Below are 144,179 nucleotides of genomic sequence, written 5' to 3' on the forward strand. Positions count from 1 at the left end.
AGCATGGCCAATTCACCTAATCCGCACATCTTTGGACTGTGGGGGGGGAAACCGGAGCACCCGGAGAGATCCCGCGCAGACACGGGGAGAATGTACAAACTCCACACAGACAGTCACCCGAGGCTGGAATTAAACCCGGGGCCCTTGCGCTGTGAGACAAAATTGCTAACCTCTGTGGCACCGTGCCACCCATTTGAATCTAGTATCCCACAGCATTAGACTGGGGCTCTGGATTGCTAATCCAATGCCATACCACCATCTCCTGTGAGGCTCACCTCACAGCATTGCCCTAGATCTCGGACATTAGCTCAGAAGATGGCTGCACGTCTAGAGTTCTAAATCATGGGGGAGAACTCTCCCCATTATCTAAATGGGAGGAGACTTGGGGTGCTCCGATGCAGAGGGATCTGGGTGTCCTTGTGCATGAGTACAGAAAACGAGCAGGTGCAGCAGATAGTAAGGAAAGCAAATAGAATGTTGGCATTTATAGCAAATGGAATTGAGTAGAAAGGTAAGGAAGTGTTGTTGCAACCAAACAAGGCACTGGTAAGATCGCACCTGGAGTATTGTGGACATTTGTGGTCCCCTTATTTGAGGAAAGGTGTAGTGGAATTGGAGGCAGTTCAGAGGAGGTTCAATAGGTTGATTCCAGAGATGACATTTCCCAGCATGGCTTGAGAGGACTTCTGCTCAATCAGTGGTTTCCATCAAACAGATAAATTCTAGAACCCATTAACAATGCTGCCTCCTTTGCATGGCACAAGGGCCTAAGATCTTCCATGTGCCCCAACACAGAGCGTCAACAGGACATACATTCAGTCCATTAGGTTGATGTGGTAAGGTACAATATGATGTATGTCATCGTGTGACATGTTAAAACAGGAATTCTTTTTTTTTGGTCTTTGACTAGTAATCCAGAGGCTCAGGCCAGTGCTCAGAGGAAAGAGGTTCAAATCCCACCAGGGTGGCTCGTCTAACTTCAACTGAAGTCATGAATCGGGAATATAAAGTTAGGCTCAGTAATGGTGACCATGATAACTATCATCAATTGTAATAGCCCAACTGTTTCACTGATGCTCCTTTTAGGAAAGGAAATGTGCCATCCTTACCTGGTCTGGCCTACATGTAACTCCAGACTCACAGTAATGTGGTTGACTCTTAAACTGCCCCTCTGAAATGTCCCAGCAAGCCACTCAGCTAAAGGTCAACTAGGGATTGGCAATTAATGCTGGCCTAGGGGTGCACGATGGCCCAGTGGTTAGCTCTGCTGCCTACGGCGCAGAGGATCCAGGTTCGATCCCGGCTCTGGGTCACTATCCGTGCGGAGTTTGCACATTCTCCCCGTGTCTACATGGGTCTCACCCCCACGACCCAAAGATGTGCAGGCTAGGTGGATTGGCGATGCTAGTTGCCCCTTAATTGGAAGAAATTGGGTACTCTAAATTCATTTTTTTTAAAAATAATAATGCTGGTTTTGTCAGTCACACCCATATGGTATGAAAAAATTTAAAAAAGAATCGGTTGCTGATTAAACCTGTAGTTTTCGAAACTATTATATTGGGAGGAGTTTGTAAAAAACAAGGACAAGGAACTGAGAATGAAGAACACGTCCCCAAACCCCAAAATTTAAATTAATTTCAAGAGGTCACTTGGATTCACCATATCATTTGTTAACTTCTCTATTCTGCCCTAAGATGCTGACTGGCGTGCTGAGAATTTTCTGATTTTGCTTCAGACCCTGAAGACCCGTGAATCGACCTCTTCGTTACATTATCTGGTCTGGGCTAGAGCACTGATTAGTGCGTCCATGGGCGACATGAAGGTTTACGAAGAATAATCGAGGGACGCTCTCGATTTCAGCCAGCCTGCCAACCAACCGAAAGTACAAATTGGTGAGAATTGAATGAAGAGAGAACTGGGCCTGGCCAAGATGCGCGCTCTGCTCATCTAACATTCTACCACATCAGCGGCCAACCTCACAACTGAAGCAGTTTGCGGCACACATCAGCTGCTGTTTTTTTGTGCAACGGGGGAAAAAATGAGGGAAGGGAAATAGATTTAAGATTTTCAAAAACATAGTGCTAGCGTTGCCCATTTCTCTCCATGAATTCAACTTAAAAATGTCAGATTTATTTTGTCCACACACAAATAAATGGCGACAGTGCTTCCTTTGCTTCAGTCCGCAGGTTTAGAGATTATCTACAGTATATATTTAAACAGAAAAGAATGCGAGCACACCTGCCCAACAGGTCCCTGCCTGCTGAACACCTGTCTCGCGCTAACTGGCATTCACAGTTTGGTTAATTTCTATGGCGGTTTCCTGCCTGCACTGACCAAAGATCGTGGGGCACCTCTGGTCCCAGGGTCGATTTCCAGCTTGGGTCACTGTCCGTGCAGAGTCTGCACGTTCCCCCTGTGTCTGCGTGGGTTTCCTCCCGGTGCTCCGGTTTTCTCCCACTGTCCAAAGACTTGTAGGTTAGGTGGATTGACCATGCTAAATTGCCCTCAGTGTCCAAAAGGGTTAGGTGGGGTTATAGGGTTACGGGGATAGGGTGGAGGTGTGGACTTGAGTAGAATGCTCTTTCCAAGGGCCGGTGCAGACTCGATGGGCTGAATGGCCTCCTTCTGCACTGTAAGTTCTATGATTCTATGTGCAGATTAGGTGGACTGCATATGCTAAATTGCCCCTAAGTGGGGTTGCGGGGATAGGGTGGGATTGGGCCTACATAGGGTGCTTCTTCAGGGTCAGAGCAGACCTGATGGGCCGAATGGCCTCCTTCTGCACTGACCGGATCCTACGGATGACCCTCACGAAGACACAGGGGGATCACTAATCGATCTCTTGGGGGAGTTCGTAGGGTATGGGTTCCCGTGAGAGCATGTGGAGCCCTGTCCAGCGGGGACCCGTTAGTGCCCCCAGACCCGGACCGGGAGTTCCAATAGTCCCGGGCTGATACATTAGTATTGTACACCGCGGCAGCAGCTTTATCTTTTGAGTTAAAGTAAACCTGTTTAGACTTCTTCTTCATGTTTCCTGGATTATTACACCTAAGTTTGTTATTTAACTTCAAAAGGTCCAATTTTAGGTTTGATCGATGGGCAGAGTTTAGTTTGTTGTTTCATCACTGTGGGGGGTTGGGGGAGAGTTATATATAATACCTTTTTTTGCTGCGTTAATACATAAAGTCGTCTGTGACATGAAGGATTATAATGTATGATACATGAAGGATAACTGTATAATTAAAAGCAACAGAAAATAAACACATGTTTTGAATCTGGATTCAGACAGGGAATAAGCAGGCAGGGTCTGCATTCACATCTGCTGCCATCATAATTTGATCTGAAGTAGCAACCATTGTTTACTTCAAGTACCATCCTGGAGGCTTGCATGATCAATGACACCAAAGTTAAATTACATGTTTTTGAAAGCAGGCTAAACTAGCAATAAAAATCGGGTATCAGGGGCGAGATTCTCCGACCCCCCGCCGGGTCAGAGAATCGCCGGGGGCTGGCGTGAATCCCACCCCCGCCGGTTGCCGAATTCTCCGGCACCGGAGATTCGGCAGGGGCGGGAATCGCGCCGCGCCGGTCGGCGGCACCCCCCCCCCCCCCCCCCGCGATTCTCCGGCCCGGATGGGCCGAAGTCCCGCTGCTAGAATGCCTGTCCCGCCGGCGTGGATTAAACCACCTCTCTTACCGGCGGGACAAGGCGGCGTGTGCGGGCTCTGGGGTCCTGGGGGGGGGGCGCGATCTGGCCCCGGGGGGTGCCCCCAAGGTGGCCTGGCCCGCGATCGGGGCCCACCGATCCGCGGGCAGGCCTGTGCCATGGGGGCACTCTTTTCCTTCCGCCTTCGCCACGGTCTCCACCATGGCGGAGGTGGAAGAGACCCCCGCCACAGCGCATGTGCGGGGATGCTGTGAGCATATAGTCCAACACCATCAACTCTTTGTGATTCTTTGCACAGGGGTGCGAATAGAGAAAAGAGATAAAGTGTGATGTCTCTCTTGATCTGCTTTGCAAAGCAGCAATCAGCAAAACAAGGAAAATACCAATATTACGAAGCCAGAACATTTTGAGTACAAGTTGCAGGAAGTCATGGTTTAATGGGACACTGTTTTGATCAGACCACTTCCAAGGGTGTTGTAAAGTCTCAGCCAAGACACCGCTCGTAAGCGATGCATGTAAAAAAGTTTGGTTTTATTCAGGTTATTCACTCCTCCTACTCCCCGAAGGATCTTCCATACCCGGCCCACACCCGGGCCCAGGTATTTGTATCCCAGCAGTACCAGGAAAAGGGGGGTTAGCCCCCTAATCTGGGTAGATCATATTCAGGTGAGGCCATAGGGATTGTAATGTTGCAGATCCCTGGAACTCCTGTAGGGTTAGAATAGGTGCAGTGTCCAGTTCCAGTTCTGGTCACAGAGCTGCATGAAAGATATATCAAAGCACTGGGGGCAGTGCAGATAAGAGCCAGATGACTTGGTCCTTTCATCAGGAGACAGATGTATGAGGATGGAATGGAGAAACTTAGTCTTTTCAGCCTTGGAAAGAGATAAACGTCCAAAGAGATAAACGATGCGCAGGTTAGGTGGATCGGCCATAATAAATTGCCCTTTGTGTCCAAATGTTTAGGTAGTGTTACTGGGTTACGTGTATAGGATGGAGGCATGGGCTTAAGTAGGGTGCTTTTTACAAGGGCCGGCACAGACTAAATGGGCCAAATGGCCTCCTTCTGCACTGTAAATTCGATGATTCTATGATTCATAGTGGCGCAACGGTAGCATAGTGGTTAGCACTATAGCTTCACAGGGCCAGGGTCCCAGGTTCGTTTCCCAGCTTGGGTAACTGTCTGTGCGGAGTCTGCACGTTCTCCCCGTGTCTGCGTGGGTTTCCTCCAGGTGCTCCGGTTTCCACCCACAAGTCCCGAAAGACGTGCTGTTAGGTGAATTGGACATTGTGAATTCACCGTGTACCCGAACAGGCGCCGGAATGTGGCGACTAGGGGATTTTCACAGTAACTTCGTTGCAGTGTTAATGTAAGCCTACTTGTGACAATAAAGATTGTTATTATTATACATAAACCGAGAACATTATGTTAATTAAAAGGTGACTCAAATCCCGGCCCCGGGTCACTGTCCGTGTGGAGTTTGCACATTCTCTCAGTGTCTGCGGGGCTCTCACCCCCACAACCCAAAAAATGTGCAGCATAGATGGGTTGGCCACGCTCAATTGTCCCTTAATTGGAATTTAAAAATTGGGTACTCTCAATTTATTTAAAAAATAGATGACCCAAATTGCTGACGGGAAAATAGAACCATGGATCGATAAGGGAACAGAAAGGCCATTTGGCCCATCAATCCTGTGTCAGCTCTTTGAACGACCCGTCCAGTTAGTGCCGCACCCCTGCTCTTTCCCCACAGCCCTGCAAACTCTCTCGAAATGTATTATTCTGATCCCACCACCCTATTAGACAGTGCGTTACAGATTGTGACAATGGACTGCGTTACAAAAATTGCTCCTTTAGCACCAATGCCAGGAAATTCTTCACACCAACAGTAGTCAACACTTGGGAACTGACATTCAGGTAGGTCGTGGAAATGAAACCCTGAAATGATTTTTTTTTTAAATAGTTGAATTGGGAGTGTAGGATGTTTTTAGATGGATGAGCTGAATTACCCACCTCATCTGTGTTTATCTCTTGATCTCAACTTAACATAGCAAACAATTTCCTGTGATTGCCATTTCCAGTTAAAATGTGTTAAAATTTTTCTAGAGAGCGATCAAAGAAAAACTTCCGGCCACATTTGCAATGTCACGAAGACAGACACCACATTCTCCCACAATGTTCCTTCAATTCAATTTTTCTCATTATGGCAACAATTACTTATGGGGTGGGAGGAGGAAGAAAGAATATAATATAATAATCTTTATTGTCACAAGTAGGCTTACATTAACACATAACTTAAGTTCCTGTGAGAAGCCCCGAGTACACAGGGAGAATTGAGAATGTCCAATTTGCCTAACAAGCACGTCTTTCGTGACTTGTGGGAGGAAACCGGAGCACCCGGAGGAAACCCACGCAGACATGGGGAGAACGTGCAGACTCCGCACAGACAGTGACCCAAGCCGGGAATCGAACCCGGGTCCCTGGCGCTGTGAAGCAACAGCGCTAACCACTGTGCTACCGTGCCATATCGCATCTTAAAGATACAAATTTTGCTAAAAGGGTCAAGAAAAGAAATCTCAAATTAAAATTCCTTTGCAGCTCCCCCAGTAACATAATGGTACAGGGTTAACATAGACCAGTGGTGCATACCCTGCGGCCCCCAGGCTCATCAGGGTTCTGATTGCGGCCCACGTTAACAGTTCCCATGCAGAGTTGCCAACTTCCACTTGTTTTGATCAGAGTATAACTGAAGTGATTCGCGTGTAAGACAATGGCGAATGAAGTGAGGTGCGTGCAGATAGCTCACAACATTGACTGTGAGAGCCGTGCACTCCCTCTGTGTCCAATCAAGTGTAAATATTTATTTTGTTTTTACCACTTGAAGTTGATGACAATTTTATTAATATATGAATGATTAAGCACTTTCTATAACTTATGAAATATTCAGCGTGTATTGAATGTATTCAATCTGATTCACGGGGTCATGGTTAGTGAACAAGCCCCGATTTCAAACTTGTGGTCCATTGAGATGAAGAAGGGTCATTGTGCGACCCACTCACTGGCCCTGGTTGTCCATCGCTGACAGACTATAAACTGTTGGGAATCAGACAGCTGATTTGTCACATCGGAGCTCAGCTTTCAGGTACGTTTAACTGTCCCATCGTACTTTTCTCCCCGTGCCTGCGCGGGTTTCCTCCGGGTGCTCAGGTTTCCTCCCACAAGTCCCGAAAGACGTGCTTGTTAGGTCAATTGGACATTCTGAATTCTCCCTCGGTGTACCCGAACAGGCACCGGAATGTGGCGACTAGTGGATGTTCACAGTAACTTCATTGCAGCGTTAATGTAAGCCTACTTGTGACACTAATAAAGATTATTCTTATAGTTCTATTGCGAGGTCTGGGTGACTCGTTTCTTTGGTTTATTTATTTTATTAATTTAGTGTAGCCAATTTTTTTTTTTCAATTAAGGGGGCATTTAGACTGGCCAATTCCACCTAACCTGCACATCTTTGGGTTGTGGGGGTGAGACCCAAGCAGACACGGGGAGAATGTGCAAACTCCACGTGGACAGTGACCCGGGGCCGGGATCGAACCCAGGACCTCGGCGCAGTGAGGCAGCGGTGCTAACCACTGCGCCACCGTGCCGCCCGGAATTGACCCATAATTTCATGAAATTTTATTTTGAATAATATTAAGGTTTGATGATCTAAATTTGGTCATTAGCCATCCCCACAAAGGGCCAAAGGCAGCTCTCTCCATCCGTGAGAAACAAGTGGTTTTATATATATAGCTTGACGAGTATTGCTGTATGAGCATGGGGCAAGGGGAGGAGATAGACGTCCCATAAATGACCACAGCCAATATGGGGATTGAACCCAAGCCATTGGTGTCACTCTGCATCATCGTCTACCCATTTAGCCAACTGATCTAATTGAGCCCCATTCTAAATTTGTTTGTCATTTGAAATATGTCAAAATGCATTGGAAGAAAAGACAAATTAGCCCCGCAAGGTTGTTTTGCCATTCAATGTGATCATGGCCTGCTCTGCAACCCAATTCCAGATATCCATTTTTACCCCCAGTGCGTTAATACCCTCAATAGGTTTTTGTTAACCAGTCTCATCCATCGCGCACTAAAATGAAGAAAATAACTCTTGGGGGAAAAATTCATAAACAAAAGAATTTGGAGTTACACAACAAGGGAAAGGTGTGGTTCTCCTCTGTGAATCACGACAAGAGGCTGGAGTTCTACTGTCCTTCCACACAGAAGAACTTGTTGAACTTTGAAACCATCGCTTACAGCTATTATATTAACATGATCTCACTGGTAAGGGTTTGCACAAAGTAATGTTTTTTTGAAGCAGTCAGGAACCTAAATGCATGTCCTGCCATTCAGTTGCTCTGAAGCCAAGCCCAGGCAGAGTTGGAGTTAGGTTCCATGTTAAGTGAAGCACTTGGAGAGGCGGCACGCTGGCGCAGTGGTTAGCGCCACTGGGGAGACCCAAAAAGCTAACACTCTTGAGTTTTCCTGCAGCAGACTTCTGGGGAGGGAGGTGTGGTGGGAGAGTCCCTTGCAGTGAGGCACTCTGTGCCTGATCGTGGGACCGGGCATCGGAAAGTTGGGGGGAGGGGAGGGGGGGGGGGGGGGGGGGGGGGTGGTGGTTGTGCACAAAATGGAGGGGATGGGGATGAGCCAAAAAGTCACCCTAACCCCTTGCTGGCGAACCTCCTCCCCTGCGAGTCACCTCCTGCTGTCAGTCACCTGAAGCCTGATCCTGGCCATCGTCTGGGTGAATTATTGATTATTGGCAGCAACCACCCACCCCCACCCCAGCAATCCCTCCCCAGATGGCACTGCCGAGCAACGCGGCTTCTGATTGGCCAGCACTCTCAGGGGGTGAATTTTTACTCCCAGCGTCCTTGATCCCTGGGAGAGGCCTGCCAATGGCCAGTTAAGTACCTGATTGGCAGTTAGTTTCCTGAAATGTGGCGATGCGGGACTCTTGCCAACTACCCAGCCGATAAGCAATGCCCCTGTCATGTACATTAAATACCGTCTAAGGTGCTGGCGTGCACAAGAAAAGGGGATTGAATTTCCTGTACAAGAATTCAAAGAGAAGTATTGAAATCTCACGACCTGGAAAGCATTTCCTCCCAAACCCATTGAAAAGTGGTCACTCTTGATCTTGTCTGGTTAGTAGGCATTGCATTTCATTTTAATTTACTGTGATGTGAAATGCTTCCGAGATGTGGCAAGTCACCGTTTGTAATTGTCGGAAACATCAGTGAGCTTGTGCACATCAAGATCCGACAGCAATGTGATAATGACCGGGGGAATTCTTTTACTCGTGTTGGGTGAAGGGTAAATATTGGTTAGGACACTTGGGAGAGCCCCACTGCAACCCCAGTACTGGCAGTGGAGTGTCAGCCTTGAGTCTACACTCCAGTATCTGGAGCGACACTTAATCCCAAGACTTACAGTTTGAGGTAAAAGCATTAATCACTATGACACAGTATGAACTAAAAGTATAGCACCCACCAATTACATTGGATAGAATATAAAGCACAGAAACAGCCTATTCAGCCCAACCAGTCTATGCCAGTTTTTATGCTCAACTCCAACCTTCTCCCATATTTCCTCATCATACCATCATAACCCTCGATCTCCTTCACCTTCATATTTGTCTGGTCTCCCCTTTAAATGCATCTACACGATTCGCGTTAACCACTAGCCATAGTGGTGAGTTCCACATTCTTACCATGGAATTATTTATCATACTATTACTTATCATGGAAACCTAGATGCACCTCCATTGTCAGAATCTGTATTGAACTTAACAACTCACACTTTGTTGAGTTCCTCTTTAATGACACCACGTGTGCCCAGGGGCTGTTTAGCACAGGGCTAAATCGCTGGCTTTGAAGGCAGGCCAGCAGCACGGTTCAATTCCCGTAACAGCCTCCCCGAACAGGCGCCGGAATGTGGCGACTAGGGGCTTTTCACAGTAACTTCCTTTGAAGCCTACTTGTGACAATAAGCGATTTTCATTTCAATAGATGGTGTTGCCATGGGATCCCTGCTCAGCCCAGCTCTAGCTAACATTTCCATTGGTTTCCCTGGGCAACTGTTTTTTGATGAATGACCCCTAACCTTTAACCCCTTGCATATTTTCTATAAGGTGGAGATGCCGGCGTTGGACTGGGGTGAGCACAGTACGAAGTCTTACAACACCAGGTTAAAGTCCAACAGGTTTGTTTCGATGTCACTAGCTTTCGGAGCGCTGCTCCTTCCTCAGGTGAAGGAAGGAGCAGCGCTCCGAAAGCTAGTGACATCGAAACAAACCTGTTGGACTTTAACCTGGTGTTGTAAGACTTCGTACCATATTTTCTATAGGTGGGTGATTACGTTTGCTATATTTGAGTCTGCAGCTGCATGGAAGAATTTCCTCCCACGCCTTAACGCACGCCATACTTTAAAAAAAATAAAATTTAGAGTACCCAATTATGTTTTTTCCAATTAAGGGGCAATTTAGCGTGGCCAATCCACCTACCCTGCACATCTTTGGGTTGTGGGAGTTAGACCCACACAGACACGGGGAGAATGTGCAAACTCCACACGGACAGTGACCCAGAGCCTGGATCTAACCTGGGACCTCGGCGCCGTGAGGCAGCAGTGCTAACCACTGTGCCAACCGAGCCGCCTAACGTACTCCATCCTGTGCACCAATTCACCTTTGAAATAGAGAGGTCTGACAAGCACTTTTTCCTCAATGTGCTAGGGCGGCATGGTAGCATAGTGGTTAGCACTGTTGCTGCACAGCGCCAGGGTCCCAGGTTCGATTCCCGGTTTGGGTCACTGTCTGTGCGGAGTCTGCATGTTCTCCCTGTGTCTGCATGGGTTTCCTCTGGGTGCTCCGCTTTCCTCCCGAAAGACATGCTGTTAGGTCATTTGGACATTCTGAATTCTCCCTCCGTGTACCCGGACAGGCACTGGAATGTGGTGGCTAGGGGCATTTCACAGGAACGTCATTAATTAGTTAAGAAGACGGCAAATGGGTTCTCAACTAAGGTCTACCTGAAGCTTACCTTCACTGGTCAGTACACACGTTAGGATTCCTACAGCTCCATGTGCTGTAAGCTTGGCCTTATTGGCAACCTTGTAAATAGGCCCCAAGCCTTGATGCTGAAATAGGCTGAGGGCCACCTCCTGCGGGATAATGGCTACCCCTGATCAGCTCTTTGGCTGCTTGTACCGCTCAAACTCATGGAACGGGCCTGAGGCTGCCACTTTGGTCCTGAAAGGTGCTCAGTCGACCTCAAACTGTCTTGCAAGGGTAAGGTGTCTCAAAAACGTGAGCAAGAGGCAATGCTAGCTATATGAAGCTGCTACTATAAAGTAGTAACACCAGTGGTATTGTCCACTAACATGATGCTGCCATCAAGCCAAAAGACATTCTGCCTCCCACACAAATGAGTAACGTGGCGTACAAATTTGACTACCGGTGTGACAACTATGTCGACTCTGTGTCCCAATGGTTGGTACATCATATCAAACTTCACATCCCTTCGGCTATTTGCAATAGGCAGAGTATTGACCATACTCGACCAGCCTCTATGCTTGCAGAATTCTGATCTTAGCATCCAACGTTAGTTGTGATTCCACAATTTGATAACACTTACTGAACAATCCCAAGTGCGCTAAGAATTAAACGATCATCAAATTTAAGATTCAGTCCAGCTTGCAGTCACTTCCACATGCCAGAAGCTACATATATTCATACCCAGGACCCTGTCTTTTGCAAGCTGAAAGAACGTGCCCAATCATTATCCTTTTCTTATTAAAAGAAATGTTTGGTGCATTTCAACATGACAACACCTCAACCAAGTCCACCTACCAATCAATCAACATAATTTTTCCCATGCAGCATAAATTGTTGTTCCTTTTGAAATTTGCTATTCTTGTATCTGTCCGGATGAAGGAGCTGCACTCTGAAAGCTAGTGATTCAAAACAAACCCGTTGGACTTTAACCTGGTGTTGTAAGACTTCTTACTGTGCCTTTTAAATGAGTTGAGTGTTTCAGTCTCAACCACCAACTTGGGCCGTGAATTCCAGGCACCCCCTGGGTGAAAAGGTTTCCCCCCATGTCTTTTTATCTCTTCTTTATCTACTCTTTATTGTCACAAGTAGGCTTTCATTAACACTGCAATGAAGTGACTGTGAATAGCCCCTCGTTGCCACATTCTGGCGCCTGTTCGGGTACACCGAGGGAGAATTCAGCATGTCCAATTCACCTAACAAGCACGTCTTTCGGGACTTATGGGAGGAAACCGGAGCACCCGGAGGAAACCCACGCAGCCACGGGGAGAACGTGCAGACGCCCCACAGGCAGTGACCCAAGCTGGGAATCGAACCCGGGTCCCTGGCGCTGTGAAGCAACAGTGCTAACCACTGTGCTACCATACCTCCCCTCCAACCCTTCTACCAATCACCTTAGATCCATGCCCCCTGGTAACAGACCCCCTTAGTTGGGGGAAACAAGTCTTTCCCTATCCACCCTATCTGAGCCCCTCATAATTTTGTGCACCTCAGTTAGGTCACCCCTTGGCCTCCTCTGGCTTTCTTTGCCCTCCCTATGTGCATTACCTCACAATTTTCCAGGTTGAATTTCATTTGCCCCTTCTCTGCCCACTCGGCCGAAACATTGATATCATTCTGGAATCGACAGCTATCCTTTCCGCCAGCAACTACATGGCCGATTCAAACATGTGAAGCAACTTTTTAGTCATTGGTGTACACTCCCAGATCCCCCTGTTCACCTACCCCACCTAGACTGGCACCTTGCAAATAACGTGAAATGAAATGAAATGAAATGAAAATCGCTTATTTGTCACAAGTCGGCTTCAAATGAAGTTACTGTGAAAAGCCCCTAGTCACCACATTCCGGCGCCTGTTCGGGGAGGCTGATACGGGAATTGAACCGTGCTGCTGGCCTGCCTTGATCTGCTTTCAAAGCCAGCGATTTAGCCCTGTGCATCTCCCTACCTTTACAATCAAATTGTGCTACTTCACATGTATCTATGTTGAGCCTAAGTGACAATTGTGTGCCCATTCTGCCAGTTTATTAATTTGTTGTCAAACTCCTCAGTGTTTTTTTTTTAATTTAGAGTACCCAATTCATTTTTTTCCAATTAAGGGGCAACTTAGCATGTTCGATCCACCAAGCCTGTACATCTTTTGGGTTGTGGGGGCAAAACCCACGCAAACACGGGGAGAATGTGCAAACTCCACACGGACAGTGACCCAGAGCCGGGATCGAACCCGGGACCTCGGAGCCGTGAGGCAACCGTGCTAACTACTTGCACCACCATGCTGCCCTGAACTCCTCAATGTTGGCAATCCGACCCGAAATTGGTGCCATTTGCAAATTTATAAATTGTGTTTTTGATTCTAAAGACCCAAAATTGCTCAGTGCATCAGTAGGGAGAGAAACGAGCTAGCGTTTCGAGTCCAGATGACCCTCATCTGGACTCGAAACGTTAGCTCTTTTCTCTTCCTCCAGATGCTGCCAGACCTGCTGAGATTTTCCAGCATTTTCTCTTTGGTTTCAGATTCCAGCATCCGCAGTAATTCGCTTTTATACTGCTAAGTGCATCGGGGGTGACAGAAGAGGCAGGTGGGCCACCTTGGATATGAATTCACCTGAGGAAGGAGCAGTGCTCCGAAAGCTAGTGATTCGAAACAAACCTGTTGGACTTTAACCTGGTGGTGCAAAACTGTGCTTGGATATGAATGGCCAGGGTGCAAACCACCCCCACCCCAATTTCATATAATTTACAATGCAGAAGGAGGCCATTCAACCCATCGAGTCTGCACCGGCTCTTGGAAAGAGCACCCTACCCAAGCCCACACCTCTGCACTATCCCTATAACACAATAACCCCACCCAACATTAAGGGCAAGTTTGGACACGAATGGCCAATACACCTAACCTGCACATCTTTGGACTGTGGGAGGAAACCGGAGCACCCGGAGGAAACCCACGCACACACGGGGAGAACGTGCAGACTCCGCACAGTGACCCAAGCCGGGAATCGAAACTGGGACCCTGGAGCTGTGAAGCAATTGTGCTAACCACTGTGCTACCGTGCTGCCCGAATTTAAATGTGAAAGGGACCTTGAACTAAAACTACCAGACGTGCTTATTTATTTTTGTTTTGCGTGACAGCAGCAAAGTTTGAGTTATGCCTCCTGACAGTCCCTCTAACTGGGTGTGTTGTGATAAGCAAGAACTGCAGTTCCCTCTTCTTGAGCCGCACGCCACAGACAGCGATTAACCTCTTAAATAATTAGCGAAATATTCCTCTCCACGCCTTCGCTCCTTTGCACGCATTGGTCTTCCCAAAGTAAACACTCCAGACACGCGACAGGACAGAGGTTCAGGAAACTAAAAGCCCATCAACATGCTGTACTCACCGAATGGGACACAGGCACCCTGACCAAGTTAGTGTGGGGTGAAATTACCATGTGTGCATTTCACCAAGCAGAATAAATCTCTCTGTCCATCAATTAATTTCTCCTTGAGTCGGTTCCAGAGGGAATGGACCTCTATTCGTTAATGTTAACAATCCTCGTGTCTGAAAACATGATCAATTTTTAATATATATATTTATTTCTAATTAAAACAATAACCCTTGCCTTGTTTCACACATTTTGTCTTGTTCCGGAGACGAGTTGAGGATTTTCTTTTCTTTGCAATGGGAATGTTGATGAAGAATGCAGCGTCTCAACACTTAAACCAACATCGAAATAAATTCCCGGGACTGATTTTAGCTTCAAGGAATGGGGGGGGGGGAATGAAAAATATATCTCGATCACGGGGGTGCTTCGAGACCAAACGTGGGGTTTAATTTAACTGATGTGCAATTCAGTTTAAGCTAATTATTGGAAAATAATGATAATATCGTTAATTGTAATATCTTCCATGGGCATCTTTTGTTGGGCGCCCAATTGATTTTAGCATTAATGTACAACTAAATAAAACAGTCCAGGTGACTTTCCGGTCCCCCCCCCCCTGTCTGGTGTGTGCACCAACTTTGGCTTCTTTAGAGTGTAAAATTATATATTTCTTTAAATTGCCCATTTCAGACCCGGTTCAGGGGAATTAATTGCAATCTCCAGACCACCAACAAAGATAGAATAAAGTAAACGGAGAATGCTTTATTTTTGGGGGGAGGGAGAAAATAACGTGATATCGTGTTTCCGAAAAAAAAATTTCCTTTCGTCTCGTCTCTTGGAAGTTAGTAAGTTTTTTTTTTGTTGAAAACCTGGCGTGCAAAGGATTCAAAGTTCATTGTGGATTTGCCTATAGGTAAACCCTGAGTCTGAGAGGCTTCGCACGCGACCATGGACCAATCAGGTGCTGCACATGCAATCTTTTTTTCGAAAAAAAAGTTAAAAGTGTGTAGTCCAGGATAGTTCCAATCGACCCAGGTTCCACTGTCCATCAATGAACTGGAAACCTGTCTGTGCTATTGCAAGGGACAGGTGCAAAAGATGTGTGTGGGTGAGTGCATTTGGCAGGGGCGGGCGGGGGGGGGGGGGGGGGTGTGTGTGTGTGTCATGGGAGTGAACACTAATTATATATTTTTTTGCAAAGAAAAAATATTAAAAAGCAATACCCCCACAACCCAAAGATGTGCAAGGTAATGGGGAAAAAAATAATAATTGGGTACTCTAAATTTATTTTTTAAAAAGCAATACATTTCCGATCACGTTGAGCATTTTTTTAGGGTGGGGGGAATATGGTAGCACGGTGGTTAGCACTATTGCTTCACAGCGCCAGGGTGCGAGGTTCGATTCCCGGCTTGGATCACTGTCTGTGCGGAGTCTGCATGTTTTCCCCGTATCTGCGTGGGTTTCCTCCGGGTGCTCCGGTTTCCTCCCACAAGTCCCGAAAGACGTGCTTGTTAGGTGAATTGGACATTCTGAATTCTCCCTCTGTGTACCCGAACAGGCGCCGGAGTGTGGCGAACAGGGGATTTTCGCAGTAACTTCATTGCAGTGTTAATGTAAGCCCACTTGTGACAATAATTATTATTATAAAGGTGTCACAGGTTAATGCACTAAATCATTCACACACGGGATCCTGAGGGTAAGGTTTACATTATAGCAGCCAATTGATCTGAAAACTCAGGAAGGGCCACGTCAGAGTGAGTAATGACCAGGCACTTGAGGTAGGTGGGGGGTGGGGATACAGAACATAGATCATCACCAGGAAAGGTTTCCTCTTCGTGCCAACGTATTGGACCTATTCTTCATGAAGGCCACTATAATTTAGCAGCACCAAGGGTACATGGAACATTACCCCAGCTCCCCGTTGAGTACTTAAATGGCAGCAAAATACGGTGTATGCTGAGATATCCAAAATTCATTTTAAAAATGCCAGAAAATGCTGGACTAACTCAGCAGGTCTGGGCAGGGTCAATGGACTCGAAACAACAACTTGGTTTCTCTCTCCACAGATGCTGTCAGACCCGTTGCGTTCATTCAGCATTCTCCATTTTTATCCCCCCGTTGATGTCAGCTACTCGCCCGGTATATTGGGCAAAGGGGCGAGACTCAAAGTGATCGAATGTACGGGTGCTGTTTTGGTCTGTATACTGAATGGGATGCCGTTTGAGGGATTGGTACGGTGTCAATTCTGATTTTTAAATGAAAGGACAGGAGTTGCCACATTGGTTGCCTGTCAATTTATGTTTTATCCTCTGGAAATTATTATTATATTTATAAATCTTTTTATTCTCCTCATTTTCAACATTTTCATCAAATAAACAACGAAAGAAAACAAACAAAACAAATACAGTACCAATCCCTCAAACGGCATCCCATTCAGTATACAGACCAAAACAGCACCCATACATTCCAAGTAAAAAAGAAAATTAACAATCTATCAGTAAACAGTGTAATTAAGAACAACAATAACTCCCCCCTTAATGTTCGATGGCAACCAATTCTCAAAAGTGTATAATAAACAGTCCCCATGAATTGTAGAACCCCCTCCTTCATCCCCTCAGTTCACTTTCTCGAGCGTTAAGAATTCCAGCAGGTCCCCCCACCACACCAAGGCACAGGGTGGAGAAGCTGACCTCCACCCCAGCAGGACCCGCCTCCGGGCAATCAGCGGGGCGAAGGTTAAAACATCTGCCCCCGCACCCGCCTGCAGTCCTGGCCGGTCCGACACCCCAAAAATGGCTTCTAGGGTCACTGGTTGCAAGTTCACGTGCACTACTCCCGAGATGACACTGAATTCCTTCCTCCAATACTTCTCCAGCTTCGGACAGGATCAAAACATACGTACGTGGTTTGTGGGTCTCCTCCCACATTGCTCACATACGTTCTCCACTCCCTCGAAGTGTCGGCTCATCCACACCCTCGTGAGGTGCGGCCTGTACACAACCTTCAGCTGCATCTGCCCCAACCTCGCACACGAGGTTGAGGCGTTCACCCTCCGGAGCACCTCACACCACAGCCCGTCTTCCATAACCTCCCCCAACTCTTCCTCCCACTTGGCTTTGATGCCTTCCATGGACTCCCCGTCCTCTCTCAAAATCCTATCATAGATAGCCGACACCAACCCCTTCATTTCCCCATTCCCCCGCCAACAATCTATCTGGAAATTATACACATTGTATAACACAGAGAACATTCGGCTGTCCTCTGTGTTCCACTCGAATCTCCTCTCACCCTTCTGTATTTAACCATCAGCACAGCTCTCTATTCCTTCCCCTCGCATGTGCTTATTTACCTTCCCCTTTAGTACCTCTCTGCTATTCACCTCAGCGACTCCCTGTAGCAGCAAGTTCCACGTTCTCAGCATCTAAATGCCTAAATGGATTTCTAAGTTGATTATCTTATACTGATGGTCCTTTAGTTTTACTCTTCCTGACACCAGAATCAGTGTGTCTACCCTACCAAAACCTGTCATCATTTTAAAGATCACTATAAGATCACTCTTTAGCCTTCTTTTTTCAAGACAATAGAGGCCCAGCCTAGTTCTCCTTTGCTGGTATATTAAACCTAAGTAATAGGTTTATAGGTTAAGCTTGAGATTGCTGGAGCTCCAGGTCATTGTCAACTCCTTCTCTGGAATATATGAGAAAATGGGTCTTTCGCTAAAGCCCCAGAAAAGTAAGGTCCTCTTCCGACCAACTCTCAGAGCAACCCCCCCCGCAAATCGATTAAGATCAATGGTGTAATCCTGAAAAGTGTGGACCATTTTCTATACCTTGGGAGTCTTCTCTCGACGAAAACAGACATTGACAATTAAATTCATCATCGCCTCCAATGTATCAGCTCAGTTTTCGGCTGACTATTTGAAGACCAGGATCTCAAACCTGAGACGAGGGTCATGCTTTACTAGACAGCAGTGAATCCCGTGTTCCTATATACTTTAGAGACTTGGACAGCCTACAGCAGGCACCTCAAAGCACTGGAGAACTACCCCCACTGATGCCTCCGCACGATCCTCCAAATCCAGTGCAGCAAAGGTGCTATGACAACAGCGTCCAATCCCAAACCAATTTTCCCAGCATCGAGGCACTAATCACGGGAAACCAGCTCCCCTGCACAGGACATGTTGTTCGCCCAGGTTGATGGGGTTGTTAAGAAGGCGCGTGTTGGGGACTTCCGGTGGCAGCAATGAGTGAGTGAGCCGCACATTCGGGGGCTCTCACTCCGGCGGGATTTGAGGACCTGGTTCCCCGGTTTTGCGGGGCTGTGAAAGGATGGCCACGGGGGGGCTAAGGAGCGAGCAGAGCTGCATGGAACTGCGGGAGAGCAGAAAGCAGCGCAAACGGGAAAGAAAGGGACAAAGGCAAGGTGCAGGAGAAGCTGACCCGGGAGCAAAGATGGCGGACCTGCGGACCTCGGACCCGGCAATCCAGCAAGCGCTGGAAAACATGCTGCAGGTGATAAAGAGCAGTTTTGAGTCGTTGAAGCGGGATAACTTGGACCCACTTCAGAAGGCAGTGGATCAGCTGAACCAGAGACTGGATGCCCAGGACGAGAAAGTTAAGGAGCTGGGAGAGGCGGTGGAGGAGCAGGAGGTCGCGCAGCCGATTGCTGTGCTAGAAGTCGACGGGTTGAAGGAGAGACAGAGAAGACTGCTGGACAGAGTGGAGGAGCTGGAAAATAGAGCCCGTAGATAAATTCTGAGGATCATCGGCTTCCCAGAGGGGGCGGAGGGAGCTGATGCCACAGCGTTCGTGGCGGACCTGTTGATGCAGCTGATGGGGGCTGAAGCCTGTCCGCGACCGCCGGAGCTGGAGGGGGCACACAGGGTACAGGCGAGACAGGTGCATCCGGGGGGGCCCCCCGTCCGATGGTGATCAGGTTCCACAGGTTTGTGGAGAAGGAGCGGGTGCTGCAGTGGGCAAAGAGCGCTAAGAGCAGCACGTGGAATAACAGTGTCCTTCGCATTTAGCAGGACCTAAGCCAGGAGGTGGCCAGGCGGCGAGCAGCCTTTAAACAAATTAAGGAGGTGTTGTTCAAAAAGCAGGTGAAGTTTGGTCTGCTCTTCCCGGCCCGTCTTTGGGTTACGCATCAGGGCCGACACCACTACTTCTCCGAGCCCGAAGAAGCGATGGACTTTGTGAGGGATCAGGGGCTGGTCTTGAAAAAAGGACCCACGGATGCAAGCTGGGGTCCGAGAATTACTGGTTGAAGGAACGCTCACTGTGCCTGGACTGCAGGTCGACTGTTTACTGCTTTAAAGGTGCCTTGTGGTGTATTTTTTGTGGGCAGTTTTTGCCTGTGGGGGATGTGGGGGGAGGGTATCCCCTTTTGTTGGGCTCTCCGAGTGCGCTGGAGCCTGTATTGTAACAAAAGGGTGACCGGTCAGCAATGTGGATTAAAGATGTTGGTTGGGGGCTTTTGTTTCATTTATGTCTATGGTTTTTATGTTTGTTTCGGATGGGGGATGTACGGGTACTGGGTTATTGCGGTGTTATATATATATATATATTTTTTTTGTGCTCAGAAAGGGACGTGGGTTAACACTTTTCTGTGTACACAGCTGGGACTGTATCGTACCTGGAGCAGCCTCGCGGTGCTGTTTGATGTTTACATCTTGTTTGATCTTTCCCATCTTAGTGAGACTGCTCCAGTGGGTCGGAGTGGGGGATGGTGTGCTGGGGAGTGGGAGATGAGGTCGGGGAAACAATGTAAGTCAGACAAGGGGGGGCCGGAGCGATGAGTCGCCGGGCTAGCAGATTGGCTAGTCAAGGGAGTCAGGTATGGGGGGAGAATACCGCCAGTGAATGGCAGGGGTGGGGTTATCGGGGGATGTTGCTAGGGGGGGAGGAGGGGGAGTTATTTTGCTGACGTGGGGGGGGATCTGAAGTAGGTAATGGAAAGGAGGTGGGGGTGGAGGCAGCCAAGAGGCGAGCCAGGAATGGCATGGCGCATGGGCCGGAGGCGGGCCCAAGAAAGGTTATGGCTGACCGGCGGGGGGGGGGGGGGGGGGGGGGGGGGCGGGTTGTGCCCCCCAAGCAGGCTGATCACCTGGAATGTCAGGGGACTAAATGGGCCAGTTAAAAGGGCACGTGTGTTCGCGCATTTGCGGGCTCTAAAGGCGGACGTAATTATGTTGCAGGAGACACATCTGAAAGTGTCTGACCAGACTCGGCTAAGGAAGGGCTGGATCAGCCAGGTCTTCCACTCGGACTTGGATTCTAAGTCCAGGGGGATGGCAATTATGATCAATAAGCGGGTTCAATTTGAGGCGGAGGGCGTAGTCGCAGACGGCGGGAGCAGATTCCTTATGGTAAGGGGCAAGCTGGAGGGGAGAAGAGTGGTGCTGGTGAACATATATGCGCCGAACTGGGACGACGTTGACTTTATCAAAAGAGTGCTGGGGAAGATCCCAGACCTCGACTCACGTAAGTTGATAATGGGGGGGGGGGGGGGGACTTTAATACGGTCCTTGACCCGGGGCTGGAGCGGTCATGTCCCAGAACGGACAGACTCCCAGCAATGGCAAGGGAGCTGAAAGGGTTCATGGAGCAAATGGGGGCTGTGGACCCATGGAGAGCCAGACAGCCGACGGGAAGGGGCGACTCGTTTTATTCGCATGTTCAGAAAGTATAATCTAGGATTGATTTTTTTATCGTGAGCAGGGACTGTGTAGGGGAGGTAAAGAATACGGATTACTCGGCAATCACTATCTCGGACCATGCCCCGCACTGGGTGGTCCTGCAGGTCGGTGAGGGGGCGGGGGGTGGAATTACCAACGCCCACAATGGAGGTTAGACGTAGGACTGTTGTCGGAGGAGGGGATATGTGAGAGACTTCGGAAGTGTATGCAAAATTACTTGCAGGTGAACGATACGGGGGAGGTTTCAGCAGCGACCCTGTGGGAGGCGCTGAAGGCAGCAGTGAGGGGGGAGCTGATCTCAATTCGGGCTCACAGGGTCAGGGCGGACAGAGCAGAAATGGACAGATTGGTTAGGGAAATTCACCGGATAGACAAGAAGCATGCGGGGTCCCCGGGGGAGGACCTACTCAGGGAGAGACAGAGATTGCAGGCGGAACTGGGGGTGCTATCCACGAGTAGGGCCGTGGAACAACTTAGGAAAGCGAGGGGCGTGGTGTATGAGCATGGGGGAGAAGGCCAGCAGATTGCTCGCGCAGCAACTCAGGAAGAGGGAGGCGGCCAGGGAAATAAGTAGAGTGGTTGATGGGGAGGGGAGCAGAGTGGGGGACCCGGCAGGACTGAATAAGGTATTTCGGGACTTCTATAGTAAGCTGTACACTTCAGAAGCCCCGGAAGAGCCGGAGGAGATGAAAAGGTTCCTGGATGGACTAACCTTCCCAAAAGTAGGCAGGGGACTAGTGGACGGGCTGGGGGCCCCGATTAGAGTGGAGGAGGTATTGGGGGGCCTAAAGGCCAGGCAGTCGGGGAAAGCCCCAGGACCGGATGGATACCCAGTAGAGCTTTACAAGAAGTTCTCGGAGATAGTGGGACCGGTCCTGACAAGGGTTTTTAATGAGGCAAGGGACAGAGGGACCCTGCCACCGACGATGTCACAAGCCACCATCTCGCTGATACTGAAGCAGGACACGGACCCGGAATCCTGCGGGTCATACAGGCCAATCTCCCTGATCAATGTGGATGCCAAGCTCCTGGCCAAGTTCTGGCGATTAGAATTCAGGACTGCGTACTGGAGGTGATTGGGGACTATCAGACAGGGTTTGTGAAAGGCAGGCAGCTGACAGCTAACTTGAGAAGATTGCTTAATGTGATCATGATGCCCCCGACGGGCAAGGAGGTGGAGGTAGTGGTGGCAATGGACGCTGAGAAGGCCTTCGACCGGGTGGAGTGGGGCTATTTGTGGGAGGTGCTTGGACGGTTTGGGTTCGGGGAGGGACTGGTTAATTGGGTCAGACTATTGTACCAGGCCCCAAAAGCTAGCGTTAGGACGAACAGGATAATGTCAGATTATTTCAGGCTACACCGCGGGACCAGGCAGGGGTGCCCACTCTCCCCGTTGCTGTTTGCGCTGGCCATAGAGCCGTTTGCGATGGCGTTGAGAGCTGTGAAGGGGTGGAAGGGAATGACTAGGGGGGTGGTGGAACATAGGGTCTCTCTATGCGGACGACCTGCTCCTGTACGTGTCGGACCCACTGGCTGGGATGGAAAATATACTGGAAACATTGAGGAAGATCGGCTGGTTTTCAGGGTACAAATTAAATATGGCCAAGAGTGAGATGTTTGTGGTACAGGCAAGGGGCCAGGAGAATAGACTGAAGGAGCTGCCATTTAGGCTGGTTGGGGAAAGTTTCCGGTACTTGGGGACACAGGTGGCACGAGACTGGGGCAGGTTGCATAAGTTAAATTTTGACTAGGGTGGTGGAACAAATGAAGAGGGAGTTTCGGAGATGGGATGCACTCCCGCTATCACTGGCGGGGAGGGTGCAGACTATAAAGGTGACAATCCTCCCTAGATTTCTGTTCATCTTCCAGTGCCTCCCGATCTTTATCCCATGGTCCTTCTTCAAAAGGACTGGCAAAATCATCATGAGCTTTGTCTGGGCGGGAAAATCCCCACGGCTGAAGAAGGCGATGCTTGAAAGGAGCCGCAGCGAGGGGGGACTGGCATTGCCGAGTCTGATCAACTACTACTGGGCGGCTAACATAGCCATGATAAGGAAATGGATGGTGGGTACGGGGTCTATCTGGGAGCGAGTGGAGGCGGCTTCGTGCAGGGGCACCAGTTTGGCATTCCTGGTCACGGCTCCCCTACCGCTGTCGCCGGCCAGGTACTCCACCAGCCCGGTAGTGGGGGCGGCCCTGCGGATATGGGGCCAGTGGAGGAGACATGTGGGGGGGGTGGGTGCGTCTGTCTGGGCTCCAATATGTGATAACCATCGATTCACCCCCGGGAACATGGATGGAGGGTTTCGAACATGGCGGCGGGTGGGGGTGGGGAGGGTGGGCGATATGTTCCTGGAGGGGAGCTTTGCGAGTTTGAGGGGCTTGGAGGAGAAATTTGGGCTGGTAAGGGGAAAATTCTTTAGGTACTTACAGATGCGGGACTTTGTACGCAGACAGGTCCCATCCTTCCCACGCCTCCCGCCAATAGGGATCCAGGACAGAATAGTCTCTAGAGGAGAAGGAGGAGAGGGTAGAGTCTCGGCTATCTACAAGGTGCTCATGAAGGGGCAAGAGTCCCAGATGGAGGAACTGAAACTCAAATGGGGGGAGGAGTTTGGCGGGGAGTTGGAGGACGGGCTGTGGGCGGAAGCTCTGAGTAGGGTAAACTCAACCGCAACATGTGCCAGGCTCGCCCTGATTCAATTTAAGGTCGTTCACTGGGCCCACGTGACGGTAGCTCAGATGAGCAAATTCTTTGGGGTAGAGGACAAGTGCGCTAGATGCGCGGGAGGACCAGCGAACCATGTTCACGTGTTTTGGGCATGTCCTAAGCTTAAGGGGTACTGGGATGGATTTGCGGGGGTCATGTCCCGGGTGCTGAAAACAAGGATGGTGATGAGTCCAGGGGTGGCAATTTTCGGGGTTTCGGAAGACCCGAGAGTCCAGGGGGAGAAAGTGGCAGATGTTCTGGCCTTTGCTTCCCTGATAGCCCGGCGACGAATACTGCTGGCATGGAGGGACTCAAAACCCCCGAAGACCGAACTATGGCTTTCGGACATGTCAAGTTTTCTGGGCATGGGAAAAATTAAGTTCGCCTTGAGGGGATCTGTACTGGGGTTCGCCCGAAGGTGGCAACCATTCATCGACTTCTTCGCGGGAGGGTGAACGTCAGCAGGGGGAGGGAGAGGAAGAGCGGGGGAGGGGGGAGATTAGAGTAGAGTAGGAGGGATAATTAGGGATATTAGTGTCACAAGTAGGCTTACATTAACATTAAAGTTACTATGAAAATCTCCTAGTTGCCACATTCCGGCACCTGTTTGGGTACACTGAGGGAGAATTCAGAATGTCCAATTCACCTAACAAGCACATCTTTGGGAGGAAACCGGAGCACCCGGAGGAAACCCACGCAGACATGGGGAGAACGTGCAGACTCCGCACAGACAGTGACCCAAGCCGGGAATCGAACCTGGGTCCCTGGCGCTGTGAACAACAGTGTTTTTTTTCTTAATTTAGAGTACCCAATTATTATTTTCCCAATTAAGGGGCAATTTAGCGTGGCCAATCCACCTAACCTGCACATCTTTGGGTTGTGGGGAGTGAAACCCACGCAGACACGGGGAGAATGTGCAAACCCCACTCAGACAGTGACCCAGCGCCGGGATTCAAACCCGGGTCCTCAGCGCCGCCGTCCCAGTGCTAACCACTGCGCCACCGTGCTGCCCTTGAACCAACAGTGTTAACCACTGTGCTACCATGATGAAGGGTTACACACCCAAACCATCATAACCTGACTTTTACCTTTACAGCCACTCGCTGAACCTGCTGCGTATTTCCAGCATTGTCTTGTTTTTATTTCAACGTTTTGACTTTTCAGTCTGTTCAGAATCTGGGGCGAAATTCTCCATAATCGGCGCGATGTCCGCTGACCGGCGCCAAAAACGGCACAAATCAGTCCGGCATCGCGCCGCCCCAAAGGTGCGGAACCTCCGCATCTTGACCGGCCGAGCCCTAACCTTGAGGGGCTAGGCCTGCGCCGGACTGATTTCCGCCCTACCAGCTGGCGGGAAAGGCCTTTGGTGCCCCGCCAGCTGGTGCGGAAATGACATTGCCGGTCGGCGCATGCGGGGGAGCGTCAGCGGCCGCTCACGGCATCCCCGCGCATGTGCAGTGGAGGGAGTCTCTTCCGCCTCCGCCATGGTGGAGACCGTGGCGAAGGCGGAAGGAAAAGAGTGCCCCCACGGCACAGGCCCGCCCGCGGATCGGTGGGCCCCGATCGCGGGCCTGGCCACAGTGGCGGCACCCCCCGGGGCCAGATCGCCCCGCGCCCGCCCCAGGACCCCGGAGCCCACCCGCGCCGCCTTGTCCCGCCGGTAAGAGAGGTGGTTTAATCCACGTCGGCGGGACAGGCATTCTAGCAGCGGGACATCTGCCCATTTGGGCCGGAGAATCGCCGGGGGGGGGGGGGGGGCCCGCCAACCGGCGCAGCGCGATTCCCGCCCCCGCCGAATCTCCGGTGCTGGAGAATTTGGCAACCGACGGGTGCGGGATTCACGCCAGCCCCCGGCGATTCTCCGACCCGGCGGTGGGGTCGGAGAATCTCGCCCCTGGTCTATTTAAGTAATAATAATAATAATAGTCGCTTATTGTCATAAGTAGGCTTCAATGAAGTTACAGTGAAAAGCCTCTAGTCGCACATTCCGGCGCCTGTTCGGGGAGGCCGGTACGGGAATTGAACCTGCGCTGCTGGCCTTGTTCTGCATTACAAGCCAGCTGTATAGCTCACTGTGCTAAACCAGCCCCTAAGTCAACCCAGTCTTGCTGTAAATGTGGCTCGATCCATCTCTAGCCATGCTTCTACACTTTAAACAGGGAGGAGGGTTCACAAATCCACACAAGTACCCAGATCCAATGGCCCCAGGACAAAAACCTCGCTCACACTGTTGGAAAGGTTATTTTTTTCAGAACATTATGTTATAGTCGTTATTTTTTTTTAAATACCTACAAGCCCTGCAATGGTTGAAGCATTAGATGAGGTTGTTACTCATTTGACTTTGATTGTTGCACAGATCAATGTCAGGAAGATAAATGTGAAACTGTCTCCGCGATGAGAGTTGAAATAGCCTCCTGGCAAAATGATGCGGCATTTATTTTACACCTGGTCTGTGCTCTAGTCCCAGCCCAGGGTGACATTTTGTCCTACTCAAGCTGTTTGATATTTTTCAGCTTACACCTTGATGTTGTCCCTGTGATGTCAGCCCCCGTGTCCTGGCTAATACTTACCCCACAATCATCATCACAAAAATAGATGATCTGATCATTATTACATTGATGCTTGTGGGCACATTGGCTGGCTGTGGTCCCTGCAATGAAACAGTGACTGCAACTCAAAAAGTACGTCATTGACCGTAAAGCGTTATGTGAATGCAGGTCTAATATTTAAAAACTTTTCACTTGCTGTCCAATCTCTCATTTTCGATTTTCTTCATCAACAAATCGTATTTGCCAGCTGTTCCGTGGTCTTCTCCATTTCTGATAGCCCTGCTGTGTCTTTCTCCTTCATCAGGCTTCAGCTGTCTGGGTCCTCAAAATACCTCCCTAAACCCCTGTGCCTCTCTCCTCCTTTACAACACTCTTTAAAACCTTTGACCATGGGCAGCAGGGTAGAACATAGAACACAGAACATTACAGCGCAGTACAGGCCCTTTGGCCCTCGATGTTGCGCCGACCTGTGAAACCACTCAAAAGCCCATCTACACTATTCTCTTATCGTCCATATGTCTATCCAATGACCATTTGAATGCCCTTAGTGTTGGCGAGTCCACTGCTGTTGCAGGCAGGGCATTCCACGCCCTTACTACTCTCTGAGTAAAGAACCTACCTCTGACATCTGTCTTATATCTATCTCCCCTCAATTTAAAGCTATGTCTCCTCGTGCTAGACATCACCATCCGAGGAAAAAGGCTCTCACTGTCCACCCTATCCAATCCTCTGATCATCTTGTATGCCTCAATTAAGTCACCTCTTAACCTTCTTCTCTCCAACGAAAACAGCTTCAAGTCCCTCAGCCTTTCCTCAGAAGATCTTCCCTCCATACCAGGCAACATTCTGGTAAATCTCCTCTGCACCCTTTCCAATGTTTCCACATCCTTCCTATAATGCGGCGACCAGAATTGCACGCAATACTCCAAATGCGGCCGCACCAGAGTTTTGTACAGCTGCAACATGACCTCATGGCTCCGAAATTAAATCCCTCTACCAATAAAAGCTAACACACCGTACGCCTTCTTAACAACCCTCTCAACCTGGGTGGCAACTTTCAGGGATCTATGTACATGAACACCGAGATCTCTCTGCTTATCCACACTGCCAAGAATCTTACCATTAGCCCAGTACTCTGTCTTCCTGTTATTCCTTCCAAAATGAATCACCTCACACTTTTCTGCATTAAACTCCATTTTCCACCTCTCAGCCCAGCGCTGCAGTTTATCTATGTCCCTCTGTAAATTGTAACATCCTTCCGCACTGTCCACAACTCCACCGACTTTAGTGTCATCTGCAAATTTACTCACCCATCCTTCTACGCCCTCCTCCAGGTCATTTATAAAAATGACAAACAGCAATGGCCCCAAAACAGATTCTTGTGGTACACCACTAGTAACTGGACTCCAGTCTGAACATTTCCCATCAATCACCACCCTTTATCTTCTTCCAGCTAGCCAATTTCTGATCCAAACTGCTAAATCACCCTGAATCCCATGCCTCCATATTTTCTGTGGGGAACCTTATCAAACGCTTTACTGAAATTCATATGCACCACATCAACTGCTTTACCCTCATCCACCTGTTTGGTCACCTTCTCAAAGAACTCAATAAGGTTTGTGAGGCACGACCTACCCTTCACAAAACTGTGTTGACTATCTCTAATCAAATTATTCCTTTCCAGATGATTATACATCCTATCTCTTATAAACCTTTCCAAGATTTTGCCCACAACAGAAGTAAGGCTCACTGGTCTATAGTTACCTGGGTTGTCTCTACTCCCCTTCCTGAACAAGGGGACAACATTTGCTATCCTCCAGTCTTCTGGCACTATTCCTGTAGACAAAGATGACTTAAATATCAAAGCCAAAGGCTCAGCAATCTCCTCTCTAGCTTCCCAGAGAATCCTAGGATAAATCCCATCCGGCCCAGGGGACCTATCTATTTTCACACTTTCCAGAATTGCTAACACCTCCTCCTTATGAACCTCAAGTCCTTCTATCTAGGAGCCTGAATCTCAGTATTCTCCTCGACAACATTGTCTTTTTCCTGTGTGAATACTAACGAAAAATATTCATTTAGCACCTCTCCTATCTCATCGGACTCCAAGCACAACTTCCCACTACTGTCCTTGACTGGCCCTACTCTTACCCTAGTCATTTGTTTATTCCTGACATATCTATAGAAAGCTTTAGGGTTATCCTTGATCCTACCTTCCAAAGACTTCTCATGTCCCCTCCTGGCTCTTCTTAGCTCTCTCTTTAGGTCCTTCCTAGCTAACTTATAACTCTTGAGCGCCCTAACTGAACCTTCATGTCTCATCTTTACATAAGCCTCCTTCTTCCTCTTGACAAGTGTTTTGACTGCTTTAGAAAACCACGGTTCCCTTGCTCGACCACTTCCTCCCTGCCTGACAGGTACATACTTATCAAGGACATGCAGTAGCTGTTCCTTGAACAAGTTCCACATTTCCATTGTGCCCATCCCCTGCAGTTTTCCTCACCATCCGATGCATCCTAAGTCTTGCCTCATCGCACCATAATTGCCTTTCCCCCAGATATAACTCTTGCCCTGCAGTATATACCTGTCCCTTTCCATCACTAAAGTAAACGTAATCGAATTGTGGTCACTATCACCAAAGTGCTCACCTACCTCCAAATCTAACACCTGTCCAGGTTCATTACCCAGTACCAAATCCAATATGGCCTCGCCTCTCGTTGGCCTATCTACATACTGTGTCAGGAAACCCTCCTGCACACATTGGACAAAAACGGACCCATCTAAAGTACTCGAACTATAGTGTTTCCAGTCAATATTTGGAAAGTTAAAGTCCCCCATAACAACTACCCTGTTGCTTTCGCTCCTATCCAGAATCATCTTTGCAATCCTTTCCTCTACATCTCTGGAACTTTTCGGAAGCCTATAGAAAACCCCTAACAGGGTGACCTCTCCTTTCCTGTTTCTAACCTCAGCCCATACTACCTCTGTAGACGAGTCCTCATCAAACGTCCTTTCTGCCACCGTAATACTGTCCTTAACTAACAATGCCACCCCTCTCCCTCTTTTACCACCTTCCCTGAGCTTACTGAAATATCTAAACCCCGGCATCTGCATTACCATTCCTGTGCTTGCTCTATCCATGTCTCCGAAATGGCCACAACATCGAAGTCCCAGGTACCAACCCATGCCGCAAGTTCACTCACCTTATTCCGGATGCTCCTGGCATTGAAGACACACTTTAAACCACCTTCCTGCCTGCCGGTACACTCCTGCAACTTTGAAACCTTACTCATGACTTCATTCCTCTCAACCTCCTGTATACTGGAGCTACAATTCAGGTTCCCAAGTCACTGCTAAACTAGTTTAAACCCTCCCGAAGAGCATTAGCAAATTTCCCCCCCAGGATATTGGTACTCCTCTGGTCCAGGTGTAGACTATCCCGTTTGTAGAGGTCCCACCGACCCCAGAATGAGCCCCAATTATCCAGAAATCTGAAACCCTCCCTCCTGCACCATCCCTATAGCCACGTGTTCAACTCCTCTCTCTCCCTATTCCTCGTCTCGCTATCACGTGGCACGGGTAACAACCCAGAGATAATAACTCTATTTGTCCTAGATCTCAGTTTCCACCCTAGCTCCCTGAATTCCTGCCTTACATCCCTATCCCTTTTCCTACCTATGTCATTGGTACCTATGTGGACCACGACTTGGGTCTGCTCCCCCTCCCCCTTAAGGATCCCGAAAACATGATCCGAGACATCACGCACACTGGCACCTGGGGGGCAACACACCAACCGCGAGTCTCTCTCGTTCCCACAGAATCTCCTATCTATCAATGGGTAGCACTGTTGCTTCACAGGTCCAGTGTCCCAGGTTCGATTCCCGGCTTGGCTCACTGTCTGTGTGGAGTTTGCAAGTTCTCCCCGTGTCTGCGTAGGTTTCCTCCTGGTGCTCCGGTTTCCTCCCACAAGTCCCGTAAGACGTGCTGTTCGGTGAATTGGACTTTCTGAATTCTCCCTCAATGTACCTGAACAGGCACCGGAATGTGGCGACTAGGGGATTTTCACAGTAACTTCATTGCAGTGTTAATGTAAGCCTACCAGGGCAGCACGGTGGAGCAGCGGGTTACCACTGCAGCCGCAAGGCGCCGAGGTCCCAGGTTCAATCCCGGCTCTGGGTCACAGTCCGTGTGGAGTTTGCCCATTCTCCCTGTGTTTGCGTGGGTTTCACCTCCACAACCCAAAAATGTGCAGGGTAGGTGGATTGGCCATGCTAAATTGCCCCTTAATTGGAAAAAATGAATTGGGTACTCTAAATTTATTTTTAAAAAGATACAGGCAGCAGGCAGCACGGTGGAGCAGTGGTTGGCACTGCTGCCTCACGGAGCTTAAGTCCCAGGTTCGATCCCGGCTCTGGGTCACTGTCTGTGTGGAGTTTGCACATTCTCCCTGTGTTTGCGTGGGTTTCGCCCCACAACCCAAAGATGTGCTTGTTAGATGGATTGGCCACGCTAAATTGCCCATTAATTGGAAAAAATTAATTGGATACTCTAAATTTATGAAAAAAACAAAGGATATAGGAATTAGGATGTGAAGTCGGCAATTCAGCCTTCCGCGCCTGCTCCGCCATTCAATCATATCATGGCTGATCTCTTCCTGGTCTCAAATCCACCTCTCTACCTGTTCCCCATTTCCCGTTAACCTGTTTTTAGAATCAGAAATATTTGCTTCTCAAATGTTGTGACAGTTCCTGCGTCTACCGCCCTGTCAGGCAGCGAGTTCCAGATTCCCAACTCCCTCTGGGTGAAAAGGATTTTCCTCCAATCCCAGCTAAATCTCCTGCCCTCTTACCTTGTCATCCAGTGCATAACGTTGCCAATGCTACGAAGATCTACTCATTGGCATTGTGTTTGGGGCCAGAGGGGACAGGTCAATTGGTGCATTCCCTGCCTTTTGCCAGAATGCTGATGTTGAATTCCCCCAAGCCAAGAAAAGCCAAGTGCTACACACCATCAAGGGTGAAAAAGAGTGGAGGAGAAATGAAATCAGGAAGTTGTGATTAAAATGGTGGCAAGTCTTAATGCTGAAAGCCAATTCTGGAGTCATAGAATTGGACAGAACGAGGCCATTTGGCCAATTGCTATGGTTCCTGCTCTGCCCAAGACCGCAGGAAACTACAAAAGGTCATGAATGTAGCCCAGTCCATTACGCAAACCAGCCTCCCATCCATTGACTCTGTCTACAATTCCCACTGCCTCGGAAAGGCAGCCAGCATAATTAAGGACCCCACTCACCCCGGGCATACTCTCTTCCACCTTCTTCCGTCAGGAAAAAGATACCAAAGTTTGAGGTCACATACCAACCGACTCAAGAACAGCTTCTTCCCTACTGCCATCAGACTTTTGAATGGACCTACCTCGTATTAAGTTGATCTATCTTCTGCATCATTGTTGTGACTGTAACAATACATTCTGTAGTCTCTCCTTCCTTTCCTGTGTACGATATGTGTTGTCTGTATAGCATGCAAGAATCAATACTTTTCACTGTATACGACTACATGTGACAATAATAAATCAAATCAAAATCATTGCACCTCTCTCTCAACTGTTGGAAAGAGCTATCCCATTAATTCTGCTCCCAAACCCATGCAAACAATTACCCCCCCTCCCCCCCCCGCCAAGCACTTACTCAATTCTCTTTGGAAAATGATTATTAAATATGCTTCCACCACCTTCTCCAGCAGATACATGGGGCTGGTTTAGCACACAGGGCTAAATCGCTGGCTTTTAAAGCAGACCAAGGCAGCCCAGCAGCACGGTTCAATTCCCATACCAGCCTCCCTGAACAGGCGCCGGAATGTGGTGACTAGGAGCTTTTCACAGTAACTTAATTGAAGCCTCCTTGTGACAATAAGCAATTTTCATTTCATTTCACATGGGAACACCAACACCTGGAAGTCTCCTACCAAGTCAGTCACCAGCCTGACTTGGAAATATGTCGCCGTTCCTTCACTGTCACTGGGTCAATAATCTTGGAACTCCCTCCCTACCCAATTATTTTTTCCAATTAAGGGGCAATTTAGCGTGGCCAATCCACCTATCCTGCACACCTTTGGGTGGTGGGGGTGAACCCCACGCAGACACGGGGAGAATGTGCAAACTCCACATGGCTAGCAACCCAGGGCCGGGATTCGAACCCGGGTCCTCAGTGCCATAGGCAGCAATGCTAACCACTGTGCCACCGTGCTGCCCCTGGAACTCCCTCCCTAACAGCACAATGTACCTACACCACATGGACTGCAGCTGCTCAAGCAGGCAGCTTAACACCACTGTCTTGAGGACAATTAGGGATGGGTAATAAATGCTGGCACTTTTTTTTCAAGTTCGGGGGCCGAAGGGACCATTGGGGCCAAAGGACCCAAAGCCATTTCCTCCATTTTTGTCAGCAACAAACAAGGTAAGAGAAAGGGCAGCACGGTAGCATTGTGGATAGCACAATTTCAACACAGCTCCAGGGTCCCAGGTTCGATTCCGGCTTGGGTCACTGTCTGTGCGGAGTCTGCACATTCTCCCCATGTATGCGTGGGTTTCCTCCGGGTGCTCCGGTTTCCTCCCACAGTCCAAAGATGTGCAGGTTAGGTGGATTGGCCATGCTAAATTGCCCTTAGTGTCCAAAATTGCCCTTAGTGTTGGGTGGGGTTACTGGATTATGGGGATAGGGTGGAGGTGTGGACCTTGGGTAGGGTGCTCTTTCCAAGAGCCGGTGCAGACTCGATGGGCCGAATGGCCTCCTTCTGCACTGTAAATTCTATGATTAAAAAAATGGCGGGTCGAGCAGGTCGGCCGGTGGGGTCGCAAAGGTCGGTCAGCGTGGGTCCCGAAGGTTGGCAGGCGTGGGTCGCAAAGATCACTCAGCGTGGGTCGCAAGGGTCAGCCGGGTTAGGTCGCGAAGGGTGTCCGGCGTGGGTCGCAAAGGTCGGTCAGTGTGGGTCGCAAAGGTTGGCAAGCGTGGGTCACGAAGGTCGGCCGGCGTGGGTCGCAAAGGTCGGCCGCCGTGGGTCGTAAAGGTCGGTCAGCGTGGGTCACGAAGGTCGGCCGGCGTGGGTCGCAAAGGTCGGCCGCCGTGGGTCGTAAAGGTCGGTCAGCGTGGGTCGCAAGGGTCGGCCGGGTTGGGTCCCGAAGGTTGGCCGGGTTGGGTCCCCGGAAAAAAAGCTTGAAAAACACTGACATAAAACACAAGTGGTTCATAATCATCACCTGAATCATAAAACAAATGCATGGTGTAACCCACTATTTTTCATTGTTTGTTCAACAGAACAATGGAACATTGTTTAAGGCAATAGGTCAGAAGTGAGATTTGCAAAAACGCAGGCTGATTTCTTAACATGGTATAAATGATCAAGTACAGAACTGAAATAAGAGACTGTAATATGAGATAAGAATATTTTGACATCATATACAGGATAAATTCTTTCCTTTGTTTTCATTGTTGTAATCGACCAATCCTTCAGATTCTTTCTTTCTAAAATGCTGCACAAAGAGGGTCGTGTAAAAGATTGTCCGACACCTCGGCTCGACAACTACATTTACTTTATTGCTTGTTCTTTTTATTAAATTAATTCATCGGATATGGGCATCTCTGGCAAGGCTGCATTCATTACCTGTCCCTAATTACCCTGGAGAAAGTAGAGGTGATCCGCCTTCTTGAACCTCTGCAGTCCATGTGGTGAAGATGCCCCCTTGTTCGGGAAGGTGTTCGGGAATTTTGACCCAGTGATAGTGAGTGGATGACAATTTGTATGGCAGAGGTGTGGGTTTGCGAAATTCGGTTGAAGGTGGCACGGTGGCGCAGTGGTTAGCACTGCTGCCTCACGGCACCGAGGACCCGGGTACGATTCCGGCCCCGGATCACTGTTCGTGTGGAGTTTGCACATTCTCCCCGTGTCTGCGTGGGTCTCATCTCCACAACCCAAAGATGTGCAGGGTAGGTGGATTGGCCGCGCTAAATTGTCCCTTAATTGGAAAAAAATATTTGGGTACTCTGAATTTGTAAACAAAGAAAAAAGGGAAATTCTGTTGAAGGAGGCTTGGCAACCCATTACAGTGCGTCGTGTGGGTGGTACACACTGCAGTCATGGTGTGCTGGTGGTAGAGGGAGTGAATGTTTAAGGTGCCAATCAAATGAGCTGTTTGCGGCAGCACGGTGGCACAGTGGTTAGCACTGCTGCCTCACAGCGCCGAGGACCCAGGTTCGATCCCGGCTCTGGGTCACTGTCCGTGTGGAGTTTGCACATTCTCCCCGTGTTTGCGTGGGAGCTGCACTCATCACTGCAAGTGGAGAGTATTCCTTCACACCCTGTGCCTCTTAGATAATGGAAAAAGCTTTTGGGGATCAGTGGGTGAGTCATTCACAGCAGAATATTCTGCTCCTGATCTTTTTTTTTCTTTTTAAATTTAGAGTACCCAATTCATTTTTTCCAATTAAGGGGCAATTCAGCGTGGCCAATCCACCTACCCTGCACATCTTTTGGGTTGTAGGACTGAAACCCACGCAAACACAGGGAGAATGTGCAAACTTCACACGGACAGTGACCCAGAGCCGGGATCGAACCTGGGACCTCGGCGCCGTGAGGCAGTAGTGCTAACCACTGTGCCACCGTGCTGCCCCTGCTTCTGATCTTTGGGCGGCATGGTAGCACAGTGGTTAGCACTGTTGCTTCAGAGCGGCAGGGTCCCAGGTTCGACTCCTGGCTTGGGTCACTGTCCGTGCGGAGTCTGCACGTTCCCCCCGTGTCTGCGTGGGTTTCCTCCGGGTGCTCCGGTTTCCTCCCACAAGTCCCGAAAGACGTGCTCGTTAGGTGAATTGGACATTCTGAATTCTCCCTCTGTGTACCCGAACAGGCGCCGGAGTGTGGCGACTCGGGGCTTTCCACAGTAACTTAATTTGTAGTGTTCATGTAAGCCTACTTGTGACAATACAGATTATTATTATTATGGATTTGGGAGGGCCAGGCATCCCAGGCAGCACGGTAGCATTGTGGATAGCACAATTGCTTCACAGCTCCAGGGTCCCAGGTTCGATTCCGGCTTGGGTCACTGTCTGTGCGGACTCTGCACATCCTCCCCGTGTGTGCATGGGTTTCCTCCGGGTGCTCCGGTTTCCTCCCACAGTCCAAAGATGTGCAGGATAGATGGATTGGCCATGATAAATTGCCCTTAGTGTCCAAAATTGCCCTTCGTGTTGGGTGGGGTTGCTGGGTTATGGGGTGTTGACTTTGGGTAGGGTGCTCTTTCCAAGAGCCGGTGCAGACTCGAAGGGCCGAATGGTCTCCTTCTGCACTGTAAATTCTATGATTGCTCTTTTTCTTTGCAGGGTGTTTTTGGGAATCCTTGGATGATCATTTTGTCAACTGTGTTAAAAAAGACCTTGGGGACGTAGATCGGTGTGGACCTGAACAGGAAGAGGAAACTGGCCAGCACGTTCATGACCTAGTCTGGAGCCTCCCCCCTATGGAGAGTGAGAGTGTGGCCCACCTTTGCAGGTCCCTTTTAACTTCCTCCATCAGGCTGGTCAAGTTCCACTTGTGGAGCCGTGTTCTGTCGTGGGCAATTTAGATCCTCAGGCAGTGGAATTGGTTTTGGGCCTGTTTAAACGGCAGTCCCTCCAGCTCAGCCTCTCCCCCTTGCGGGTTCACCGGGAAGATTTCACTTTTGCTCAGGTTGGGTCTGTAGCCCGAGAAGGCGCGAAACTCTTTCAGGAGCCTCCCGGTCCCCTCCACGCTGCTTTGGGGGTCTGAGACGTAGACCCCCACAACCCAAAGATGGGCAGGGTGAAGAGAAACAGGGGCAGTGTAGCTGAAAGTATTTAGAGCTGGTGGCGTTACTCCACACACTCGCCATGGGAGCGCTGTACAGAAATTCCACCCATGTGGTGAACCGTTCCAGTACCTCAATGAGTTGCTTCCACTTGACTCTGTCAAAGGCTTTTTTGGCGTCCAGGGAGATGATCACTTCTGGTATTCTCTCCCCGCATGGGGTCAGTATCACATTCAGCAAGTGCCTGATATTCGATGTTAGCTGCCTACCCTTAACAAGTTTCTTTGCCTCGTGGGTCCACCGTCCCATTTGCTCGCTTCTCCTGCCTTCTGTTGTTTTTTGCCTTGTTTCGGCCTTTGGAGCTGCTGTTGTTCGGCATCGCTCTTTGTATTTCGATTGGAGAGGGTGAGGGGATTTCCCGGTTCTGACGGACTATTTTTGACTAATTCCGAAGAGGAAAGCCACCTCTTGTGCGTCCGCTTAGCACATCCTAGTCACTGGAGGTCTTCCCGTCTGGGATCGTAACAAAAGCGATTGCAGATGGGTAACAAATGCTGGCCTAGCCAGCAACTCCCACATCCTGTGATTGAATGATTTTAAAAATCAAATGAAATAACAAATATATTTTTGAATATGAAAATAAAATACAATATTGTTAAAGAGAGGGCCCAATTTCAGGCATTGAATTGCAGTCTGGAATTCCCAAGCAGTTACCATCACCCTCTGATTGTATCTACTTATAAACTGCTGAGGTCAATTACCTGGTTTAGACGACAGGGAACAGTAGCCTTTACAGGATAGACAAAGTTAGTTGCTAAAAACTATCGTGGGCAGCAGTGGGTTAGCACTCACATCCGCTTGCACTCACACAAAGTGAAGGTCGGCCGGCAGTGGTAGACCGAAACACCTTGCGACTCTGAAAATCATTCCACGAGGATAGGGTTCAATCATCACTTGTTACCGGGCAGTGCATGGCCTTTTGGACCAATTCATTAGCCACCAGCCAATCAATCAAACCGAGTCCCCCCCCATCTCTCTCTCTGGTGCCAACAATGTTGAAGCTCCTGTTTAAACCTGCAGAGACTAGCAGAGTGTTCTCTCCTGCAACTTCAAAATTCCTCATTCTTTCTGCTGCTTGACTTAAAGACACATCCCTGGTGCAAAAATAAGAACGGCAAAATAAAAGAAAGGGGAGATAAGGGAATAAACAGGAAGGACCCTTACAGATGGCTTCAGTCGCAGATGAGCTTAAGCAGGAGCAGAGTTGGCTGGCCTTATGGAGTTAGGTGGTCTTGGCGATGGAGTCGAACCAGAAGTTCATCTCAGTGTCAAGGTTGTGAATGCTCTGCTTCAGCCCCAGTCAGCTGCCAGGAAGAGGGATAGAGTCAGTGGCCATGGAATGGAGCTTGTCACAGGGACAGACGCTATTGGCTTTGATTTTCCCGCTATTTAGTTGGAGAAAGGTTCTCCTCACCCAGTACTGCATTTTGGACAAGCAGTCAGGCAATTTGAAATGGTGGAGTCGGGAGAGGTGGCGTTGAGATAGACTTGGGCGTCACCAGGGCTCAAGTTGTGTTTTCAGATACTGGGCAGCGGGTAGATGAGAATTAGAGGGTGGCCAGGGATGGATTCTTGGGGGACTCCAGAGGTAACTACAGGAGTAAGAAGGAAAGTCATTGCAGGTGATTCTGTGGCTAAGAATGGATAGATAAAAATGTAACCAGGCAAGGGCAGTTGTGAACGGTCCTGATGAAAACCAAATTATTATCTCCTTCAATTTTCCTTCCTCATAAACTATATGGTACACCCTTCAATAAACAGTTAATTTACTGAATATCTTATATTTATTAACAGGTAGCGCGGCACGGTGGCACACTGGTTAGCACTGCTGCCTCACGGCGCTGAGGATCTGGATTCAATCCCATCCCTGGGTCACTGTCCGTGTGGAGTTTGCACATTCTCCCTGTGTTTGCGTTGGTCTCACCCCCAGAACCCAAAGCTGTGCAGGGTAGGTGGATTGGCCACGCTAAATTGCCCCTTCATTGGAAAAAAAAAATTGGATACTCTAAATTTTTTTTTTTTTAATTATCAACAGGCTTTTCTACTTATCTGCTTTTCCCACATAATTGAGGACAATTAGCAAATCCAGGCAAGTAGCTTACAGTATTTTTAAGATGCTCAGTGAAGATTAGTGAGAGGCTGTAGCACTGTAGCACGGTAGCATTGTGGATAGCACAATTGCTTCACAGCTCCAGGGTCCCAGGTTCAATTCCCGGCTTGGGTCACTGTCTGTGCGGAGTCTGCACATCCTCCCCGTGTGTGCATGGGTTTCCTCCAGGTGCTCCGGTTTCCTCCCACAGTCCAAAGATGTGCAGGTTAGGTGGATTGGCCATGCTAAATTGCCCATAGGTCCAAAATTGCCCTTAGTGTTGGGTGGGGTTACTGGGTTATGGGGATAGGGTGGAGGTGTGGACCTTGGGTAGGGTGCTCTTTCCAAGAGCCGGTGCAGACTCGATGGGCCGAATGGCCTCCTTCTGCACTGTAAATTCTATGACTCTATGACACTGCAGTCTCACGGCGGCGAGGTCCAAAGTTTGATCCTGGCCCTGGGTCACTGTCCGTGTGGAGTTTGCACATCCTCCCCGTGTTTGCGTGGGTTTCGCCCCCACAACCCAAAGATTGTGGGGCTAAATTGCCCCTTAGTTGGAAAAAATTTTATTGGATACTCTAAGTTTAAAAACAAAAGATTAGTGAGAGGCAGAACTCGTAGGACTGATCCTGTGGGACTACACTCGTCATCGCCACTTGACTTGAAGTATTGCTGTTCACCTCTACTCTTTATTTTCAAGCCAATTTTCTATCCAATTGACCTCTTCCTCAATCATTCCATGAACTTGTACACAATCTACTCTAATACTTTCTGAAAATCACGATGTACAGCACAGTTTGTCTTTTTCATCTGCTCACTAGTTGCTCAATTAAGAACAAAAAACAAAGAACAATACAGCACAGGAACAGGCCCTTCGGCCCTCCAAGCCTGCACCGATCACGTGTCCTATCTAGACTAACCGCCTGTATCCTTCTATACCCCTTCTGTGCATGTGCTTATCCAGATAAGTCTTAACGGTCGCTAACATATCTGCCTCAACCGCCTCACTTGGTAGTGCATTCCAGGCCACTGTCACCCTCTGTGTAAAAAAACTTGCCCCGCACATCTCCACTGAACCTATCCCCCCTCACCTTGAACTTGTGCCCCCTTGTAATTGTCATTTGCGCCCTGGGATAAAGCCTCCAACTGTTCACCCTATTTATTCCCAATAGAGTGCCAATAGACATAACTTTCTTTACTGAGTCTAAATGAAACCATGCTTGATTCAGTTATTGTTTTTCGATCTTGGTAGAGTGTTCTAAATTACTTTAAAAACAAACTCCAGTATCCTCTCCCTATACTGGCTAAATAAGAAGTCTTACAACACCAGGTTAAAGTTCAGCAGGTTTGTTTCGAATCACTAGCTTTCGGAGCGTAGCTCCTTTATCAGGTGAGTGAAGAGGTGGGTTCCACAATCACATATATGACAAAGTTAATGATGCAAGATGATACTTTGAATGCGAGTGTTTGCAGGTAATTAAATCTTTACAGGTCCAGATGGAGCAACTGGAGAGTGGGATAATCACAGGTTAAAGCGGTGTGAATTGTCTCAAGCCAGGACAGTTGATAGGATTTTGCAAGCCCAGGCCAGATGGTGGGGGGTGAATGTAATAAGCTATGAATCCAAGGTCCCGGTTGGGCCGTACGCATGCGTGCGTAATTTAGCTATCAGTTTCTGCTCGGCGACTCTGTGTTCAGGCGCGTACTGAAGACCGCCTTGGAGAACGCTTACCCGAAGATCAGAGGTTGAATGCCTTTGACTGCTGAAGTGTTCCCCGACTGGAAGGGAACATTCCTGCCTGGTGATTGTCGCGTGATATCCGTTCATCCGTTGTCGCAGCGTCTGCATGGTCTCGCCAATGTACTACGCCTCGGGACATCCTTTCCTGCAGCGTATGAGGTAGACAAAGTTGGCCGAGTCGCAGGAGTATGTACCACGTACCTGGTGGGTGGTGTTCTCACGTGTAATGGTGGTACCCACTGACGATGATCTGGCACGTCTTGCAGAGGTTGCCATGGCAGAGTTGAGTGTTGTTGTGATTACTGTTCCCTACAGGTCGCTGGTCGTTACTGGTTAAAATAATGGCAATGGACTTCAAAATGTACCAGTGTCTGTGGGCTGGATTCTCTGGTCTCCCGACGGACTTTCCTGTTGGCAGCGGAAGGCGGCATGCCATTCGCTGGTGGTGGGATCTTCTGCTCCCGCCGCTGTCAATGGAATTCCCACCAGGAAACCCGCGGCGGGGATGCGGCATCGGCGGGACCGGAAAATCCCATCGGTGTGAATGGCCGGAGAATTCTGGCCATATCTTTCCTGTAGCAGATGCTATTTTGGGGCCGCGCAGTGGCGCAATGGTTAGCACTGCTGCCTCACGGCGCCAAGGTCCCAGGTTCAATCCCGGCTCTGGGTCACTGTCTGTGTGGAGTTTGCACATTCTCCCCGTGTCTGCGTGGGTCTCACTTCCAAAACCCAAAGATGTGCAGGGTGGGTGGATTGGCCAGGCTAAATTGCCCCTTAATTGGAAAAAAAAAGCAGAATTGGACACTTGGAATTTATAAAAATAAAATGCTAACTCATTGTTTGAATACAAGGTGGTTTCATCAACTGCACTGTAGCCTAAATTGTAGGCTGACGAGTCCTTTTCCAATGAATCATTAAGAATTATTATTGTTGGCGAGTATTGCAGGAATGTTGAAAGCTGAAATGCCATTAAGAAAGGATATAATTACATTAGAAGCAGTTTAGAGAAGGCTGGGATGAAGCAGGCATCTTATGAGGAAAGGTAGGGTAGGTTGGGCCTGTATCCATTAGCGTTTAGAAGAATGAGCGCTTATCTTATTAAAATGCATAAGATCCTGAGAGGCCTTGATATGGCGGATGTTGCGAGGATGCTTCCCTTTTTGGGGAGTCTAGAACTAGGAGGCTCTGTTTAGAAATGCGGGATCTCCGGTTCAAGACTGAGATGGGTAGAATTGTTCACTCTCATAGGGTTGTTAGTCTCTGGAATTCTGTTTCTCAGGGAGCAGTGAGCTGGATCATTGAATATATTCAAGGCTGATACAGATGGAGTTTTGATCAACTAGAGAGTCGAGGGCTAGGGGAGGCAGGCGGGAAAGCGGAGTTGAGGCCATGGTCTTATCAAATGCTGAAGCAGGCTTGAGGGGCTAAATGGCCTACTACTGCTTCTTGTTCTTGTGTCTTTTTCTTAATATGGCATTTGGGACAAAAACTATTTGCATAAATGTAAATTAATGATTAAGGGAAAAAGAAAGATCTGAGTTTTTAGAGCATCTTTTATGACCTCAGTATATCCCAAAGCACTTTACAACCAGTTAGGTACCTTTGAAGTGCATTCATTGTTATCGTGTAAGAAACATGGCTTATCTGTGCATGAATGTCCCGCAATAGCAATGCGGCAATGATCATATAACCTGTTTTAGTGACGTTTGTTTAGAGATAAATATTGGCCTCTGGGAAGAACTCCACTACTGCTTGAATAGTTGTGTGGGATTTTCCGCAATCTCTTAAGCAAGGCTCTGTTAACATCTTGATCCAAAAAAAACAGCGTCTCCGACTGTGCAGCATCCCCTCAGTACCACACACCTGTGCTTCGGGTCTTGGTGCTGACTCAGAAGGGTTCTATGCACTGACCCACAGCTGATACGTCTGTAAGCATAGATAGCTACCAATGGCTTTTGACAGCCGCCCAGATCCCAATTTGGACTACGCTGACAGATTAAAATTGTCCCTTCCACGCGCAAAAGCTAATGAAGCCACTCAAGCATTCTATATTTAGCACTGATTTATGCACTTTGGCTCCTTTTGTAGAATTTGCATTCACAAAGAAAGTTTTCCTGCTCCTGGTCAGACCAAAAAAAAACACACGACCCCGAGTTAAGGCACTAGTTTTGAATAAATACAAGAGACAAGGGACGTGGGTTCGAATCCCACCAAAGAACAAAGAACAAAGAAATGTACAGCACAGGAACAGGCCCTTCGGCCCTCCAAGCCCGTGCCGACCATGCTGCCCGACTAAACTACAGTCTTCTACTCTTCCTGGGTCCATATCGCTCTATTCCCATCCTATTCATGTATTTGTCAAGATGCCCCTTAAATGTCATTATCGTCCCTGCTTCCACCACCTCCTCCGGTAGCATGTTCCAGGCACCCACTACCCTCCGTGTAAAAAACCACTGCCAGAAGTGCTTTCAGTAGGGCAGCACAGTGGTTAGCACTGCTGCCCATGGCACTGAGGACCCGGGTTCGAATCCCAGCCCTAAGTCACTGTCCGTGTGGAGTTTGCACATTCTCCCCATGTCTGCGTGGGTTTCACCCCCACAACCCAAAGATGTGCAGGGCAGGTGGATTGGCCACGCTAAATTGCTCCTTAATTGGAAGAAAAATAATTGGGCACTCTAAATTTATTAAAAAGAGCTTTTAGTTTTATGGGCGGCACGGTAGTACAGTGGTTCGCACTGTTGCTTCACACGCCAGTGTTCGATTCCCGGCTTGGTCACTGTCTGTGCAGAGTCTGCACGTTCTCCCTGTGGCTGCGTGGGTTTTCTCCCGGTGCTCCGGTTTCATCCCACAAGTCCTGAAAGACGTGGGGCTGGTTTCTCCGATTCAGGGGCTATGTCCCCCACGCCGGCGTGGGAGCGGTGGCATTTTACACCAAAACAATTGGCGCAAAACGGTCACCAATTCCCAGTTTTGCTGGGGGCTAGCAGGACGGCATCGTAGAGTACCCGGCTCTAGCTACTGATATGCCCCGGTAATTGCCGCCGCGGACCTGGCCCGGCAAATAGTGCCCCGCTCTTTAGCCGGCTTGCACACCCTGGAGCACCCAGCCGGATCCCCAGCCCCGAATAACGTCCCCTCTGCCCATGGATTGGCCCTCCCCCCGACTGTGGCAGCGCTGGACTTAGTCCGCAGCCGCCACGCCGAGTTCCCAATGGATGAGACCATGAGAGACCCACGGCGTCGGGAACCCGGCCAGTTGGGAGCGGAACATGGAGGGGCGAGCCTCAGGTGTTAAGTAATGGGTTAAGAGACATTGCAATTAGTTGTCTCATTTATGTTAAGTGTCCATTAATTGACACTGATATGTAAAGGGGCTTCAGGTGCCTCTGTCGGATGGTGTGTTTTTAAGAGTTTTGTGCAGAGGCTGTGGAAGTGAAATAAATGGTATTTGGTGAAAAGGACCAAGAACTTTAGACTCTTCATTTCACAGCAACTAAAACGTCTAACATCAGGCAATGTCCTGCCATCGATAAGTGGCACAGTGTACTCGGCAAGTACGGCACTTTGGAGGGGGCTGAGCATTGCAAAAGCGGCACCACCCCGATTCTGCCGTAAACTTGGATTCTCCGGCCATTCGCCGAATGCGATTTCGGCATCGGCGACCGGAGGATCCAGCCCGTACTGTTATTTGGACATTCTGAATTCTCCCTCTGTGCACCCGAACAGGCGCCGGAGTGTGGCGACTAGGGGCTTTTCACAGTAACTTCATTGCAGTGTTAATGTAAGCCTACTTGTGACAATAAAGATTATTATTATTGTTACACGGCGATCCATGTCAGTTGGCAGTCCCACACACCACTAACTTGAACTTCAGTCAGGGGCTTGCTTCAACGTGATTCTGATCAGCTCCTCGCACTGGGTTAACTGCGTTTATGGCACTTCAAAGTTGTTTTAGGCCAATGCCACCGCATCTTATCAGCAGGGAGGGCAGCACAGAAAGTAAAACTCAATCCACAGTGTTTCATTTCGGCACACAAGACTGATAAGGGACCATAGATTTCCTGATCAGCAGTGGCTTAGTGGGGAATTGATATGTAAATAGCTTTTGCATTTATACAGCATCTTTAACATAATAAAGCTTCCCAAGATGTTTAACAGGTTGTGTGTGATAAAACAACATTTGATTCCAAGCCACAGCAGGAGATATTGAAACAAATTGAATTGAAATGTGACAATAAATAATCTTTAGTATCACAAGTCTCTCGTTCTCGTAGAGGGTAGAGGGTCTCAGGTAGAGGGTCTCAGGCAGGTCTCAGGTAGAGGGTCTCTCTGCACGTTCTCCCCGTGTGTGCGTGGGTTTCCTCCGGGTGCTCCGGTTTCCTCCCACTGTCCAAAGACGTGCAGGTTAGGTGGATTGGCCATGATAAATTGCCCTTAGTGACCAAAACGGTTAGGAAGGGTTGTTGGGTTACAGGGATGGGGTGGAAATGAGGGCTTAAATGGGTCGGTGCAGACTCGATGGGCCGAATGGCCTCCTTCTGCACTGTATGTTCTATGTTCTATGTTCTAAAGTAGGCTTACATTAACACTGCCTTGAAGTTACTGTGAAAAGCCCCTAGTCGCCACATTCCAGCACCTGTTTGGGTGCACAGGGGGAGAATTCAGAATGTCCACGTCTTTTGGGCCTTGTGGGAGGAAACTGGAGCACCTGGAGGAAGCCCATGCAGACACGGGAAGAACACACAGACTCCGCACAGACAGTGACCCAAGTCGGGAATCGAACCCAGGACCCTGGAGCTGTGAAACAACAGTGCTACCCACCGGGCAGCACGGTGGCGCAGTGGGTTAGCCCTGCTGCCTCACGGCGCTGGGGCCCCAGGTTCGATCCCGGCTCTGGGTCACGGACCGTGTGGAGTTTGCACATTCTCCCCGTGTTTGCATGGGTTTCGCCTCCACAACCCAAAGATGTGCAGGCTCGGTGGATTGGTCATGCTAAATTGCCCCTTAATTGGAAAAAAAATGAATTGGGTACTCTAAATTTATTATAAAAAACAGTGCTACCCACTGTGCCACCGTGCTTGTAAACGGGAGTAATTGTCCGCAAGGGCAGAGTATCTGGCGCTGTGTCTCCCCCAACATGGGGGTGCAGTGGGGAAACTGTCCACTTGTAAACGATTCCACATAAACGGGGTTGGTTGTTGTTTGAAAACAGAGAGCCCCAATCCTGGTCCAATGTCAGGTAGAGTTCTGCCTTCTCTGTGTTGGTGCCAGGTTGCTGCACAAGATTGTCAACTCTTGTCAATTACAGTGGAAATGTACACAGCCGACTTCCCATTGTACTCACAGTTACCCGTGTGTGTTTTTAATATATATAAATGCATGATACAGGGCCTGCAGCCAACATTTGAGATTCTCGATTCCAATGCCTGGAATTAAACGGGGGACACACTAGTCACAGGATACAATCGACAGTAAACTTATTTCAGCAACTATAACTGGAGGTGCCAGATGCAGATGGTGGTGGGTTGCATTTGAGTTAGAACTGGCAGCTCATGTTCCCCGCCACACGGCTGTGTGTGTGTGTGTGTGTGTGACCCAGGGCTCCTGGGTTTACTGAACCGTGGCCACAGACGTGTGGTTTTTAACTGCGGTCTACCCTAAACTTTATTTACCCCAGCTTCGCAGAGCAGCAGCGGCGTTTGATGTTCTTGTTCCTCCCACTTGCCTTTCGACGCAAGCATACCTGACACACTTGGGACCTGACCGCATTGTTGCCGAACAGGCACTTCAAGCCTTTCAAAGAGCCACAGCCTCGCGTGTGAATGAAAACGGCGTGTCTGTTGCCTGTGTGTGGCTGTTTTTTTAGCACGCTAGGCAGAGCATGTCAATGGAGCTTGATGATAAAAGGGTCCTCCCTCGCCCCCCCCCCCCCCCCCCCCCACAGGCAGGTTACCTGGACTGAAGGGATTTTCATATTCATGCACATAAAACTCCCAAAGGTGGCTGTCAAAATAATCTAACCAGCCCCGTCTCGTTGCACCTGCATCAACTGCATTTTTTTAAAGTGCCCAATTATTATTTCTTCCCCCCAATTAAGGGGCCAAGATTTTCCACAGAATGGATATCCGAATTATGCCCGATCGCCTGCAGCTGGATGCTCACTTGCCCGACGCCAGGAAAGACTTTACTCACTGGCTAACATGTTTCAAGGCTTACATCAATGCGGCGGACCCCGCACCGACAGAGGCTCAGAAGATAAACGTCCTGTACTCCAGACTGAGCTCCAGCGTGTTCCCGTTGATCCAAGACGCCACGACTTACACAAAAGCGATGGAACTCCTCAAAGAACACTACACACAGAAGGCGAACACGCTCTTCGCCAGGCATGTACTTGCCACCCACTCGCAACTACCTGGTGAGTCCATCGAAGACTCCTGGCGGGCCCTAATTCCGCTCGTCCGGGACTGTGACTGTCAGGCCGTCACGGCCGCCGAACACGCGAATCTCCACATGCGCGATGCCTTCGTGACGGGATTGTGTCGGACCGCATCCAAGAACGATTGCTGGAAGGGGCCACGCTCCAACTGGCGGAGACGAAAATCTTGGCGCTCTCCATGACGGTCGCATCCCGTAACGTACAATCGTACCTCTCCCACCGCGCTGCCCACCCTTCTACCCCTTCCTACCCCTCCTGGACCCCGCCGACGACCTCCTCAGCCGGGGCCCTGCCTTCGCAATACGCCTGCGCCGCACGCCGATCCGCGCACCCCGGGGGTCCCCGCTGCTACTTCTGCGGTCAGCAGAAGCATCCCCGCCAATACTGCCCGGCCCGCACTGCAGTTTGCAAAGCCTGCAGTAAAATGGGCCACTTCGCGGCTGTGTGCCAGACCCGCGCAGTCGCTGCAATCGCGTCCGCTATCGCCCCCTCCCCCACGCCAGATGCATAATGGGAGCCGCCATCTTCTCCTCCCGGGTCCATGTGCGACCAATGGGCACCACCATCTTAACATCTTAAATTAAGTTGCATGAACACAACTTAACATCTTAAATTAACATTGGATCTCTTAACACCCCTTAATTCAAAGATAACTCAGAAAATATTGCAACAGTAAATAATTCCTTAAAATGTTCCTTCAAAATTCCAAGAGACTTAACACCTTTAAACAGTATCACATCAGGTAAAAGGACATATATATTTTCTGTATAATGGCAGAGATATATTACCTTGGTTGACTTCAGCTCCAGCACTTTGCTTTCTTCCTGCAAACTCTCTGGAAACACACAGGCACACACCCAAGCTGCTTTCTTAAACGTGGCTTTCTCCCTTCAAGCAGATCACAGCAAACCAGAACTTCTCAAGCTGCTGTCTCAAACTGGCTTTCTACTTTTAAACTGCTCACAGCAAAACAGCCAGGCACTTTTAAACTGCTCTCAGCAAAACCAGCCAGGCACTTTTCAAACTGCAAAACCAAACTGCAAAATGGCTGAACTGAGCTGAGCTCCACCCACTCTATGACATCACTGTTTCCTTAAAGGTACATTGCTTAAACATCCATGCCTTAAAGGTACCCTCACATGACAGCAACTTGACTGTTGCGCCTTCGGCCCATGTCCCCGTGTCAGCCCCCTTGTAAAAGCAATTTGGCTGGCCTCGCTGCCCAATTAATTAACTTTCAAGAGTTGAATCACACTCTGAGGGATTGCGATCCAGATCCTCGCCATCGCTGTAACCTTTTTTTAAACGTTGTCCTCACATAGAAGCTCAGGAAGCCCGAGGAAGTTAGTTAAACAGTATTTAATAAACCAACACAAAGTAAAGGCTGCAACGCCCCACACATCTCAAAGGTCCCAACCGGGACTACTGATCACCCCGGTCCCCACCCGGCCGGCTTTTATGAGCCCCACCTGAGCGGGCCTCCGCCCACAAGCGGGGGAGCTTTTATTCCACAAGTCCCCAGGGAGATCAATTAGGTATCCCTGTGGGTCTTGTGACGTTATTTCCACTCACGTAGCCTTTGTTTTCTTTTGATTATCTTAAATCCTCTGATTTGGGGCTAATGAGAACAGTTTTTCGCGTTCGACCCTGTCTGGATCAGTGGTGGGCAACCAGTGGCCTGGGGATGATGTGCTGGCCATCTGGGTTCAGAGTGCGGCCCCCACGAGACATCTTGTTGACCGTTGCCTACTGCGCGGTCACATTCCGCTGATTTTCATCCGTGTAGTTTTTTTCCTAACTGTGTGACTGAAGTGATTCGCACATAAAACGAGGGTGAGTGAAGTGAGGTGCGTGCTATTTGCTCACAACATTGAGAGACATGCACTTCCTCTCTGTCCAGAGGGTGAATATTTCTTCTGTTTTTAACCACTCGATGTTCTATTGATATAAAAAAGATTAAGCATTTTCAATAACTGGTTATGAAATCTTTGATGTGTATTAATATTATTCGTGGAGTGACGGTTAGTGAACAAGCCCAATTTCAATCTTGAGGTGAAGGAGGATCATTCAAGGTGCTGGCTCACTCACATGGGTTACCCATCACTTATCTAGATACTTCATGATTTTCAATACCTCTATCGAAACTGCTAATATTTAACTAAATAAACTACACAGCTACTTATCTAACCAGTACAACCCATAATTCCGACTGCGTTATCTTTCATGCTCAGAAAAATATCCCATTCTGGATTGAAAATGGTTTTTACCGCAAAAATGTTTGGTCAGGGCATCACGATGGTTAGCACTGCTGCCTCACGGCTCCGAGGATCCGGGTTCGATCCCGGGCCCCGGGTCACTGTGAGTGTGGAGTTTGCACATTCTCCCCGTTTCTGCATGGGTCTCACACCCACAACCCAAAGATGTGCAGTGTAGGTGGATTGGCCGTGCTAAATTGCCCCTTGATTGGGAAAAATAGAATAATTGGGTACTCTAAATTATTTTGAAAAAACAAATGTTCGGTCAACGAGAATGGACTGAAATGATGAGACGGGTTCACAATGGAATCTGAGCTCCGGGACATTGTAGCTTGGCGGGAGGGGGGTTATGTCAAAGATGCACTGGGGAACCGCCTTCACCCTTCCCCAAATGTTCCAAGGCAATTGCTCCTGGGAACACTGGGAACTGTCAACAACTTGAGAGATAAATCGCAATCTTAGTTTCAATTGTGTTACATCAATAGTTACCCAGAAAAAGGTTAGAAGAATTTAAACAGCTTCTAGGTTTTGGTTAACTATTGTACAGACCCAGCCCCACATCGACATCCCCTCCCCAACTCAGGCCCAATATAACCCTAAGGACTCTGGGTCCGTACGCGTTGGAGTTTAGAAGGATGAGGCGGGATCTTATTGAAACTTACAGGACACTGCGAGGCCTGGATAGAGTGGACGTGGAGAGGATGTTTCCTCCAGTAGGAAAAAATAGAACCAGAGGGCACAGCCTCAGACTGAAGGGATGATCCTTTAAAAGAGAGATCAGGAGGAATTTCTTCAGCCAGAGGGTGGTGAATCTGTGGAACTCTTTGCCGCAGAAGGCCTTGGAGGCCAAAACACTGAGTGTCTTTAAGACAGAGATAGATAGGTTCTTGATTGCTAAGGGGATCAGGAGTTATAAGGAGACAGCAGTAGAATAGTGATGAGAAACATACCAGCCATTATCGAATGGTGGAGCAGACTTGATGGGCCGAATGGCCTAATTCATCTCTTATGTCTTATGGAACCAGGGCTACCTTGCCACAAAATCCTACTCACTTACCTTCTACACTTACCTTGGCAAAGACTTATTAAACCTGGCTGGACCTTTGAACTTACCTGGTGTACGACAGACAGAGCTGTAAAATGGAGGGTGTGGCTTACTTACCATTGACCCTACAGCTGTCGATGTTAGATTGTCGGGACACGCAGGTCTCACCCGGCCTGAGTCAGAAGGCCAGGCGAGATAGAATCGGCTGGATTTTCATGTAAGAACCTTCGAGCAGAGTGGAAATCCGACTCAGTTGATACTCGCTCGGATTAGGGTCATGGTGTTGCTCTCTGCCTTTAAAGTCAATCACCCATCTTGCAATATTCAGACTCTGAAATACAACCACATATTAGGCGTTAGGTCTTTAACGCAGCAAAATGTTCCTAATCGCTTGCCAATGTCTCATTAATTACGTTGCTAAGGTTAAGAAAAACAGGCAATGGATATTAATTGTCTTTGAGCACATATAAATGAGGGATAATTAAGTTTTCCTGGACATTATTTTACAGTTTCAGTGGCCCACCAGGGGATTTCACCCCCCACCCTCATCTATGCTTAATTTCGGGTACACGGAGGGAGAATTCAGAATGTCCAATTCACCTAATAACACGTCTTTCGGGACTTGTGGGAGGAAACTGGAGCACCCGGAGGAAATCCACACAGACACGGGGAGAACGTGCAGACTCCACACAGACAGTAACCCAAGCCGGGAATTGAACCCGGGTCCCTGGCACTGTGAAGCAACTACCAAGTCATCCAGGCTTGACTGCAGAATCGCAGAATTCAGAACAGGTTATTTCTGTCATTTGAGTAGATAAAAATGACTTTGCTTGAAACTACGACACAATAACCAGAGTGACCATAGAAAGTTTGAATAAAATGGGAGGAAGAAGTGATAACTGAAGAAATACACAGATACATAGATACATAGAACATACAGTGCAGAAGGAGGCCATTCGGCCCATCGAGTCTGTGCCGACCCACTTAAGCCCTCACTTCCACCCTATCCCCAGAACACAATAATCCCTCCTAAACTTTTTTGGACACTAATGGCGATTTATCATGGCCAATCCACCTAACTTGCACGCCTTTGGACTGTGGGAGGAAACCGGAGCACCCGGAGAAAACCCACGCAGACACGGGGAGAACGTGCAGACTCCGTACAGACAGTGTCCCAAGCTGGGAATCGAACCTGGCACCCTGGTGCTGTGAAGCCACAGTGCTAACCACTGCGCTACCATGCTGCCCATAAATAGTTGTAAGATGACATCAAGCATGTGTTAGAAAGGCCCGTAGATGACTGATCCCGGAATCAGCGAACTGCCACGGCACAGGAGGAGGCCATTTGGTGCATCATGTGTGCACCGAAGGAAGGGAAGACCAAGGGACGTAAAGAGTTTGCAAATTCTGATCTCCTGTGCATTCCCGATTTTAATCACTCCACCATTGCCAGCTCAGCCTTCATCTACCCAGCCCCGGTGCTCTGAAACTCCTTCTCTCACCCTCTCAGTGTCTCTCTCCTCCTCAAAACCTATCCCTCACCTGTCCAGAAATTCCCTTGTGTAGCTTGGTGTCAATTTGATGTTTGGCAATGCCCTCTGTGAAGTGCTTTTATTCTTACTATGTTTTGTTTTTAAATTTAGAGTACCCAATTAATTTTTTCCAATTAAGGGGCAATTTAGCGTGGCCAATCCACCTAACAAGCACATCTTTTGGGTTGTGGGGGCGAAACCCACGCAGACACGGGAGAATGTGCAAACTCCAAACAGACAGTGACCCAGAGCCGGGATTCGAACCTAGGACCTCGGCGCCGTGTGGCAGCAGTGGTAACCACTGTGCCACCATGCTGCCCTACTATGTTGAAGGTGCAGAATGAATGCAAATTGTTGTTTCCCAGTCCTAGGAAAGGAAGGAATTGTGAATAAGAACTCATTTGGCGGAATCTTCATATCAATGCTGCCAAGATACAGACAAGAGGAGGATCATAATGGATGATCTATCTGGAGTTTAGAGGAAATAAGAGAGGAAAGGCCAGAGAAGTGACAGGCATAACAAATTAACTTGAGAACATTTGTGAATGAGTAAGAGGCTGGAGGCTAAAAGGCAAGAGAAGGATTTGTAGTCAGATAGCATTTTGAGAAACCTGCCCATGCACGTCAAATTTGTTAATTCAGTGTAATTGTAATCAGGTTAGAGCATTTTGGGGGCTACAAGTTGTTGTCACATTCACTCCATCACGTAGACCTTCAAATTCTAACGCTGTAAAACATCACCTGCTTCCACCTGATCTTAGTCCATTTTATCTCTAGATTCAAATTTTTCTGACCATCCTCCCATTCTCTGCAAACTTCAGCTTTTCCGAAGAACTGCTGCTTTTATTCAATCTGTTAGGGAAACAAAGGCAGTTTGAAGGGATTTATATTTGTATTGGTAAACATGAGAAATGTAGTATACTTTTAAGTGGTTTTAATTTAATGTTTCTGTGCCTGGAAGGGTAAAATCTATAGTTTTATTCATGCTGGCAGAAGTGTTGTATGTGTGGGGGCTGGGTAAGTTCCAACTGTGCTTCTATTGTGCTTAGAGAGGGTTACGGCATGAATAAATACATGTGGGTGTTGCTTAGCAATTGGAAGCCCTTTTAAGGAAAAAACTTTTTAAAGATTTTGTTTTACTGGATATATTGCAGCTGGAGGACAGGACATTGAGGAATGAACTTCCCTCAACTCTGTCTGGAGAAGGGAGTTGCAAAGATACAATTCTATGCAATTCTATGGAACAAGTTACATTCCAGATAACCAGGGAATTGGGACAGAATGAATGTCTAAGCCGACTGGAGTTAAGAGAACAGAGACAAAGGTATTGTTCAGAAGAAATCAAAGAAGAGCAAATAAGGGGTTCTACATTAAAGAGACAATTGCAGTAACCAGATTTAAAGTGGGACAGCAGACTTCAAAGGTAAAACAAATGTCTGATGCCATTTTAATTGGGAATCAAGAGTTGAACAGTTTGTACAGCCACCAAGACAAGAAAATCGTTCGACGTGTCTATGGGTTTCCTCTGGGTGCTCTGGACTCCTCCCACAAATCGCAAAAGATGTGCTGTTAGGTGAATTGGATATTCTAAATTCTCCCTCAGTGTACCCGAACAGGCAACGGAATGTGGCTACTGGGGAATTTTCACAGTAACTTCATTGCAGTGTTAATATAAGCCTACTTGTGACACTAATAAAGATTATTATTTAAAAAAAGACAAGGGTGTAGAATTCTGGATGAGATTCGCTGTTAAAAGTGGAGTGAAAGCTTGAAACCTTGGACTGGATTTCAGAATGCAAATCGCTAATGGAAAGCATTATTCTGCAGAAAGGTTTCAAAGCATGTTTTTGGGAGTGAGTTTGTAAAATCTCATGTGACAATCATCTGCAGGATTCTGAGGAGAAATCAACAGACATTAACTTGGGTTCAGAAAGGAATGTGCGTATTTATTAATGAGACTATAGTAGCTGTACTTTGTAATTGGTGTTAATCTTAAAACCTGTGCGTAATGTTTAGCAAGGGGAAATGGAACATAGAACAGTACAGCACAGAGCAGGCCCTTCGGCCCTCGATGTTGTGCCGAGCATTGTCCGAAACCAAGATCAATCTATCCTGTCATTCGGGTGTGCTCCATGTGCCTATCCAATAAACGCTTGCAAGTTCCTAAAGTGCCCGACTCCACTATCACAGCAGGCAGTCCATTCCACACCCGAACCACTCTCTGAGTAAATATAGGAGTATTGTATCTTAATCCAATTTTTTCATGTTTAATCAATGTTTTTTCCTTGTTGTTAAAGCTAATTTGCAGTCTTGTGATTCTGTTCCTCCACGTTTTATGAAAAAAAGTAAAATTTACAGTGTTTTGAGCCAGGGTTCCATTCTGGGGTCATCCCATCCATGTTATAACATCAACTGGGATCATAACATATCACACACCATATCCCATCAACAAATCACACCTGCCTTTGCTCGCCTACTGTCCCCCCTTGTCTCCCAGATCCTCTAATTTAAAAGTCCCATCCTTGCATTTTGATACCTTCATGGTTTAGCTCCTCCTCCAGCCCTGCGCCCCTCCACAATTCTACTTTCTTACGCTCTCTTCTTGTAGTCCCCTCACTTTACCTCGTCTCTGACAACATTTTTTATGCTTAAAACTGGCCTCTTTGACCAAGCATTTGGTCAACACTTTCTAATCCCTTCTTTGGCCCGCTATTAATATTTGGTCTGATTACGCCCCTGAAGAGATCTGGGATGCCTTTTCTGGGTTAAGACACTTCATAAATGGGAGTTATCATCTGGCACATTATTGACTATGACCGACCTCAGTACAGTAGAGATACACCTCTTACTAAGGAGTTGCTGAAGGCAGTAAATTAAATTTCCCAGGTGGTAGCAGTAACTGATTGGCAATGCACCAAGCAGTATATCAGGAACTGAACATATTCTGAGCTTTTTTCTGCTTCTTACAGTCAACAGGTAAATTTCCAGGGACATTTACGCAAAAGTCCCCTAGCCTCTAGGCAGACACTATGTGTGGGCGAACAATGTTTGGGACATTTCACAGGCACATCAATCTTCTGTATTTTTGTCATTCAAAGCTATTGAACATCTGCCCAACGTATCATTTAAGGGAAGAAATTTATTATTTTATAAAGAACTAGGAGACACAGCAAATCAAGGGAGAATGATAAAGTTGTTGTATGCCCTGAACATTTGAATCAATTCCAAATGGGGCCATTTGGATCAATTGTGGATGTGATCCACAAGGCAATATGAATGCAAGACGGCATGGTAGTACAGTGGTTAGCACTGTGGCGTCACAGCGCCAGGATTCCAGGTTTGATTCCTGGCTTGGGTCACTGTCTGTGCAGAGTCTACACGTTCTCCTCATGTCTGGGTCCACCCCGTGTCTCCCTGGGTGCTCCGATTTCATGCCACAAGTCCCGAAAGTTGTGCTTGTTAGATGAATTGGACATTCTGAATTCTCCCTCAGTGCACCCGAACAGTGTGATGACTGTGGGATTTTCACAGTAACTTCATTGCAGTGTTAATGTAAGCCTACTTGTGACAATAATAAAGATTATTATTATCATTCGACTTTTTTTCTCACTTGTTACCATTTTTCAATTTTAGCACCACATACCCCTAGGTTAGACATAAAACCGGCCCAGTTTCATACTAAAATTACGTCTTCTTTCCTTTGAGATGTACCTTAATTGAAAGAGCAGCCTCATTTGTTTTAGTTATTCCCCAGAACAACTGACCTGAGGGCCTTGCTCAGTGAGATTGTAAATGTATGCCAATATGTGGGCTGTGTTGTTGCCTTGGGCTTTCAATCATTCGGTTCGAAGTTGGCTTAACTAATTTCATACAGGGTCTTTTTTGCCAAGAGAGAAAGTAGACTTTCAGTTGGGTTGGGAAAGAAAACATGCAACGTTATCGCAAATGGCTCAATTTGGCTTCAGTGGTCTTGGGAAAGGCAAACTGGATTGGAAGATGGGGGTAGAAAAGTAGTTAGAGTACCCATTTAACTGGTCAGAAACTGAAAGGTAAGAAAAGCACTGAGATTAGCTCTCATGGCCTCTCTAATGGTCCAATGTTCTGGCAAAACCCTGGATCTGGGCTCACAGGAACGGTCAATTTCTTGAACTTCCCAAGGGTGGTTGCCATCTGGGAAACTGTACCCTAACAAGAAGGAGGTGTGAAGAAAATTTGGAATGGTAAAAAAGCACCCATCAACACCAGGGAACATTCCACATGACAAATGGATGGATATTGTAAGTACCCTTCCTGTTCATTCCCTTAGTTTCTATTCCTTTTACTTTGTCTTTATCATTTTTGGTCCATGAATCGTTAATGGAGACATATCTTTAAATCAAGGAGAGGAGGTAAGGAACTCAAAATGTCAAAATTCTACACTGTGTTCTAAAGTTTTGTATTTTGGGCAGAAGTATCCAGACTTTATGGCACCCAAGTGATTGGAGGGGTTTGTTTCAAGAGGTTGGAAGGCGGCCAATGGATTGGCCAGGGACGGTATTCTGACTGGCAACAGACAGCGATTGGTTCCTGCAAGGTGGGGATTTTCGGAGAGGATTTTGAGCAGGAGAAGCAACTAGACCCTCAAGGTGGAAGCAGCTCTCTCTCTGCTCTGTTGCCTATTGTCTGAAGGCAGAGGCTTCTAGACCCTGAACGAAGAAGCTGTCACACTCTCTATTTCTCTTGAATACTGGCTGCCTACTGTTTCTGTGAGTCTACAGTGAAAATCATTGCAAACTAAATAAAAAGATAAAATCGACCTGAAAACCTCGACTGAAGAAGAAGCTAACTGGAAGACATCCACCTGGAACAAAGACTCATCCTTTTACTTTCATCATTATTGTACACACCTCTTTCCCCTCTGTTTTTGTTTGTGTGTGTGTCTAGAGGATGGGGCGAGCGAGTTAAAAAGGGAGCGGGGGAGGGGGAGGTTAGATATTAGATAGTAGTCAGTCAGTTGCATTTGTTGCCTATTTAATTCTAGTTACTGTTAATAATAAAAAGTTAATTGGGTTTAAATTTACAAACCTGGTGACTGTAATTATTGGGAAGCCGAAGACCTTGGGGTGCTTTAAAATAAAAGTTCACTTCAACCGTGTTGTGACTGCAGATCAAGGGGGGCTGGAATTAACCATGCACTGGCTCTGGATGTCTTAACAATACCCAAATCAAACCAGTGGAGAAACTTTATATGGCAGTTTTATCACAAGATCCATGAAGAACGCTACTTGTTGGTTTCAATGATCAACATAATCCTTGATATGAACATTCTTTTTTTAAATAAATTTAGAGTAGCCAATTATTTTTCTTTTTCAATTAAGGGGCAATTTAGCGTGGCCAATCCACCTGACATGCACATCCTTGGGTTGTGGGGGTGAAACCCACGCAGGCATGGGGAGAATGTGCAAACTCCACACGGACAGTGATGTGGGGCCGGGATTCGAACCCGGGTCCTCAGCGCCGCAGTCCCAGTGCTCACCACTGCGCCACATACCACCCCTTTATGAACATTCTTATTCAGGGATCATCCCATAATCATTATGAACTCATGAAGTAAGGATGAAGTAAAACCAGAAACGGGGCCAAGAATGTTGTACATCAGCGATTACTTTTCCAATGTTGGGCAAGTATCTTAAAAGGGGTTCTTCCCATTGCGTGAAGATAAAAAACAACTTCACTGCTGTAGCACCTTTCACTGTGGCATTAAAGTGACAAAATGCTTCGCAATCAATGAAATATTTTAAGGGGTCACTTTGCAATGTAGATTCATGTACACCAGCCAACAATAGAGACCCACAATCCGCAAGGAGAAAAATGGACATTTAATTTGTTTTTCGTGATGTTGGTTAAGAGTGTTGCTCTTTTTAACCTTAGTCTATTTGCTCTGTTTACGTCACCTTTGCTCATGAGTCGCCAGGTATCTTTATGATACCGCCACGTGGTTCAAGTTCAGGTTATGATTAATAACACAGCACACCGCTTAGTAAGGATTAAAACAACGGTCATTTATTATATACAACAAGCAATATTAATACCCTAATACTACTTTCTATATAATAAACCTATCACTACTGGCCAATACTTAACTTAGGAAGAGCCCACCAGGTCAGGGAAATGAATGGCTTGTCCAATCAGATCTGGCCCGCGGGATTCAAAAGGCTGCTACAGGTCGGCGGCTAGGTGTCTCTACCGGATAGCGATCGTTGGATTCAAACTTACAGTTGCCGGTGGCTGGTCTTGCAAAGGTCTCGAGCAGGCGAAGATGAGAGAGAGAGAGATCTGAACTTGGACCTTCACTTTTATAGGGCCCAGGGGCTTCCCGCCTCCCGGGGCGGCCCTTGACCCTGAGTCCCAAGTGATTGGATTCTGTCCCCAATCTCTGAGGTCGATGTGTCCAATGGTGAGGCGATTCCTCGATCGGGGGGTGGTCGCTCACCTGTCTTTGTTTCGGCCACTGCAGGCGCCGACAGGTCTGGCCCGGTATTCAATTGCTAATATGTTGCAATTGTTCCCGGGGATAGCCGATTTAACTGTGGATGTCTGAATAGATTAGCTGCAAACAGTCCTGAATGCAACTGCGGATACCTGGGTTGATGGGCTGTTGATAGCCCTGTGTATCGATCTGGGCTACCTTCCCAGAGCCGAATATGCAAAACTGTCTGCAGCTGCCTGCTTGTGTCTTCTTGGCTGCTTTTCCCAGCAGTCTTTCGGGTTAGCCGTTTTAAACTGGGTTTTGACCAGATTAATCGGAACGCAGCCATTTTACATGGCTACAAGAGACAAAATGCTGGCCAAGACACTAGGGATTTTCCCTGCTCTTCTTAGTGTCATGGTTTAACAGCTAAGAAACAATCTGCTACAGCTCAGCACTCACTTAGTATTGCACTGAAACTTTAGTCCAGATTATATGCTGAAGTCTCTGGAGTGAGGTTTGAACCCTGACCTTATTAACTAGGTATGGGTCAAGAGTGCCACCAAGAATCACATCTAAAGCACATAATGGCACATCTTACAGTGGCGCAGTGGTAGGACTGCAGTCTCATGGCGCCGAGGTCCCAGGTTTGATCCCAGCTCTGGGTCACTGTCCGTGTGGAGTTTACACATTCTCCCTGTGTTTGCGTGGGTTTCGCCCCCACAACCCAAAGATGTGCAGGGTAGGTGGATTGGCCATGTTAAATTGCCCCTTAATTGGGAAAAATGATTGGGTACGCTAAATGTATTTTTAAAAAGCAAAACTGCCTCACGGTGCTGAGGATCTGGGTTCGATCCCAGCTCCCTGTGGAGTTTACACATTCTCCCCGTGTTTGCATGGGTCTCACCCCCAACAACCCAAAGATGTGCAAGCTAGGTGGACCATGCTAAATTGCTCCTTAATTGGGAAAAAAAATAAATTGGTGACTCTAAATTTATTTTTAAGAAATAGTTTCTATTATTTTATTGTATTTGAAAATATAGCACAATAACAATTGTCAACTTGTCCTTCTACTGTTCTGAGCTTAGTCCCAAGTGAAACTTCAGTGCTGGACAGAAAATGATTTCATTCTGCCCATCAGTGATAATATAGCACAACTGAATAGAAACAGACACCAAATATTGTTGAACTCGAAATTGATTGTCATTCCAATTCTGTGAGAACAGTATCTTGGATCCTGGCCATTTACATTGTGAAACGAATAGTATCCTTGTTGACTTGTTTCTGCTTGTTTGAGAGAGCAACTTGCCAAAGAGGTCACATCTTATCAAAAACTTGGATTATAAAATTGAACTTTTGCTATGATATTCTTATCAATGTTATGTTTAGCAAATGACTTGGAAATCCAAGCCAAGTCAGTTCTCTAATTCTTCAGGGCCTACATTATTTTGGTAATTCAATTTCATTTCATTTTGGGGCAGCACGGTAGCATTGTGGATAGCATAATTGCTTCACAGCTCCAGGGTCCCAGGTTCGATTTCGGCTTGGGTCTCTGTCTGTGCGGAGTCTGCGCATCCTCCCCGTGTGTGCGTGGGTTTCCTCCCACAAAGTCCAAAGATGTGCAGGTTAGGTGGATTGGCCATGATAAAATTGCCCTTAGTGCCCAAAATTGCCCTTAGTGTTGGGTGGGGTTACTGGGTTATGGGGATAGGGTGGAGGTGTTTACCTTGGGTAGGGTGCTCTTTCCAAGAGCCGGTGCAGACTCGATGGGCCGAATGGCCTCCTTCTGCACTGTAAATTCTATAATCTATGATGACTTCATGACAATTGGGAGATTTATGTGTACAAAGACCTTTTTATATTATAGAAGAGATACAGGGAATGACACGGAGCCAGAGGAAATTCAAGACAAAGTAAACCAGCCTCTTAGGTTATAGTGAGTTTGTATCTGAATGGAGGATATTGCTTCTTGAGTGTTTAGAAGTTCTCAATATATACTCAATAGGTTTTAACCCCAAATAACCACTAACTGGGTATGCTTCACTTTATAATTTTTTATTCATTTGATCAACAGAACTTGAGTTTGCTTTAAAAAAATGCTTTTTGTCAAAGCTTTTTGTCTTGCAGTCATCACTAATGGAATGGCAAGGGCAGCATGGTGGCACAGTAGTTAGCATTGCTGCCTCATAGTGGCGTGAGAGGCCGGGGTCAGCAGGAGTCAGCTGACTTACGGGACTTCATGGGGGGAGCAAAATGGCTAGATCCGGATCTGTGAGGGGCCTGAACGGGCCGGTCAAGGGGGCCCGGGTGTTTGCGCACTTAAATGGACTGAAGGCAGACATGGTTATGCTCCAGGAGACACATCTGAAGGTGGCAGATCAGGTTAGGCTGAGAAAGGGATGGGTAGGGCAGGTCTTTCATTCAGGGTTGGATGCGAAGAACAGAGGGGATGCAATACTGGTGGGGAAGCGGGTGTCGTTCGAGGCACTGAATATTGTAGTGGATAATGGAGGTCGATATGTGATGGTGAGTGGTAGGTTGCAGGGGGTGCGGGTGGTACTGGTGAACGTATATGCCCCGAATTGGGATGATGCCGGATTTATGAAACGCATGCTGGGTCAGATTCCGGATCTGGAGGTAGGAAGCTTGATAATGGGGGGGGACTTCAACACGGTGCTGGACCCAGGACTGGACCGTTCTAGGTCCAGGACGGGTAAGAGGCCGGCTGCGGCCAAGGTGCTCAGGGGTTTATGGAGCAGATGGGGGGAGTGGATCCATGGAGGTTTGCCAGGCCGCTGGCCAGGGAATTTTCCTTCTTTTCCCACGTCCATAGAGCCTACTCCCGGATAGACTTTTTCATTTTGAGTAGGGCGCTAATCCCGGAAGTGGAGGGAGGAATATTCGGCCATAGCCATCTCGGACCACGCCCCGCATTGAGTGGAGCTGGAGTTGGGGGAGGAGGGGGACCAGCGCCCGCTGTGGCGCCTCGATGTGGGACTATTGGCGGATGAGGGGGTGTGCGGGCGGGTGCGGGGGTGTATTGAAAGATACTTGGAGGCCAACGACAATGGGGAGGTGCAGGTGGGGGTAGTCTGGGAGGCGTTGAAGGCGGTGATCAGGGGAGAGCTAATTTCCATCAGGGCCCACAGGGAGAAGAGAGAGGGGAGGGAGAGGGAAAAGTTGGTGGGGGAGATTTTAAGGGTGGACAGGAGGTATGCAGAGGCCCCCGAAGAGGGGCTACTTAGGGAACATCGGAAACTCCAGACGGAATTCGACCTGTTGACCACGGGGAAAGCAGAGGCACAGTGGAGGAAAGCGCAGGGGGCGGCGTATGAGTATGGGGAGAAGGCGAGTCGGATGCTGGCACATCAGCTTCGTAAGAGGGAGGCAGCGATGGAGAATGATGGAGTCAAGGATAGTGGGGGGAATACAGTGTGGAGTGCGGTGAGAATAAACAAGGTATTTAGGGACTTCTATGGGGATCTGTACAGGTCTGAGCCCCCAGCGGGGGAGATCGGGATATGACGATTCCTGGATCAGCTGAGGTTCCCGAGGGTGGAGGAGGAGGAGGTGGCTGGTTTGGGGGCACCGATTGGGATGGAGGAGCTGGTTAAAGGATTGGGAGCATGCAGGCGGGGAAGGCCCCGGGGCCGGATGGGTTCCCGGTTGAATTTTACAGGAAATACGTGGACCTGCTGGGCCCGTTGCTAGTGAGGACTTTTAATAAGGCGAGGGAGGGGGGGAACCTTGCCCCCAACAATGTCCAGGGCGCTGATTTATTTGATCTTGAAGCGGGACAAGGATCCATTGCAATGTGGGTCGTATAGACCGATCTCGCTCCTCAATGTTGACGCTAAGTTGCAGGAGAAGGTGTTGGCTACGAGAATTGAGGACTGTGTCCCGGGGGTGATTCATGAGGACCAGACAGGATTTGTGAAGGGTAGGCAGCTAAATACAAATGTGCAGAGGCTCCTCAATGTGATTATGATGCCCTCGGTGGAGGGGGAAGCGGAGGTAGTGGCAGCTATGGACGCGGAGAAGGCCTTTGATCGGTGGAGTGGGAGTATCTTTGGGAAGTGTTGCGGAGGTTTGGGTTCGGGGAGGGGTTCATCAGTTGGGTCAGGCTGCTATATAGAGCCCCGGTGGCGAGTGTGGCTACGAACCGGCGGAGGTCGGAGTACTTTCGGCTGTACAGGGGGATGAGGCAGGGGTGCCCCTTATCCCCCTTGTTTGCACTGGCAAATGAGCCGCTGGCCATGGCACTGAGGGAGTCCAGGAAATGGAGGGGATTGGTCCGGGGGGGGAGAGGATCACCGGGTGTCATTGTATGCCGATGACCTGTTGTTGTATGTTGCGGATCCAGTGGAGGGGATGGCAGAGGTCATGCGGATCCTTAGGGAGTTTGGAGACTTTTTGGGGTATAAACTCAACGTAGGGAAGAGTGTGCTCTTTGTGGTGCATTCAGGGGACCAGGGAAGGGGGATAGACGAGCTACCGCTGAAGAGGGCGGAAAAGAGCTTTCGGTACCTAGAGATCCAAGTAGCTAGGAGTTGGGGGGCCCTGCACAAGCTCAATTTGACGCGGTTGGTGGAGCAGATGGAGGAGGATTTAAAAAGATGGGAAACACTGCCACTCTCACTAGCGGGTAGGGTGCAGTCGGTCAAAATGACGGTCCTCCCGAGGTTTCCCTTTGTGTTCCAGTGCCTTCCCATTTTGATCCCCAAGGCCTTTTTCAAACGGGTAAGCAGGAGCATCATGGGATTTGTGTGGGTGAATAAGACCTCGAGGGTGAAGAGAGTGTTTCTGGAGTAAGGACAGGGGGGGCGCTGGTGCTGCCGAATTTGTGTGGCTATTATTGGGTTGCCAATGTGGCGATGATCCGTAAGTGGGTAATGGAGGGAGAGGGGGCGGCGTGGAAGAGTCTAGAGATGGCGTCCTGTGTGGGCACGAGCCTGAGGGCGCTGGTGACGGCACCGCTGGCGCTCCCGCCGACAAGGTACACCACGAGTCCGGTGGTGGCGGCGATGCTGAAGATCTGGGGGCAGTGGGGGTGACACAGGGGCGAGGTGGGAGCCTTGGTTTGGCCACCGATTCGGGAGAATCATCGGTTCGTCCCGGGAAGGATGGATGGGGTTTTTCAGAGCTGGCATCGGGCAGGGATTAGAGGAATGGGGGACCTGTTCATGGATGGGACGTTTGCGAGCCTAGGTACGCTGGAGGAGATGTTTGGGCTACTCCCGGGAAACGCTTTCAGGTACATGCAAGTTTAGGCATTTGTGAGGCGGCAGGTGAGGGAATTCCCGCTGCTTCCGGCACAGGGGATTCAGGACAGGGTGATTTCGGGTGTATGGGTTGGAGAAGGCAAGGTTTTGGCGATTTACCAGGAGCTGAAGGAAGAGGAGGAGGCCTCGGTGGAGGAGTTAAAGGGCAAGTGGGAGGAGGAGCTGGGGGAGGAACTAAATGAGGATCTGTGGGCTGATGCCCTGAGTAGGGTTAATTCTTCCTCCTCTTGCGCCAGGCTCAGCCTAATACAGTTCAAAGTTACTCACAGAGCGCATATGATAGGGGCGAGGTTGAGTAGGTTCTTTGTGGTGGAGCACAGATGTAGGAGGTGCTCGGGGAGCCTGGCAAATCACGTCCATATGTTCTGGTCGTGCCCGGCGCTGGATGGGTTTTGCGAGGACTAAGTCCAAGGTGGTGAACGCCCGGGTCAAGATCAGCTGGGGATTGGCATTATTTGGGTATCGGACGAGCCGGGAGTGCAGGAGGCGAAAGAGGCCGGTATTCTGGCCTTTGCGTCCGTGGTAGCCCGGCGGAGGATTTTGCTACTATGGAAAGATGCGAAGCCCCCTAGTGAGGAAGCTTGGATCAATGACATGGCAGGGTTCATCAAGCTGGAGAGGATAAAGTTTGCCTTGCGAGGGTCTGTGCAAGGCTTCCTCGGGTGGTGGCAACCATTTCTAGACTATCTCGCGGAGCGTTAGGAGGAGGTCAGCAGCAGCAGCCCAGGGGTGGGGGGGGGGGGTGTCTTTTGGGGTGGTGTTTGGGTGAAGGTGTTTTTTTTTCCCTATTTGTGCTTTCAAATGTTATATGGGGGTTATTGAATATGGGGGAAATCAAATGCATAATTTCTGATTGTTGTGTTTTTGTTTCTTTCTTCTTGTTGGAGGGGGGGTTTTGTTGAAAATTTGTTGAAAATTTTGAATAAATATATATTTTTTTAAAAAGCATTGCTGCCTCATGGTGCCGAGGTCCCAGGTTCAATCCCGGCCCTTGGTCACTGTCCGTGTGGAGTTTGCACATTCTCCCCGTGTTTGCACGGATTTTACCCCCACAACCCAAAGATTTGCAGGCTAGGTGGATTGGCCACACTAACTTGCCCCTTAATTGGAAAAAATTAATTGGGTACTCTAAATTTATTTTTAAAAAACTAATGGAATGGCTATCAGCTAGACAACATTCGCTGGTTCATTTGTAGGGCAATGCCTTGATCAATCAGAGTCGAGCTGCCTGGTTTAAATGTTCAAACAATGCTTGGAAGTTCATTATCAGTCACCATTAACTGGTTTATTCTCCATAGCAACTCCTCTACCAACCATAGTTCATTTGTCAACCAGTTACTGCTCTCTTCTCATCCAGTTCAAAGTTGTTGTTTCCCCTGACGTTGGTGCTCATTTAAAAAAAAAAAATTTAGAGTACCCACTCATTTTTTTCCAATTAAGGGGCAATTTAGCATGGTCAATCCACCTACCCTGCACATCTTTGGGTTGTGAGGGTGACACGGTGAGAATGTGCAAACTCCACACGCATAGTGTCCAGGGCTGGGATTTGAACCCGGGTCCTCAACGCCATAGGCTGCAGTGCTAACCACTGTGCCACATGCTTGTGATGGAGGCCACGAGGGAACAGGCCATTCTGGACTTAGTGTTATGTAATGAGCCAGACTTGATTAAAGATCTTAAAGTAAGGGAACACTTAGAAGGATGTGATCATAATATGGTAGAACTCAATCTCCAATTTGAAAGAAAGAAGGTAGAATCAGATGTAAAGGTGCTACAGTTAAATAAAGGTAACTACAGGGGCATGAGGGAGGAACATCGTGGGCCGAAGGGCCTGTACTGCGCTGTATCGTTCTATGTTCTATGAACTGACGAAAATCGACTGGGAGCAGAGCCTAGTGGGAAAGACAGTAGAACAGCAATGGCAGGAGTTTCTGGGAATAATTGAGGATACAGTACAGAGGTTCATCCCAAAGAAAAGAAAGGTTATCAGAGGGGGGATTAGGCAGCCATGGCTGACAAAGGAAGTTAGGGAATGCATCAAAGCAAAAGAGAAAGCCTATAATGTGGCAAAGAGTAGTGGGAAGTCAGAAGATTGGGAAGTCTACAAAAACAAACAGCAGATAACAAAGAGAGAAATAAGGAAAGAGAGAATCAAATATGAAGGTAGGCTGGCCAGTAACATTAGGAATGATAGTAAAAGTTTATTTAAATACATTAAAAACAAACGGGAGGCAAAAGTATTCATTGGGCCGCTCCTAAATGACGCTGGTAATCTAGTGATGGGAGACAAGGAAATAGCTGAGGAACGAAATAAGTACTTTGCGTCAGTCTTCACAGTAGAAGACATGAGTAATATCCCAACAATTCAGGAGAGTCAGGGGGCAGAGTTGAATATGGTAGCCATCACAAAGGAGAAAGTGCTAGAGAAACTAAGAGGTCTAAAAATTAATAAATCTCCGGGCCCAAATGGGCTACATCCTAGAGTTCTAAAGGAGATAGCTGAGGAAATAGTGGAGGCGTTAGTTATGATCTTTCAAAAGTCACTGGAGTCAGGGAAAGTCCCAGAGGATTGGAAAATCGCTGTTGTAACCCCCCTGTTCAAGAAGGGAACAAGGAAAAAGATGGAAAATTATAGGCCAATTAGCCTAACCTCGGTTGTTGGCAAGATTCTAGAATCCATTGTTAAGGATGAGATTTCTAAATTCTTGGAAGTGCAGGGTTGGATTAGGACAAGTCAGCATGGATTTAGTAAGGGGAGGTCGTGCCTGACAAACCTGTTAGAGTTCTTTGAAGAGATAACAAATAGGTTAGACCAAGGAGAGCCAATGGATGTTATCTATCTTGACTTCCAAAAGGCCTTTGATAAGGTGCCTCACGGGAGACTGCTGAGTAAAATAAGGGCCCATGGTATTCGAGGCAAGGTGCTAACATGGATTGACGATTGGCTGTCAGGCAGAAGGCAGAGAGTTGGGATAAAAGGTTCTTTTTCGGAATGGCAACCAGTGACGAGTGGTGTCCCGCAGGGTTCAGTGTTGGGGCCACAGCTGTTCTCTTTATATATTAACGATCTAGATGACGGGACTGGGGACATTCTGGCTAAGTTTGCCGATGATACAAAGATAGGTGGAGGGGCAGGTAGTATGGAGGAGGTGGGGAGGCTGCAGAAAGATTTAGACAGTTTAGGAGAGTGGTCCAAGAAATGGCTGATGAAATTCAACGTGGGCAAGTGCAAGGTCTTGTACTTTGGAAAAAAGAATAGAGGCATGGACTATTTTCTAAACGGTGACAAAATTCATAACGCTGAAGTGCAAAGGGACTTGGGAGTCCTAGTCCAGGATTCTCTAAAGGTAATCTTGCAGGTTGAGTCCGTAATTAAGAAAGCAAATGCAATGTTGTCATTTATCTCAAGAGGCTTGGAATATAAAAGCAGGGATGTACTTCTGAAGCTTTATAAAGCATTAGTTAGGCCCCATTTAGAATACTGTGAGCAATTTTGGGCCCCACACCTCAGGAAGGACAGACTGGCACTAGAGCGGGTCCAGCGGAGATTCACACGGATGATCCCAGGAATGGTCGGCCTAACATACGATGAACGTCTGAGGATCCTGGGATTATATTCATTGGAGTTTAGGAGGTTGAGGGGAGATCTAATAGAAACTTACAAGATAATGAATGGCTTAGATAGGGTGGACGTAGGGAAGTTGTTTCCATTAGCAGGGGAGACTAGGACCCGGGGGCACAGCCTTAGAATAAAAGGGAGTCACTTTAGAACAGAGATGAGGAGAAGTTTCTTCAGCCAGAGAGTGGTAGGTCTGTGGAATTCATTGCCACAGAGGGCGGTGGAGGCCGGGACGTTGAGTGTCTTTAAGACAGAAGTTGATAAATTCTTGATTTCTCGAGGAATTAAGGGCTATGGAGAGAGAGCGGGTAAATGGAGTTGAAATCAGCCATGATTGAATGGTGGAGTGGACTCGATGGGCCGAATGGCCTTACTTCCGCTCCTCTGTCTTATGGTCTTATGCCGCTCCGACGTTGGTGCTCTTGCACTTGTCCTGATGGGTGCAAGATGTAAAGCTTCGACAAAATGCCTTATTTCAGAAATACTGATCATTCTTTCTAATTTAATCATCAATGTAATTAAAATACTAGAGAGTAGAAACTCATCTCATTGACTGCAATGGGACTAAATATATGGCACTAGATACATTGGGCAACTAATCCAAAACTGCCCATTTTGCGCGGATGCCTGAGGCACTTTGGATTTATGAGTTATTATCAGATGGAGACTGTTCAATTCTTACCCTTTTAGATTGACGGGATGGTCATCTGTGTTACTTTTTTTAGCGGACCATCTTTTCACCCACACACAGATAACATCCCTTAACTACTGCCTCTTATCAGTATCACTGGATGTCACTTCATCTCCCTGTATAAATCCACCTGTCTCACAGTGTTACTGCACACTTCAGGACGATTCCATCATTCGAAAACTCCCGAGCCCATGATTTGTCTGGTTCTAGTAGCAATACTGATTCATTAGATGGCACAGGCCATTGAATTTGGAAAGTGGGTCCAAGAACTGCAAAGTCAGTTCTTGCCTGGATATGGCAGTCAGCATCGATTCAACAAAGATCCCGGTATCATTGCAAGATTTAGTTGGACAACATTTGATACACACACTGTGCGGCTGGTGTGCAAATTGGGGAGCTGCCTGGTGGAATTACATGGTCAATCTTGCCAGGAGGAGACGCACCAGGAAGATATCATTCATCAACTCCTACTGAATGTGCATTTGCAAGCAATGAAGGTAAGGAAGGAGACAGAGTACTTCATTGTCGAGGTTCATCCCAAGACGTTGCATAACATGGGGCTCCATGCTCGACGCATTAAGAATGCGCACTGAGGCAAACATCAATTGCTGCTTAAAGGCCACCAATTCAGTGAAAGATGCTCTCTGGTTTGCCTGAAACTTAGTTGTTGTCCATTGCCAGGGACGACATTTCAAAGTCCGGATCTATGTGCTGAAGGACACACTGAAGCCTGAGCAGCCACTGCAAAGGCCCAATGGGGCGAAACCAGCAGAAAACCCCTTGGGCTATCTTTTATCAGGAAACATTTGCAGTAATGCAAATGTAGATGCAATTTGCATTTTAAATAGAGCCAGGCACGCTTGACTGCCATGCACTCTATTTAGCCTAAATTATTTGTTTACAGATTTTATGAATGAAGTATATTTTTGGAAAGAAAGATTACCGTGGAGACTCTTGCCAATTTCAGTCCATGTTTTAATCTCTAGTGCATGTCCAGGTTGTCATGGACTGTGACCATGCAGTGCCCACCAGTTGACCTAAAGCCTTCCACTGGGGTAAACCACAGCACTCTGATTGCAGTGGGGATACAAATGATGAATCGTTATTCAAATTTACCGCCGCATATTTTAATTTGAAAATATTGCATTGTAGCCAAGGTCTGTTATTGACTAATTATATGGTGTTGTCACTATTGCCTTAGGAACATTTCACGCTATGCACACCATTCCCGTGCCAGCCTCCTCGAACAGGCGCCGGAATGTGGCGACTAGCGGCCTTTCACAGTAACTTCATTTGAAGCCTATTTGTGACAATAAGCGATTTTCATTTCATTTCATTTCATTGCATCGTTTTTAAAATAAATTTAGAGTACCCAATTATTTTGTTTCCCAATTAAGGGGCAATTTAGCGTGACCAATACACCTAACCTGCACATCTTTGGGTTGTGGGGGTGAGACCCACGCAGGCATGGGGAGAATGTGCAAACTGCACACGGACAGTGACCCAGCCGCAGTCCCAGTGCTAACCACTGCGCCACATGCCGCCCTGAATTGGGGTTTTAACTTGAAGCCTTTGTGTCCAGATTGAATTAGTTGCTTCACGTTCATCTTGTTCATATTTGTAGCCCTGAGAAAATAAAATGACCAGAAAGTGACTGAACACTTACTTCTTTTGTGCACAAATTTAACCTCGCTGGGTCCAGATTTCACTGTGGGTCTTGATCTACTAAATAAAGCTGCTTTCACCTGAATCTAATTATCACTGGCTTCAGGCAGATGAGTTTGAATGTCTGGCACTGTGATCGCCGACACCAGAGCAAAGCTTTTGGATTTACTAAAAGGTGCTGTTCCATCTGTTCCTTTTTTCAAAAAGATCTTCTCGGTGGAACTTCCTCCAGCCCTATAACCATCCAATGCTTCTGTGTTCCTTCGACTCTTGTCAAACCCTCACTTTCATTCACTGCGCCATTGGAGGTCATGTCTTCAGCCATCTTTGTAATCTTTATTAGTGTCACAAGTAGGCTTACATTAACACTGCAATGAAGTTACTGTGAAAACCCCCCCAGTCGCCACATTCCGGCGCATGTTCGGGTACACTGAGGGAGAATTCAGAATGACCAATTCACCGAACAAGCACGTCTTTCGGGACGTGTGTCGGAAACTGGAGCACCCGGAGGAAACCCGTGCAGACACGGCGAGAATGTGCAGACTCCGCACAGGCAGTGACGCAAGCCGGGAATCAAACCTGGGACCCTGGCGCTGTGAAGCAGCCGTGCTAACCACTGTGCTACCGTTGGCCACAATCTGAAATTAAAATGAAATGAAAATTGCTTACTGTCACAAGTAGGCTTCAAATGAAGTTACTGTGAAAAGCCCCTAGTCGCCAGATTCTCCGGTACCGTGTCCCCAAATCCCTTTAGGCCTCTGCTTTAAGATGCTTGCTAAAAGCTATCCCTTTCACCAAGCACTTGGTCATCTGCCCTAAAGTCTCTTTGTTGGCTCGATGTCATTTTTAGACTCACCAGTGATGGTGTCTGGAAGGACTCTGTGGCATCAGTATTGAGGGCAAGGGTAGTGACTCTCCTGCCACTTTTATGCATTACAGATATTTCACTGCCCAAGTGGGTCAGCATGGAAAACTTGGCATATCAATCACACCTAAAGTGACATAACAGAGTTATCCACACTGCCACATTCACAGTGGCGCCAAATGAGCAATGTTTCTCACTCACATGGCTGTTATCAGTGTGAGACCAACTTATCAGTCTAAGTCTACCTATCTCAAGCAATCTCCCTACTGCTTCAGTACTGCACTCCAGGCTGATTTATATTCGTGTTTAACATCAGTTTCGGCACCCAAGACAATGTAGCTACGAATGCCAGAAACAAAGTATAAACGAGTTATTGAAAGTTGGAACCACAACATAAAGAAGGTGCCCAATCTATGCAATGTTGACATAACTTCCCATTCTGATTCTCCAGATTATTTCCTCTTGATCGGTATGTCTTCGGCTGATAATTCTGGACACTAAATACAAAAAAAAAGCACTGGGGATTTTTCGTCACGCTGACTCAGCAAAACCTGATCTATGCAGACCTGAAGATATAAGCAGAGCTTCCATGCAGGTTTCTGGCTAAGTTATATCCACCTTTATGTCCAATTTGCATTTATTCCTAATTGAATTTCATTGCGTGAATGGGGTTTGTTTAACTTGCATCTTCTTTATGAGGAGTAAAGCACATTCATACATGTGCAAACTTAAATAAATCACTTGTTGAATATGCTGCTGCAAAATCTCCTCGGTATTTCCTCCCCTTGGTTCACTACGAGTGTATAGTACATTCATCCTGCAGTAATTTGATACCATCCAATCCTTAAGGCACAAGGTACACTGTAAATGATAAGGCAGATCACGTTTACTGTGGACCAGTAGGTCTACATGGCTCCATGGCTTTTGCCGCCTGTTGGGATCTATGGTGTCGACAACAGGCCTCCATTTACCTGGCCAGGTGCCCGGTGAAAAAATGTAAGTATCCTCTGCAAATGATGGACACTTCAAATGAGTTGCAAGTTTACAGAAAACTCATAAATGGTTTCTGTCGGGTAATGTTACAATCTTCAAAAGCAGTCCTCGAAAGTGCTTTACGATCATGTGAAAACTCACATGTGTGACTGCCTTGAGGTGCACTCCAGCTGTCTTGTTGCTTGTAATATTTACAGAACGGCAAAGGAATGACTACTCGTTAAAGAGTAGATTTCATCCCAATGATTAATTGACAGAAGTTGGTTTATAACAGATGGCCAAAGGGGGACATGAGAAAGAAAATGAGAGCTATTGAAAGAAACAATTGCGTTTTCATAGCTTTTCATCCAATCTCTCAGAAGAATCTAAGAGCACCTCATATCTAATTAATTAGCTTGAAGTGCAATAAATGTTGTATCGTAAGCAAATGCATCAGCTGTTCTATGTAAAGCAGGTTTCCACAAACATCGACAAGGTCAATACCCATTGAATATATTTCTGATGGAGTTGCTCGAGGGAGTAGCGTTGGTCAGGACAGATGATGAACAACTTGCTGCTGATAAAGCCATGGCAGGAGATCACGACCATCCATTTGAATCGTGAAGGAGACCACCTTGCACATTCGAGGTGACCTCACCCCTCTTTGCCTTCTCACACGTTGCTGTTCCACTGGAACATGCAAATTAGGCCACTCGGCCTCTCCAGCCTGCTCCGCCATTCAATAAGATCGTGGCTGATCTGATTCTAACCTCAACTCCACATTCTTGCCGACCCGAGATAACCCACTTGCTTATCAAGAATCTACCTACCTCCCCCCTGCCCCCCACCCCAGATCTATTTTGTATCACTGGTGTCATATGTACTCTCTTTCTTAAAACAAACAGAAGTATACACAAGACATGCATACAGGTATACTGTAATTGCCTCGATGTATATACACTTCCCCAGTTTTGCCCTCCCCACACTTTGCTTTTCTTACACATTTTATTTAGGTGATTTTGCTAATTATATAGCGTGGTTGTTTAAATCTTGTTCGTATTATCCTCTCTTTTTTAAAAAAAAATTATTTCCTTCTTTGTGTACACCTGTGAATACACTATGTTCGAAAAACCCAATGAAAAAACATTTATCAAAAAAAAAAGAATCTACCTACCTATGCCTTAAAAATAATCAAAGACTCTGATTCCACCATCTTTTGGAAGAGAGTTCCAAAGTCTGAAGGCCCACGGAGAGAAAATAATTCTCCTCATCTCTGTCTTAAATGGACGATCCCTTACTTTCAAACAGTGACGAAAGGGAAGCATCCTCTCCACATCAATCTTGTCAAGGCCCTTGTCAAGATGTCTCAATCAAGTCGCCTCTTACTCTTCTGAACTCGTGTGGATACATGCCTAGCCTGTCCAACTGTTCCTCATAAGACAACCCGACCATTTTAGCTATTAGTCCAGTAAACCTTCTCTAAACTGCCTCCAACATTTACATCCTTCCTTAAACAAGGAGACCAATACTGTGCACAGTACTCCAGATGTGGTCTCACCTGTGTCCAGTGTAACTGAAGCTAAACCTTCCTACTTTTATCAATTCCCTTTGCAAAAGACATTCCTAATTATTTGCTGTACCTGCATACTAACCTTTTGTGATTCATGCACTAGGACCCCCAGATCGATCTACATCTCTGAGCGCTGCAATCTCTCACCATTGAGATAATTTTCCTCCTTTTTATAATTCCAGCCAAAATGGACAACTTCACATTTTCCCACATTGTACTCCATTTGCCAGATCTTTGACCACTCAGTTAACCTATCCATATACTTTTGTAGCCTCTTTAAGTCCCTCTCACAACTTACTTTCCCACCTACATTGTGCCATCAGCAAATTTAGCAACCATACCTTTGGTCCCTTCATCTAAATCATTTACATAAATTGTAAACAGTTGAGGCTCCAGCACACCATTTGTTACATCTCGGCGAGCACAAAATGACCCATTGATGCCTACTGTTTCTTCTTAGCTAGCCAATCGTCTGTCCATACCAATATGTTACCCTCTCTACCATGATCTTTTATTTTCTGTGGCACCTTATCTAGTGCCTTCTGCAAATCTAAGTACACTACATTTACTGGTTCCCCTTTGTCCTCAGCGTATGTTACTTCTGCAAAAAACTCCAATGAATTGGTGAAATGTGATTTCCTTTTCACAAAGCCATGATGACTCTGCCTGATTATCTTGAAGTTCCCGACTATAACAACTTTAAAAATAGCTTCTAAACTTTTCCCTATGAAAGATAGGGAAAGGAAAGTCAGAAGACTATGGAAATTTGGCATGTCAGCCACGACTCTCACCAACTTTTACAGATGCACCATTGAAAGCATTCTTTCTGGTTGTATCACAGCTTGGTATGGATCCTGTTCTGCCCAAGACCGCAGGAAACTATGAAAGGTTGTGAATGTAGCCCAATCCATCACGCAAACCAACCTCCTTATTGACTCTGTCTACAATTCCCGCTGCCTCGGAAAGGTAGCCAGCATGATTAAGGACCCCACGCACCCCGGACGTACTCTCTTCCACCTTCTTCCGTCAGGAAAAAGATACAAAAGTTTGAGGTCACGTACCAAGTGACTCAAAAACAGCTTCTTCCCTGCTGCTGTCAGACTTTTGAATGGACCTACCTCGTGTTAAGTTGATCTTTTCTCTACACCCTAGCTATGACTGTAACATTACCTTCTGCAGTCTCACCTTCATTCCCCATCTACGGTATGCGTTGTCTGTTTAGCATGCAAGAAACAATACTTTTCACTGTATACTAATACATGTAACAATAATAAATCAAATTAAATCAAATCAAATGTTAAGCTAATTGGCTTGTAGTTTCCTGCTTTCTATCTCCCTCTCTTTTTAAATAAAGGAGTTGCATTCACTATTTTCCAATGGAATGGAACCTTCCCTGAATTTAGGGCATTTTGGAAAATTAAATCCCATGTATCAACTATCTCATCAGCCACTTCTTTTAAGACCCTGGAATGAAGTCCATCCGGACCTGGGATTTGTCAGTCCACAGTTCCAACAATTTGCGCAGTGCACCCTCAAAGTTCATTTAGAGGACCGCTTTGATTATTTTAATTACAGAAACAAATGGGGCAGTGAGTTCAATGTGAATTTTCAAACGTCCATTTTGGAGTTGGAGACCCCCCTCCCATCCCTCAACGTGCTTTGTGCAAATGTTTTCAGTCTATCAGCACAAAATTCAGTTCGACCTGATTCCAGAACTCCAGCATCACCAACACATGCAAATTCATTCACTATTTGGGAGTGCTCACACCATACTGATATAATGCTGGCATAATTTGGGAAAAAGAATACAACACACTGGTTATCCCCTGTGGTTGGAAAAGAGCAGAGGAAATCTTTTTTTCAATAAATTTTGAGTACATAATTCATATTTTCTAATTAAGCGGCAATTTAGTGTGGCCAATCCACCTACCCTGTACATCTTTGGGTTGTGGGGGTGAAATCCACGCAAACACGGGGAGAATGTGCAAACTCCACGCGTGTGACCCATAGCCGGGATCTAACCTGAGACCTCGTCGCTGTGAGGCAGCAGTGCTAACCACTGCGCCACCGTGCTGCCCCCAGAGGAAATCTTTTTTTCTTTTTTATTATAAATTTAGTGTACCCAATTCATTTTTTTCCAATTAAGGGGCAATTTAGTGTGTTCAATCCACCTAGCCTGCACATCTTTGGGTTGTGGGGGCGAAACCCACGCAAACACGGGGAGAAGGTGCAAACTCCACACAGACAGTGACCCAGAGCCGGGATCGAACCTGGGACCTCAGCGCCGTGAGGCAACAGGGCCAACCCACTGCGCCACCGTGCTGCCCTCCCCAGAAGAAATCTTAACCATACCTGGAGGCTTGAAACGCCACACCTTCAAACCCGTTTCTGTCCCTGTTCACACAGGCTGAATCCAACAATATAAAGCCTTGTTGCCCTCCCTTGACTCAGAGCTGATCTTGCAAGTACGTCTCTCCATGGTCTTCCCTTTCCATTTCTCAACAGGCTCCTCCATCCTAACATGCCATGGCTCTCTTTTCTTCAACTCGGACCTCTTTTGCAATCCCCACTCTTCCCCCTCCCCATTCCAACTTGGTGGTAGAGGCTTGACTACTCTTGACCCTCTTCCTAAGTTGCACTGCCTTTGTCATCTCTCTCCCCCTCATTCAAATATGGCCTTAAAACCTACCTCTTTCCTCAGTCACTGGCCCTAACCTTTCTCCCACCATATCTAGGCATCGATTCTACCATAGTAACACACCCCAGGATATTTTGATCTATTAAAACTGCGCTATAAAAATGAGTGCTGGTGCTGTTAATCCTGACCCCGAGAATCTGAAAAGGGTAAGGCTGCTTTTCCCAGCCCTCGCCTTAAGTCAATGTGGAAGAAATTTGTGTAAATTCCAAGTTTCTTTGTTGATGGTCAATTTTTTAGTGGCGTAATATCGAATCTCGGCACAAATATATTTTGCCATCCTATGAGCAATTTAAGGACTTCAGATGGCTCATTAAAACTGTATTTCATTAATATTCTGATAATATATATTTTTTTAATTTAGAGTACCCAATTCATTTTTTCCAATTAAGGGGCAATTTAGCGAGGCCAATCCACCTAGCCTGCACATCTTTGGGTTGTGGGGGCGAAACCCACGCAAACACGGGGAGAATGTGCAAACTTCACACGGACAGTGACCCAGAGCCGGGATAGAACCTGTGACCTCGACGCCGTGAGGCAACAGGGCTAACCCACTGTGGCACCGTGATGCCCTTATTCTGATAATAATAACCTATAGTGTCACAAGTAGGCTTACAATAACAGTGCAATGAAGTTACTGTGAAAATTCCCTTGTCGCCACATTCCGACACCTGTTCGGGTACACTGAGGGAGAATACAGAACGTCCATTTCACCTAACAAGCATGTCTTTCAGGACTTGTGGGAGGAACCTAGAGCACCCGGATAAAACCCACACAGATACGGGGAGAACGTGCAGACTCCGCACAGACAGTGACCCAAGCCAGGAATCAAACCCGGGATCCTGGCACTGTGGAGCAGCAGTGCTAACCCCTGTGCTACCGTGCCGCCCCATTGAGCAGCTCTACTTGCTGCTGAATGGGATGTGCATGGGTTGACTGCCCTTTTCTTTCACATGCAAGAAGTGAATTTGAATTCCAGTTTGACGAGATTTTTCATGGTGAATATCATGGTTTATTTGAAACCATCTTTAGTCTGGTCACACCAGAGCATAGCACACCACAGCTAGAGAGGGAAAAGGTTGTGTCACACAGATGTCATGTGAGAATTCTTTTTTCAAGATTGCCAGTTAGGAAGCCAGATTAGTTAGATTGCCAGCACTGCCCTTGAATGGCTTGACCTATTGCATACAAAGTCATGCAAGTGAAACCAAGTTCACACGCAATGGTCCTGAAGTGCAATAATCATTAACCATTAGTTATTTTGAAAAACAGCATCAAGGACATTTAATGTGAAACCAGCTCGGGTCATACAGAGTACAGCCCCATGAATATCTTTTGAGGGGATCGTTCCTCAAAGTCACTGATCCACAACCTGAAAGTGTAGCCTTCAAAAAGAAGTTGGCCTCAATAATTCTTGTAATGAAAAAAATCATTTTTTATTTTACGATTTTTTTAAAAAATGAGAAACAAATGCTTTCAACTACATTGCGCAGATTGGAGTAACAGACTTCTCAATCTCGGGAAGTGTGACCAACTTACAGAAGAACATAAGAACTAGGAGCAGGATTCATTAAGATCATGGCTGATCCTTTTTTGTGGACTCAGCTCCACTTACCCGCCCGCTCACCATAACCTTTTATTCCTTTACTGTTCAAAAATCTATCTATCTTTGCCTTAAAAATATTCAACGAGGTAACTTCAACTGCTTCACTGGGCAGGGAATTTGTGGGTAGCACTGTAGCATTGTGGATAGCACAGTTGCTTCACAGCTCCAGGGTCCCAGGTTCGATTCCTGCTTGGGTCGCTGGCAGTGCGGAGTCTGCGCGTTCTCCCCGTGACTGCGTGGGTTTCCTCCGGGTGCTCCAGTTTCCTCCCACAGCTCAAAGATGTGCAGGTTCGGTGGATTGGCCATGATAAATTATCGTAATTGTCCTTAGTGTTGGGTGGGGTTACTGGGTTATGGGGATAGAATGGAGGTGTTGACCTTGGGTAGGGTGCTCTTTGCAAGAGCCGGTGCAGACTCAATGGGCCGAATGGCCTCCTTCTGCATTGTAAATTCTATGAAATCACTTCAGTTTGACACCACTTGGGGGTTTATATCTAGTGCTGCATCAAAACACGACACAATAAATACTCCTTTGGACCCAAGGCACTTTTTGAACCTACCTGATCGCAGTTTAAATTTCCAGCCATCTGGAGAGTTACACGTACGCAGAAGCTATCTGCTGGGCTCGACCATTAGAATCACAGTCAGGCAGGAGCCAGGCTATGTAAACATAGTTCTGCATGGCGGGAACCCAAACTGCAGCTACCTGCTTAAGTCTTGAGATAGCACAAAGAAAGTTCATAGATTCACAGTGCAGAAGGAGGCCATTCAGCCCATCGAGTCTGCACCAGGCTTTGGAAAGAGCACCCTACCTTTCCCCACACCTCCACCCTATCCCCATCTAATCCAACCTTTTTGGACACTAAGGGCAATTTGGCACAGCTAATCCACCTAACCTGCACATCTTTGGACTGTGGGAGGAAACCAAAGCACCCGGAGGAAACCCACACAGACACGGGGAGAACGTACAGATTCTACACAAGCCAGGAATCGAACCTGGGAGCCTGGTGCTGTGAAGCAACTGTGCTAACCACTGTGCTGCCCTTATTGCGACTTAAACTATCACTTCAAGTATTGCGACTTAAACTGTCACTTCAAGGGAAGAAGTAGCAGATTCAAATTTGTGAATGTCAAGTTCAGATCTGGGGCGAGATTCTCCGGAAACGGCGCGATGTCCGCCGACTGGCGCCCAAAACGGCGCCAATCAGACGGACATCGCGCCGCCCCAAAGGTGCGGAATGCTCCGCATCTTTGGGGGCCGAGCCCCAACATTGAGGGGCTAGGCCGACGCCGGAGGAATTTCCGCCCCGCCAGCTGGCGGAAACGGCCTTTGTTGCCCCACCAGCTGGCGCGGAAATGACATCTCCGGGCGGCGCATGCGCGGGAGCGTCAGCGGCCGCTGACAGTTTCCCGCGCATGCGCAGTGGAGGGAGTCTCTTCCGCCTCCGCCATGGTGGAGACCGTGGCGGAGGCGGAAGGGAAAGGGTGCCCCCACGGCACAGGCCCGCCCGCGGATTGGTGGGCCCCGATCGCGGGCCAGGCCACCGTGGGGACACCCCCCGGGGTCAGATCGCCCCGCGCCCCCCCCCAGGACCCCGGAGCCCGCCCACGCTGCCTTGTCCCGCCGGTAAGGTAGGTGATTTAATTTACGCCGGCGGGACTTCGGCCCATTCGGGCCGGAAAATCGAGCGGGGGGCCCGCCAACCGGCGCGGCGCGATTCCCGCCCCCGCCGAATATCCGGTGCCGGAGACTTCGGCAACCGGCGGGGGCGGGATTCACGCCAGCCCCCGGCGATTCTCCGACCCGGCGGGGGGTCGGAGAATGTCGCTCCTTATGCCATGAATTTCTTACTTCACACAGTGGTCAATGATACAGGACTTTGTGTCGAGTGTCTATCTAAAAAAGAGAACCTTTGAATGTAATAAACAACAGGCATGCTGGGGGATTGCAGCCTTCTCCAGATCAATTACCTTCTTTCTCCATCCTATCTTCATTCACAAGTGCTCGTCATATGCGCCTGGGACCGGGTTTGATTCCCGGCTTGGGTCACTGTCTGTGCGGAGTCTGCACATTCTCCCCGTGTCTGCGTGGGTTTCCTCCGGGCGCTTCGGTTTCCTCCCACAAGTACCGAAAGACGTGCTTGTTAGGTGAATCGGACATTCCGAATTCTCCCTCAGTGTACCCGAACAGGCGCTAGAGTGTGACGACTCGGGAATTTTCACAGTAACTTCACTGCAGTGTTAATGTAAGCCTACTTGTGACAATAATTATCATTATTTTAGTTCCATTGCGAGGTGTGGGTGACTTTTTTTTGTTCAATCGCCCAGTTGCATGTGTGTGTGGGGGACGGGGGGAGGAATGCTTTGCAGGAAGAGTTGGGCAAACGTGCCAAAAAGCAAACTTTTCCGCTTTGGGTCGTTTTCTGTCCGAAACTAGGAGTGACAGGCAGACAGGGGGGGGGGGGGGGAGAAAGGAAGATGAGAACAAGCGATAAACTGGTCGCACGCAAACACTGAGGAGAATGGCCGGAGGGAGCCAGCGAAACGAAGATTTCAATAGCTGCTCGCTTCCACCAGCTACTGAAAACCTCCCACCATTGTTATTCCTACTTGGCCACATTCCACTCGCCAAGTTGTTGAAACAAAAAAGTACCGGAGGAACAGAAACGCCAGGAGCTTTTTATTTTCATCCCCGGGCGACATCAGTTTATACAAAGTTTTTTTTTAAATGGCAAAAGAAAACCCCCCAAGTCTATTTTTGGGGGGTGCAATCCAAAATAGGCTGGGTTGGTTTCCCTCCACCCCCATCGAAGTGTGCAAAGGGGGGGGGGATGAAAAGTGTGGCAGCATGCATGTAAGTTTCTCCCCAGTTGAAAGCCGGTCAGCAAAGGGTCAATGAAATTGCCTGGCGTGCAAGCTTGCACTCCTCCATAACAACATACCTTTGATGGTTTATCATCCTTGTGTGCGTGTGTGTCGGAAACACTGTCACAGAGGCTGCAAACAGGTCCCACTTCACCTGGAGGGAGATAGCAAGAGCAATGAGACATGCACTTGATGCCTGCTGGAAGGAGGGAGGGATTGCAATGTTTTTGACACATCTGCTCTCTCTCACATACACACACACACACACACGCTGTCAGCTGTCACAGAGACCACTGTGAGATCTGTTCCTTGTCGTGAAACGCGCTCCCCCCTTTATTCCAAAGCAAAGTCACTTCAAACAAAATAAAAGCTTTTCGAGTGCACTGGACATGCATTCCCTCTCCACCCAGTCTGCACAAGCTCCTGCATTTAAAGAGAGCCCTGGTGGGTGGGGTGTATGTGTGTGGGGGTAAGGGTTATTTTTGGCTCCAGTGCACCCCGCTTTCCAGAGGGTCATGTTCCAGTCAGCGCACAGCGACTTGGCAAAGGCGGAGCGAAACCCAAAGGCAGCCGAGTATCACTCGTCACTCAAGCTCTCTCCAACACCAAGTAGCCCTCTCACGCTAGCCTGAGCTTCCTATATTTACAACAGTGGCGGCACTTCAAAAGCAGTTTAGGATCTACTGGAAGGCGCCATATCAATGCAAGTCCCTCCCCCCCACCACCCCCTCAACGTTTTTTTAGGGTTGGCAACTGTGATTAATCACGTGGATCCTCCGCGTGTCTCTCGACGGCGCGCTGTCCCCTGGCGGCGAGATTCCCTATTCCCCACGCTTGTCAATGAGATTTCCCATTGTGGCCACCCCACGCTGTCGGGAACAGAGAATTCCATCGGCCGAAGAATTCCGGGCTGCAATGTATTCCTGGAGATTTCAGGGCAAGATTTTTCCCTCCCCCGCTCACCCTTCACCCACTAGTCGGCCAACACATGCCGGCACGGTAGCACAGTGGTTAGCATAGTTGCTTCACAGCTCCAGGGTCCCGGGTTCAATTCCTGGCTTGGCTCACTGTCTGTGCGAAGTCTGCACGTTCTCTCCCCGTGTCTGCGTGGGTTTCCTCCGGGTGCTCTGATTTCCTCCCACAAGTCCCGAAAGACGTGCTTGTTGGGTGAATTGGACATTCTGAATTCTCCCTCAGTGTCCCCGAACAGGCGACGGAGTGTGGCGACGAGGGGATTTTCACAGTAACTTCATTGCAATGTTAATGTAAGCCTGCTTGTGACAATACAGATTATTATTATTATTCTATTACATCCATCCAACTGCTCTTACTGGGAGGCGGTGGTGTGGTGGTATTTTTATTGGACTAATAATTGCGAGAACCCAGTGTCATGCTGTGGGGTCCCGAGTTCGAAACCCGCCACGGCAGATGGTGAAATTTGAATTTGATTTTTTTTTTAAATCTGGAATTAAAAGTCTAATGATGACCACAAAACGATTGTCATAAAAACCCATCTGGTTCACTAATGTCCCTTTAGGGGAGGAAATCTGCCATCCTTACCCGGTCTGGCCTACATGTGACTCCAGACCCCACAGCAATGTGGGGTCTTAAATGCCTTCACGGGTGGGCAATAAATGCTGGCCGGGCCAGCGATGCCCTCATCCCATGAATGAATTAGAAAAAGAACACCAATTGGGAAGTGAAAAAGGCTCATTACCCAATTGGATGATGCTTGTCTGTCAATCTCCTAGAGGTGGCACAGTGGTTAGCACTGCTGCCTCACGGCGCCGAGGTCCCAGGTTCGATCCCGGCTCTGGGTCACTGCCTGTGTGGAGTTTGCACGTTCTCCCCGTGTCTGCGTGGGTCTCGCTCCCACAACCCAAAGATGTGCAGGGTAGGTGGATTGGCCACGCTAAACTGCCCCTTAATTGAAAAAAAAGAATTGGGTACTCTAAATTTATTTTTTAAAAGATGATATGGGGAACCTTTAAGAAATCTGATTTTTAAAACATTTATTTTGGAGTACACGCATTAATTTAGAGTACCCAATTATTTTTTTCCCAATTAAGGGGCAATTTAGCATGGCCAATCCACCTGACCTGCACATCTTTAGGTTGTGGGAGTGAGACCCATGCAGGCACGGGGAGAATGTGCAAACTCCTGACAGACTCACACAGACGGTGACCCGGGGCCGGGATTCAAACCCGAAGTGTGTGATTTTTTTTTTAATGTGACAGCGGATGCTGTGCCTACACTAAGATTAGCAGCCAGAAAACCTTGTGCATGTATCCCAACACGTGCACACATTTCCTTTATGACTGAACTTACTGCATCCAGGTCCAAATCTAGCCCAATGACTCTTGGCTTAATTGCTGCGTAATTATAGCTGAGAATTTCCTGCAAAGTTAATGGTGCACGACCACACTGGATGCAGTTCCGCTGCGTACGGCAAACAGAGAGCTGAACACTCAAATATCATTGCTGATCTGAAGAGTTGGTTTACCTGGGTTAGCCCAGCACAAATCTCAGTCCGACCCCCCACAACTCTGTCGTGTTGGGTGTTCCGATACACAAACGAACCAACACGGTTGTAGATGGTACAACTCTGTTTTATTATTCTGTACAATAATAACTATTAACTTCTGGCTGTGGTTCGTACTTCACCAGCTAACCTGTGGACCCAGCCCTAGCACTATCTTAGTGAGGCACTCAGCACATGGTGTATGTCTGAGTGGCACGCTGTGAGCTCTGTGCTCTGAGCTATCTCCTGGTAGAATGAGCGGGAACTGTGGTGTTCCCTGTTTTATAGTGCGTGTGCTCTCACTGGTGATTGGCTGCGATGTGTGTGTTGGTTGGTCCAACTATCTGTCCATCAGTGTGTGTGTGTGAATGCACCATGATATGCTTGATGTGGATATCATGACAAACTCCACAATGTAATTGGCGTTTAAAGTGACAGAGAGGTGTGAGAGATCCCAGTGGTAAGAAGTATAGAGTTGGGATGAATTGATTTTCTCACTCAGTGTGCATCCCATTGAAAGCAGCAGGTAAAAATACAGTATCGCATGTGTCACAACACCCTGGAGAGGGAAACAGGGAGTGAGATTTCACTTCAGTTACATGAAATATGTGCTGCAAAATCCCAATCTAAAAGACTGGTATTTATATAGCGCCTATCACAAATTCTGAGCATCCCATGAAGTGCAGTCATTGTGGTGTTGGAAACACAGCAGCCAATCTCCACACAACACAAACAGCAAGCTCATTTGTTTAAATGATGTTGGCTGAGGGCTAACTATTGACCAGGGCACCAGGGTGAACTCTCCTGCTCTTCATCAGAGTGGTGCCATCCGCCTGAGAGGACAGGTGGAGGAGCCTCACTTTAACTTCCCATCCGAGAGACTTGTGGGCTGGATTCTCCGATTCTGAGACTAAGTGCTGACGCCAGTGTGGGAACGGTGGCGATTTACGATCGAAAAAACAGTGCAAAACGGCCACCGATCCCCCACCCAGTAGGGGACTAGCAGGCACGCAGCGTAGAGCAGATATGGCCAGAGAATTATTATTTTTTTAAATATAAATTTAGAGTACCCAATTCATTTTTTTCCAATTAAGGGGCAATTTAGCGTGGCCAATCCACCTATCCTGCACATCTTTGGGTTATGGGGGTGAGACCCAAGCAGACAGGAGGTGAATGTGCAATCTCCACACGGACAGTGACCGAGAGCCGGGATCGAACCTGGGACCTTGGCGCCATGAGGCAGCAGTGCTTTTTAAAAAATATATATATTTATTAAAGTTTTTTAACACAATTTTTCTCCCTTACAGACAATAACCCCCCCCCCCCCCTCGTAACAAAAAAAATGAGAAATCGCGCAGAGCAAGATATATACATGGCAAAATGATATATTTACACAGCTTTGTACACTGGCCCTCACCCGTGCGTGCCAGTTTCCCCAACCCTTCATGTTATCTCTTGCTCATCCACCCTCCCAGGCAGTCCCCCCTTACCCCCCGCACCTCCCTCCCCCCCTCCCAGGACATCCCCTCCACCCCCCCCCCCCCCCCCGCCCCCCCCCCCCCGGCCCCAAGGTTGCTGCTGCTGCTGACCGACCTTCCTCTAACGCTCCGCGAGATAGTCTAGGAACGGTTGCCACCGCCTGTAGAACCCCTGCGCAGACCCTCTCAAGGCGAACGTAATCCTCTCCAACTTTATGAACCCAGCCATATCATTTATCCAGGCCTCCAGGCTGGGGGGGCTTTGCCTCCTTCCACATTAGCAAGATCCTTCGCCGGGCTACTAGGGACGCAAAGGCCAGAATGCCGGCCTCTTTCGCCTCCTGCACTCCCGGTTCGTCCACTACTCCAAATATAGCTAGCCCCCAGCTTGGCTTGACCCGGACTTTCACCACCTGAGATATTGCTCCCGCCACTCCTCTCCAGAACCCCTCCAGTGCCGGGCATGACCTAAACATATGGACATGGTTCGCCGGGCTCCCTGAGCACCTTCCACATCTGTCCTCTACCCCAAAGAACCTACTCAACCTCGCCCCCGTTAAGTGCGCTCTGTGGACCACCTTAAATTGTATCAGGCTGAGCCTGGCACACGAGGAGGAGGAATTAACCCTACCTAGGGCATCAGCCCACAGACCTTCCTCGATCTCCTCCCCCAGCTCCTCCTCCCATTTACCCTTCAACTCTTCTACCAGCGCTTCCCCCTCTTCTTTCAACTCCTGGTGTATTTCCGACACCTTGCCCTCCCCGACCCAAACACCAGAGATCACCCTATCTTGAACTTCTTGTGCCGGGAGCAACGGGAATTCCCTCACCTGTCGCCTCACAAAAGCCCTCACCTGCATATATCTAAAGGCATTTCCCGGGGGTAACTCGAACTTCTCCTCCAGTGCCCCTAGGCTTGCAAACGTCTCGTCGATGAACAGGTCCCCCATTCTTCCAATCCCCGCCCGATGCCAGCTCTGGAACCCCCCGTCCATCTTCCCCAGGACAAACCGGTGGTTACCCCTGATCGGGGACCACACCGATGCTCCCACTGCACCCCGGTGCCGTCTCCACTGGCCCCAGACCCTTAGTGTTGCCGTCACCACCGGGCTCGTGGTATACTTTGTCGGCGAGAGCAGCAGCGGTGCCGACACCAACGCCCCCAGGCTCGTTCCTTTACAGGACGCCGTCTCCATTCTCTTCCATACCGCCCCCTCTCCCTGCATAACCCACTTGCGGATCATCGCCACATTTGCTGCCCAGTAGTAGCTCCCCAGGTTTGGCAGCGCCAACTCTCCTCGGTCCCTACTGCGTTCCAGGAACCCTCTCCTTATTCTCAGGGTCTTATTCGCCCACACAAACCCCATAATACTCCTGCCTACTCTCTTAAAAAAGGCCTTAGTGATCACGATGGGAAGGCACTGAAACACAAACAGAAACCTCGGAAGGACCACCATTTTGACCGACTGCACTCTACCCGCCAGCGAGAGCGGTAACATGTCCCATCTTTTGAAATCCTCCTCCATTTGCTCCACCAACCTCGTCAGATTCAGTTTATGTAGGGTCCCCCAACTCCTGGCTATCTGGATCCCCAGATACCGAAAGCTCCCCTCCGCCCTCCTCAGCGGTAGGTCCCCTATCCCTCTTTCTTGGTCCCCCGCCTGTAATACAAAGAGCTCACTCTTCCCTACATTGAGCTTATAGCCCGAAAACTCCCCAAACTCCCTTAGAGTCTGCATGACCTCCACCATCCCCTCCATTGGATCCGCCACATACAGCAACAGGTCATCCGCATATAGCGACACCCGATGCTCTTCTCCCCCTCGGACCACCCCCCTCCATTTATTAGACTCCCTCAATGACATGGCCAATGGTTCGATCGCCAATGCGAACAACAGGGGGGACAGGGGGCACCCCTGCCTCGTCCCTCGGTACAGTCGAAAGTACTTCGACATCCGCCGGTTCGTCACTACACTCGCCATCGGGGCTCTGTAAAGGAGCTTAACCCAATTGATAAACCCTACCCCGAACCCAAACCTACGCAGCACCTCCCAGAGGTACTCCCACTCTACTCGGTCAAAGACCTTCTCCGTGTCCATAGCTGCCACTATCTCCGCCTCTCCCTCCTCCGATGGCATCATTGTCACGTTTAAGAGCCGCCGCACATTGGTGTTTAGTTGCCTGCCCTTTACAAATCCCGTCTGGTCCTCGTGGATTACCCCCCGGGACACAGTCCTCGATCCTCGTGGCCAGCATATTTGCCAGCAACTTTGCATCCACATTGAGGAGCGAGATCGGCCTGTACGATCCACATTGCAGTGGGTCCTTGTCCCGCTTTAGGATCAAAGAAAATGTCGCTTCCGACATTGTCGGGGGCAGTGTCCCCTCCTCTCTTGCCTCATTAAAGGTCCTCACCAGTAGCGGGGCCAACAGGTCTGCGTACTTCCTGTAGAACTCCACCGGGAATCCGTCCGGTCCCGGGGCCTTCCCCGCCTGCATGCTCCCCAAACCCTTGCTCAGCTCCTCCAACCCAATTGGTGCCCCCAAACCAGCCACCTCTTGCTCCTCCACCCTCGGGAATCTCAGCTGATCTAGAAATCGTCTCATCCCCTCTTCCCCCGCTGGGGGCTGGGATCTGTACAGCTCTTCATAAAAGGCCTTGAATACCTCGTTTATTTTCGTCGCACTCCGAACCGTGGCTCCCCTTCCATCTTTGTCTCCCCCTATTTCCCTCGCTGCCATCCTCTTACGGAGCTGGTGTGCCAGCATCCGACTAGCCTTTTCCCCATACTCGTAGGTCGCCCCCTGCGCTTTCCTCCACTGTGCCTCCGCCTTCCCTGTGGTCAACAGGTCAAACTCCGTCTGGAGCCGTCGTCTTTCCCCAAGTAATCTTTCCTCCGGGGCCTCTGCGTATCTCCTGCCCACTCTCAAAATCTCCCCCACTAACCTCTCCCTTTCCATACCCTCTGTCTTCTCCCTATGAGCCCTAATGGAAATTAGCTCTCCCCTGATCACCGCCTTCAACGCCTCCCATACCACCCCCACCCGCACCTCCCCGTTGTCGTTGGCCTCCAAGTACTTTTTGATACACCCCCTCACCTTCCCACGCACCACCTCGTCCGCCAGCAGTCCCACATCCAGCCACCACAACGGGCGTTGGTCCCTCTCCTCTCCCAGCTCCAGTTCCACCCAGTGCGGGGCATGGTCCGAAACGGCTATAGCCGAATACTCCGTCCCCTCCACTCTCAGGATGAGCGCCCTACCTAGAACAAAGAAATCTCTCCGGGAGTAGGATTTGTGTACATGGGAGAAGAAAGAAAATTCCCTGGCCTGCGGCCTTACAAACCGCCATGGGTCCACTCCCCCCATCTGATCCATAAACCCCCTAAGCACCTTGGCCGCCGCCGGCCTCTTTCCAGTCCTTGATTTGGAGCGGTCCAGTGCTGGATCCAACACTGTATTGAAGTCCCCTCCCATTATCAGGCCTCCTATCTCCAGGTCCGGAATGTGCCCCAACATGCGCTTCACGAAGCCTGCATCATCCCAGTTCGGGGCGTATACGTTTACCAACACCACCCACGTCCCTTGCAGCCTACCGCTCACCATTACATATCGCCCTCCATTGTCCGCTACAATTGTCTTGGCCTCGAATGACACCCGCTTTCCCACCAATATTGCCACCCCTCTATTCTTTGCGTCCAGTCCCGAGTGGAATATCTGTCCTACCCATCCCTTTCTTAGCCTGACCTGGTCCGCCACGGGGTGTGTCTCTTGGAGCATGGCCACGTCCGCCTTCAGTCCCTTTAAGTGCGCGAACACTCGAGCCCTCATCACCGGCCCATTCAGGCCCCTCACGTTCCACATTATCAGCGGATTGGAGGAGCTCTCACCCCCCCCCCCACACCCCGCCGACTAGCCATCTCCTTTTCTGGGCCAGTCCCGTGTCCATGCCTCCCTCACCCTCCAGTCCCCCAGAGGGGGGACCCCCGTCCCGACCACCTCTTCTGTGTCCTATTCCCTTTCGGCCAGTGCAGCAGCAACCCTTTTTCTCCCCCCCTTCCCCCGCTCCCCTCCCCCCCGCTAGACCCCTGTCTAGCTTTTTTGCTCCCCCATGTCACTCCCGTAAGTCAGCTGACGCCTGCTGACCCCGGCTTCCCCCGCCGTCCCATTGACCTCCATGTGTGGGAGTCTCCCAATCCATATGCATTCCTTCGTTCCCCTTCCCGCCTTTCCAAAACCCGCTCCGCCCCCTCTGGCGCAGCTCCTGTCGCGGCCTTGTCTCTCTCCCCCAGCCCGTGTAACATTTCCTGCGCGTGATTGACCCCCTATATACAACAACCATCACACATCAAACCCCAAAACATCTCCCCCACCCTCACAAACCCTCAGTTAGAGTCCAACTTTTCGGCTTGTACAAAGGTCCACGCCTCTTCAGGCGTTTCGAAGTAATAGTGTTGGCCCTTGTATGTGACCCACAGTCGCGCTGGCTGCAGCATTCCAAATTTCACTTCTTTCCGGTACAACGCCTCCAAGTACCTTTGGCCCGGTTGAAACCCACTCTCCGCTTTGCAACCTCCGTGCTCCAGTCCGGGTATATTCGGATCTCTGCATTGTCCCACTTACTGCTCCGCTCCTTCTTGGCCCATCTCAGGACCCACTCTCTGTCCATGAACCGGTGGAACCTCACCACCATCGCCCTTGGCGGCTCATTTGCCTGGGGCTTCTTCGCCAGCACCCGATGTGCCCCGTCCAACTCCAGCGGCCTCGAAGGGGCCTTCGTGCCCATCATCGCCTCGAGCATCGTGCTCGCGTATGCCCCGGCATCAGCCCCCTCCACTCCCTCAGGGAGACCCAGGATTCGTAGATTCTTTCTCCTCGACCTGTTCTCCAGGTCTTCGAGTCTTACCGCCCACCTCTTGTGTAGCGCCTCGTTCTGCTCCACTCTCACCGCCAGGCCCACGAGCTCGTCCTCGTTCTGACTGACTCTTTTCTGTACCTCCTGGATCTTAGCTTCGTGGGCCTTCTGGGTGATCCCGAGTCCTTCAATTACCGAAAGCAATATAGGCGCCAACATCTCCTTGCGCATTTCCTCGAGCTGCTCCTCGAAGCAGCGCTTGATGAACTCCTGCAGCTCCCCTTTGTCCCTGGCCGCCGCCATTTTGTTTTCTTTCCCTCGCTTCTCCCGTTGCTCCGGTGCCGCTCCTTTGGCCGTTACACTTCTGGTCCGTTTCATAGAAGTTGGAGGGGGACCTCTCTCTTCCCTTCCCCACGGGTTGCGTCAAAAAAAAGTTCCGTTGGGGCTCCTCTAACGAGCCCGAAAGTCCGTGGTAGCGGGAGCTGCTGAATCGTGCGGCATAGCTCCGCATAGCCGCAACCGGAAGTCGAGAGGGAATCCTTTTGGCAGTGTTCGCTTCACCAGTCTGCCCCAAAAAGTCTATGGAAACTCCTGAAAAAGGTCTGAGAGTCAGTTCCAGACGGGAGCTGCCGAATGCGCGACCTACTCCTCCATGGCCGCCACCGGAAGCCTCGTCCCTGCTTCTTCAATGGCCTTGGTAGATCTTTTCACAGTTGTTCCCTCTGCTGCTAGAATTCACCTTTGATAGAGTCAAGTCAGATTGCAGCTTTAAGTTTGCCCTTCCCCCGCCTGCATGCTGGAAGAGGCCTTTGTCTATTGCTGCAGCTCAAGCCAAATCTTTTACTGTTTCTGCCGGGTCTGGTAGCCAAAAGACATAACATTCCTGGGGGACACTGTCAGGGGAATGCGGCAGTCTTCTTCCCATACCGGGAAATGTCAAACAAATGCTGTGGGGGCCCTGTAAAAGAGCACAAAAGTCCGTTCCAAGCGGGAGCTACCGAATATGCGACCTAGCTCTGCATAGCCGCACCCGGAGGTCGTGAGGCAGCAGTGCTAACCACTGAGCCACCGTGCTGCCCCTGGCTGGAGAATTGCCGGTTCCGCGGCTGCGCATGCCTACCTTGTACATTTTTGGGTTGTGGGGGTGAGACCTACGCAGACACGGGGAGAATGTGCAAACTCCACACGGACAGTTACCCGGGGGCCGGGATCGAACCCGGGTCCTCGGCGGCGTGAGGCAGCAGTGCTAACCACTGTGCCACATGCCGCCCTGGCGTTAATAAATCTAAGAAGGAATTGAGGAGAAATCTCTTCCCTCAGAGCACGGTTAGAAAGTGGAACTCACTACCACACGGAGTTGTTGTGATGAACTGAATAGATGCGTTTAAGGGGAAGCTAAGCTTACGGTGTGATGGCACAGTGGTTAGCACTGCTGCCTCATAGCTCCATGGACCTGGGTTCAATTCCGGCCTCAGGCGATTGTCTGTGTGGAGTTTGTACTTTCTCCCCGTGCATGCGTCCCACAGTCCAAAGATATGCAGGTTAGGTGGATTGGCCAAGATCTATTGCCCCTTAGTGCCCAAAAGATTAGGTTAGATGGGATTACTGGGTTAAGAGGAAAAGGTGGGGGCCTGACACTAGGTAAGGCACCCTTCCAAAGGGTCATTGCAGATTCGATGGGGCGAATGGCCTCCTTCTGCACTGCCCTGATTCTATGATTCTACATGTTTGGGAGGGGAAAAGGATAGATTTACATGAAGTAGGATGGGAGGAGGCTCCTGTAAACATAAACTCCGGCATGGACCAGTTGGGCCGAATGGTCTGCGCTGTAAATTTGATATAATGTGATTGTCTAGGTCAGTTTTAATTTCTAAATCAGCGACGAAATAAAGCGACCATTAATTGACCATAATCATAGAATGTGGCACTGAGCCCTATTGAGATGGAACCACTGCACATTAGCACAAGTCACTATGAGATGCAGAATGGAACTAATGACATCTCCTCACGTGAGAAGCAGGGTGGGAATGGGGAAGAAAATCAAAGAGGAGAGGCCGAGTTCATAAGTTCATAAGATATAGGAGCAGAATTAGGCCATTCGGCCCATTGAGACTGCTCCGCCATTCTATTATGGCTGATATTTGGCATCTTCTTGTAACTCAATATGATGGGATTCATTGATGAGTGCAAGATCTGTGTGCAAGATCTACACCTGCTTTTTTGGCCTGCTAGACAAATAATGTGGTGATAAATTAGAGAGAAAGAGAGAGAGAGAGAGAGAGGGGGAGGATTTTATCAAAAATACCGTATCTAAAAATGGCTGGTCAAAGGCAATCCAGGACCTACAAACGCTAAGTCTCGCAAAGCACCAGCCTCACTTTTAAAATGGTTATTACCTCAAGAGATACATGTCCCGTGGCATTGCACATGGACTACTGATAAAGTGTGATGAGAGATATATAGACCAGAGCTGCAGAGATTATTGTTCCCATTTTGATGTCCTACTTTGTCTTTACTTTTTTTCTAAATTTTAGAGTACCCAATTATTTTTTTTCTCCAATTTAGGGGCAATTTAGTGTGGCCTATCCAACTAACCGGCACATCTTTTAGGTTGTGGGGGTGAAACCCATGCAGACACAGGAAGAATGTGCAAACTCCCCACGGCCAGTGTCCCAGGGCCAGGAGTCGAACCCGGGTCCTCAGCGCCGCTGTCCCAGTGCTAACCACTGCACCGCTGTGCTGCCCATCCTTGTCTTTATTTAGACATAATACAGGGTGCTTAGCAAGGATTAAGGCTTTGCAGAGAGGAAATGCACATAAATGCATACTTTTTAATGCATTTAACTTACTTTGCAAACTCAATGTGCCCATTACAACTAGCAAAAGACTTTTATATTTTCATAGTCTTTCTCACTAAAGACTCTTATATCGCATACTGGGAAAGCAGCACCCATGGTCTCCATATGCTGTTCTGCTCAATCTTTAATGGTTCGCGTGCAGCTCAGAAAAATATTATTTGAAGGGTGAATGCAGAAAAATGTATTCAAGAGGTTAATAAGTATTGACAGCTGATTGCACAAACCACAGCAAATTTTGGAATCTGATGCTGTCAAGTTTATGCTGGAGTCCCACAGGTTTTCCATGGATGGCATCTTATCAATGTCAAAGTTGCTAATGCTGCTTTTAAGTGGAATTTAGGGAACTGCGGGAGCATTTTGACTTCTATTATTATCTGATCTTGTTTCTATTTAGGGAAGTCCCTTCATTTACTGCTGATTCATAACTGAACATGACTGATTCAGGAACTCAGCTGATACAGAATCACACTTTAAAAAAAATTAGTTTCCTCAAAGGCCTCAGTGAATCTGTGCATCATCTGGGGCGAAATTCTCCATTATCGGCGGAAAGTCCGCCGATCGGCGCAAAAAACGGCGCAAATCCCACTTGCGTCACGTCATAAAAATGGGCCGATAGTCTGCGGCCCGAAATGGGCTAGCAGCGACGTAACGGGATCCGCGCTTGCGCAGTGGTTCACGCCGTGCAGCGTCATACGCGCTGCACGGCGTGACGGCTCATAAGGCCGCGCAGAACCCCCCCACCCGACCGGAACAGCCGACCGCAACACCCGACTTGATGGCTGGCCGTCGCTCAGCCCCGAGGTTCGAGTCATGCGATGTGGAGGCGCTCCTGGACGCGGTGGAGCAGAGGAGGGACGCCCTGTATCCCGGGCACGGCCGCAGAGTTGCCCCACGCCACAGCCGGCGTCTGTGGAGGGAGGTGGCAGAGGCCGTCACCGCTGTGGCCCTAACACCACGGACAGGCACCCAGTGCCACAAGAAGGTGAACGACCTCGTCAGAGCAGGCAGGGTGAGCCTCCCCCGTATCCCCCATATCCCCCCTCCCCCATATCCCCCATATCCCCCCCTCCCCCATATCCCCCCTCCCCCATATCCCCCCTCCCCCATATCCCCCCCTCCCCCATATCCCCCATATTCCCCCCTCCCCCATATCCCCCCTCCCCCATATCCCCCATATCCCCCCCTCCCCCATATCCCCCCTCCCCCATATCCCCCCTCCCCCATATCCCCCCTCCCCATATCCCCCATATTCCCCCCTCCCCCATATCCCCCCTCCCCCATATCCCCCTCCCCCATATCCCCCCCTCCCCCATATCCCCCATATCCCCCATATTCCCCCCTCCCCCATATCCCCCCTCCCCCATATCCCCCCCTCCCCCATATCCCCCATATCCCCCATATTCCCCCCTCCCCATATCCCCCCTCCCCCATATCCCCCATATCCCCCTCCCCCATATCCCCCCTCCCCCATATCCCCCATATTCCCCCCTCCCCCATATCCCCCCCTCCCCCATATCCCCCATATCCCCCCCTCCCCCATATCCCCCCTCCCCCATATCCCCCCTCCCCCATATCCCCCATATTCCCCCCTCCCCCATATCCCCCCTCCCCATATCCCCCATATCCCCCCCTCCCCCATATCCCCAAGTGAATCCAGCCCTAACCTTAACCTCTGCAATGCACGCGCAACCGATGGCGTGCATTCATATACCTGCCTAACACTGTTGCCTTTTACCCCTGCCACCACCCCCCGCCCCCCCCCCAGGAGAAGCGCGCACACAACAATAGGGAGCATGTGAGGACTGGAGGAGGGCCCGCTGATGAGAGGCCACTGACCGTACATGAGGAAAGGGCCCTGGAACTGGCTGGCGGACCTGAGGACCGGGAGGTTGCTGATGCAGAGGTCGGGGCCCCACGAGCAAGTGAGCCACCAACAGCCCGTCCCCATATCCCCCCTCCCCTATATCCCCCTCCCCCGTATCACCTGATCACTGCCTGATGTCTAACCATGCATGCTTCATTGTGTATCGCAGGACCAAACGTCCAGGCAACCATCCCCGCAGATGCAGACCGCCTGCAGGATGCCCCTCGGAGACCACAGGAGACGGAGAGACCCGCACCCTCCAGCATGCGACGCCCGCAGGATGCCCCTCGGAGACCACGGGAGACGGAGAGACCCGAACCCTCCAGCATGCGACGCCCGCAGGATGCCCCTCGGAGACCACGGGAGACGGAGAGACCCGGACCCTCCAGCATGCGACGCCCGCAGGATGCCCCTCGGAGACCACGGGAGACGGAGAGACCCGAACCCTCCAGCATGCGACGCCCGCAGGATGCCCCTCGGAGACCACGGGAGACGGAGAGACCCGGACCCTCCAGCATGCGACGCCCGCAGGATGCCCCTCGCACACCACGGGAGACGGAGAGACCTGGAGCAACAGGGAGACGACACCCCCGTCACGTGCGGGAGCGTCCACCCAGCGATGAGGGGGGCAGCCACAGGCCCCCGTCACATCCGAGCCAGGACACCACTACCCAGGACACCACTATCCAGGACACCCCTACCCGGGACACCACTACCCAGGACACCCCTACCCGGGACACCACTACCCGGGACAGCACTACCCGGGACAGCACTACCCGGGACAGCACTACCCGGGACAGCACTACCCAGGACACCCCTACCCGGGAAGACGAAATACCGGACAGTGACTCAGAGTGGATGGGTGGAGACGAACCCCCACCCCAAAGTGCCATGGACTCAGAGTGGGACGAAGAGCACGACACAACGCCACTGCTGTCACCAACACCCTCCACCATCGCAGAAACACTCACCACGGTTGGGCACTTTAGTGATGAGGCGTCTGGTACACTCACTGGTGCGCACAACACAGCCGTCCCGGTACAGCAGGTGGAGGTAGGAGCAGCAGAGGGACCGGGCGGTCGGAGGGCAGCCCAGGCCAAGCGAACATCTGCCGCCCAGATGGATCCCGGGTTCCTGCAGTTACCACACCCACACATAGATCCGATGCAACCACCGACACGGAGACGAGCGAATAGGGTGACGGGTGGCTTGCGGCGGCTGCGGTCGCAGGTGGAGGAGTCCACCCGCGTCCAGGAGCTGGGAGTGGTCCCGGTCATGCGTGCCACCCAGGCTGACACCGCACGGGTGGCGTCCGCGGTGGAGGCAATGGGTGCGACGGTGTCAGACATGGGGAACGGTTTGCGAGGCCTGGGGCCTTCCGTGCAGGCGGCGTCTGTGGCCCAGGAAATGGCTGCCCTCTCACAGGAGGCCATGAGCCAGTGCCAGCGCCAGATGGCAGAGGCGCTCAACGCCATAGCCCAGTCTCAGCAGGCCATGGCCCAGTCTCAGCAGGCCATGGCCCAGTCTCAGCAGGCCATAGCCCAGTCTCTGCAGGCCATGGCCCAGTCTCTGCAGGCCATGGCCCAGTCTCAGCAGGCCATCGCTGAGGGCATCGGCGCCAGTGGCCATGTGCGAGCTGGCGTCGCACTGTCGCAGACAGGGTTCGACAACCCCCTGGGCTCCATGGCTGCAAACCTGCAGACCCCTGTCGATACCAGCACGGGCCTCCAGGACTGGCAGCGCCAGATGTCGGGGGCGCGTCGGATGGCCAGTCCGTTCGCATCCCCCACCCATGTAGAGGCCTGGGGGCCATCGGGCACCCCGAGGGAGGAGGAGCTGGTGTGGTCCATCCCGGCTCCCTCTGTAGGGGAGGTCCCGGTACACCGCGACACCTCGGACTCCCCCCCTTCCGTCCCAGGTGCATCGGGTGGGCAACGGGCAGGACAGGCTGGCAGCTCGCCATCCCAGTCGCCCGGGCCGCAGCCTGGCCCATCTAGGCCAGGACGCCCCAGGAAACGGCCGCCAAAGGGATCCAGTGTCAGAGGGCAGGAATCACAGGAGTCCACCTCCAGTTCTGCTGTACCGTCTGGGGAACCACGTAGACGTAGTCAAAGGGCCCGTAAGGCCAAACAATTAGACACTGAGTAAGTTGGCATGGGTGCAGGGCACAGATGAGTTTTAGGGGCTAGGGCACGTGCATGAACTCCTTTGGTTATTAAAGTCAATGTTACACCTACCGAAGCTGCCTTTGTGCTCTGTCCAAAGTGTGCGGGGGTGTCATGTACGTTGAGCGCAAGTGTGTGTGTGAGGGGTGGTCTTACCTCAGTCCCAGGTGAGTCTGCCCCCTTCCCCCTGGGCCGCCATCAACATCCCCCGGGCAGAGGACGGGACCGTGCGCTGCAGTGTCACAGCCGCATGCAGGGATGGTCCGGGTGGATGGTGGTACTGTGGCCATGGGTCAGACATAGTCCAACGATGTAGAGCCAGGAGCTCATCGGAGGCGGGTTGTCATCATTCTCCATGGCCTGCGATAGACACGCGTCCACCCGCAACTGGGTGAGCCCGGCCCATTGTGCCGCCGGTGGATCGGCAATTGGGGGTGGGGGGGTGGTGTGCATGCGGGTGGGGTGTGTGGGGTTGGAGAGGGGGGTGAGGGTGCTGGGTGGGTGGATGGGTGGGGGGTGTGGGTGGTCGGCTGTTGTCATGGTGTGCGGTCTGTGGCCATACTACCCGATTCCCACGCCCATCTAGTCAGTGAAGCGGGCGTCTATCAGTCTGTCCCGTGCCCGCTGGGCCAGCCGGTAACGGTGGACAGCCACCCGCCTGTGTCTACCCCGTCTGCCCTGACCATTGCCCCCATCCCCCTCATCTGGGGAGGACTGGGCCTCTTCCTGCTGCTCCTCCACTCCGCCCTCCTCTGCCTGCGGCACATCGCCCCTCTGCTGGGCTATGTTGTGCAGGACGCAGCACACCACAATGATGCGGCCGACCCTATCTGACCGATACTGGAGGGCGCCCCCAGAGAGGTCCAGGCACCTGAAACGCATCTTCAGCACGCCAAAGCACCTCTCGATCACTCCCCTTGTCGCTACATGGGCATCATTGTAGCGGTTCTCCGCCTCATTGCGTGGCCTCCGTATAGGCGTCATCAGCCACGATCGCAATGGGTAGCCCCTGTCGCCCAGCAACCAGCCCCTCAGCCGGGGATGGCGTCCCTCGTACATGCCGGGGATGGATGACCGCGACAACACGAATGAGTCGTGTACACTGCCTGGGTGACGGGCGCAGACGTGCAGGATCATCATGCGGTGGTCGCAGACCACCTGTACGTTCATTGAATAGGTCCCCTTCCTATTAGTGAACACGGCCCTGTTCTCTGCAGGTGGCCGCACGGCGACGTGCATCCCATCGATCGCGCCCTGGACCATGGGGAACCCGGCAACGGCAGAGAAGCCCACGGCCCGGGCATCTTGGCTGGCCCGGTCCACGGGGAAGCGGATGTAGCGGTGCGCCATGGCATAAAGGGCATCTGTCACTGCCCGGATGCACCGATGTCTGCGATATGCCGGACAGGTCCCCACTCGGTGCCTGGAATGACCCCGTTGCATAAAAGTTCAGGGCCACCGTAACCTTGACGGACACGGGGAGAGGGTGTCCCCCGCCAGTGCCACGCGGTGACAGGTGTGCCAGCAGGTGGCAGATGTGTGCCACGGTTTCCCGGCTCATCCGGAGTCTCCTCCTGCATTCCCGGTCCGTGAGGTCCTGGTATGACTGCCGGGGCCGGTACACACGGGGCGCCCTCGGGTGCCTCCGTTGCCGTGGGGCCGCGACGTCCTCTTCCCCCTCCTCGTCCTGTCGGTCAGGTGTCCCTCCAGCCTGGGCGGCTGCCGCCTGCCCCTCTGCGGCAGCATGCGCCGCCTCTCTGGCACGCTCCTCCTCTTCCTCCTCCTCCTCCTCCTCCTCATCCAGGGCAACATAGACATGAGCGGCTGCCACCACGGCGGCCAACATCGCTGGATGGTCTGAAAACATGACGGCCTGGTGGGGGGGAGGGGAACGACGACATGTCATCATTGCCCATATCCCCTCCTCCCCCCAGCCAGGTGGCATGGACCGCATGGGTCCAACTGTTGGAGGCTGGCACCTGGCCAGGTGGACCAACTCATTTGCCCTCCCATCACCCACCCCGGCACGGACCCCAACCCCCAACCTCCACCCCGGCACTGACCCCCTCCCCAACCTCCACCCCGGCACGGAACCCCCCCCCCCCAACCTCCACCCCGGCACGGACCCCCCCCCAACTCCCACCCCGGCACGGACCCCAACCCCCAACCTCCACCCCGGCACTGACCCCCTCCCCAACCTCCACCCCGGCACGGAACCCCACCCCCCCAACCTCCACCCCGGCACGGACCCCCCCCAACCCCCAACCTCCACCCCGGCACGGACCCCCCCCCAACCTCCATCCCGGCACGGACCCCCCCCAACCTCAACCCCGGCACGGACCCCCCCCCAACCTCCACCCCGGCACGGACCCCCCCCCAACCCCCACCCCGGCACGGACCCCCCCCCCAACCTCCACCCCGGCACGGACCCCCTCCCCCAACCTCCACCCCGGCACGGACCCCCCCCCCCAACCTCCACCCCGGCACGGACCCCCTCCCCCAACCTCCACCCCGGCACGGACCCCCCCCCAACCTCCACCCCGGCACGGACCCCCTCCCCAACCTCCACCCCGGCACGGAACCCCCCCCCCAACCTCCACCCCGGCACGGACCCCCCCCCCCAACCCCCAACCTCCACCCCGGCACGGACCCCCCCCCCCAACCTCCACCCCGGCACGGACCCCCCCCAACCTCCACCCCGGCACAGACCCCCCCCCCCAACCTCCACCCCGGCACGGACCCCCTCCCCAACCTCCACCCCGGCACGGACCCCCCCCCAACCTCCACCCCGGCACGGACCCCCTCCCCAACCTCCACCCCGGCACGGACCCCCTCCCCCAACCTCCACCCCGGCACGGACCCCCCCCCCAACCTCCACCCCGGCACGGACCCCCTCCCCAACCTCCACCCCGGCACGGAACCCCCCCCCCAACCTCCACCCCGGCACGGACCCCCCCCCCCAACCTCCACCCCGGCACGGACCCCCTCCCCAACCTCCACCCCGGCACGGACCCCCCCCCAACCCCCAACCTCCACCCCGGCACGGACCCCCCCCCAACCTCCACCCCGGCACGGACCCCCCCCAACCCCCAACCTCCACCCCGGCACGGACCCCCCCCCAACCCCCAACCTCCACCCCGGCACGGACCCCCCCCCCAACCTCCACCCCGGCACGGACCCCCTCCCGGCACTCCCCCGGAGCCCAGCCTACTCTAACCACCCCCCCCCCCCCCCCCCCGCCGCACACACACACAAGCCGAGACACACCTCTCCTCACGCAATCAGTCTGCGGCCACGCCATTTCCTGCCCAGAGCCAACCCCCCAGGCCGTCACTCACCTCCTCGCTGGTCGGCGTGAGCCTGGAGCACCGGGTCACGCCGATGAAAAGGAGGTTTGATTCACGTCGACGTGAACGGTCATCACGTCGACGGGACTTCGGCCCATCCGGAAGGGAGAATATCGGCAGGCCGAAAATCGGCTGCCTTGCGCAGACCCGTGACATTCTCCGCGGCAGCGGCGCCATTAACGCCCCGCCGACTTTTCTCCCTTCGGAGACTTCGGCGGGGGCGGGATTCACGGCGGCCAACGGCCATTCTCCGACCCGGCGGGGGGTCGGAGAATGACGCCCCTGATGTGGTATTGAGCCACACCATCTGTAACAGCTCACCAATGCGGGTTCAACAACAGCTCCAAAACCCACGGTGTGTATCGCCTCCAGGTTATGCTCCAAATCGCACATCATCCTGACTTAGAAACATATCACCAATCCTTCATCAGACTGGGTCAAAATCCTGGAACTCCATGCCCAACAACACTTTTGGGGGTATCTGTATCACATGAACCACAGAGGTTCAAGACCATGGCTCATTGCCACCTTCTCAAATGTAAAGTAGGGATGTCACTGGCCAGCGACACCTACATCCCACAAATATTTTTGTTTAAAATATTGTGGGCAGCACGGTAGCACAGTGGTTAGCACTGTTGCTTCACAGCTCCAGGGTCCTAGGTTTGATTCCCGGCTTGGGTCACTGTCTGTGTGGAGTCTGCACGTTCTCCCCGTGTCTGTGTGGCTTTCCTCTGGCTGCTCCAGTATCCCCCACAGTCCAAAGATTTGCAGGTTAGGTGGATTGACCATGCTAAATTGCCTCTTTAATTTTACACACTAATTTTTTATGACTTTATTGAAAGCCGAAAGTCGAAATAAACCACATCCACTGGCTTCCCCCTCATCAACTCTACCAGTTACATCCTCGAAGAATTCCAGTGGCAATGTCAAGCATGATTTCCCTTTTGTAAATCCACTCTGACTCTGTCGGTCCTGCCACTGTTTTACAAGTGCTCTGCTATTAAATCTTTTCTAACGGGCGGCACGGTGGTGTAGTGGTTAGTACTGACGCCTACGGAGCTGAGGACCCGGGATTGATACGGCCCTGGGTCACTGTCCGTGTGGAGTTTGCACATTATCCCTGCGTCTGTGTGGGCTTCATCCCCACAACCCAAAGATGTGCAGGTTAGGTGGATTGGCCACGCTAAATTTCCCTTTAACTGGAAAATAATAAGTGGGTACTTTAAAGTTATTTTTTTTAAATTACACCTTTTCTAATGGAGTCTATCATTTTCCCCACTACTATTGTCAGGCTGACTGATCTATAATTCCCTGTTTTCTCTCAATCTCCCTTTTTAAATAGTAGGGTTACATTAGCTACCCTCTAATCCTTAGGAATTGTTCCAGAGTCTCTAGAATCTTAGAAGATGACCACCAATGCATCCACTATTTCTTTTTTAAAATAAATTTAGAGTACCCAATTCATTTTTTCCAATTAAGGGGCAATTTAGCGTGGCCAATCCACCTGCCCTGCACATCTTTTGGGTTGTGGCGCGAGACCCATGCAAACACGGGGAGAATGTGCAAACTCCACACGGACAGTGATCCAGAGCCGGGATCGAGCCTGGGACCTCGGCACCGTGAGCAGCAGAGCTAACCCGCTGCGCCACCGTGCTGCCGCATCCACTAATTCTCAGACCACTTCCTTGTGTACTCTGGGATGTAGGTTATCAGGCCCTGGGGATTTATCGTCTTTCAATCCCATCAATTTCCCCAACACCATTTTCCTATTAATAGTGATTTCTATAATTTCCTCCCTCTTCCTAAACCCTGTGTTCCTCAACATTTCTAGTATGTTATTTATGTTCTCCTTTGTGAAGACAGAACCAAAGTATGCATTCAGTTGGTCAGCCATTTCTTTGTTCCCCATTATACATTCCCCTGTTTCTGACTACTTCATCAATCTTTTTCACTTCACATGCCTATAGAAGCTTTTATCGTCAGTTTTTATGTTCCCTGCAAGCTTACTCTCATACTCTATTTTCCCCTTCTTAAGCAATCCCCTTGTCCTCCTTTGCTGAATTCTAAACTGCTCCCAATCCTCAGGTCAGCTGTTTTTTTCTAGCCAATTTGTATGCCTCTTCCATGGATCTAAATTATCTCTAATTTTCCTTGTAAGCCATGATTTGGCCACCTGCTCCATTATAATTTTATACCAGACAGGAATGAGCAATTGTTGAAGTTCACTCATGCACTCTATGAATGTTTGCCATTTACTATCCACCCGTCATCCCTTTAAGTGACGTTCCCCAAACCATCATATCCAACTCACACCACATACCCTTGGAGTGTCCTTTATTTAGATTCAGAACTCTAGTCTCACAGTCAACTATGCCTCTCTCCATTTTGATGAAGACCATACTATATTATGGTCGCTCATCCCCAAGGGGCCTCGCACAGCTAGATTGCCAATTATTCCTTTCTCATTACACAATACCCAGGGTTCTATGGTACTGTTATTAATTTGGGGTGGGCAGTGGTTTGCACTTGCCTACGGCGCTGAAGACCCAGGTTTGATCCCGGCCCCGAGTCACTATCTGTGTGGAGTTTGCACTTTCTCCCCGTGTTTGCGTGGGTCTCACCCCCAGAACCCAAACTTTGACAAAGGGTCACCTGGACTCGAAACATTAGCTCTTATCTCTCCCTACAGATGCTGCCAGACCTGCTGAGATTTTCCAGCATTTTCTCTTTGGTTTCAGATTCCAACATCCACAGTAATTTGCTTTGATAAAGGTTGGGTGGATTGGCCACAATAAATTGCCCCTTAATTGGAAAGAAAAGAATTGGGTACTGTTATTGGTCCGGGTTTACAGAACCCCAAAGTGTTTCATTGAGTTCAACCGACCCACAACTTGTAATAGATTGTGGTGTGCGAAGCACATGGCGTACTCTCCAGGTGTGATACAGCGGAAATGGACAAGTGGTTTTTAAAACAAAACAATGTTTATTCTATGAACTCAAGTTAACCTTTTAAAAACAAACATTGAATATCTTAACACCCATTACTTCAAAGATAACCCCAAAAGACTACAACACTAAATAATCCTTCAAACTGTTCCTTTAAACATCCAAAAGTCTTCAAACCTTCAAAAACAGACATTAGGTTACATTCAATATATTTATAGTCTTTGGATTGCAGAAATCAACAGACCAGCTCTGTGTTTCTTCCTGCAGCTCACAGCGAAACACACAGACACTCCCAGCTGCGTTCTCAAACTGAAACTCAAAAAAGCAGAAGTAAGCTCAGCTCCCCCCACCCTCTGACATCACTTCAGTAATATGATCAGCTCCATTTCTTAAAGGTACATTGCTTAAACATCCCTTTCTTAAAGGTACTCTCACATGACAGTACTCTAAATTTATTTTTAAAAAGATATTGTTACTAATTTCATTGCCCATTCTAAGTGCAGAATAAAGTTACCCATAATTACAAATGTTCCTTTATCGCATGCGTCTCTAATTTGCACTACTCACCACTACAGTTTGGGGGTCTGTATACAACTCCCACCAATATTTTTTGTACCTTGTTGTTTCTCAGCTCTACCCATACAGATTCCACATCATCAGAGCTAATATCCGTCCTCACTATTACGTTAATTTTCTTCTATACGTCCATCCTAAATACTGAATACAGCTGGATGTTCAGTTCCCATCCCTGGTCACCCTGCAGCCATGTCTCAGTAATCCTGATTATATTATACCCATTTACATCTATTTGCTTAATTAATTCATCCACTTTGTTGCAAATGCTCCATGCATTAAGGCGCAAAGCCTTAGGGTTGTCTTTTTAACATTATTGTCCCATTTCCATTATTTTTCACTGTGGCTCTGTTTAATTCTGGTCCTTGATTTCTCTGCTTATTACATTACTTATTCTCCTTTTTGTCTTTTGTTCATGTCAGTGTTTCCCCCTCCTCTGACTCCTTGCATAGGTTCTTAATCCCCAGCCATTTTAGTTTAAACCCTGCCCAACCACTCTAGCAAATACTCCCCCAGGACAGCAGTACAGTCCTGCCGGGGTGTAACCCGTTCAGTCTGTACTGGTTCCATTCCTCCAGAACAGGTCCCAGGAATCTGAAACTTTCCTCTTGCACTTCTCTCCAGTCACGTATACATCTGATATATCCTACTTCTGCTCCGACTAGCACGTGGCACTGATAGTGTAGCCACCTGAGTTGGTCACTTCCCGACTTAAAATGGAGAACCGCAAAGGCTGAAGGGAAATTCAGCCAACACAGGCAAAGACTAGCAAATACAGAAATCATGTATATTGGAACCTGTAAGAAACCAGACAGCACTAAAACCAGCACCCATCTGCATAGTAATGCAGCAGCCATCTGCATAGTTATGAGCAATTCCAGGGCACAATAGCAACAGTTAAGGTGAATAAAGCCAAGCCAGACTCCTCGGCGCCAGCAGGAGCCAAGACAAAGGAAGGCCAACGGACATTTAGGGACCGCCCAACGATCAGGGAACCGCTCCAGCATTGGAGAAATCGATCCAAGTGATCGGAAAGTAGTCCAATCATTTGGAACCAGGTACGGGGTCCGCCCTGAAGGGCAGGAAGCCCCTGAGGACTATAAAGTAAAGCCCCCAAGTTCAAATCGTCCTTCTTTGGCAGGGTCACTCAGCAACGCGAAGCAACCCCTGAGAGTGAACTGTCCAGCGGCCGCCAACCAAGTAAGTCTCAAGTCAACGCTCGCTGCAAGATAGGCGCTCCTAGCTACCAGTCCATACCAGCTTTTGAATCCCGCAGATTCAGGACCTGAACGAAAGGCCATTTGTTCCCCTGATCTGGTGGGCCAGTCCGAAGCTAAGTATTGGCCTTTTAGTGATAGGAATAGTCTAGAAAGTAGTTTATGTAAAGTAGTGATTTACTGTGTATAATAAATGTGTTTTGATTTGAATCTTACTAATTGGTGTGTTGCGTTATTGATCATTATTTGAACTTGAACCTCGTGGCGGTATTATAAAGATACCTGGCGACTCTAGAGCAAAGGTTAAACAAACAGAGCAAATTACGAATTAAGAGCCAACCAAAAGTTAGCAACAATAGTAATCCCGCGATCAATACCTTTGAGGTCCTACCTTTCAACTTACTTCCTAATTTCCAATATTCTGCTTTTTGGACCCATGCTTTTAAAATTTGCACCAATGTGGATAACCACTGCCCCTCCAGAATGTCCGATAGCCACTCTGAGACATCCTTGCCACGAGCACTAGGGAGGCAACATACCAGGCCGAAGTCTCATTTACGGCCAGGTTTGTATCCTTGCAGACACCGTTCCCCCTACAAAGGGCAGCACGGTAGCACAAGTGGCTAGCCCTGTGGCTTCACAGCGCCAGGGTCCCAGGTTTGATTCCCCGCTGGGTCACTGTCTGTGCGGAGTCTGCACGTTCTCCCCGTGTCTGCGTGGGTTTCCTCCGGGTGCTCTGGTTTCCTCCCACAGTCCAAAGATGTGCAGGTTAGGTGGATTGGCCATGATAAATTGCCCCTTAGTGTCCAAAAAGGTTAGGAGTGGTTATTGGGTTACGGGGATAGGGTGGAAGTGAGGGCTTAATTGTTTTGGTGCAGGCTCGATGGGCCAAATGGCCTCCTTCTGCACTGTATATTCTATAATTGAATCCCCTGTAACTATTGCATTGGCACACATTTTATTCCTCCCTTGTGGCGAATCTTTTCTTTAAATTCATTGGATGTGCTAATTGCCCTTGAGGGAGCAATTAAGAGTCAATATGTAGGCAAGGTAAGGATATGGCAGATTTCCTTCCTTATTAAACCAGATGGTTTTCATGACAAACGACAGTGGTTTCATGGTCCAGATTGTTATTTAATTCAAATTTCACCATCTGCAGTGGCAAGATTTGAACCTGGGGTCCCCAGAACATTGCTCTGTTTGACTAGCCGAGTGATAATACCACTCGGCCACCATCTCCCCCGATTTTCTAACTGATGATAAGCTGGTACCAAAGACAAATCAGTGGGAGTCTGACAAAAGCTAGTTTGGTTCATTGAAAAATCAACACTGGTTCAACAAAGTTCCCCAAGCCACTGCCTCTGGATACAAGAAGCATTTCATTCTGCAGCGGGACAGTACAAACAGTCTAAATGACTTTTATGGAAGTTCTGTTGTCAGTAAACTGCAGCTGACGAGGACAGACGAGCAACTTCTCAGTTTAACTACAATCATCTCTGTGTTCAACCCCCCAAGCCCTTATCGCTTCCAAGGTCTCTAATTACTCAAAGCCCGACAACCCTTGGAAGAGTCTGTATTTCTCCAGTTGTAGCTTCTTTTGCCCCTGTAATTGCCTTTCCCCCTCCTTTAGTGGCTGTGATTTAGGTTGCCAATCCCCAAGTTCTGGAATTCCATTAGAAAAGGGTATAATAAGGCAGCACGGTGGTGCAGTGGGTTAACACTGCGGCCTCACAGCACCGAGGTCCCAGGTTCGATCCTGGCTCTGTATCACTGTCTGTGTGGATTCTGCACGTTCTCCCCGTGTTGAGTTTGCACACTCTCCCCGTGTTTGCGTGGGTTTCGCACCCACAACCCAAAGATGTGCAGGCTAGGTTGATTGGCTATGCTAAATTGTCCTTTAATTGGAAAAAATGAATTGGGTACTCTAACTTTTTTTTTTAAAAGGGTATAATAATAATCTTTATTAATAATAATCATTATTATTGTCACAAGTAGGCTTACATTAACACTGTAATGAAGTTACTGTGAAAAGCCCCTAGTCGGCACATTCCAGCTCCTGTTCGGGTACACTGAGGGAGAATTCAGAATGTCCAATTCACCCAGCAAGCACGTCTTTCGGGACTTGTGGGAGCAAACCAGAGCACCCGGAGGAAACCTATGCAGGCACGGGGAGAACGTGCAGACTCCGCACAGATAGTGACCCAAGCCGGGAATCGAACCCGGGTCCCTGGCGCTGTGCAACAACAATGCTAACCACTATGCTACCATGCTGCCCATAAAAATCATTTCAAGGGGGCACCTGGATTTGAACCAGGGACCTTTGGATCTGCAGTCAAATGCTCTACCACTGAGTTATATCCCCAACTCGTACTGGTTAACGTGCAGTTTAGTCAGCAGTTTGGAAGGCAATGTTAGCATTCATGTCGAGAGGGCTAGAATACAAGAGCAGGGATGTGATTCTGAGGCTGTATAGGGCTCTGGTCAGACCCCATTTGTTGTATTGTGAGCAGTTTTGGGCCCCGTATCTAAGGAAGGATGTGCTGGCCTCGGAAAGGGTGCAGAGAAGATTCGCAAGAATGATCCCTGGAATGAAGAGCTTGTCATATGAGGAGCAGTTGAGACTCTGGGTCTGTACTCGATGGAGTTTAGAAGGATGAGGGGGGATCTTATTGAAACTTACAGGATATTGAGAGGCCTGGATAGAGTGGACGTGGAGAGGATGATTCTACTTGTTGGAAAAAATAGAACCCGAGGGCACAGCCTCAGACTGAGATGTGGAGCAATTTCTTCAGCCAGAGGGTGGGGAATCTGTGGAACTCTTTGCCGCAAAAAGCTGTGGAGGTCAAACCACTGAGTGTCTTTAAGACAGAGATAGATAGGTTGTGGATTAATAAGGGGATCAGGGGTTATGAGGGGAAGGCAGGAGAATGGAGGTGAAAAACATATCAGCCATGATTGAATGGCAGAGTAGACTTGCTGGGCCGAATGGCCTGATTCTGCTCCTATGTCTTATGGTCTTAAAAATCTTCACTTCATTAAATTGCTCCTTAAAAACACCTTTGACCAAGTGTTTCATCACCTGTCCTCATGTATCCACATGTGGGACTGTGTCATGTTTTGTCCAATAATACTGTACCCCAAGAAGCACCTCGGGATGTTTTACTATGTTAAAAGCATTTTATAATGCATGTTGTTGTTGTGAGGATTAAAGACACGTTTTACCAGTATCTTGCAAAACAAGTTTTAGTCTCGAGCTGAGAAGCAGTTACAAAGTGAGGCAGAACAGGGAGACAAATTGTGGTTTCAGTTCTAATATATTGTTTGCTAATATCATGCAGCACCAAAGGAGGCCATTTGGCCCATTCTGCCTGGACCAGCTGTTTGAAAGAGCTTTACAATTCATTCCGCTCCCTACTCTTTCCCCACAGCTTTGAACTTTTTTCCTTTTTTCATGTGAACAGCAATTTCCCCTCTGAAAGTTACTTTTGAATCTGCTTTCAACAACCTTTCAGCCAGTGGATTTCAGATTTGAACAACTTGCTGTGTTAAAGAACAAAGAATAAAGAAAGGTACAGCACAGGAACAGGCCCTTCGGCCCTCCAAGCCTGCGCCGACCATGCTGCCCGTCTAAACTAAAATCTTCTACACTTCCTGGGTCCGTATCCTTCTATTCCCATCCTATTCATGTATTTGTCAAGATGCCCCTTAAACGTCACTATCGTCCCTGCTTCCACCACCTCCTCCAGCAGCAAGTTCCAGGCACCCACTACCCTCTGTGTAAAAAACTTGCCTTGTACATCTCCTCTAAACCTTTCCCCTCGCACCTTAAACCTATGCCCCCTAGTAATTGACCCCTCTACCCTGGGGAAAAGCCTCTGACTATCCACTCTGTCTATGCCCCTCATAATTTTGTATACCTCTATCAGGTCGCCCCTCAACCTCCGTCGTTCCAGTGAGAACAAACCGAGTTTATTCAACCTCTCCTCATAGCTAATGCCCTCCATACCAGGCAACATCCTGGTAAATCTCTTCTGCACCCTCTCTAAAGCCTCCACATCCTTCTGGTGGTGTGGCAACCAGAATTGAACACTATACTCCAAGTGTGGCCTAACTAAGGTTCGATACAGCTGCAACATGACTTGCCAATTTTTATACTCAATGCCCCGGCCAATTAAGGCAAGCATGCCGTATGCCTTCTTGACTACCTTCTCCACCTGTGTTGCCCCTTTCAATGACCTGTGGACCTGTACTCCTAGATCTCTTTGACTTTCAATACTCTTGAGGGTTCTACCATTCACTGTATATTCCCTACCTGTATTAGACCTTCCAAAATGCATTACCTGTTAAAAATTAATTGCGTAAATCCTGATAACTCTAATCCCATTGGTTTTGGAGAAGCCAGAGCTCATGGAGAGAAGGGAGGCCGATGTCTTGGCCTTCGCCTCTCTGGTTGCACGGCGGCGAGTTTTGCATGAGTGGGCGGACGGCATCGCCACCAGGGTAGCGGCTTGATTAGCTGATCTGTATGACTTCTTGCGATTAGAGAAGATAAAGTATGAGTTAAGGGTCTCTTCAGGGGAGTTTGAGGAAAGGTGGGGGATGTTTGTGACCGTGTTTGAGGGGCTGTTTGTCACGGGGAGGGGGGGGGGTGAAAAAGGGGGAAAATCTGTACAGACTGTATAGTTGATTGTTGGGAAGTATGTTTCCCGGGGTGTTTATTCGCTGTAACCTGTTTTGCTACATGTTTGTAATAAAATACATTAAAAAAAAAACTATAATCACATTGTCTCATTCAGCTAAAAGTAGCGTTTCGAGCACACCTCACAAAGGCTACAATGAGCTGTTTTTTTCGATGGGGTGGAGGATAGATGTAATCGGTGTTTTGAGGGGTGCCGGTGCACCACCCGGACATATTCTGGTCATGCTCAAAGCCGGTGGGCTTCTGGAGGTCCTTTTTTGATACTGTGTTGGCAATCTTAGGCATTAAGTTTGAGCCTTGCCCTCTGGTGACGATTTCTGGGGTTTTGGATGTGCCGGGGTTGCAGACGTGGTTGGGGGCAGGTGCCCTGGCCTTTGCCTCACTTGTGGCAAGGAGGCGGATCCTCTTGGGCTGGAGGTCGATCAAGCGCCGCGGTGTGGCTGGGTGACTTGTTGGAGTTTTTGCACCTCGAGAATTTCAGGTTTAGGGCGGCACGGAGGTGCAGTGGTTAGCACTGCTGCCTCACGGCACCGAGGACCCGGGTTCGATCCCGGCCCCGGGTCACTGTCTGTGTGGTGTTTGCACATTCTCCCGATGTCTGTGTGGATCTCAACAATGCGCAGGGTGGGTGGATTGGCCACGCTAAATTGCCCCTTAATTGGAAAAAAAAAGTTTTCATTATAATAAAAATATTTCCAAAAAAACTATAACCACATTGCGATCAGTGGGAAAATAGGTCTTATGGTGTTCCATCAACTATCTGCTTCACCTCCACCTGTGTAAGAAGGAATTGAAACACAATTCGACTCCAAGTTTATATTTGTGCAGAACTGCAGACATTGCATGATACTGGCTTCAGACAATATTTGCGGATTGCTTCCACCAAAGAGAGAACCAAACCTGTAAAATTGAACAGTTAGTGGTTCAATATAGTTGTTCTAACTATGTGTGAGGCTAATTCTGATACCACGGAATCCCGGTGTGGCATCCCACTGCAGCAAGAATTCAGCTCACACCCAGGCCTTTGTTAACTCTGGACTCGATGATTCCAATGCTCTCCTGGCCGGTCACCCATCTTCCACCATAGATAGGCTTTGGTTCATCCAGAACTGCCGTGCCTATCTTAACTCGCATCAGGTCGCATGCATGCATTGTCCCTGTGCCTGCTGACCTACGTTAGTCCCAGGCCTTGCCATGCTTCAATTTTAAACTCCTCACCAACCCCTCCATTGCTCCGACTCTTGGATCTTCTGTGGTTTGTGTATTTATTTAAATTGATAATGCTCTTCTTAAGTGCCTTAGTGTGCTAAACAGTACTATATGAATGCAAGACGTTGATGTTGCTGTGCGCCTTGTCAGGAAATTAAATTAATAGACCCAAATGATGGAATCAGAAAGTGGCGGATAAATATTTACAAAAAAAAGATAAATATGTATTGGTATTGGCCATGTGCAGCCAGCTGTACAGGGTTACAGCAGCTGTAGAAATATATACCAATATACAAGCAACTGGTGTCAGCTGTAGCATTTTTGTCTCTCAGTCCCACTACAGAAAATTGAGCACAATAATATGGGCGGACACTCCAGTCCTAGAATCATAGAATCCCTAAAGTGCAGAAGGAGGCCATTTGGCCTATCTAGACTGCACTGGCCCTCTGAAAGAGCACCCTACCTAGACCCACACTCCTGTCCTATCCCCATAACCTCACCTTTTAAAAAAATAAATTTAGAGTACCCAATTCAATTTTTCCAATTAAGGGTCTATATTGCCAATCCACCGAGCCTGCACATCTTTGGGTTGTGGGGGCGAAACCCGAGCAAACACGGGGAAAATATGCAAACTTGACACGGACAGTGACCCGGAGCCGGGATCGAACCAGGGACCTCGGCGCCGTGAGGCAGCAGTGCTAACCACTGTGCCACCGTGCTGCCCTTCCCACAACCGCACCTAACCTGCACCTCCAGTGTGGCACTGAAACAGTTCTGCACTATCGGTGGTGCCATCTTTTGGACAAGACATTATTCAGCGGCCCTGCCTGCCCCCTGAGGTGGACAACAATCATAATCATAGGGTGGCACGGTGGCACAGTAGTTAGCACTGCTGCCTCATGGAGCTGGGGACCCGGGTTCAATCCCAGCCCCGGATCACTGTCCGTGTGGTGTTTGCACATTCTCCCAGTGTTTGCGTGGGTCTCACCCCCACAACCCAAAAAGATGTGCAGGGTAGGTGGATTGGCCAGGCTAATTTGCCCCTTATTTGGGGAAAAAAGAATTGGATACTCTAAATTTATATTAAAAAAAGACATTTTAAAAAACCAATCAGAATCATGACCTAACTGAATGGCGGAGCAGACCTGATGGGCCGAATGGCCTACTTCAGGTCCTCCGCCTTATGGGAAGCACAGTGAGGTTTTCCTCCAATGACTGGTCAATATTATCAGAACATATCATGCGGTCATCATCTTATTCCTGTTGGTAAGGGACGCAAATTGATTGCTGCATTTCAAACTGTACCACTGTACTTCAAAAGTACTTCATTCGCTGCAAAGTGCTTTGGGCACGTCCTGATGTCATGTAAGGCGCTATGCAAATGCAAGCCTTTTTTAATCTGTGGTCGTACTTGCACGTGTACATCATTGAGCTCATTTATGCCTTCCTTTCCATGTGTCTTAACATTTAGAATGGCTCTTTTCTGCGTGTGCTCATGCTGTGCTCTGCAAAGGAAATATATTCTCAATCCTGATTCAGAAGTGACATCTTGCACTTGGTTTCATAACACATCAGCTGCTTCTGAAATTATCACATGTTTAAGTGAAAGTACACTTGAGTTTGTAATCTGAACATGGCATGCCACACATGTCGATGAGTCAATTCTAATTAGTGAATTAAGTCATTCTCAAGTCACTTATAACTTAATGAATGGCATCAACGTACAATTTTCCACCATATAATTTCAATGTATGTACCTACATCAGCAGCATCTCAATATTCAACATTGTTTCCACTTCCCTGCATTCTGAGCAATATGCGTGTCCATATTTACTTCATAAACTTCTACAGTAAGGAAAGATGTAATTAAACTCATCACATGCATCCTGAAAAAGCTATCTATTCAGACCCATTTTGTTTCCTTTTCCCCATATTCCTTAAGAAAGAATATCCAAATATTTCTCCATTGCCCTCTGAAAGGCATAAAGGATTCGGGAGGGACGGGGGTGGGGGGGGGCGGTGCCTGGGGACCCGGGTTCGATCCCGGCCCTGGGTCACTGTCCGTGTGGAGTTTGCATATTCTCCCCGTGTCTACGTAAGTCTCGTCCCCACAACCCAAACATATGCAGGGAATGTGGATTGCTCACACTAAATTGCCCCTTAATTGGAAGAAAAATAATTGGGTACTCTAAATTTTAAAGAAATAAAATAAAATAAAGGATTCTACTTCTACTTCTGTTTCTGGAAGAACATTTTATGTACTGACAAACTTTATATTATATTATGAAAAAAAACTCTGAACCTGACCATGCTAACTATGATAATTTGTTGTAAAAACCAATCTGGTTCACGAATGTCCTTTAGGGAAGGAAATCTGCCGTCCTTACCTGGCCTGGTCTACATGTGACTCCAGACCCACAGCAATCTGGGTGACTCTTAATTGCCTCTGAAATGGCCTCGCAAGACACTCATGTCAAGGGCAATTAGAGATGGCCTTGCTCGCAATGCCCACATTAAATGAAAGAGTAAAGAAAAAGTTGACAAGTTTCACCACAGCAGCTAAGACATTCTACGAAATTCTAAAATAAAAAGTCAATTTATACTATCTCCCAATGTCAATGGAGTCTTCAAAAAATATTACAGGAACTGGATCCGTATCTTTGCCGAAAATAAATCAGTTCTTCCTGGGGCAATACCCTAACTTTGTACCAGGTTTTGTTGAATCTGTCCATTAGTTTTTGAGATATAATAATGAGATCATAATGCGATTGTGATTGTCAATTATTGGAGCAGCACGGTGATGCAGTGGTTAGCACTGCTGCCTCATGACGCCGAAGATCTGGGTTCAATCCCGGCCCCAGGTCACTGTCCATGTGGAGTTTGCACATTCTCCCAGTGTTTGCGTGGGTCTCATCCCCATAACCCAAGATCTGCAGGGTAGGTGGGTTGGCTACATTAAATTGCCTCTTAATTGGAAAAAAAATGAATTGGGTACTTTAAATGTTAAAAAAAGTGATTGTTAATTATAAACGAATAAATAATCTTTATTGTCACAAGTAGGCTTACATCAACATTGCAACGAAGTTACTGTGAAAAGCCTCTAGTTGCCACATTCTGACACCTGTTCGAATACACAGAGAGAGAATTCAGAACTTGTAGCTGGTACAGGAATTGAACCCGCGCTGCTGGTTTTATTCTGCATCACAAACCAGGTGTCTAGCTCACTGAGCTAAACCAGCTCCCTATGAATACACTGCAGTGCTCACTCTCAATGGGTTGGCTTCTCTAAAGTCCTTTAAGGCAGCAAGGTGGCACAGTGGTTAGCACAGCTGCCTCACAACGACAAAAACCCAGGTTCCATTCCAGCCTTGGAAGACTGTCTGTGCGGAGTCTGCACTGTCTCCCTGTGTCTGCGTGGATTTCCTCCGGGTGCTCCGGTTTCCTCCCACAGTCCAAAGATAGCTGGGCTAGGTGGATTGGCCACGCTAAATTGCCCCTTAGTGTCCAGGGATGTGCAGGTTAGGTGGGGCTGTGGGATAAGGAGGGGGAGTGGGCCTAGGTAGGGTGCTCTTCAGAGGATCAGTGCAGATTCGATGGGCTGAATGGCCTCCTTCTGGGCTGAGAGGCAGCAGTGCTAACCAATATGCCACCCAGGAGTCCCAGGACAAGTCTCAGACAAACAAGGTGGAAACTATTCATTCTTTTCCCCTGCCTTATTCCCCCTCTTATTGACTGTGATTTAAAGTGTTAGGAAATCACCGCTGAAGAACATCATCATGATTTGAGTTTGAACAAAGTGTTTGATATCAATTATTTTTTATGAAAAAAACTCAGGAGTTGTTTGGCTCATTGCTCCCTGCTCCAGAGTGGAACACATATCAGAATGTTGATTATTCAGAATGACTTTAATCTGGTCCTTGCTTCCTATTTAGCTTGACCAAAAAAAAAATCACATCACGTTAGGGACCAGAAACCCGGAGTGAGTTTGGAGGCGGGTGCAAGGAACAACTTTCAAAGAAGATTGTTTTTTAATGCAGTGAGACGCAAAGATTAGTGTGTCATTCCAGCCAAGATTTGGTTCCTAGGAGCTCGAGTCCAACCTGGCGTGGATTTACCCACCTGAAGTATCACACTCGACGCTCTCCGGTTAAGCCCTCGATGGGGATATTCGGTAAATCACACCTGCCAAACAGGGTGTGTAAGAACTTGTAATGCATCCACATGCCAACCCCAAATCGATTCATAAACTCCGAGAGAGCATTTTGATTCATTCAAAATTTGGCTGAAGAGTAAGACTCGGACACGTTTCAATCGGTAAAAGCCAACGAGCTTTAGCGTTAAGCAATACCTGGAAATTGATAGGAATAGATTAGTAAATAGAAAACAAGTTGCATTTATATAGCACCTGTAATGCAGGAACAGAATTGAAATGAAAATGGCTTATTGTCACAAGTAGGCTTCAAATGAAGTTACTGTGAAAAGCCCCTAGTCGCCACATTCCAGCAACTGTTCGGGGAGGCTGGTACAGGAATTGAACCGTGCTGCTAAACTGCCTTGGTCTGCTATTCAAAGCCAGCGATTTACCCCAGCGCTAAACCAGTCCCAATTTCACACCAAGCCACATCCAGACATATTAGGACAGGTGACCAGCAGCATGGTCAATAGGTAAGTGTTAAAGAGTCTCACAAGAGAGGCGGAAAGGTTTTCCTTTGGGTGGGGATTTACAACTTGGAGCCTGGGGATGCTCAAGAGGGCAGAATTGCAAGAGGGCACATATACCAGAGAGTTGTAAGGCTGAAGGAGCTTACAGACATCGGGAGAGACAAGGGCATGGAAGTATTTAAAAACAAAAGGATGAACTTTTAAAATGGGTGGTGTCGATTAACAGAAAGGCAATATAGGCCAGCAATACAGAGGGCGAAGGGCAAACAGGACCTGGTGTAGTTGAGGACATGGGCAGCAGGGTGTTGGATGACCTCTAGTCTACGGAAGATAGAAGTGAGCAGCGGTAGCACAGTGGTTAGCACTATGGCTTCACAGCGCCAGGGTCCCAGGTTCAATTCCCAACTTGGGTCACTGCCTGTCTGCACGTTCTCGTCCCGTGTCTGCGTGGGTTTCCTCCAGGCGCTCCGGTTTCCTCCCACAAATCCTGAAAAACGTGCTGTTGGGTCATTTGGACATTCTGAATTCTCCCTCTGTGTACCCGAACAGGCGCCGGAGTGCAGCGACTAGGGGTTTTCACAGTAACTTCATTGCAGTGTTAATGTAAGCCTACTTGTGACAATAAAGGTTATTATATTGTAGAACTGGAAGGTGGCCACAAGTACATTGGAATAATCAAGTAACAAAAGCATGGCTGAGGGTTTCAACAACAGCTGAGACATGGCAGGCTTGGATGATGCTATAGAGGTGAAAATAAGTGGTCTTGTTGATGGTGTGTGTGAGTGGCGGGAAGCAGATCTTGGGGCCAAAATGGCAAAAAGGCCAATTGAACTCAGGCAGCTGCCAGGAAGAGAAGGAAGTGGGGAGCTAGGGTGACCGAAGGCAATAGTATCAGTCTTCCCAATATTTAGTTTGAGGACATCTTTGCTCATCCAGTACTGGGTGACAGACAAGCAGTCCAATTATTCAGAGATGGTGTTGGGGGGGTGAAAACTGTGATGGTGTCATCACTGTACATGTGGAAACAAATGCTGCATTTTTGGATGATTGTCACCGAGGGCCAGCTTGCAGATAAGAATAAAATAATAATCTTTATTAGTGTCACACAAGTAGGTTTACATTAACACTGCAATGAAGTTACTGTGAAAATCCCCTAGTCGCCACATTCCAGCGCCTGTTCGGGTACACAGAGGGAGAATTCAGAATGTCCAATTCACCTAACAAGCACGTCTTTCGGGATTTGTGGGAGGAAACCGGAGCACACGGAGGAAACCCACGCAGACACGGGGAGAACGTGCAGACTCTGCACAGACAGTGACCCAAGCCGGGAATCGAACCCGGGTCCCTGGCGCTGTGAAGCAATAGTGCTAACCCTGTGCTAGAAATTAGAGTTGCCCTAGAATAGATCTCTGGGCAACAGTAGCACTGTGGTTAGCACTGCTGCCTCACAGTGCCAGGGACGCGGGTTCAATTCCGGCCTCGGGTGACTGTCTGTGTGGAGTCTGCACGTTCTCCCCGTGTCTGCGTGGGTTTCCTCCAGGTGCTCCGGTTTCCTCCCACAGTCCAAAGATATGCAGTTTAGTGGATTAGCTATGCTAACTTGCCCCTTCGTGTCCAAAGGTGTGAAGGTTAGGTGGGGTTATGGTGTTAGGGTGGGGGAGTGGGCTACATAGGGTGTTCTTTCAGAGGGCGGGGCAGATTCAAAGGGCCACCGTAGGGATTCTATGAGAGGATACATACAAAACTCAGCCGGTCTGCCAGCATCTATCAGGAGAGAAGTTATTCTTTTTCAAAGTCGAGGGAAATCCAAAGAAAGAGAACTGTTAACAATATCAGCTAAAGTGGAACTCAAGAGAGGTCCATAAGACCATAAGATATAGGAGCAGAATTAGGCCACTTTGTCCATCGAGTCTGATATGTTTCTCATCCCCACTCTCTTGCCTTCTCCCCATAATCCCTGATCCCCCTATTAATCAAGAACCTATCTACCTCTGACTTAAAGACACTCAGTGACTTGGCCTTCACAGCCTTCTGCGGCAACGAGTTCCACAGATTCACCACCTTCTGGCTGAATAAATTCCTCCTCATCTCAGTTTTCAAGGATCATCCCTTTAATCTGAGATTAGTGGGAAGAGGATCTCGAGAGAAGGAGTAGCTGGGGTTCACAAACCCGATGGGCTTGGAGAGGGAATGAGGTGAGATAAAGAAAGGTGCGAGTTCAGGTCTAACGTGTAGTGGAGGGAGCTTTGGAGGAAATCTGGCATGGTCGGCTAAGGAGGGAGGGAAGTGGCAAAGGTGGCTGATCAACTGGTATCATAGTGCCAAAGAAGTCCATGAGATACTTCTTGTTGATGGTGGGGGTAGAGGAGGCATGACGTTTGGCATGGGATAGATAGGAGCACTTAAATAGTGAGTTGGTACCACTAATTAATACACGGTGCAGCACACTGCATATCTCACCCATCTTGCAATCCTTACTCTGTATATATTCCATCTGTTGGTGTGGGGGGTATGAATCAGGGGCTGTGCAACCAAAATTAACCACAGCTTTTTGCCCCATTTTCATTCAGCTCTCTATATTTCATCCTTACCCATCTCTCCTTGGAAAGAATGCTATGGGTGTCAGCTGCCTCGCTGGTATTTGTCCCAAGTGTCATAGAATCATAGAATTTACAGTGCAGAAGGAGGCCATTTGAGTCTGTACCGCCTCTTGGAAAGAGCACCCTACTTAAGCCCACACCTCCACCCTATCCCCATAACTCCACCTAACCTAAGTGCAATTTAGCACGGCCAATCCACCTAACCTGCACATCTTTGGACTGTGGGAGGAAACCGGAGCACCCGGAGGAAACCCACGCAGACACGTGGGAGAACGTGCAGACTCCGCACAGACAGTGACCCAAGCCAGGAATCGAACCTGGGACCCTGGAGCTGTGAAGCAGCAGTGATAACCACAGTGCTACGGTGCCGCCCAATTCATCCATTGCACTAATGGGTGGGTTATTGAACCAATAGGCGTCAAAGTAAAGGTGATGGTGTCCCATCCCTAACACAACCACAAAATGTTGGCATGGGAAGAGTTCATTGTAAGAAGCTGGAAGAAGAAAATCCAGCAATCAACAGTTGGGAAATGGGATGGGAAAAGTTGACATTTCGTCCCACTGGCCCAATCACTACATCTTAGTAAGAACAGAGTCGACAGTGAGGATTCAGCGTCTAAGTATTCGCCTGCCTCTCTTTCTCTGTGTGCTCCAGCTTGTTTGGACCGCGTTAACTTGCTTTAACGTCAGTCTTCCGGTGACGGCGGGCGGGAGGCAGCCGGACAATGGAGGGCTCCTGTTTGGGAACGCCATTTTCGGGGCTTTAAGCCCGGTCCCAGGGTCCACGGAGGCGGCAAAAGCAGGGAGAAGGCACAGAGGAGGCACAATGAAGGCACAGTAAAGAAAAATGTTGAGGGTGAACAAAAACACGGCCGTAAAAAAATCAGCTGAAGGTCCATCGGGGAGTGGAAAGGTCACCACGGGGTCACCAAGGAAAATGGAGGCTGGAGCACCAGGGGAGGCCGCATTGCTTACGGCTGAAGAAATAACTAAGGTGATGGCTGCGGAATTCGAAAGGCAGTTTACAAAATACATGGAGACAATGAGGAAGGAGATGAGGGAGGTTTTGAGTGCGCTGGTGGAGGAGGCGATTTCCCCGGTGATGACGGCAGTGGCGAGCGCAGTAGCGGAGGTGCGGGAGCAAGGGGAGGCGCTGAAGGAAGTGGAGGAGACGTTATTGCAGCACGGTGATCAACTTACCTCGATGGGGAAGGAGATGCGGAAGGTGATGGAGATTAACAAGGATCTGCGAGGAAAAATGGAAGACCTGGAAAACAGATCCAGGTGACAGAATTTGAGGATTGTGGGGCTGCCCGAAAGGAGTTGAAGGACTGAGGCCAACTGAGTATTTTGCCGCGATGCTGGCGAAACTATTGGGGGAGGGGGAGGATCCCTCCCGATATGAACTGGATCGGGCTCATCGGTCGTGGAGGCCTGTACCAAAGGCGAGTGAGCTGCCAAGGGCAGTGACTCTGTGCTTCCGTCGGTACAGGGTGAAGGAGAAGGTCCTGAGCTGGGCCAAGCAGAAGCGGGTGGTGCAGTGGGCTGGAGCTGGTATACGTGTATACCAGGACTTTACGGTGGAGCTAGCGAGGAGGCAGGCTGCCTTCAACCGGGTGAAGAGGGCACTGTACATTAGCAAGGTGCAGTGCGGCATTGTATATCCAGCGAAGCTGAGGGTGACTTACAAGCTCAAGGACTTTTATTTTGGAACGGCGGAGGAGTTTGCGAAGGCAGAAGGACTGTGGCAGAACTGAGAAATTGAGAAATGGTCATGGGCCGATGTAACCTCAGGACTGTATTTTCTTCTTTTTTGTTTCACTGTGTGCGGGTGTATCGGTTAAAGGAGCCAATGTTGAATATATTTGGACAAGGGAAGTGATGGGACTTTCACTCGAAATGAGGGCTCTTTGGGGTGTAGGTGGATATGCGGGGTGTGTGTGCTAAAAGGGGATTTCTGGGCTTTCCTCGAGCCGGGCAAGGGGGAAAGGGACCCGGGCGGGGGCCTCCACGCTGGCCGGTTTAAGCCGGCCAATGAACAGGAGGTGGGGGGAGGGGCTGTGGCCATCGGAGCCTGGCAGAACAGGGTCCGAGTGGTCTAGCCGGGGTGGAAAGTTGGGGGGAAAGAACCGAGATTGGGGGAGGTGTTTTACAGGAGGCAGTGGACGGGAGGAGTTGGAGAGGGGGGGGGGGGTGGTGTTTACAACTCTTGGGTATCATGTACGGTACTCTTTCAGAGGTTGGATGGCGTTGAGTGTGGGGGGGGGGGGGGGGGACTCTATAGGTCAATGGTGACCATGGGCGGTCCTGGACTCCTTTTTCTTTTTCTCCTTTGTTTTTTGTTTCCACCCTGGGAGGGTTTGTTTTATTGGATGCATATATTGACCGTTTGGGGTAGTGGGAGGATGGGATCGTTGGTATTGTTAAGGGGGCTGATTTTGTATTTGTTACCGTTTACTGTCTGTTGGTGGGGTGTAAATTTTGAAGGAAAATGTGAAAATGGAGAATAAAAACATATTTTTTTTAAAACTTGCTTTAATGTCAGGGTAGCGGAGCTGGGATGTGAAGGGGAGGCACTCCAGCTGCGTGTCTTTTCCCAGATTCGGCTAAACTCCTTGCAGGCGAGCGTGCAAACTTCCCCCGGCCGCCTCTTGCAGAATCGCGGCTTGGCGAAGGGGAGGGTTGCACGATTTACAACTGGCTCTCACGCGATCTCTATAGGTTAACTCCGACAAGACCTTGGTGGGTCGTTTTCTGCCTCCCCTCCCTCCCCAGCACCTCTGGACCGGCTGAGCAGATTGCTGGCTTGCACGCGATGGTAGAACATTATTTAACAAGGGAAATAAATGCTCGTAAAACAGTAAACATTTTTAATCTGATTTCCCCCACCCATCACTGACCAGCCCTTACCAAAGCACACCATGTATATTTATACTGAGGTTGGGATTGTAGGGCAGGTGAAGGAGAATATAAAAACTTATGAACTGCCTGGGAGATTTACGAACGCACCCTCCTCAAAGGGGTCAGAGTTCTGTCAATGTGAGGTCTGAGAATTAATTTCTGCGTTGACAATTTTTCTGATTCTAAATCTGTACACGGTCTCCAGCCATAATGTGTAGGTTTCTTTCGCGTAACTGATTTTGGGAGGGGGTGGTGGGGTGAGATTGAGGAACCTATTGGAGATGTGTGAAGAGAAAACCACTTTGGGAGAAGTCTTTGAAGTGTGCCAAGATTTGCCAAAAGGCTTCCTCCACGGCGACTGAGGGTTAAAGCAACAGCACAGTCCCCTGCATCTTAAAGCTCACGGTGCATTTTGCCTGTCGCCTGCTGTTGCTGGTTTAAATTGTTAGAACATCGTTTCAAGCGACCTGCTTCGGTGGCATGTTGTACTGCATGAGCAACCCTCGTTTCACCCAAGGAGCAAACACGGAGAGAGGGGGGGCGGGGGGGGGGGGGGGGGAGAGAGAGAGAAAGACTTGTGTCATCTCCCACTCTGCACGCAGTAATGAATGCTGTGACTACTTGAGACTGGGCTTGCATGCAAAGCAAATCGTTTTGAGAAGGTTTACGGCTGTTGAGGCGGCGGTGGGAGTGTGTGTCTGTATGTGTGTGTGTGTGTCTGGGGGAGGGGGGGTGAAGAAAAATCTCTGTTTATTTAAACTTCTCACGCACTTTTAAATAGACAGGGGATTTGCTTCCCTCCCTCCCCTGGGTAACTTAGAATGGACCCGAATAACAAACCACTTTTATTTATTCATGGATGAATTAATCTCGCGCGTACCAAAAGCTGCAAACTGGGAAGAAACGCTAAAATGCCCAAGTGCTGTTTTGTTTTAGAAACCGGGCATATCAGCCCACTTAAGGATCGGACACGAGAGAGACATTGGATTTTAACATAATTGTATATATGCCCTTGTCTGTTTGCTCTCTTTGCCACAGTTTATAGATCTCTCTCTCGCACACAAAATACCATCAAGGGATTTTTGTGTGACAGATGAGACATTAATTAGCCTCTCTGCCTTGCGTGACTCCGCGCTCGCTACCTGGATATTAAGGGTAACCCCCTCTGACCCCCGAGGAGTGATTGAAAGGCCGTGAGGAGAGATAGCAGATCAAGTGTGGAAACTGCTAGGTGACACGCTATCCCTTTTTTTTTGCACAGAAGCTATCAGTGCATCGGGAAAGCAAATAGAGAAAATCGACCTGACTGCATTGTTGGCCCACTATCTCCCAAAAGGCAAAAAAAACCCAAAGTGTTGTTTTTTGCATTCCTTAATTTGACTTGAGTGAGTAGGGGGGGAAATAAAATGACCAAATAAAATGTCTGTCTCTCTGAAGAGGCTGCACTTTTCAGCCACGATAGCTATGAGAACAAGGAATGATTTGGATGAGAATTTAACTGGTATTTTCCTACCCATAAGCAGCCCTTTTTATCCTCAATCTTGCTAATTGTACCCACCAACTTCCAACAGTCCCGTGGCTAGAGAAACAGAGAGAGCAAACCATCAACAGGAGTTTGCTCCAAACTGTGTCGATTTCAGGTTTGAGTGAAAGTATTTGCAGTGGGTGACCCTTGGGCGACCCAGTCAGTCCAGGTTAATTACACCCCCCCCCCCCCCCACCCCCCATGAAACTCATTCTCGCCCCATCCAAACTCTTCAGATGCTGCTTTATTGACACGGATGGTGAAACTGATTTTAAATTGGAGAGTCTGCCGCTTTGAGAGAAATTAACTATTCTCTGCGGTTTCGCAGTCTCGCCCCCCCGCGCCCCCCCCCCCCCCCCAACCTCTGTTTTCTTTCGTCTGATTCGATTGTCTTGGTTGCGTGACTGGACAGGAGAGAGCTGGATCTGTCCTTGCCGAGACTGTGACATCCCCCCTCCTATCTTCATCGGCAACTGACACGTAACTCACCGGTCGCACGTAACACAACAGCTCACAGGGCCTGGAGGGGTGGGGGGGGGGGGGGGCGGCAAGCAAACTATGCGAGTGTTTCACCCTGGCTAGAACTGTAACTTGTAATGATCATTCAGCCCCCCCCCCCCCCCCCCCCCACACCCTCCCCCTGCACACACACACACACAGCACCCACATGGCTACACACCAGAGGAGCAGTCAAGCGCTTTCTCCTGAGAGCTCCTGGTGACAGGTGGACATTTCCAGTTACAAGAATGGAAGATTGAGAGCTGGCTCACTGACTGCACAAAATGGGCATTTTCTTTGTAAAGAAAGACCTGTCCAAGTGCGTAGATACCGGAATTTCTAAAGCACATGAAACGATTGCATCAATAAGTTATCATAAATAACTTAGTTATAACTTACCCCGTGTGTGTGTGTGTGTGTGGGGGGGGCGGGGTTAAACCACTGAGGGTCTGGTTTAGCACAGTGGGCTAAAACAGCTGGCTCGTAAAGCAGAACATAGCAACCAGGGTTCAAATGCCGTACCAGCCTCCCCGAACAGGCGCCGGAATGTGGCGGCTAGGGGCTTTTCACAGTAACTTCATTTGAAGCCTACTTGTGACAATAAGCGATTTTAATTTAATATTTTTGCTGTTCTTAGTATAGAATCCCTACAGTACAGAAAGAGGCCATTCGGCCCATCGAGTCTGCACCGACCCTCTGAAAGAGCCTCCTACCACATACCCCCCACTCTATCCCCATTACCCCACCTAACCTTTTTGCACACCAAGGGGCAATTTCGGGAGGCCCATCCACCTAATTTGCACATTTTCTTTTTTGGATGGACTGTTCTGCGCTTTTCAAATTATAAAAAAAAAAAATTTAGAGTACCCAATTCATTTTTTCCAATTAAGGGGCAATTTGGCGTGGCCAATTCACCTACCCTGCACATCTTTGGGTTGTGGGGGCGAAACCCACGCAAACACGGGGAGAATGTGCAAACTCCACACGGACAGTGACCCAGAGCCGGGATCGAATTTGGGACCTCGGCGCCGTGAGACTGCAGGGCCAACCCACTGCCACCGTGCTGCCCGCGCTTTTCAATTTTGCTTATTAGCTATAAACATGCTTCCAAAATCCGAGGACAGTTAACATTCAATTTTCCTTTTTTAATAAGAATTTTTGGCACTGGTTTATTTAATTTTTATATAACCCCTCCATCCTTCCAAATCCTGTCTGAACGGTGCCCCAATATTAACGGCGGCTGATTGGAATGTGGCCATTTATTCATCGGAGTCTCACTCCAATTGGGGTGTGATCAGCCCGTCAAATGGAACCATCCCTGGAGAGGTCCACAAGGCGCCCTTGAGACTTTCCAAGCCCGCTGGGCACCGCAGGGGGCTGGGGCTCCTCGTCGACCCCGTTTGATCACGTTTTGCTTTAATGCCTTAAGTTTACTTTGTGATTTTTTTTGTTTATGGCAGTTTCCATTTCGGATTGTTCCTTTGATTTGCCCCTCAGTTAATTTGACCCACTTTACCCGGTTATTTATGTCCAAATCCAACCATTTCCACTCTTGCCAAATTGGCATGACTCTCTTGCAGAGACCCTGCTTGTCTGTGCCCGCAGAAATCCGAGGACATTAACTGCTGAAGAGAGCTATGAGTGTGCTCTCCGGAGCATCGTAGAGAGTTGCTGAAGGTAATTTGCATTCATATTTTTATGCGGGGACAATAACAACAACAAGCGCAAGAACGCAGAAGCGCCTGGCCAGGAACTGTACCGTCCAAATAGCATCTCCCCCCCCCCCCGCCTTGTGGGGCTGCCCGGCTTCCTGATGTTGACTCCTGGCACAGGGAGTGACAGGCAGGAATAGGAATGTTGTAAACACATCACCACACCGGCAGCACACACACCACAGCATCCGTTCACAAGTTTCTTCCTCAAATCCATTTTAATTGGGTTCTCGGTCAAGTCACATTTTATCAAGGCAACACTACGTGCAGGTGTACATTTTTAAAAATATAAATTTAGAGTACCCAATTCATTTTTTCCAATTAAGGGGCAATTTAGTGTGGCCAATCCATCTACCCTGCACAACTTTGGGTTGTGGGGGCGAAACCCACGCAAACACGGGGAGAATGTGCAAACTCCACACGGATAGTGACCCAGAGCCAGAATCGAACCTGAGATCTCGGCGCCGTGAGGCAGCAGTGCTAACCCACTGCACCACCGTGCTGCCCCCAGACAGGTGTACATATATATGAATCCGTCATAAAATATTGGTGTGCGTTGAATTTCTTTTTTAAAATAAATTTAGAGTACCCAATTATTTATTTTTCTTTTACAATTAAGGGGCAATTTAGCGTCGCCAATCCACCTAACCAGCACATATTTGGGTTGTGGGGGTGAAACCCACGCAGACATGGGGACAATGTGCAAACTCCACATGGACAGTGACCCAGGGCCGGGATTCAAACCCGGGTCCTCAGTGCCGCAGTCCCAGTGCTAACCACTGCGCCACACGCCGCCGTGTGTGCATTGAATTTTGAATGTATATTTTAACCAGCTTAATAAACCACAAGATATTATTATAAAACATAAAATGTTATTACATCTTACATTTCACATATTTTTGGATTAAAGTCCCAACAGGGGTTTATTTGGAATCACTAGCTTTTGGAGCGTAGCTACGCTCCGAAAGCTAGTGATTCCAAATAAACCCCTGTTGGGACTTTAACCTGGTGTTGTAAGCCTTCTTACTGTGCCCACCCCAGTCCAACGCCGGCATCTCCACATCATTTTTTTTATGGCATTGCACAATTAACAGTATTCCCAGTGGTTTTTAATTTGCTATTGTAACGATATCATGTAAAATGTGAATTTTATAAAATGACCACTTGTGGCATCTAATCACAGCCACTAACTTTAAGAGAAAATAAACTGCAACGGGCAAAAAGCTCTTCTAGATACATCCGTGACCGAATTTTTGGCACTGAAGGCATAATTTCACATTTTACGGATGAGATGAAACTTTCAAGTGTTGTGAGCTCTGAGGAGGAGGGTGTTCAACTTCAAAGGGATCCCGGACAGATTGGTGGAGCCAAGGGGCAGATGGGATTTCGTGCAGAGAAACGTGAAGTGACACATCTGAGAAAGAAGGCGGAGTGGCAACGTCAAGTAAAGGGCACAATGCTGACACAGGATTCCGGAGCAGAGGGGTGTATGTGCAGACATCATTGAGGATGGCGAGGCTGGTTCAAAGCGTGGTTAATAAAGCATATAAAATATAATAATCATCTTTATTATTGCCACAAGTAGGCTTACATTAACAATGCAATGAAAATCCCCCAGTCGCCACACTCCGCCGCCTGTTCGGGTACACAGAGGGAGAATTCAGAATGTCCAATTCACCTAACAAGCACGTCTTTCGAGACTTGTGGGAGGAAACCGGAGCACCCGGAGGAAACCCACGCAGACACAGGGAGAACGTGCAGACTCTGCACAGACAATGACCGAAGCCGGGAATCGAACCTGGGACCCTGGCGCTTTGAAGCAACAGTGCAATCGAGAGCATGGTATCCTGGCCTTTATTACTAAGCGCCTGGAGTGCAAAATAATAAGTTATAACATAGGAATATGGAGCGGGAGTAGGCCATTCAGCCCCTCGAACCTGCTCCACCATTCAATAAGATCACGGCTGATTTGATAGTAACCTCAAATCTGCATCCCACGTTCCCTGATAACCTATCACCACCCTGCTTTCCGAGAACCATTACACATTCTCCCCGTGCCTGCGTGGGTCTCACCCCCACAACCCACAACCCAAAGGTGTGCAGGGTAGGTGGATTGGCCATGATAAATTGCCCCTTCATTGTAAAAAAAATTGGGTACTCTAAATTTACATTAAAAAAATCCAGGGTGACACTACTGACGGAAAGCTGCACAGTTGAGGTGCTGCTTTCATGGGAGATCCCCACCTCCATATCCCCTCCCGTTGATAAAAAAGATCCCCTGTAACTATCCTGAAGTAGAGCGGGGAGATCTCCCTGGTATCTGGACTACCATTTACCCCTCAACCAACATCACACAGTTGATCTGCTCACAAACTCATTATTATTTGTGGAAGCCTAAGGTGGCACGGTGGCGTGGCGGTTAGCACTACTGCCTCATGGCGCCGAGGACCCGGGTTCGATCCCCGCCCCGAATCACTGTCCGTGCGGAGTTTGCGCATTCTCCCTGTGTCTCTGTGGGTTTTGCCCCTACAACCCAAAGATGTGCAGGGTAGGTGGATTGGCCACGCTAAATTGCCCCTTAATTGGAAAAAAATGAATTGGGCACTCTAAATTTCTTTTAAAAAAATTATTTTTGCTGTGCGTAAATTGTCTCGAACGTTACAACAACTCCTTTGTTGTAGAGTGCGTGTGTGTGCGGGGGTCCTACGATCATGACAGGCGCTATATAAATGCAAATCGTTATTCTGCTGGACCGTTTACCGTTCATTTGGCGTCTGCCTTTACAAGTAAATCATGAAACCGCCCTGATTAGATATTTGTAAAGAGTTAAGCTTCCTCTGCTGCCTTTGGAACGCGAAGTGCCTTGAATGTATTTAAATAAAAGTTCAGGGAGCCTGTCGCCGGCCGGACACGGGGTGGTCTGAGTGAGAATATAGACCCCCACCCCAATTGTGCACCAGTAATGTCAGGACTAATCCCAGTTCTTAATTCCAGCGTCTCATCGTATGGATTCCCCCCCCCCCACCCCCCGCCCCTGCCCCCCATCCCTCCCTCTCTCTCTCTACCCAAATTGCGAAATGTGTTTAGGGCTGGCACTGAATGAGGTTCGATCACATTCGTGCATGTGACTTGCGGCCAATCAGGCGCGCAGAAGATGCTTATAAAAAAGGATGCCTGCTCCAGATACCTCTCACTCACAAACTTGCCAGCGGTGGTGGCAGTTAGCTAGCCTTCTCATTGTGCCAACACCGACTTGTTCTTTGTAGCAGAAACGGTTGATTGTACTTGGGAGTGACGAAAGAGGTAGGCACGGGATGTGTGTGTGTGTCCAGCCCTGTGGAAATCTGCATACTCCCAGGTTTGCACTTTGAGAGTGTTTTGTGTGTGTGTGTGTGTCCAGCCCTGTGGGATTCTGCATTTACTCCCAGGTTTGCACTTTGAGAGTGTTTTGTGTGTGTGTGAGAGAGGGGTTTGAGATGCGGGCTTTGCGCACAGCTCCAGACGCGGGGCTGCAATGGGACAGCGCGAAATAAAAACGCGCCCAACGCTGCAGAGAGTGTGTCTCTCCGCAGATGCTGGCAGACCCGCTGAGATTATGCAGCATTTTCTGCTTTGCACGTTTTAAAAATAAAGCCTGGAGTTTATTAAATGGAGTTTGTGCACATTTGCTGCACATTTTTTTGTGCAAAAAGGCTGTCAAAAAGAAAATGCAGCAGTGAAATGGCAATGAAGTGATTTTAAGCTGGTGTTTGGTTCCTGAATGATGTTTGTGAATTGAAAGCATTTTAAGGAGCAGCTCATTCGGGATGTTCCCAGAATGGGGGGGCCAGGGGGGGATTCTTGCTTTTGAAGTTTGAATGTTGTTCTCTTGTCTCTGGCAGGTTGAATATGATTCGGAGTGTGGGCGCCGGATTGATGGCTAATTTGATGGCCGGCTCGGTCACTGAAGTGTTTGTGGGACTCGCCGTCTTCTCGCTGATCTTCCTGCTGGTCCGTGCCCGCCGGGGGAGGGTCCCCGAGGGGCTGAAGCGGCCGCCCTGCCCGCCCACGCTGCCCTTCATTGGGCACAGCCTGCGCCTGGGAGCCAACCCGCACCTGACCCTGACCGCCCTGAGCCAGCGGTACGGGGACATCTTCCAGATCCAGATCGGCACCCGGCCCGTGCTGGTGCTGAGCGGCCTGGAGACCCTCCGGCAGGCGCTCATCCGGCAGGGCGACGACTTCGCCGGCCGCCCCAACCTCTACAGCTTCCGCTTCATCAGCGGCGGCAACAGCCTGGCCTTCAGCGCCGACTACTCGCAGGTCTGGCGGCTGCGGCGCAAGCTGGCGCAAAACGCGCTGCGCGCCTTCTCGGCGGACGAGTGCAAGAACTCCACGCACTCCTGCCTGCTGGAGGAGCATGTGTGCGGCGAGGCCCAGCAGCTGGTCCGCGTCTTCCTGCAGCTCATGGGCAGCCGCGGAGCCTTCGACCCGGTCCGCTACATCGTGGTGTCCGTGGCCAATGTCATCTGCGCCCTCTGCTTCGGCAAACGCTACAACCACGACGACCAGGAGCTCCTCGACATCGTCAGCGTCAGCGACGAATTCGGCAAGACGGCGGCCTCGGGCAACCCGGCCGACTTCATCCCCATCCTGAGGTTCCTCCCCAACTACTCCATGGCCAAATTCATCGACCTCAACAGGAGGTTCATCAACTTCGTGGGCAAGATTGTCACTGAGCATTACCGCACCTTTGACAAGGTAGGGAGCGCCTGACTGGCACGTTGGCACCCGCCCTGGCTAACAACCAGGGCTGGACACACACACACTACTCTCAAAGTGTCACCCTGGGGGTAAATGCAGATATGCACCGGGCTGGACACACACACACACATAAAACACTATCAAAGTGCAGCCCCGGGGGTAAGTGCAGTTTTCCACAGGGCTGGACACACACAGACTACTCTCAAAGTGTCACCCAGGTGTAAGTGTAGATATGCACAGGGTTGGATACACACACACAAACACTACTCTCAAAGTGCAGCCCCGGGGGTAAGTGCAGATTTCCACAGGGCAGAACATACACACACCACTCCTCTCACTAACACCTCTCTCTCTGTCTCTTGTTTTTTTCAGGATAACATTCGCGACATAACCGACTCCCTGATCAATCACTGTCAGGACAAAAAGGTGGACGAGAATGCCAACATTCAAATATCCGATGAAAAGATTGTGGGCATTGTGAATGATTTATTTGGAGCGGGTAAGGATGGCCTTTCTTCTTGAGATCCCAGACTTTGGTGGGGTCAATTGCCCAGTTTCCAAAACCTCTCCCACTGCAATCATGTTATGATGCGGAGGTGCCGGCGTTGGACTGGGGTGAGCACAGTAAGAAGTTTTACAACACCAGGTTAAAGTCCAACAGGTTTGTTTGGAGTCACTAGCTTTCGGAGCACAGCTCCTTCATCAGGTGATTCCAAATAAACCTGTTGGACTTAAAAATAAATAAATTTAGAGTACCCAATTATTTTTTTTCCAATTAAGGGGCAATTTAGCGTGTTCAATCCACCTACCCTGCACATCTTTGGTTTGTGGGGGCGAAACCCACGCAAACACGGGGAGAATGTGCAAACTCCACACGGACAGTGACCCAGAGCCGGGATCGAACCTGGGACCTCGGCGCCGTGAGGCTGCAGAGCTAACCCACTGCGCCACTGTGCTGCCCTCACCTGTTGGACTTTAACCTGGTGCTGGAATCATGTTGGGAAGGTTTTGGAAGCCAGATTTTCATGTCAAAGGGTCCTGTAATCAGGTTGGTCAAATCCCTTTGCAAACTGGAGTCCTCTCTTTGGAGACTGATGCAATGGGGTCTTTACCTCAATGTTACTGACTTGTCTCTTCCCTTTCTTTGTGATTCTGTTGCAGGATTTGACACGGTTACCACGGCCATCTCCTGGAGTGTAATGTACCTGGTTCAACACCCTGACATTCAGAAGAGACTACATAAGGAAATAGGTGAGTCTACCTGCAAGTGGACAGTGTTCTCTTTTACTTCTTGGTGAGCATTTGCAGCTGGGGATTTTACCAGGAACTGACCTTCTGTTTCCACCCCCCCTCCCCCCTTTTGTCCCTTTCAGATGAGACCATTGGCAAAGATCGGAGCCCCCGGATTTCGGACAGGTCCCTCTTGCCCTATACAGAAGCTTTCATCCTGGAGACCTTCCGACACTCGTCCTTTCTACCATTCACCATCCCTCACTGGTAAGTCAGCTCGGGCATGGGAGGCACCCACCTGGCTCAGGTGGAGGAATTCGGCCCATCTTCCCTGTGCTGGCTCTTGGAAGCCACTCTTCAGTGAGTGTCACTCCCCGGCCCTTGTTCCTCACAGTCCTGTCATTATTTCATAAGATCTGGGGGCAAGGAGACAAGGCCATTCAGCCCATCATAGCCCGTTCCTGCCATTCAGGAAGATCATGACTGATCTGATTGTGCTCTCAGCTCCACTTACCTGCCAGGTTCCCACATAACCCCATAGCCCCTTTGTCCATCAGAAATATGCCTAATTCCTGCCTCATGGTGCCGAGGTCCCAGGTTCGATCCCGACCCGGGTCACTGTCTGTGTGAGTTGTTTGCCCATTCTCCCCGTGTCTGCGTAGGTTCCCCCCCCCCCCCCCCCACACAACCCAAAGCTGTGCAGGGTAGCTGGGTGAATACGCTAAATTGCCCCTTAATTGGGGAAAAAAAAAGAATTGTGTACCCTAAATTTTTTTTAAAAATGTGTCTAACTCGGCCTGGAATATATTAAATGACCCACAGCCGTCATTATTCTCTGTGTCAGAGAATTCCAAAGACTAACCACCCTCTTGAGAGAAGAAATTCTTCCTTATCTCTGTCTTCAAATGGGAGACCCCTTATTTTTAAACTCTGCCCCGAGTTCTCGATTCCCCGATCCTCTCAGCATCTATCCTGTCAAGTCCGCTCAGAATCTCCAATCAAGATCACCTAGCTCTTCTAAACGCCAAAGACTAAAGGCCTAACCTGCTTAACATTTACTCCTCAGACAACCCTTCAACCCAGGAATCAGCCTAATGAACCTTCTCTGAACTGCTTCCAATGCACGTTTGTCATTCCTCAAGCAAGGGAACAAAGCTTTACACAGCACTCCAGGTGCGGTCGCACCAATGCCTTGTACAGTCGCAGCAACATTTCCCTACTTTTATACTCCATCTTCCTTGCAATAAAGGTCAACATTCCATTTGCCTTCCTAATTAATTGCTGTATCTGCATGCTGACCTTTTGTGATTCAGGTACAAGGACACCCAGATCCCTCAACACTGCAGCATTCTGGAGTATCTCTCTTTTTAAATAATATTCTGTTTTTCTATTCCTCCTTCCCAAAGTGGACAACCTCACATTTTCCTACATTATACCCCATCTGCCAGACTCTTGCCCACTCACTTAACCTACTGGTATCACTTCGCAGACTTTGCATTCTCCTGACAACTTGCATTTCTACCTATCTTTGTATCATCAAGAAATCTGCCAATAATACAGTTGGTTCCTTCATTAGTCATTGACAGATCCGAAATAGTTGAGTACAGATAGAATTCCTACAGTGCAGAAGGAGGCCACTCGGCCCATCAACCCCACACGATGCTGAGGATTCGGGTTCGATCCCGGCCCAGGGTCACTGTCCGTGTGGGGTTTGCACATTCTCCCCATGTATGCATGGGTCTCATCCCCACAACCCAAAGATATGCAGGGTAGATGGATTGGCCAGGTTAAATTGCCCCTTAATTGGGGAAAAAAATGAATTGGGATCTCTAAATTTAAAAAAGGTTCGCACCAACTTTCCAAAAAATCATTCTACCCAGGCCCCCTCTCCTGGCCCATCCCCGAAACGGCACTTATCGTTTGGACACTAAGGGGTCATTTATCATGGACAATCCATCCAACAGGCAGGTCTTTGCACTGTGGGAGGAAATCAGAGCACCCGGAGGAAACCCATGCAGACACGGGGGAACGTGCAAACTCCACAAGGACAGTTACCCAAGGCTGGAATAGAACCAGAGTTGCTGGCGCTGTGAGGCAGCAATGCTAAACACTGTGCCATCGTGCCGCCCCATATCCTTGTGGCATTCTGATGTTTGCCAAACTGAAAAGTATCCATTTATCCCAATGTCATTTCCTGTCAGTTAACCCATCGGTCAATGTCATTTCCTGTCAGTTAACCCATCGTCTTGAAAATGAAATGAAATGAAATGAAAATCGCTTATTGTCACAAGTAGGCTTCAAATGAAGTTACTGTGAAAAGCCCCTAGTCGCCACATTCCGGCGCCTGTTCGGGGAGACTGGTACGGGAATCGAACCGTGCTGCTGGCCTGCCTTGGTCTGCTTTAAAAGCCAGCGATTTAGCCGAGTGTGCTAAACCAGCCCCAGTCTTTCATGCTAATGTATCACCCATAGCACCATGAGCTCTTATCTGCTTATATGTGGCACCAAATACATTACATTTTCTGGTTCCCCTTTATCTACCTTGCCTGGTACATCCTTAAAGAATAAATTTGCCAAACACGATTTCCCTTTCACACAAACAATATCTATCTGTATGATTGTGTTTTTTCGGGTGGCACGTGGCACATTGGTTAGCACTGGAACTGCGGCGCTGAGGACCCGGGTTCGAATTCCTGCCCTGGATCACTGTCAGTGTGGAGTTTGCACATTCTCTGCGTGCCTGTGTGGGTTTCACCCCCACAACCCAAAGATGTGCAGGTTAGGTGGATTGGCCACGCCAAATTGCCCCTTAATTGGAAAATAAAATAATTGGGTACTCTAAATTTTTTCTAAAAAAATGATTGCATTTTTTCCCAATAATGGAGCAATTTAGTGTGGCAAATCCACCTACCCTGCACATTTTGGGTTGTGGGGGTGAGACCCACACAGACACTGGAGAATCTGCAAACGCCGCATAGACAGTGACCCGGGGCCGGGATCGAATCTGGGTCCTCAACACAATAAGGCAGCAGTGCTAACCACTACACCACCATGCCACACTGTATGATTGTATTAAGACTTTCCAAATAGCGTTTAGTCTTAATTTTCCCAGTAGCGTTTCTCCAGTTTTAAGTTCCTCCCCTTTGCCTCTTTATTTTTTTTAACATTCTTGGGATGCTTTCTGTGTCATCTGCTGTGAAGACTGATTCAAAATATTTGTTCAAAGTTCCTGCCGTTTCCTTGTTTCCCAAGTTAATTCCCCAGTCTCATCGTCAATGGGACCAACACATACTTCAGCTACTCTCTTCCTTTTTTATATACTCTTCCTTTTTATATACTTGTAGAAGCTTTGACTGTCAGTTTTTATATTTCTTGATATATTTCTTCCTTTCAACATATTTACCCAATTTCCTTTTTGAAGTTACGATCAAATCTGAAACAGTTGATGGGTATTAATTATTATCCTTGTGCACATATAAATACTGAATTGCTGGGACACTGAATTGAGACTAAACAAGTTAATAAACTCTCTCTGTAAAGAAAAGCTCTATGCCTAAAGGTTTCAGCTTTACCAATTGTCTTGGATCCTGTTAACATCCGCTTCCACTACTCTTTTTCTGACAGTGCACTCCGAAGGATAACGACTGGAACAGAGTTCTTCAAAAGCACATTGCAGACCTGATTCAGATTGTTGACTCTGCTAGGCTATCCAGCAGGCCTAAGCACCGAATCACTCTGCTTCACCTCCCACCCCCAAGTCCCTCACTGATGAGGGCTGGAAATCTCCCTCTGGAACCTCCACCTCACACCCTGAGCCGGGATCGAACCTGGGACCTCAGCGCCGTGAGGCAGCAGTGCTTATCCACTGCGTCACCGTACTGCCCACGGCACTATTCTAAGAAAAGCGGACAAGCTCCCCCTGATGTTTTGACCAATATTTATCTCTCAACCAACATCACTGAAACAAGTGACAGGGTCACTTAGCTCAATACTGATTGTGGAAAGTTGTTGCTAGCTTATTTCCTTCCATGTTTTCCTTTAATCTGTCTGTCTCGTTGTCTTTCCTTCCCTCAGAGGTTCCCTCCAAGCTATTCCATTTTGCACAAAGTGATGTTCTGAATAGGTTGTTGCTGCACATTCTTCACTTTTGTGTAGTCTTCCAACCAGGCACAGCTCCGAGAAATAGCCCATTCATCAATGGAGGCTAGCTTCCACAATGTAAAATCTCGTATTCGGGGATCCTTCCCTGTGCCATTGGGGGCCAAAGGGCATAGAGAGTTGGTTTCCATTGAACAATCAAGCCACTTCCCAGATAGCCAACCTGTGAGTCTATTCTGTGGCCTGGAGCAGAAAGTGGGATCTGTTGAGCAGGATCAGTCCAACTATTTGCCCCTCTACTACCCAGGTTTCCATGGAGACGTTTCACGCGTTACCCGCCAATAAACGTTTCTGACACAGGATGTCAAATGAAAGCGTGGTACTAAAATCATTGTTTTACATTTTAGCACAACGAAAGACACAGCACTGAATGGATATTTTATACCCAAAAACACTTGCGTTTTTGTGAACCAGTGGCAAGTGAATCATGACTCGTAAGTATGCCTTCGTCTTGAAATTGGGGGATTTGAACTGGTTGTTACTTGATGGCGAGAGTGGGAAAAAAGTTTAGAAGTCTGAAGGGCGTTGTAGTCAGGGTCACTTTGCCATTCCAAGTTTGGAGTTGCATATTTTGCCTGACTACCTATATAGACGTTAACTGGGCTTTGCTGCCACCCAAAGTTAATCTGTAAAAATCACTGTGGAAGAAGTCTTGATCTGAAGCCCTAAACATGAAGGAGCATTCATATGACCATGTTTGGGTCATCTTTAACTTATCACACCTTGGATTGAAGAGATGCCTGCAGCCCTCACCTACGCTCCAATAAAGGTTGCTTTGGCCTTTAGATATACAGGGTAGGGGAGATGGGGTGCACCAACAAGCAATGAGAAGGGGGAAGATTAAGTCCTGGTTAAATTTGCTGGAGAAGGAGAAGAATATATCTTTGACCCATATTGGTGTGCTAGCTGTTGCTGTTGGTATCTTTTCCATAACTCTGTGTCAATACATTTTGCCCACAAAATGGTCAAACAGGACTGGTTTTGGTGGTTTAAGTGGGTTGAGTTGCTGCTGCAACACCATTGATAATGGCCTCTTTAACTATGTATTTAGAATAATTATGCCACCTCTGTGCTGCTGTATTGGTTTTTATTTTGCAGAAGCAAGTAAAATTATGGTATCTGTTTGCAGTACTTCAATAAGTGTTGCTACGGAGATTCCAAGAGTCTTTCACATGTGCACGATTGTCCATGTGCCAGCATGTACACATGTGACTCAATGTAGTACATAAGCCAACATGTACACATGTGGCTGAATATAGCGCAAATTGTATGTACTTTCGTACGGTCATTTCAACTGCTTCAATTAGACCTATTCATTTTTTAAAAAATAATTTGGAGTACCCAATTATTTTTTTCCTATTATTTAAAAAAAAAAATTTAGAGTACCCAATTCATTTTTTCCAATTAAGGGGCAATTTAGCGTGACCAATCGACCTAGCCTGCACATCTTTTGGGTTGTGGGGGCGAAACCCACGCAATCACGGAGAGAATGTGCAAACTCCACACGGACAGTGACCCAGAGCCGGAATCGAACCTAGGACCACGGCGCCGTGAGGCAGCAGGGCTAACCCACTGCGCCACCGTGCTGCCTTTTTCCAATTATTAAGGGGCAATTTAGCGTGACCATTCCCCCTAACCTGCACATCTTTGGGTTGTGGGGGTGAAACCCATGCAGACACGGGGAGAATGTGCAAACTCCACACGGGGCTGGGATCGAAACCAGGTCCTCAGCGCCGTAGGCAGCAGTGCTAATCACTGTGCCACCCCCAGACCAATTCATTTTTACTAGTCTAATTTTAATTGTTTGTCTTTGAGGCTGCAATCAATGTTGTAGTTACCTGTGGAGTGTAATGTGTGGTGTATACACTAGTTGTACCGTTGCTGGGTCAAAATCTTGGAAAACTCTCCCTAACATGTGATGTGCCGATATGATATAAACAGCGGTGGGACCTGTGGATCCCAGAGGTTATTGACAAAGGCGCTCTGAATGGGTACAAAAGCGGGTGTTGCTTTTCACTCCAACCTGCTAACCAGCAGTGAAGTGGCCCTGTTCGCCTAACATTTAAAAACATTGTTAAGTAAGTGCCCTATTGACTGAAGTAGTCTAAAGTCATGATGAGTTAAGCTTTCTGGAGGGACCCAGGATCCCTCTGCTTCAACGCACTGAGGAATTAAATTGGGAGCCGACTCCCCAACGTGTACTCCCACTCTCATACCAAAACCGTTCGACATCAACTCAAGAGAAAACAGCAGTGTAATCATATCTAGAGATGACCGCCTCTTTTTCGTTGTTCAACAAGATATTCTTTTCTGAATCTGTTTGCGTAGGCTGCCTTGGCAGCTGCATTTAAAAAAATCCCTCACTTTGTGGTTCGATATTGCATCAAAGTACCGGATGCATAATCATTGGCAGTGTGAAAGTACCTCTTAAAGGATTGGCACAAGTTCAGCTGAGTGTTACTGCAGCTATACACTGACTTACATCAGCGGAATGTGTGCAAATCACTGCACCAGCATAAGACACGCAGTAAAGCTGCTGTGTTCGAAACGAGTTCCCTTTCTACAAAAGTGATCCAATAAGGCTTATTTCCCGAGGGGCTGTTAAGGGTGCCAGGCTTTGATGTTTAACTGTTTATTTAAAAGTTGATCGAACCGAGTTTGGAAATAAGTGGTGACCCTTTTAACACCGAGAAACAATTAGAAAGCAGTTAATACTGGCCTCAGGAAGTTCCTTACTTGTTGTTATTAAAGCTTGGCTATTACCTCAACCTGTTGAGTTCTTTTCACAATACTGTAAATGATACATGGATTGTGTTCTTCTCTGAAACAGTCTTACTGCAAATTCTATTTTAAATTATTATTTTAAATATCCATGAAACTCAAGCTGATGAGGCAACTCTTTTTCCAAGCACCTATATTATATTTTCATTCATGGAATGGGGGTGATGCTGGCTAAGCCAGCATTAATGGGCCACCCGTAATTAATTGGTCATGAGAAGGTGATGGTGAGCTGCCTTCTTGAGCCGCTGCAGTTTATGTGGTGTTGGGACATCCACAGCACTGTCAAGGAGGGTGTTGCAGGATTTTGACCCATCAACAGTGAAGAAGTGGCAATATTGCTCCAAGTCAGGATGGTGTGTGACTTAGAAGGGAGCCTGAAGGTGGTGGTGTTGCCCTTGTCCTTCTAGGTGGGTAGAGTCTACAGGTTTGGGAGTCGCTGTCAAAGACTTCTGGTGCGGTGTGCCCCTGCCGGCAGCGGGATTCTCCATCCCGCCAACCAGCCAATGGGGTTTCCCATTATGGGCAGCAATAGAAACTCCTTGGGCGTGGGTGCGCTGCCGGCGTAACGGAGAATCCCGACAGCAGAGAATCCAGCCCTTGGTGTCCCCATTTCAGGCCGGCACAAGAAGACCATTGTTCTCTTTCATTCCAATTAAGGGGCAATTTAGCGTTGCCAATCCACCTACCCTGCACATCTTTGGGTTGTGGGGGTGAGATCCATGCAGAAATGGGGAGAATGTGCAAATTCCACACGGACAGTGACCCGGGGCCAGGATCGAACCTGGGACCTCGGCACCGTGAGGCAGCAGTGCTAACCACTGCCCCATCATACCGCCCCCCCCACCCACATTTTTTTTCCTGTTGAGCATTGTGAATCTTTGGAACTCTCTTCTCCAGAGGCAGGTAGATTCTTGACGAACAAGGGAGTCAAAGATTATCGGGAACTGAGGCCACAATCCGATCCATCGTGATTTTATTGAATGGTGGAGTGGGCTTGAGCTGATTGGACTACTCCTCCTGGTTTGTACTGTCACGTGAGAGTACCTTTAAGAAATGGATGTTTATCCAATAGCTGCAGTGATGTCAGAGTGTGGGTGGAGCTGGGCTGTCTGTCTGTTTTTACTTTCGCTTTTAAGCTGGCACCTACAGTGTGTGTTTAGTTTAGTTTTCAGAGTTGGAGCTGTATCCAGCCAAACAAGGTGTAATTTTAATCTCTCTCTGTATGAAAAGCATGTCTTAAGAGCACTTGCTAATTTAAAAGTGGTGACAGCTCTCAGTAGAGAATTTAAACCTGATGTCTTTGTTAAAGATGGTATTTGTCTTATGAATGTTGCTAGGAAAGAGTAAGGGTTACTTATAGAGTACTGTATTCTTTAGGGGGAGTATTTGAGTTGATAGTTGCAAAGATGTTTACTGTGTGTTTATAAAATGTTAACTGGATTCATATAATAAACGTTTTGTTTTACAAGTACTTTAGATCTCTGTTGCATCACACCTGTAGAGTGGGCCCTGTGCTCCCCATAACCAAAATCTATTTAAAGTTGTGGGTCAGGTGAACTCTATGATACACTTTGGTGTTCTTTAAACCCTGGCCCATAATAGTACGTTTATGTCATAGTTTTCCCTCTTGTGTATTTCAGGACACTCTGGAAAGACCCATTTGTCTTCTGCCCAGACCGGTTCCTAAACCCCGATGGAAAAAGCATCAACAAAGTGGAAAGCGAAAAGGTGCAGCTATTTGGCATGGGAAAAAGGAGGTGCATTGGAGAGCCCATTGCTCGCACGGAAGTCTTCTTGTTTTTCACCACGCTTATGCAGCAGCTGCGGTTTGAGAACAAACCGGGGCAGGACATTGATATGACCCCGCAGTATGGACTGACTATGAAACACAAGAGATGTGAAGTACAAGTGGTGAAGCGTTTCCCTGCTAAGGTCTCTGAATGAGCTACAGTGTCTTAATTCTGCAGGAGCTAAAAAGGAGAATAGAACTCTATTTTTGTACATTATAGATACATACCAATGGTATGAGGGAATATTCACACCTTAACGTGTAAGTTTTTTGTTATGTTTAATGTAATGCGCTGCTGATGTGTCACTGATGCCTTGTATTTAAAATACCAATGAAGAATTATCTTGCTGTATAAGCAGAGCCGAAGAATGAAGAAAATGAAGTTTGAGAACTGTATTCAAATGTATCTCATTTAACAATGTACTTGTATTTTTTAAGTATAAAATATTTTACTATCAAAAATAATGTAATAAGGGAGATATTAGATTGCTTCTTTATACTGTATAAAGGGACATTCATGATTTTTATACGTATGAAATATGTCAGATCAAACAGAAGAATTTGTTACGAGGAGAAATAAAATAATGTGAATTTACGTAGCATCTTACTATGTTTTCATGGCATCGCAAAACATTTAACAACCAACAAGTTACTCTTTTTAAAAAAAAATTTAGAGTACCCAATTATTTTTTCCAATTAAGGGGCAATTTAGCGTGGCCAATTCACCTACGCTGCACATCTTTTGGGTTGTGGGGGCGAAACCCACGGGGAGAATGTGCAAACTCCACACAGACAGTGACCCAGGGCCGGGATTTGAACCCAGGTCCTCAGCGCCGTAGGCAACAATGCTAACTACTGTGCCACCGTGCTGCCCTACAGGTTACTCTTAAAGTGCAGTTACTGCTGCTTTGTCAGCGAAATGGGGAAAATTCTAGAAACGCATGGAGGGAAATAAAGGCGGAAAGTGCCAAAACAAATGCACAGCCAGTCATTCAGCAGCTGGAAAGGGAAAAGAAAGGTTAACTGCACAGGAACAAAGTCTTCATCATAACTGAAGAGGATAGGTATTCTGGATCCATGTGGGGGGGGCACGGTAGCACAGTGGTTGGCACTGTTGCTTCACAGTGCCCGGGTTCGATTCCTGGCTTGGGTCACTGCCTGTGCGGAGTCTGCACGTTCTCCCAGTGTCTGCGTGGGTTTCCTCCGGGCGCTCCGGTTTCCTCCCACAGGTCCCGAAAGACGTGCTTGTTAGGTGAATTGGACATTCTGAATTCTCCCTCAGTGTACCCTAACAGGCGCCGGAATGTGGCGACTCGGGGATTTTCACCGTAACTTCATTGCAGTGTTAATGTAAACCTACTTGTGACAATAATAAAGATTATAAAAAGATCAACAATGGAAATGAGGGAATTCAGCTACAGGGAGAGGCGACAATGAAACTGAATGTTCTCAGCAGGTTAGAGAAGGCTATGGGGAGACTTTAGAGTCATGTTGGAAATTATGAAGTGTTTTCGTTAAAAAAAAAAATTATTTTAATAAATTTAGAGTACCCAATTCATTTTTTCCAATCAAGGGACAATTTAGTATGGCCAATTCACCTACACTGCACATGGAACATACAGTGCAGAAGGAGGCCATTCGGCCCATCGGGTCTTCACCGACCCACTTAAGCCCTCACTTCCACCCTGTCCCGGTAACCCAAATAACCCCTCCTAACCTTTTTGGACACTAAGGGCAATTTAGTGTGGCCAATCCACCTAACTTGCACGTCTTTGGACTGTGGGAGGAAACCGGAACACCCGGAGTAAACCCACACAGACACGGTCCGCACAGACAGTGACCCAGCGGGGAATCGAACCTGGGACCCTGGCGCTGTGAAGCGACAGTGCTATCCACTTGTGCTACCGTGCTGCACCTTTGGGTTGTGGGAGTGAAACCCACGCAAACACGGGGAGAATGCAAACTCCACACGGACAGTGACCCAGAGCCGGGATCGAACCTGGGACCTCGGCGCCGTGAGGCAGCAGTGCTAACCAGTGCGCCACCCTGCTACCTAGGGTTTTCATAAAATTGAGAGGAGGAACCTGGCCTGCTTTCTCTGTTCTTTCCCAGCCGCGTGTTTCTTGACGGCGCGCCATTCACTGGCGGGCGGGATTCTACTTCCCGCCACTCGTCAATGGGATTTCCCACTGAAGCCACTCCGCTGGGAAACCCACAGGCAGGGGTGCACTGCCAGCGGGAAACGAGAATCCCAAATGCCGGGAGAATTCCGGCCATTGTTTCCACCGGCAGGAAGGGTGGCAGCCAGAGGACACAGATTTAAAATAATACCAAAAAAGCTAGGGGAAGCAAATCTTGAAGAAAACCAGTATGATGGGGAATGCTTTGTCTGAAATGCGGGTGGGAACAGATTTAATACTAACTTTGAAAAGACAATTCGATATATACTTAAAATGGAAAACTATACAGAGCGAGAGGGCAACAATAGGTGAATGGGACTAAATAGGAGCTTTCAACTTTGGTGCAGGCTCGATGGGTGGGAAGTTCCTCTCTGCCAAATGAGCCTTTGGTTCTACACAACAGAGCAGAGAGTACGATTTAAAAGAACAAAAGAAAAATTTGCATTTTCATTGCGTTTTTCAAATCCACTGGCTGTCTCAGAGTACTTAACAGCCAGTGCGGTACTTTTGAAGTGTAATCACTCTTGTAATGCAGGCTTCAGGGCAGCCAAGACTGCAAGCTCCCACAAATGGTATGTGCTAATAATCAGATAATCTGTTTTTTTGTGATGTTGATTAAAGGGTTAAAGATTGGCCAGAATATCAGGGATAACACGCCTGCTTTTATTGGAAATATAAGGCGGCTCAATGGTCAGCACTGCTGCCTCACGGCGCGGAGCACCCGGGTTCGATCCCAGCCCCGGGTCACTGTCCATGTGGAGTTTGCACATTCTCCCCGTGTCAGTGTGGGTCTCATCCCCACTGCACAAAGATGTGCAGGGTAGGTGGATTGGCCACGCTAAATTGCCCCATAATTGGGGGAAAAACAGAATTGTGTACTCCAAATTAAAAAAAAAAAGAAATACTGTTGTGGGATCTTTCACATTCACCAGAACAGATAGGGCCTCAGTCTAAATCCAATCTGCACGACCTCAACACTCTCTCAGTACAGTACTGCCCTGGAAAGTGGGTCTTGAACCTAGCACCTTGTGGCTCACAGTGGTAAGAGTGTTACCCACTGATTCACAGCTGATACTGTAAAATGACACTGCTCCTCAGAAATAACTATTATGAAAATTCAATATGACCGATCCAGGAAGAGACATTATAATCAGCCTTACAAATGGCCCAACGTGATCAATCGTAAGAAATTTAGTAATCTTGATGTGTATCGTTCCGGTTTTTATGTGGTAACTGGCAGAACCGGAATCACAAGTTTCCATGAATTGTAATTAGTGATTTTGCAGAGGGCTTTTCATGCTTCAATTACTTCTGAGAGTTGCGGCTGGTGGTAAGTGTGCCCATCCGAGCCAAGCTTGTAATAGAGACGACATTGGCAGCAAAGCATTTCAATCCATGCGACAAGGAGGATTTGCTGCGAAGGTGATGGGGCCGACTTTATTTTCAGAACTTAGAACCATAGAATTCCTACAGTGCAGAAAGAGGCCATTCGGCCCCTCGATTCTGCATCGACCCTCTGAAAGGCACCCTACCAGGACCGCTCTGTCCCGCCCCTACCGCCCTATCCTCACAACCTGTGCATCTTTGTTGCACCTGTAGTTGCAAAATGTTAAGTTCATTGAACTCCACTCTCATTAAGAGTTGCCAAATAGTTGAACCAATTGTAAATGTATTCTTAAACTGCAGCTCTGAGCCACACATTCCTTCAGAAGTGGGCCGAGAGTTTCCACAAGGGTCGCAATGGGGAAAAGGCAGCAAGTGCCGTACACTGCACTGGTTTTTCCTAGGTGAAGCTCCGCTCAAGTTTCTGAACAACTGGAACTAGCATTAACGCGCAGGTGAAATTTCCCAAAAATAAGCATCATTGAAAATATTTTCCCCCCCACATATATTCATAAAATTTGTAAAGTACATAACAAAACATTTCAACCTGGGCGGCACGGTGGCACAATGGTTAGCACTGCTGCCTCACAGATCCAAGGTCCCAGGTTCGATCCCAGCACCGGGACACTGTCCGTGTGGAGTTTGCACATTCTCCCCGTGTCTGCGGGGATTTCACCCCCACAACCGAAAAGATAAAGCAGGATAGGTGGATTGGCCGTGCTAAATTGCCCCTTAATTGGAAAAAAATGAATTGGATACTTTAAAAAAAAAACATTTCATCCTGAAAGTTACAGAAAGTGCCATAATATTCGATTTGTCTCCATACAGCGTGTTCCTCTCTCAGGTTCCTCAATACAATTTCAATATTTTTGTATTCATATTAAATGTTAGGTATACAGCCCAGTGGGATCTACAAATTCCTGGCTCCTTGGTGCACTGTAACTGAACGGCCTGAGACAGCGACCTTAACCTTTGCGACTCTGTGGCGGATGCCCTAAGCTTTAGGACGTCTCTCAGCAGTCCCGGACAACGGGATGTGCCAGTTTGCAACACTCAGTCGAGGACATCTCTTTACACTGGAAAACCAGCAGGTTTAGGACAGACCATAGGGCGTCTTTCACCAAGTTACGATCCTCCAGCTGCAGTTGATGTTTGTCTCGGTGGGTGTCTATGGGAACAGCTGGTAAAGCAGAGTCCTGCGTCAGGTGGAACCAAGACAAAATCACTGCATCTTTTGCCAGCCCCCCGTTGCAAAGATGCATTCCCAAAAGAAGTGAACAACAGCCTCTTCCCTGCAACAGTCACCTCGATGTTAGCATATGGAGGGGATGAGGTTCCAGGCATGTCTGACGTATCTGATGGGGAGGGCCATTCTCACCACCAGCCAAGCCACGTCTTGAAGCTTGTTTGAAAGTTCTAGCGATGAGTGATTACGCCAAATGACTTTGACAGTGTTCAGGGAACCATCCGACAGAGGATGGAACCATCCGAGAGGAACATGCTGTATGGAGATTTGTGGCATTATGTTCAGCCCACTGCCTGATGGATTTGCAATGAAAGGTGTTTTTCTGCATTAACTTTTCCATGAAGGATAGATGGTACGGAAAGGTCAACCTGCTTGGAGTGTTCTGCGGCAACACGACCAGACTCATCCTTCACAACACCAGGGCAGGTAGAACCTCAATACATAGTGACACTTGGGGCTGGGTTCTCCATTGCCGATATTGTAATCGGCGATCGGGCGGAGAATCTACTCTGACGGCCAAACCGGGGCCGGCGCCGGTTTGACGCTGGTCAGCCATGTCTGCCCCCTCGGAAATGGCGTAATCGCGTCATGTGCCATGCGCCATTGCAATGGCATTGGTGCGTCTTCGGCAGGCCCACCCTCGATGCGCCACCCCCGATTGGCTAAGTTCTTGACGGCACGGGGGACGTGTGGTCTCAGCGGTCGGGAACCCGGCGTGGCGGTTGCGGACTTTGGCCAGTGCCGCCACACTTGGCTGGGATCCGTGCCGCTGTCCGGGGGGCTTCCACGAGGGCTGGGGGGACCGATGGGGGGTGGCCGGGGGTTGGCCTGTGGGGTCACGGGTTGTGGGTCGGATCTGCGCACAGCCAGCGCCATGTTGTATGGCGCAACCGCTGCAGGTCGTCAGCCGTGCCCATGCGCGACCAGGGACCCGCCCAGTCTCCATCCTGTTTCGGTGCGGCAGCCAGGGGCCGCTGCTAGATCCTCATCCGTCCCAGAATCGGTGAGGGGTTGGCGCCGATTTTATGTTCGTAAACCTCCCGTGAATTCTCTGTTCAAGCCGGCACTTAGCAGCTGAAATGGAGAATCCCACCCTTGGTGTTTGCATACAAAGGGTCTAAGCAGCCGCATAACAAAGGTGGCTATCAAGATGAGGGCAATGTTGGGCATGTTTTCCTCCGCATTATCTAGAGGGTTGTGCATTGGGTCACTACAGAGGCAATCCATTTTTGACCTCCAGGTAAAGTGGAAGATTTCTCAGGTAATCAGCACACTGGAGAAGTGAGGGATGGGCACGACCTGCACCGCATACAGCAACACTGAGAGCATCTCACACCCGATGACCAGGTTCTTACCCACAACGGGGAGGGTGCATCGCATTCACACGCTCAGTTTTTGTTTAATCATAGCTATGTCCTCCTTTCAGTTTCGAGAGCATCACCCGGTCTTTCTGAACCATATCCCCATATCTTTCTGATGCCCACCCACTGATTGAAACTACACTGGTGATGGTGAGGTTGCCTCCCCACAGCAGAATACCCAGACTGAAGGAATGTGAGTTATTCCTTCCAAAGCAGATCAATGGCCCACAGGACCACCACCGTGACCATTGCCTGTAGGAGCTGAGTTTCACTATCTCACACTCCTACAGAAACAGTGGGTCAGCTTTGACTTTAGCCAGGTAATCCAAGGTAGCAACACATCGCATAGTT

At 48.9% G+C, this 144,179-nt stretch overlaps 1 protein-coding gene, 1 long non-coding RNA gene and 1 other non-coding gene across 3 annotated transcripts; 1 reads left to right on the forward strand and 2 right to left on the reverse strand.

Annotated features, from left to right (window-relative positions):
- Positions 1-39,371: 39,371 nt before the first annotated feature.
- On the reverse strand, positions 39,372-113,365 carry LOC140404277 (uncharacterized). Its single transcript, XR_011938480.1, has 4 exons — positions 113,179-113,365; positions 79,405-79,481; positions 49,635-49,848; positions 39,372-40,554 (listed from the first exon to the last, which is right to left on the reverse strand). It is a non-coding gene; the product is annotated as an uncharacterized lncRNA (long non-coding RNA).
- trnac-gca (transfer RNA cysteine (anticodon GCA)) lies at positions 105,442-105,513 on the reverse strand. The gene has a single exon. It is a non-coding gene; the product is annotated as a tRNA-Cys (tRNA).
- Positions 113,366-126,117: 12,752 nt separating the features above from the next.
- Positions 126,118-138,253, forward strand: cyp1a (cytochrome P450, family 1, subfamily A). The gene is made up of 7 exons (XM_072492838.1): positions 126,118-126,260; positions 126,839-127,697; positions 128,073-128,199; positions 128,862-128,951; positions 129,074-129,197; positions 133,436-133,522; positions 137,510-138,253. Exons 2-7 carry the CDS (start codon positions 126,846-126,848, stop codon positions 137,811-137,813), a joined length of 1,584 nt encoding a protein of 527 aa, XP_072348939.1. The 5' UTR covers positions 126,118-126,260; positions 126,839-126,845; the 3' UTR covers positions 137,814-138,253.
- Positions 138,254-144,179: the final 5,926 nt, after the last annotated feature.

This window comes from Scyliorhinus torazame, chromosome 30 (assembly GCF_047496885.1).
Source record: "Scyliorhinus torazame isolate Kashiwa2021f chromosome 30, sScyTor2.1, whole genome shotgun sequence".
Taxonomy (NCBI): domain Eukaryota; kingdom Metazoa; phylum Chordata; class Chondrichthyes; order Carcharhiniformes; family Scyliorhinidae; genus Scyliorhinus; species Scyliorhinus torazame.

What these genes read in the sequence shown, in the direction of transcription:
- cyp1a (XM_072492838.1), top strand. Translation starts at nt 126,846, where the DNA reads ATGATTCGGAGTGTGGGCGCCGGATTGATGGCTAATTTGATGGCCGGC. An exon ending in ATTACCGCACCTTTGACAAG is followed by an intron (nt 127,698 to 128,072) that starts GTAGGGAGCGCC and finishes TGTTTTTTTCAG; the next exon opens with GATAACATTCGCGACATAAC. An exon ending in GAGACTACATAAGGAAATAG is followed by an intron (nt 128,952 to 129,073) that starts GTGAGTCTACCT and finishes TGTCCCTTTCAG; the next exon opens with ATGAGACCATTGGCAAAGAT.